The 142,566-nt window shown below is 37.2% G+C and overlaps 11 protein-coding genes and 1 long non-coding RNA gene across 19 annotated transcripts; 5 read left to right on the top strand and 7 right to left on the bottom strand.

Moving 5' to 3' along the window:
* Window positions 1-17,961: 17,961 nt before the first annotated feature.
* LOC126583057 (palmitoyl-acyl carrier protein thioesterase, chloroplastic-like) lies at window positions 17,962-20,270 on the bottom strand. 2 transcript variants are annotated; one of them, XM_050247355.1, is made up of 6 exons: window positions 19,452-20,270; window positions 19,207-19,340; window positions 18,893-19,039; window positions 18,624-18,795; window positions 18,446-18,517; window positions 17,962-18,357 (listed from the first exon to the last, which is right to left on the bottom strand). In XM_050247355.1, exons 1-6 carry the CDS (start codon window positions 19,866-19,868, stop codon window positions 18,127-18,129), a joined length of 1,173 nt encoding a protein of 390 aa, XP_050103312.1. In that variant the 5' UTR covers window positions 19,869-20,270; the 3' UTR covers window positions 17,962-18,126. The 2 variants fall into 2 exon arrangements, with proteins under 2 accessions (XP_050103312.1, XP_050103313.1); XM_050247356.1 differs by having other exon boundaries at window positions 18,926-19,039; window positions 19,452-20,268.
* Window positions 20,271-39,727: 19,457 nt separating this feature from the next.
* Window positions 39,728-42,128, top strand: LOC126583065 (uncharacterized). The gene is made up of 3 exons (XM_050247364.1): window positions 39,728-39,974; window positions 40,938-41,762; window positions 41,870-42,128. Exons 1-3 carry the CDS (start codon window positions 39,965-39,967, stop codon window positions 41,902-41,904), a joined length of 870 nt encoding a protein of 289 aa, XP_050103321.1. The 5' UTR covers window positions 39,728-39,964; the 3' UTR covers window positions 41,905-42,128.
* Window positions 42,129-45,638: 3,510 nt separating this feature from the next.
* Window positions 45,639-47,531, bottom strand: LOC126583151 (uncharacterized). 2 transcript variants are annotated; one of them, XM_050247450.1, is made up of 2 exons: window positions 47,209-47,531; window positions 45,639-46,908 (listed from the first exon to the last, which is right to left on the bottom strand). In XM_050247450.1, exon 2 carries the CDS (start codon window positions 46,809-46,811, stop codon window positions 45,777-45,779), a length of 1,035 nt encoding a protein of 344 aa, XP_050103407.1. In that variant the 5' UTR covers window positions 46,812-46,908; window positions 47,209-47,531; the 3' UTR covers window positions 45,639-45,776. The 2 variants fall into 2 exon arrangements, with proteins under 2 accessions (XP_050103407.1, XP_050103406.1); XM_050247449.1 differs by having other exon boundaries at window positions 47,268-47,531.
* An 8,367-nt stretch (window positions 47,532-55,898) lies between these two features.
* On the bottom strand, window positions 55,899-57,733 carry LOC126634304 (uncharacterized). The gene is made up of 3 exons (XR_007627276.1): window positions 57,472-57,733; window positions 56,723-56,795; window positions 55,899-56,036 (listed from the first exon to the last, which is right to left on the bottom strand). It is a non-coding gene; the product is annotated as an uncharacterized LOC126634304 (long non-coding RNA).
* A 7,564-nt stretch (window positions 57,734-65,297) lies between these two features.
* LOC126633724 (uncharacterized) lies at window positions 65,298-67,574 on the top strand. The gene is made up of 3 exons (XM_050304300.1): window positions 65,298-65,676; window positions 66,860-66,959; window positions 67,250-67,574. Exons 1-3 carry the CDS (start codon window positions 65,412-65,414, stop codon window positions 67,320-67,322), a joined length of 438 nt encoding a protein of 145 aa, XP_050160257.1. The 5' UTR covers window positions 65,298-65,411; the 3' UTR covers window positions 67,323-67,574.
* Window positions 67,575-69,689: 2,115 nt separating this feature from the next.
* LOC126583243 (transcription factor MYB61-like) lies at window positions 69,690-71,626 on the bottom strand. Of its 3 annotated transcripts, XM_050247573.1 has the most exons (4): window positions 71,335-71,626; window positions 71,024-71,153; window positions 70,534-70,811; window positions 69,690-70,404 (listed from the first exon to the last, which is right to left on the bottom strand). In XM_050247573.1, the coding sequence occupies exons 1-4, from the start codon at window positions 71,465-71,467 to the stop codon at window positions 70,061-70,063; spliced, it is 885 nt and encodes a 294-aa protein (XP_050103530.1). In that variant the 5' UTR covers window positions 71,468-71,626; the 3' UTR covers window positions 69,690-70,060. The 3 variants fall into 3 exon arrangements, with proteins under 3 accessions (XP_050103530.1, XP_050103528.1, XP_050103529.1); XM_050247571.1 differs by having other exon boundaries at window positions 69,690-70,811; XM_050247572.1 differs by having other exon boundaries at window positions 69,690-70,808.
* A 13,143-nt stretch (window positions 71,627-84,769) lies between these two features.
* Window positions 84,770-88,055, bottom strand: LOC126583434 (protein IQ-DOMAIN 8-like). Its single transcript, XM_050247783.1, has 5 exons — window positions 87,731-88,055; window positions 87,398-87,640; window positions 86,356-86,577; window positions 86,132-86,242; window positions 84,770-86,037 (listed from the first exon to the last, which is right to left on the bottom strand). The coding sequence occupies exons 1-5, from the start codon at window positions 87,794-87,796 to the stop codon at window positions 85,393-85,395; spliced, it is 1,287 nt and encodes a 428-aa protein (XP_050103740.1). The 5' UTR covers window positions 87,797-88,055; the 3' UTR covers window positions 84,770-85,392.
* A 1,042-nt stretch (window positions 88,056-89,097) lies between these two features.
* LOC126583432 (IQ domain-containing protein IQM1-like) lies at window positions 89,098-92,247 on the bottom strand. Of its 2 annotated transcripts, none has more exons than XM_050247781.1 (9): window positions 92,106-92,247; window positions 91,305-91,663; window positions 91,101-91,215; window positions 90,781-90,846; window positions 90,538-90,626; window positions 90,354-90,441; window positions 89,950-90,180; window positions 89,748-89,849; window positions 89,098-89,608 (listed from the first exon to the last, which is right to left on the bottom strand). In XM_050247781.1, exons 2-9 carry the CDS (start codon window positions 91,610-91,612, stop codon window positions 89,210-89,212), a joined length of 1,398 nt encoding a protein of 465 aa, XP_050103738.1. In that variant the 5' UTR covers window positions 91,613-91,663; window positions 92,106-92,247; the 3' UTR covers window positions 89,098-89,209. The 2 variants fall into 2 exon arrangements, with proteins under 2 accessions (XP_050103738.1, XP_050103737.1); XM_050247780.1 differs by having other exon boundaries at window positions 91,305-91,706; window positions 92,106-92,183.
* A 3,851-nt stretch (window positions 92,248-96,098) lies between these two features.
* On the bottom strand, window positions 96,099-98,613 carry LOC126633842 (IQ domain-containing protein IQM1-like). Its single transcript, XM_050304389.1, has 7 exons — window positions 98,249-98,613; window positions 98,050-98,164; window positions 97,482-97,570; window positions 97,309-97,396; window positions 96,762-96,992; window positions 96,531-96,632; window positions 96,099-96,384 (listed from the first exon to the last, which is right to left on the bottom strand). Exons 1-7 carry the CDS (start codon window positions 98,611-98,613, stop codon window positions 96,283-96,285), a joined length of 1,092 nt encoding a protein of 363 aa, XP_050160346.1. The 3' UTR covers window positions 96,099-96,282.
* A 4,424-nt stretch (window positions 98,614-103,037) lies between these two features.
* Window positions 103,038-106,709, top strand: LOC126583438 (EPIDERMAL PATTERNING FACTOR-like protein 1). 2 transcript variants are annotated; one of them, XM_050247788.1, is made up of 4 exons: window positions 103,038-105,612; window positions 105,667-105,794; window positions 106,178-106,221; window positions 106,290-106,709. In XM_050247788.1, exons 1-4 carry the CDS (start codon window positions 105,590-105,592, stop codon window positions 106,527-106,529), a joined length of 435 nt encoding a protein of 144 aa, XP_050103745.1. In that variant the 5' UTR covers window positions 103,038-105,589; the 3' UTR covers window positions 106,530-106,709. The 2 variants fall into 2 exon arrangements, with proteins under 2 accessions (XP_050103745.1, XP_050103746.1); XM_050247789.1 differs by having other exon boundaries at window positions 103,038-105,794.
* Window positions 106,710-108,593: 1,884 nt separating this feature from the next.
* LOC126583437 (coatomer subunit zeta-2-like) lies at window positions 108,594-111,215 on the top strand. The gene is made up of 6 exons (XM_050247786.1): window positions 108,594-108,745; window positions 109,641-109,800; window positions 109,937-110,084; window positions 110,184-110,261; window positions 110,628-110,712; window positions 110,938-111,215. Exons 1-6 carry the CDS (start codon window positions 108,722-108,724, stop codon window positions 110,995-110,997), a joined length of 555 nt encoding a protein of 184 aa, XP_050103743.1. The 5' UTR covers window positions 108,594-108,721; the 3' UTR covers window positions 110,998-111,215.
* A 9,978-nt stretch (window positions 111,216-121,193) lies between these two features.
* On the top strand, window positions 121,194-127,525 carry LOC126583431 (probable phospholipid-transporting ATPase 4). 2 transcript variants are annotated; one of them, XM_050247777.1, is made up of 11 exons: window positions 121,194-121,427; window positions 122,060-123,991; window positions 124,080-124,190; window positions 124,503-124,779; window positions 124,869-124,957; window positions 125,100-125,187; window positions 125,253-125,489; window positions 125,634-125,759; window positions 126,148-126,246; window positions 126,340-126,531; window positions 126,620-127,525. In XM_050247777.1, exons 2-11 carry the CDS (start codon window positions 122,175-122,177, stop codon window positions 127,292-127,294), a joined length of 3,711 nt encoding a protein of 1,236 aa, XP_050103734.1. In that variant the 5' UTR covers window positions 121,194-121,427; window positions 122,060-122,174; the 3' UTR covers window positions 127,295-127,525. The 2 variants fall into 2 exon arrangements, with proteins under 2 accessions (XP_050103734.1, XP_050103735.1); XM_050247778.1 differs by having other exon boundaries at window positions 121,195-121,427; window positions 125,280-125,489.
* Window positions 127,526-142,566: the final 15,041 nt, after the last annotated feature.

Raw genomic sequence — 142,566 nt, 5'->3', positions numbered from 1 at the left:
CCATCCACCACCATAATTTACCACTCATCCATCAAACCACACTTTGTGCTGCAACAAAGAGAAGAAGGAGGACCCTTGGACGTGTTTGCCATTCAAGTTGGATTGTTGGAGCGTTTTTAGGTGTTTTCATTCTTTTGTTTTCAATGTCTAAATTTTTTTATCTTTGCTTTGTGAGTATGAGGAACTAAACCCCCCTTAGCTAGGGGGAATTCGAAACCATGTTCATACTTGCAATATGATTTGATTACTTTTAGTTGTGATTTCATAAGTTGTGAATTCAATTTGTTTAACTGCTTGATTGATAACTTATTTGTGTATATTTCTTAAGAGTGCACACTTAGTTTGCATGCATCAATATGATGCTGGAGTATAAGGGAGTTTGACCTAATAGTTACAAACTTATATTCACAAGTAGTGGAGGTCGCTTATAAACGATCGCGTTAAATAAATTCTTGGCAGGAGTTTCATGTTCATCATAGTAACGAATGCCTCGTCAATACTTATAGTTTTCATAATGCTTAATGATCTTTGATTGTATCTTTATTGTGCTGTTCACGTAAAGAACTTTTGAAGAATGCTTGAATTGTTGTATGCGCTTTCCCATCCAATTCAATAACTTAAGGAGAACTTGAAGGTTAATTTAAGCGGACTTAATTAACCTGGGGTGTTGAGTTTCATGATTGATCGAAAGAACAACTGAAAATTGGTTTATGTGCAAGTATGTCATGTGTGGAGAAGAACCTCTTAGCTAGCCTTCCATCCATTCAATTTACTCAAATTCGTGCAGATTTCATTAGTTTTTTAATTTACTTGTTTTGTTTTCAAATTCGTCAAAACCAAAACCCCCTTTACTTTAAAGTGTTTTATTAGTCAAAATCTGTTTTGATTTGTATTTTTAGGTGTCCTAAAAGTGTGTTAGAGTCTAAATCTGCCCAGTTTGTGTTTTTAGGCAGATTTGAGCGTTTTTAGCTTGTTTTGAGTCCTTTGAGTTTGTTTTAAGTTCTTTGAGTCTAGTTTAGTGTTTTTAATTTTGTTTATATGTTTTTAAGTCAGTTTAGAGGTTTTAGCAAGCCCTCCTAATCCCCGGTTTAGAATGATCCCTACTTGCATTTATACTACAATTTGACAACAAGAGGGTTTAATTTGTGTGTTAAGTTAAAATTTGCATCAAATTTTTGGCGCCGTTGCCGGGGATTAGCAACTTTTCTAATCCCCCGTTGTTTCTTTTTCATGTTTTTTGTTTTAGTTACTGACTTTGTTTCTACTTGTGTCTTTTATTTTTACTTGTGATATTTGATTTAGTTTTGTTTCCTTGATTTTAGGGACTAGAGAAGTAAGACATGGATTTTGCTACCATTCAAGCTCAATTGGCGAAACTTACTTCTCAATTGTCACAATATGCCGAAAGGACCACAATGCAAAGTGTCCCTACATGTGGTGTGTCCTATGGGCAAAGATATCCAACTCATCAATGTTCTCAATTCACTGCGAGATGCTTGGGGTTATCAAAGCCATAGCTAATCATGGGACAACATGTTTTCCAACGCTTACAATTCGGATTGGAAAGATTATTCAGATTACATGTGTGGAAAACTGCAACAATTCCAACAAGATGGATATTGGCAGCAAGAAGAGGAGTTCTATCATTGGCCATATGAACCATTGCAGCCACCATAACAATCTGCCCAATTCAATTCATGTACATCTTTGGATAATGATATGTTTAATAAGTTACTCACCTCTTTGAACCAGGATGTAGAAAACCGAAACAAAGAGGTGCAAAATCAAGCCAAGAAGACGGGCGAATTGGAAAAGCAATTTGGGCAGATTATGGAGTTCACGGCACAAATTCAAGAGCAAAATGAATTTTCCAACTCAACTGTTGAAAATTTGAAGGAAGATTTTAAAATCCATGATGCTATCACTTTGGGAAGTGCTATGGAGGTTGGAGGTGAACCCAAGACATCCAAACCAAGCTAAAACATGGATGAACAGCTGATGCTCGAAGAAGAGGAGAATAACAAGGCCACGTCAAGGGAAGAACCACCCTTGCCGCAACCCCATATGCCATTTATGTCGTCCACTACAACCAAGGTAAGCCTAAATTCAATTTGTCCTGGCCCCGTTTCACCAAATATCCTTATTCCTTGCAGGATCATGCAATCCAAGAAAGAAGAGGGTGAGAAAGGCATATTTGAAACCTTTGTAACAAATCAAGAGCAAAAAGTGGATGGGGAATGTCTAGAATTCATCAAAGAAGATACACTTGAGACGAAAATTCTCAAAGAAGTTGGATTTTATGACACGGGACAAGTCATAACTCTCAAAACACCAAATCTGGCCAAGTCACATATCCCTGCAACCTTCAAAGATGTGGTGTTCGTAATTGAGTTTGTGTTGGAGTAAGTAAGTAAGCCATCTTCTCCAACTTCGATTTTATTATATACTAACTTGCTGATTTTGATGATTCAGGCACCTACACTAGAATTTAAACCATTGTCGGATCACGTCAAGTATCACCTTCCATTCAAGGATCAACTCCATGCCGTGGGCCCTGTACAAGTTTAAATGGATGTATCATCCAGCTGGAAGACGTTAAAGCAAGCGCTTCTTGGGAGGCAACCCATGTATTCAAATAAGGAAGATTTTTGAATTGCTCCACAATCAGTTTTGCATTTCTAAAAACCTTCCCTTTTCTGTAGTTTTATTTTGCCATGATTGTCATTTTTAATTTGTTGCTTGTTTAATTGTTTTTGGTGTGGGTTTATTTTTGAAACACTAACAGTTATGCAAGGTATTTTTACATTCATAAAAAAGAAAGGAACATTAAGCAGATAAATACAAGAGGGAGCCTTCACAAAGGCTGCTTAGGAGAAGTCTCAGTAGTCGGCAGAGCTTCAGCAGTCGGTGGAGCCCCAGAAGGAGGAGGTATCGGAGGTTGATCATTTGGAGCTTCATTACGCGGTACAGCCCCAGAAGACGAAGGCAAATGCTGTTGGAACAAACCCACAAACCTCTGATGATCAAGTAAAATCTAACCATCAGATTCCTGCATCTGGTCAATCTTCATCTTCATGTTTGTAGCATAGTTATGTGCAAGCCTGTGCAACTGTTTATTCTCATGCTTAAGCCCTTTAATCTTCTGTTTGAGACTAATCACTTCAGCCGCCAATGATTCAACTTGATGGGTTCGGGCAAATAGGCGTTGGGCCATATTAGACACGGAACCTGCGCACTGCACACTGAGAGCCAGAGAATCCTTAACAGCCAACTCATTAGATCGTTTGGCAAGTAGTCTGTTATCTTTGGGAGTGACAAGGTTCCTGGCCATCATCGCAGCTGTCATATCATTCTTCATCACCAAATCCCCAACGGTAAGGGGACCAGTAGGGGATATGAAGGATGGGCGCCATATGTTGTCTGGAGAAGGCGGGACTGCCTCTTCACCAAGGTTCAAGTCAAAACGATGGTCGGAGGGGCCAGACATTTTCAGAGGTGTTAAAGAAAGAAGAGGTCGGACAAGTCAAGATCGTAGAAGTGCAAGAAGGGAGTTTTACAGGCAGAAATTCAAGTGTGCTTTGAACATCCTGCGTACCTCTATAAAAATCAACACGCGATGGGATTTCAGAGATCGAAGAGGCCAACTAAAAAATCAAAGAGGCGCTAGCTTTCTCAAAAGCTGGGCTTGCTCAAAAACCACGGCCAATCTTCTTTTCCAGATTTGTTCGCACTTGTCACATGCAACCTCTGCACTCGACGGGATTTCAGAGATCGAATAGGCAATTCTAGATATCGGAGAGGCATCTGCTTTTCCAAACGTGTCAGCATCTGTCACATGCAGAGTAAGCTTTACGGAAATCAAGGGCAGTTTGTCGAAGCGTTTTTCCAGACGTGTCAACATCTGTCACATTCACACTCAGCCTTGTGAAAATTACAGGCAATCTGTCGAAGATCTCTTGTGAAGTAGAAAACACGTGAAGTTCACTATTAAATCATCCAACGGTTGCTGACAAGAGTGAAAGAATAGTACCGGTTATTAATTCCTATAAATGTCACCCTTCACCCTCCATTGCAAGACAGACATACATAACCCTTCTCCTTCTTCTTCTTCAGTGTTCTTTATTTCTTGGGGTACCTCTGCAAACAACTCATCCAAAGCAAAAGTATTTCATATCATGAATGTTGAAAGCAAGAGTATCTCATATCATGCTTTCTCCCTGTCATTCTCCTTGTCGTTGTTTTGGGACAAGGAGAAAGAGAGCAATCAGCCAGCACTTGGTATCAATCTTCCGATCTGGAACCGACTACCTGGAACCCCTTCCTGATTGCTTACCTAGCCTTGCTCTCGAGTACTCATCTTCAACATCTTATGCTTCCTCTTCGTCTACCACATCTGCCTGGGGAACAGATAAAGGAAGTGAAAATGATACCTCGAAGCATGTGAGACAATGTGCCAATTCATCCTTAGTTAGGGGCAAGGAGAAAGAAAGCAAAACGTGGGCACTTGGAAAGATTGAAGAAAGAAACAGACCAACACCTCTACCTCGTGCCTGTCTGCCGTGCAGAAGAAACAAGCAGAGAAGAATGCAGATTGCACAATCAAATCAACCCAGCAGAAGGAGTCTGATTTGAAACCAAGGAACTCTCATAGTCCTTGCTCAGAATTCCAAACCAGTTCGAGATCAAAGCTGTGGAAAGTCAACAAGATCATCTATCTCCAAAACTAGATTTGCGTTCTTAAACTCTACTCTGTCTAGTTTTTACTTTGCCATACTTGTCATGTTTATTCGTTGTTTGTTTGTTTGCTTGTTTTTGTGTGAGTTTATGCTTGAAACATTGAGGACAATGTTTGATTTAAGTATGGGGGGGGGCGTAACCAAGTTGTTTTACATGAAATTCGTAGGAGTTTATCACCCATTACTTCTATTGTTGTTCCTTGCTGTTTTAAGTGTTTTTTAAGCTGTTTTGGAGTGTTTTAGTGTGTTTTGATATAAAATCCGAAAATCTCATAAAAATTTGAAAAATTGTTTTGAAAAACCCAAAAGGAGTTGTTTTTGTATGTTTATTTGTGTCTTAGGGTACCTTCCAACACAATGATGAGGATTTGGTTTTTAATTACATGACTGTTAAAGAGAGTTATAAACTTGGATAAAAATTTGATTTACTCTTTGGTGTATGCTTGGTTATGGTTATAATTTATGAATTCACATGCAATCATAAAGAAAAAACAAATCAGTTTTTGTAACATGCTTGAAAGAAGGAACTCAAATGAACGCTACAACCTTGTGAGACTTGAGTCTAAACGTTTATTTGGAGAGTTAATAATTTGTGCATCTTTGTTTTCTAAAGTCGTTGCATGATCTCATTATTCTTTGCTTGGTTGCTATTTAGAATGAGTTTCATCATTTAGTTCCAAATACTAGAACTCATGCCTATTTCATTCAAAGCATGTTATTGATTTGCATAACACATATTCAAGATGAAGTTGTTTAGTGAGCCAAGAGCCAAAAAGCCTATCCCGTTCATTATGTGTTTAAATTTAACCCCATTGAGCCTTGTGTAGCCTATGTTCTTTGTTACCCACACTATCCTCACTTAGCCTAGAATAGGACCATCCATACCCTTGTTCTTGAAGCATAGTAAAGCATGACTCAAAATGAATTCCTTTTTATTAATGTATTGCAGAAAACAAGTGTGGGGGAAGTGATTCTTGTTGTGTGTGTGTGCCAAAGTCCTTAATAAGGCATGGGTAGGAAAGAAAAAGAAAAAGAAAAATTCGTGGAAAATAGAATGAAAAGAAGAAAAGTTGTGAAAAAGAGCTTTAAAATGTCGTTTGTTGATGAAAGGGTCCAAAAACATTGAATTCGGCCCTAAGTGTTGCATGAATCTTCCCTTTGTATGTAAAAGTTGATTATGCATTCTAAAGAGAATTCCAAGTGTCTATTTCATTGCTTTGCTTGCTATCTCTTTAAGAACGTTTGTTATTCCTATCATTTCTTTGTTAGCCATTACCCCCAAGCCCTGTTACAACGCTTGACTTCAATCTTGAGTGTTGTGTGTTTCAATTTGTGGAGTTTGAAATTGGTATGAGCATATGGTGTCATTGGTTCTCGCATCTAAGTAGTAGCATACCATTCATGAGATCATATCTAAACATGCTTATTAACTCCAGAAATTGCTTTCTTTGTTATAACATATGTGAGTACTAGTCTTCCATATTTACATCAATCTTCTCACATATAACTAGTGTAAGGTGTGTAGTCAGAAAATGTGTGTGAAAATAGAGAGTATCTAGTAAGGAATTGAGGGAATTCTCTAAGGCATGTTACTAAATTCAAAATGTTGTTTTAATTGATTAAATGTGAGCTAGTGAATGGTGACTATGATTAAGTATGCTCGAGGGTAAGGATTGCTTAAATCTATGTAAGTGGTGATCTTTGGCATGTCATGTTTCATTGAAAATCCCTAAGGCAAATGTTGGAAGGTCTAGGTTATGTTTTGTTTGTTTTGTTTGTTTTATTTTGCTCGAGGACTAGCAAAAGCTAAGTGTGGGGGAATTTGATAGGAGCATATTTATGCGACTTAGTTAGCTTGTTCTTGTGCATTTATGTTGTTATTTCTTAGTCAATTATGTATTTTAAGCTATTTTCGTGTGTTTGTAGATTCAAATAACAAAGTTAGCAACAAAGTGCTATATGAAGCATTTTGGAGCATTTTTGGGCCAAGATTGGACAGTGCAAACATGGAGACATGAGGATGGACGTTTTTGAAGGCTAGAAATCAGCATGTGTGTGTGCAAGTGTGTTAACCTACAACTCCAAACATCCATCCACTACACCCATTACATCCACTCATTACCAAACATCCATCCACTACACCCATTACATCCACTCATTACCAAACATCCACCCACTACACCCATTACATCCACTCATTACACCAAACATCCACCCATTACATCCACTCATTACCACAACATACACCACTACCACCTTAATTAGATGGTGGTCCTCTCCCTAGCCTATAAATACATCCACCCTTCACCATAACAGGGAGGAGGAGAAAAAGATCCATCAAAAGACACTACATTCACATCTCACAACTCCATACGCTTACACTTTCATTCCTTGGCCGGGAGAAGACAATCCACCCATCCGCCCTTCACCATAACTCACCTATATCCATCCACCACCATAATTTACCACTCATCCATCAAACCACACTTTGTGCCGCAACAAAGAGGAGAAGGAGGACCCTTGGACGTGCTTGCCATTCAAGTTGGATTGTTGGAGCGTTTTTAGGTGTTTTCATTCTTTTGTTTTCAATGTCTAAATTTTTTTATCTTTGCTTTGTGAGTATGAGGAACTAAACCCCATTAGCTAGATGGGAATTCGAAACCATGTTCATGCTTGCAATATGATTTGATTACCTTCAGTTGTGAATTCAATTTGTTTAACTGCTTGATTGATAACTTATTCGTGTATATTTATTAAGAGTGCACACTTAGTTTGCATGCATCAATATGATGCTAGAGTATAAGGGAGTTTGACCTAATAGTTACAAACTTATATTCACAAGTAGTGGAGGTTGCTTATAAATGATCGCGTTAAATAAATTCTTGGCAGGAGTTTCATGCTCATCATAGTAACGAATGCCTCGTCAATACTTATAGTTTTCATAATGCTTAATGATCTTTTGATTGTATCTTTATTGTGCTGTTCACATAAAGAACTTTTGAAGAATGCTTGAATTGTTGTATGCGCTTTCCCATCCAATTCAATAACTTAAGGAGAACTTGAAGGTTAATTTAAGCGGACTTAATTAACCTGGGGTGTTGAGTTTCATGATTGATCGAAAGAACAACTGAAAATTGGTTTATGTGTAAGTATGTCATTGATATGATATTAACTAGCACTCAAATTAACCCTCTTTTTATCAATTGTAGTAAGTATGTAAGTAGGGATCGTTCTAGGCCGGGGATTAGGAGGGATTGCAAAATCACTTGAAAACTGACTCAAATACGTAAAAACAAGTTTAAAACACTAAACTAGACTCAAAGAATGCAAAACTAAACTTGGAAATACCAAAACAAACCAAAAGACTCAAAACAGCACCAAAACACTCAAAACTGCCTTAAAAACACAATCTAACTTGACTTCTAACTAATATGACTCAACAAAGAAAAGGGGGATTGATTTTGGACGAATTTAAAAACAAAACAAAACTTGTAAACTAGAGTAGATTTTAAAACGAATTTGGTTTAAATGAATGGATGGAAAGCTAGCTAAGGGGTTCATCTCCACACATGTTATACTTGCATTCAAAAAGATTTCCAATTGTTTTTCAATAACCCATGAATTCTCAACGCCCCAAGTTAATTAGGTTCGCTTAAATTAACCTTCAGATTTTCTTAACGTTATTGAATTGGATGATTGCATACGACAACCCAAAGCATTCCCCACAAGTCCCCTACATGATTGCATAATAGAGATACAAGCAAGAATCATTAAGTTCTATGAAAACCATAAGCATTGACGAAGCACTTGTTACTATGATTGCATGAAACTTATGCCAAGAATTTACTTAACGCGATTGAGATCATCAACCTTTACTACTTGTGAATATAAGTCCATAACGATTAGGTGAAATTTCCTTATATCCTAGCATTCAATTTATGCATGATAATTAAGCGTGCACTCTCAACCAACACACACAAATCAATGTACTTCACATAGATAAGTCAATTGAATTCACAACTTATGAAACGCAATTAGAAGTAATCAAATCATATCGCAAGCATAAACATGTATTTCGAATCCCCCCCTAGCCAAGGGGGGTTTAGTTCCTCATACTCGCAAAGCAAAGATACATAAATTTAGACATTAAAATCAAAGGAAAGAAAACACCTAGAATGCTCCAATGTGGCAGCAAGTGCATCCAAGAATCCTCCTTCCTCCTTGCTGCGGCAGAGAACTTTAGACAGGTTTTTGGGGTTATTTGTGGTGTAGAATGGATGGGGAATGGTATGGAAGGCTTTAGGGTTGATGGGTGATGCGGCTAGGGTTGTTTTTAGGCAGAAATTTGGGAGAATGGTGGTGGAAGGGTGCGGCAAAGGCTAAGGCAGATTTCTGGCGTGATTTATGAATGTGAGAGGTGGTGATCTGATCTAGGGGTTAATATGAGTATATATAGGCACTTAAAACCCTAGGGGAATCAGATATGGACTTGAATAACCCAAATCCACAAGGAATTAGGCTTAGAAATCAGAAATCCTAAGGGATAAGGGAATAAGGGTGCGGCAGGAATTATAGGATATGGATAGGCCTTCTAGAATACCTTGCAAGGCAAGGAACTAGGGTATCTAGAAGCTAGGGTGCGGCACCAATGTAGGGATTAGGGATAGGGCTTCTAGAAAGCCCCAAAACTGATAGGAAATGTAGGAACTCACGGCAAGGAGGGGAACACTCTAGAAACTTCTCATTTGTGTCCTACAACACTTAGGAGTCCTTCTAGCATTAGGAAAACATGTCTCAATCCTCCCTTGACTTGGAATTCTTCTCCTTCTTCATCTTGGAAACCTTTCCTTCTTGGACTTGGAAAACTTCTTTGTTGCTGAAACTTGATGCCATTTGGATTTAACTTTCCTACTCCAAGTAGGAAACCTTGTTTGAGTAGGAAACTTCATTCGTCTAGGAATCCACCTTCAATTAGGAATCCTTGATTGATTAGGACTCCTTCTTGGACTAGGATTTCATCTTCAATTTGGCTCTTTTCCTACTTCAACTAGGAATCTAGGAATCCTTACTCAAGTAGGAATCATCATCTTCAAATCTTCATTTTCGTCCAAACCCTTGGCTCCAAATATGTGATATCCATTCCAAGCTCTAATTTGCTCCAAAAGGCTCCAAAATGCTTCTTTTTATGTAATATGCCTTTAAAACCTGAAAACATATAAAACTAGCTTAAAAGACTACTTTACTAAGGAAAAACACTATAAATGCACAAGAACAAGCTAAACTAAGGCGCATAAATATGCTCCTATCAGTCATGTGTGGAGAAGAACCTCCTAGCTAGCCTTCCATCCATTCAATTTACTCAAATTCGTGCAGATTTCATTAGTTCTTTAATTTACTTGTTTTGTTTTCAAATTCGTCAAAACCAAAACCCCCTTTACTTTAAAGTATTTTATTAGTCAAAATCTGTTTTGATTTGTGTTTTTAGGTGTCCCAAAAGTGTGTTAAAGTCCAAATCTGCCCAGTTTGTGTTTTTAGGCAGATTTGAGCATTTTTAGCTTGTTTTGAGTCCTTTGAGTTTGTTTTAAGTTCTTTGAGTCTAGTTTAGTGTTTTTAACTTTGTTTATATGTTTTTAAGTCAGTTTAGAGGTTTTAGCAAGCCCTCCTAATCCCCAGTTTAGAACGATCCCTACTTATACTTATACTACAATTGTCAAAAGAGGGTTAAATTTGTGTGTTAAGTTAATTTTCGCATCAGCGCCGTTGCCGGGGATTAGCAATTTTGCTAATCCCTTGTTATTTCTTTTTGTTTATTTTCATGTGTTTTTGTTCCTAGTTGATGACTTTACTTGTTTTCTTGTTTTAGGTGGTTTATGACTCAAAGTTCTCAACCTATTCATAAGCACATTCATGACTTTGACGACGATTTTGAACGAACTTTGAGATGAGCAAGGAATCAACAAGAACCCCAACCATCTCAACCTGCACCAGATCTTGGAGAAGACAAAGTAGAAGAGCAAGAGGAGCCCACGACACAGGTTGTAGAGGAAGATCCCAACATGGCAGCGGACAATCGAACAATCAAGGAGCTTTCCGCTTCAGGATTGGACAATGCCACTCCCCTATGCATCCAATACCCCATGGCTGCCCTAGGGAAGACGGATGAGTTTGAATTGAAATCAAGTTTGTTGCATCACATTCCTAAGTTCCACGGGATGTCCATGGAAGATCCTAATAAACACTTGAAGGAGTTTGAGGTTGTTTGCTCGAGCATGACCCCTGTGAACGTTGATGGGAGCATTCTAAAAATGAAGGCTTTTCCCTTTTCTCTATTAGAAAAGGCTAAAGATTGGTTGTATGAGCTAGTCCCCGGCAACGGCGCCAAAAATTTTGATGCGAAAATTATCTTAACACACAAATTAAACCCTTTTGTTGTCAATTCTAGTAAAGAATGTAAGTAGGGATCGTTCTAGGCCGGGGATTAGGAGGGATTTCTAAAACACTTGAAACTGACTTAGAAACGTAAAATTAAGTTTAAAACACCAAACTAGACTCAAAAGATGCAATACAAACTAAAAAGACTCAAAACTAGTTTACAAGACTCAAAACAGCTTAAAACAATGAATTAGACTCTAAACTGACTCTAGGGATGGTTTTGGACGAAATTAGGTTCTAACTTGACTCAAAACAAATTTTGACTAATAAAACACTTTAAAGTAAAGGGGGATTTGATTTTGACGAATTTGAAAACAAAACAAACAAGTTATAAATCTAAGCAGATTGTAAGACCAATTTGAGGAATACGATGAAGGATGGATTAGTTAGAGGTCCGTTCTTCACACATGACACACTTGTACATGAATCGATTTCCAATTGCTTTTCAATAAACTATGATGCTCAACAGCCCAGATTAACCGTGATGCACAAATTAACCCTCAGATTTTCCTTTACTCATTGAATTGGATGAATGCATGCGACAACCTAAATCATTCTCTAAAAGTCCCTTATATGAATGCATAATAGAGATACAATCAGAGATCATTACGTTCAATGAAAATCGTAAGTGTTGATGAGGCAATTATAACTATGAATGCATGATACAATTGCCAAGAATTCAATTAACGCGATTGTGATAAACAACCTTCACTACTCATGAATATAAACTTGTAACGATTAGGTGAAACTCATTTATATTCTAGCATCTAATTCATGCATGAAAACTAAGTATGCATCCTTAATAAACATACAAGAATCAGTTATGAATAAAATAGATAATTGAATTGCAATCACAACTTATCAAATCACAATTGGAAGAAATCAATTCAAATCTCAAGCATGTTCATGGCTTCAAACTTCCCCCTAACTAAATAGGGGTTTAGCCACTCATAATTGCAACAAAATTAGAAAATAACAAAGTAGACATTGAAAGCAAGAACGAAGTACACCTAAAACGCTCCAAAGTTCCAAGCTTGAAACGCCAAGGACCTTTGTTTTCACCACCTTGTTGTAGTACAAGTGTCTAAGATGTGTATGGATATATGGATAGAATGGATTTGCACGGCTGAGAGATGAAAGTGTATGGATTGGTGAGATGTAGTATGGCTAGATGAATGGATAGAGGTTATGGCAAGGAAATTGTGTTTGTGAATGAAGCTCTTTTGATGGATCCAGATTCTCTTTTGCATGTGCCGTGCCTTCTCTTTCTAGCTGTGCATTTCCACTTGCTCCAAAGCCAAATGAGTGCAATCATAACCCCATTTGCTGCTGAGTGTTGATGACAAAGCAAAACACAAAACAAGTGCCTTTACTTTCTCATTTTATTAGCCAAATCTGCTTAGCCCTTTTCTGAACCTTTTAGTGTTGCAATGCCCATAACTTCTTCTAGAAAAATGATATTAACAATCCGTAAATTGCTCCAGCAAATAGACATCCGTAGCTTTCCAAAAATATAAGGCTCATTCTCTCATTCATTCTGAGCTATTCGTAACATACTTCCAAAGTCAGCTAATCTGCACTGGCAGTTTTGACGAATTTGTTACTTAGTATCTCACTTGTGCTACTTTTCTTTTCTTTGCTTGATAAATCACACAAAACAAAAAAACATAGTAAATAGCTCAAAAATATAAGGAACTAACTAAGAAAAGACAAGTGAATTTTATGTAAAATATATATAAATATGAGCTTATCAGGCGTTCCTGGCTCGAGCACATAGATCCCCGAGGAGTTGGCACTTTGGTTGATTGTCGGGCTCCTGCTTGTCACAATACTGCAAGAGGAGAACAAAGTTAGTTTTGAAAGGTGCCTTTGTGGGGCCTTAGGTGTAGGTCTTGAGGCTCGCAATCAAAACCAACTAGGTGCTTAGGCGTGCCACTGCCATCTCTGTATAGCAAATGTAGAACAAATGTGTTTTAAGCCAATTACTTGCACCCTAAGTTATTTATGACTTCTTGTTTATCAAAGGATTGTTGTAGATGGGTTAAGTCTACATTAAGTTTTTTTCTATGCCCTGAGATCAAGGACTTTTAGTTATCTTGTATGCTCGAGGGGTGAAGGTCTAGATCTGATCAAGTCATCAGTTTAATTCATTCCAATCTTGATAAAACCACTAAGTGAACCAGATTTGAGAACTGATGGGGCTTTGAGTCATCAAAGGTCTGGAAATAACTTGAATATAAACTAGGGAATACATTATAACACCATATCTGTTAATTGAAAGACAAAAACAAAGAGGGTCGGGCAAGATTTCACCTGGTCGGGCAAGGTTAAACGTTTTGCTGTCTCTTCTCTTTGCAATTTTCAAGGGATTGAGTACTAAAGGGGACGACTAGAAAAGGGGACGACTAGAAAAGAGTTTATACACTAGAGATTGATACTACAACATTTAGGAAAAAGGTAGCAGAGCTTTTACATAGACAAAAGATGTCTTTCTAAGGAAATCTAAGGCTAAAAGGGTGCAAAGTTTGGACAAAGCACGGCTTTCTGGGTATTTGCTTGGCTGAGAGTCAAGTTGTATATTTGTTTGTTTGATTGGTTGAGTCTCTTTGTCCCTGGGCTTTCTTCTCCTATTTATAGGTGAATTAGCCCAACTTCTTGTAGCTTTGTTCTTGCTTGAAAGCAATTGAAGGGTAGCAACTCATCAGTATTTTATTTGTATTGCCATTGACAAAGTACTTTTGTGCTGAGAGTAGGTTGATTTTCATCAGTTGTCACTTCTCTTATAAGCACCTAGCCTCTGCATTAATGGGGGAGCGTCAATTGGTCTTGAGATGGACGGTCTAGGCTTGGTGCTGGGCTTTGAGCAAGCCTCATTTCTTTAGTCTTTTTGGGCCCTCTTTCCTTTCAGCCCAAAGTTTAAATATCAACCCAAACAATATGATCATTAGAAGATCTAATTGTTTAAAGAACTGCACATAATTAATTCCTATATATCCTTGGAAAGATTTTGGTAACAGAATGATCAGGTATAGTTGAGTTTGAAGTCTAATTATGGAATGGTGTATGGATGATGTTGGACCAAATCAAAGATATATAACCTAAACAACTTAAACTGATTACGCCTTCAATAATAATTGGGATTATTAAAGCACGACCACTATTAAAATAAAGCATTGCCCGATCGTAAGGGTTACATGACTTAACAACAGAAAGACATTCGAGCACATGCTAATCTTATTTAATCATATTTTGCTCAATATTTAGGTTGTTAAGAAAGCACAACGACAGCAAAATACACTTTCAAATTTACTTCCTATGTACACAACTGCAATGAATAACTATTTTTATAGTAGAAATATTTACCATTGAGCAATTACTTAAGGTCACCTAAACTACTTGCTGCAGCTAATTGGCCAGAGCATATGCCATCCCATATGGTCATATGGTCGTAGAAAAAGCAATATAAAACTTACTGGGAGAAACTGCAGATCTTTCAGATCTATCTTGTAGGCTGAGAGAAATATTATTCAAGTCCTCTTTTGATTTGTATGGTGTCGATCTTGTACTTTAAAACTACATTTTGGAATTTTATTTTGTTTATTTTATTTTTTATATAAGCAATAGTAAGTGCTAAATTAATCTAATTACTGGGGGAGGAATTCGAAGTGTGTCTGAACTAAGTGCGTCTCGTGTTTGAGACTCTCAATGATGGCTAGTTCGGCAGCTAATTATAACCAAAAATCCATTTCTTCCCAGTAATATTGTATTAGAAAGAAAAAAAATATTATAACTATATTTTCTTTCTGTTGAATTGAGCTATTATAATCCTATTTTCTGGGAAGCAGGTAGTATAACTTCAAGTACTAGGTATAGGTCTTCACCGGCATCACTGTACCTGTGGTTCGAACCATGTTGACTATACAAGGTTATCAGCTGGTCGGCTTTAGATCAGCATTCTCGGATGACAGCCAAAAAAGTGAAGGGTACCTTTTACAATTACAGGAGGGTGCCTCATAGCAAATATTTCAACTATATTAGTGTAGTTAAAACTACATTCCACATCAAAATATTTACGGGCAAAAACTAAGAGAGTTGATATATTATATTACAATATTGCTATAATATAGATCCTCTCTCTCTCTCTTATATGCACTCTACTCGTGAACAACATATATCGATAACTAATTACGTTGGCAACACGATATGTATCATATTTTTACTTCTGACAAGTAATGATCATATAATTAAACAAGAGAGATGGTTGTGCTATATAATACAAATATTGTGTACCAATTTTTTATCCACTTGTTTTGGTATATAAGTTACCTCTTCATAGTCCTTAAATTAGAAAGTGAAGTATTTGATTCCAACCGAGCATATGTTTCCCTTGTGTTTGACAAAGTAATATCCCTACAAAGAGGCACACGTGATGGACTCTGGGACATAACTGGATCACATTAGTTTTGTTTGGGGTTGATAAAAGAAAAAAACAGTACTGAACCTAATCATAGAGATTTGCCTTCCAGGAAATCAGTAATGCAGGGTCGGAATACTGAACGTCAATTCCGATCGATGTTGATTATACCGGAAGGATGAACATGCACTTCCTCCTCTTCATGTGGTTATACAGCTTGCAAGGGAGCAACGAGGGCCATGGCCTCTACAAATTGACATATATTTACCTAATAATATTGTTAATAATATAACGTATTTGGTCACCTCAAATAGTCGCATTTTACAAAGTGATCGAAGTGATCTCATAAGCTCATGGTGTGCTTTGTGTTTCATACTTTTGGTTTAAGGTAGTGTTCATTGTTCTTCGACATTTATTTAGTTTTTCCTCATCGAATTCTTAACTTTTTTTTTCGTCGCATAGTTTTACTTTCTGGTACTGTAGTTACAAGGTTTACTTGTTGACCCTAAAAACTATTTAATATACGTGGCACGCAAGTCGAATAGCTAAAGAGCTAACTATGTCATTAGGTGAATGTGGACGTGCCAACTTGTCGATCGAGCTCGGTCGGTGAGTAAAATGAATGTGGTTAAAGAAATACTATACTTATTTTGAACAAAAAACAAAAAGAAATACTATACTTATAGAAGTGTAGTTATATCTACAATGAGAAAATATAACTAGGTCTCTACTACGAACCTTTTACCATATTAATGATTTTGTTTCACTGATCATATTGCATACATCCAAAAGAATAACCTTTGAGGTTTGACCGAAACAACAGGGATATCCCGGTTTACGGTACAAAAATAGGATAGAGATAAAACTATCGTAGGGGCCATATATTCACCATATAGGAGCTCTTATATATTTCACAATTTCCCTTGTTTTTCTACTCCAAAATACGAGTCCTATACAATAAATACATGGTCCGACAGGTGACCCTTCCACGATCATTACTAAATCGGAGAAATCCTCAAGTTTGATAAGACTGAAAAATTAACTTCCAAGAGGTCGCTTATAACACTTGTTACGATGGAATATTATTAAGGAGTAAATAGCAGCCATCATTGTTGAACACACAAAATTCAAACTTCAATTGAAGAATCATCATTCATCAAGCTGCTTTGGAGGTTTATCTACTGAAAATATGACTTTAGCCCTTAAAACTTAATTTTCTCTACATAAAACTCGAGATGAGTTTTTTTCTTGAATAAAACAATTGATTAGATTCCACATCAGCAAATTCATTAATTATGTTTGACTTCACACATTAAAAAAATTTCGGAAGCCTAAAATACCCCTATTTGAATATTTTTATTTTTTTTATAAACCCTATTTGAATGTTTGATTTACATAATTAATGCCATGCGGATGGATGGTAAGGGAGAATTAATGATTTTATACAAAAAATATAAATTCATTGTCTAATATATAATAACATAAAACATGTCTAATATATGTTATTATACATGCTTAATTAAGTCAATAAAATTATATTTTACATATTAATGTAGGTAAATTATTTCTCTCTCTCACACACACACAAAGACACACACACACACACACACACACACACACATATATATATATATATATATATAAATGCCTGATATATGTAAAATTCATGCAAAATAATTTACCTACAAAAAAAAAAAAAACATTTGATTCAAACAGTGCACCTACTATTAAAATTTTAAAATGTTAGATTTCTTAAAAAAAGAAAAATAATATACCTAGTATATGTAAAATACATGAAAAATAATTTACCTACATATTACAAACCCATATATGCAAAATAAAGTACCTATTATTTATTTTTTACGAAAATTGTGAAACTATTATGTAATTTATAAAATAAAAAAAATTACATATTGTTTAGTTTTTACAAGAAACAATGTATCTACTAGTTTATTTTTACCTTTTTTTTTTATTATTTTCACAAGTTAATATATCTATTTTTTCTGAGAGAATGTATATTGAACTAATTAGATTTGGATTAGGCGATTTCACATAAAAGAAGAAAAGAACTTCCATTTTTTTTAATTAAAAGCAAAAAAAACTTAAACTAATTGAATGTTGTTGACAAACAAAAGACAATAAATTAAAAGTCTACAAAAAAAACCGTAATAGCCATATTAATGTTGGTGGCATGGTTTTGTAAATAAATTTAAATGTATGGACATCTTTTATCTCACATGGCATCAAAATTCAAAATTTGGGTTTATTTAGATGTTTTAATATAGGTGGATTTATATCTAGAGTTCATTAGTTGTAAAGGGCTAAATCTAAAGCACCCTTTATCTTATTCACCATTTACAGTATAACACATGGATCCTATGGATCAAATGAGTATTTCCTCATAAATTTCGATGTATTCCAACATATGCTCTGGTTATTTCAAAATAGAAACATTGGATAAACGTAGTACATTTAGAAAAGAGTTACATATATAAGGAAACAAGAACATATGCTTTTGTTGCTGAATATTATGCGTGCTCAAAATTATTTTGGCCTCCAAACAGTCTTTGCCCTGAAAATTTCAGACCCGGCTTCAAGACGAAGCAAGTGATCAAACTCTACCCCTTTGTTATAAGTACTCGAGTCATCTATTCCGTCTCTAGCAACTGCAGTACTCCTGAGGGATTGCAGAACGCTGTCCCTCCTACACTCTCTTCGAAACTCCAAAGTCATAGAGGAAAGCTCATGGCTCTCCAAGGTTAGGATAGGAATGCTCTGATAACAAAATTTCCAATTAGAAGAGAGTTTTTTTTTTTGTTTGAAATATTGAAAAGTAAAGAAGCAGCCTTGCAAAAAGCTTCACCTCCAGAACCCAGTCTATGTATTTTGCATGGCTCACATGCTGATTGATATCTAAATCGCTCCAACTAGGCGGCTGCAATGCAATTTGAAGAAGACCAGTATATGTCAGTTAATTGCTTCAGGAACAAGCAAATAATATTTCACCCTCTCCATATCATATATATGCATAAGATACTTACTGCTAAACCTGTTTGAACATAATCTCTACCATCAACGTTCAATCGTCCTAGTTTGGTGCTATTGATGTCAATGAGAGGATCGGAGTCCACGAAATAAGGTTTAAATTCTTGTTTGATCTCTTCAGTAAGTCTACCAACTTTCCTTGTCTTTATGTTCATCAGCACATAAAGACTGCCAAATAGAGAAAAACAAGAAACCTCAGCCATCAGCTCAAAAGACCATTACTGAACATATTGGATAACAAAGGACTAATTAAAGACAGTATTACAATTTGAAAATCTTAGCTAGTGTGGATTCTAACCCCGTTGCTCGCATTAATATTTCTCCAGTTATGTAATCACGAAAGATCCAATCCCGGAACATACCATTGTTCCCTGATGCCCCACTCCAGCTATCTACTTGAATAACATCAGCCCTTCAAACATAGCAAAAAATTATGTTACGACATATCGATCAAAACAATGGAATTTGTGAATTCATTATTTCAGCGAATTTCCTTCAACTTTCCCAAAATCCTGGAGACGTAAAACTGCACAATAATATATGTATCAGAATTTAATGGGTTTTAGTATATTGGTTTACCAAGAAGGATATTTATCCACTATAGCCTGTAACTTCCGGACCACCCACACTTGGCCCCTTTTGCTCATCTCTAGTGATGAACCAAAATCACCAACAAGGAGCCCAATACTCCTACAGTGCTGAACTGATGTTTCCTATTAGACATACAAAAGCCATGAAGAACATCACAGTTAAGCATTAGTTTACTTCAAAGTGACAGTATACCTGTATATGCTCTCTCTTGACAAAGATAAGAAATCGAAAACCTGTAAACGCTCCATCAAGCAAGTCATGGTTGCTTTGCCATCAGGACCTAACTCATACGATCTAATTGCAAAGTTTTGTTGGAAAACAAAACCACTCTCGTCCAATCGTCCACGAAACATGTCATAAACCCCATCGTACTTTGCTGATTCCATGTTCGGATGTTGTGGCATTTTCTTAGTAGGGGCAGCTGGTGCGTCAGTTTTGTCATCGTCTTCTTTGGAGGCAACGATAACATTGCCTTTGGGAAAGACCTTGGCATGAACCTTAGCAGCAGGTGTGGAATTAGGGTTACTTTGATTAGTATGTGAGCCATTGTTTGTTCCTTCCCAGCATAATGTTGATTTGTTTTTCGACGGAAAGGTCAGTAGTTTCGTTGGCAACAACAACGTTGGTGGAGAACCTGTAAGTACTACCATTGTGAAAGTCAATGGGAATGTCCTGTCCCAGTTCTAGAATCTGTCCAAAAAACAACGTGAAAAAAGTAAGGAATCATTTGCGGATTAATGAGAATTCGGTAGGGTGCGTTTTGAGCAAACAACGGAAAGGAGGAAAAATGAAGACCAAGTAATGGTGAATAATGATAATTCCTGCAGGGTGTCAAAAGGATATTTTTTTTGTAGGGTGATGTTAGGTAGACCAAAAAAGTATACCGCCAAAAGAAAAGTTGATCTAATATAAACTAAAGGAAATGGGAAAGGGTTTGAGCTCAGGGGTGAAGTACGTTGGTTAAAGAGAAAGACCTTGATCACGGTTGGTAATCCACAACTTTCAATTACTTAGAACTGCTTATAAGTTGTAAAATCCATTTTTTAAAACGAACTTGGACTTTTAATAATTTTTTTGTAGTGTATCTAACAAAAGCACTACAAGCAAATTATGCACTCACGAGAAAGGAAACAAAGTTTCTACACATTCTAAAACAAGCGGTAACTAAAAAAATGTGAATGTAATTCATACCTGGTTCAGATCGTTTTGGAACTAGTATTGTGGCAACAAACTTATATATAATATGTTTCGATTGAGATCAAATGGCCTACTTTCAATAAATGTAACGCAGTTGTTGGAGCTGCACAACCTAACAAACCACTTGTTGGGGATCAGTTAGCCTTAGTACGAATATGTTGCCAACTTCATTAAAAAATTCGGCAAAATTTTGATAGTGCTAGTGCGATTTGTGTATACAACAGATGTGGGTCTAGGGCATGAGGTTGAACAGAAACTGAGGATCACAACCGTAATCATAAAACATCTCCTTGACAAAGTGAGGGAGCGATCCTAACTACATAGACTACCATCAACAGAGTGAGAGAATGATCACAACTGGCAACAAAAAGAAGATTTAAAATAGGATTGTTGCCGATACCAAAATCAAGGCAAGAGATCGGCGACTAGGGTTTCTTCTGAAGGCCCTTTTTTCTTAACTTCACGCACAATAGGCTCCTACTTGTGTATAGGTATTTATTAGTCTCAAAGACTACATATTTTATGGGATATTTACCTGAGGTTAAAAAATATTATCGTTTATGGGAAAGTTTCTAAAAGTTACTAGGCAATAATTAGGTAGCGCAAGGGCCCCACACCTAGGGGTCTAGGTGGTTTTTTCTAATTCTATTTAAATTTATTATATATCATATAAATAAATGTCTACTTATATTTAAAACCAATATATAATTACTAGAACATATTGAAAACATGAGGAACAAGCATATAATAAGTGTTCATTAAAAATCATGGGATAAGTTATGCATTGCTAAACCGAAAGGTGGTATGGGGTTCCAGAACCTTTATGCCTTTAATTTGGCAGCACTGGCAAAACAAGGTTGGCGAATTGTCCAATATCCAAAGTCCTTAATGGCCAGGCTATTTAAGGCTAAGTATTTCCCCGATACTTCCTTTTGGGACGCCCTGGTTCCCTCATCTTCTTCCTATTGTTCGTCTAGCATACTCAAAGCTAGAATGGTGTTGGAGAAGGGCTCAAGATGGCTGATTGGGGATGGTCACATGCTGGCCGACACCCGAAGGGTGACGAAAGCCATTTAATTTAAGCAAATGCTGGAAAATATGCTAAAACAAGCAATAGGAACTAATAACACAAAACTAAAGTTCAACTGCTAATTAATAAAATTACGATAACACACATAATGTTCAGAACATACGTCTAATACTAAGTACAAGCGGAATTTATGATAGAGAAGTGTTATTACAATAGGTGCCGAAGCAGATAATGTATAACACTGAATCACTGGTAGGGAAATTCGTCGTAGCTTAGATTGTATTCCTCGTTATAAGGTCCTAAAGGGGGCGCAAAACAAGCATGAGTGGACCAAGTTGATATATATATATATATATATATATATGTGTGTGTGTGTGTGTGTGTGTGTGTAATAAAACAGTTATCAACATACTAACCTCCAGGTTTTATGAAAACACATATATAATGACAAACATAGGTTTTTCGAAACCTAACATATCGTGCAATGTCTCAAATCATAACTTGTATATATAATAATCACTAGTGAATTGTCCGATAACCCCCAGGCCCCATGCCGGCTCCCTATCTCTGAGCAGACAGTCAGAGGAAAATACACTCCAAGCCCCATGCCGGCTCCCCATCCCTATGCTAAATAGCCAGAGGAAACACACTCCAAGCCCTATGCCAACACCAAATCGTCGCCCGAGACAGACCAGAATCTATCCCTACGTCCCGTAGTGGAAATGACCACTAGGTAAGTACAAAACCATTGAACATACATATATTGAAAAGCAACTTCATAGCATAAAGTCATCCATCATCTATACTATAAAGAGGTGTTCGAAACATGTTTTAAATATCATATCATCATCCATCAAATATTCTATAAGAACACGGATTATAGGAAAAATAGCAATAATTCAAAATTACCTCAATAAGCACGTTATCTCATAAAACGTAATCATTAAATCATGCTTTTCATGTATGCATTTCTACTATAAAACATGCATTTTTAGAAAGGGTCCACTCACCGTACACCGATGGTGCAAAGTTGTACCAAAAAGGAATAACGAAATCACCGTTAACAATTTCACCTATTCACATAAAGGGTATCTTTAGTCAAACTCTATTCCAACGATTGAATTTGGGAAAAAGGACTTCAAAAACGGTTCCAGGACGTCAAAATTAGCCTAGGAGAGGTCTCAGACGAAATCCCAAAAAGTCAACCTTAGAAGTCAACGTTGACCGTTGACCGGTCAAAGTTAACGGTCAAAGTCAAAGTTAATGCTGACCATTGATCGAGTTAAGATCAGAGTCAATGGGTCAAAGTCAACGGTCAACTAGGTCAAACGGGTCTGGCCTTAGGGTTGGACCAGGTTTAGGGTTTTAGGGTTGGGCCTATTGGGCCCTAAGGGTCGGTTTAGATTTAAGGTTAATGGGTTAAATGGCCTGGGTTATAAAGGTTTAGAAAATTGGGTTTAGGGAAGGGGGTTGAAAGCCCAAGTTCTAATTGGCCTTAGGGCCATAAATTTCTGGGTTCTAAACACACAGACCCAGGTTTAATGCCTGGCCTAGATAAGGGTTTTTGGGGTTCTAAAATGCACGGGCCTAAGGCCCTAAATAATATGGCCCAAGAGCCTTTAAGTTTAAGAAAAAATAAATTAAAAATAAAAGGAAAAGGGTTTTGGGCTGGGTTCACCACGGGCCTAAGGCCCGAGAGTCTTGGAAATGACCTGAGAGGCTTGGTGTGATTGGAGGAGAATGCCAGAGCTTCTACAGCTTTGGCCGATAGCAAACGTACACCCTAGACCTCAATCTAGGTATCAAATTGAAGCACAAGGCAAGAAAAGTGAGTTTATTCCTTCCATTTGCCATATAACGGCGGAGGTGATCGAAAAACCCCTCGACACCCACGACTTGCCGAAGATGGGTGTGCCTTCACCCGAGTTGATCTCGTTCTAAAACCTCAACAATAATGAGATAATACCCATTAAAACACATCCACGCATCAATCTAGAACGAATATAGGGAACTTGAGGCTTACCTAACTAGAGAAATAAGAAAATCTTGTCGAAGCTTGTTTTTTTAGGTTTTGTCGTTCCTCGCAGCGACGCGAGAGAGAGAGAGATAGAAGGACGAGGTTGTTGATGATGGTGGTCTCTTACCTTGAGCCGATTGTGCAACTGCGTGTGTGTCTCAATGAAAGAGGGAGAGAGATGAGGGTTTCGAGAGAGAGAGATTGCATAGAGAGACATGAAAGAAGGAAAAGAAGTCATGGGGTAGGGGATAGAAGAGAAAAGTAGGGAGTGCTGGGGTGCTGCCACTTGGCAATTTGAGGATGAAAATAATCTTATTTTCAGATCCTGATTGGGTAATAAAATTAGGGACTAAATTGATAGTTCCAATAATATTTTAGGGATAATTACATAAATATATATATATATATATAATTTTTTTTATAAGTAGGGGTGGGTGTAACAATCTACATCCCTTATAAAAAAAATTAGGTCCCTGAGATTTACAACCTCAACCAAATAAAAACGGATACTGACTCCTCATTAGATCCTCTGTTTCCCACGTCGCTTACTCAACAACATGGTTCCTCCACAACACATTCACCAACAAAATAACTTTGCTCCTCAACACTTTATCCTGTCGATCAAGTATAGCCACTGGTTCTTCGACATAGCTAGCATCCTGACTTACCTCTAGCGGCTCTAGCTGAATGATATGAGAAGGATCTGATACATATTTCCGAAGCATAGAAACATGGAAAATGTTGTGAATCAATGACAACTCCGGTGGTAACTCCAATATGTAGGCAACTGCACCAATTTTCTCAGAAATCTTATAGAGACCAACGTATTGAGGAGTCAACTTTCCTCGCTTACCAAAACGAACAACACCCTTCTAGGGAGACAACTTCAAGAATACAAAGTCACCAACCTTATACTCACGATCCCTAGAATGTTTGTCCACGATGTTTTTCTGTCGGTCTTGCGCTGCCTTTAAGTTTCTCTTAATCAGCTGGATCTTTATCTCTCTCTCTCCCGTTGCTGCGAAGAACAATGAGGTTGTTGATGATGGTGGTGTCTTCCCTCGAGCCGATTGTGCAGCTGCGTGCATGTCTCGATGAAAGAAGGAAAGATATGAAGGTTTCGAGAGAGAGATGAAAGAAGAAGAGGAAGTCACGGGGTAGGGGATAGAAAGAGAAAAGTAATGAGTGCTGGGGTGCTGCCACGTGGCAGTTTGAGGATGAAAAGAATTTTATTTTCAGATCCTGATTGGTTAATAAAATTAGGGACTAAATTGATAGTTCCAATAATATTTTGTGGATCATTGCAGAAATATATATATATATATATATATATATATTTTTTTTTTTTCTTTTTTATAAGTAGGGATGGGTGTAACAATATGAAGGTTCATGAGCTCATTGATGTAGAAATGAAAGCGTGGTGTGACGCTAAGTTGACTGAGTTTTTTTTAGGAAGAAGACATGGAGCATATTCGTTCTTTGCCCATTAGTTATCGGCTTCCACCTGATAAACTAATTTGGCATTATAATGACCAGGGTATTTTCACAGTCAAGAGTATTTATTAGGTTGCATGGGATTCTATTAAACCACCGTCACTAAGTGCGTCTTCTTCAGCTTCTGGAGGTAATCCGTTTACTCCTTCATGGAAAGCTATATGGAAGGCCAAAGTTCCACCGAAAGTGGGGAATATTGTCTAAGAAAGGAGTACCACCGGATTTGACGTGCGTTTTCTATTATGGAGCACCAGAGATGGTGGTGCATGTTCTCAAGGAGTGTCATTTTACTAGAGCTACATGGTTTGCAACCCCATGTAGCTTTCTAGTTAATTCCGTCCCTTGCGGATCGGTCAAGGAATGGTTTTTATTGTTGTTACAAACTAATCATTCTGATTTCGACTTCATTTGTATGGTGGTCTGGCATCTTTGGCATGTGAGGAATGATCGAATTTGGAGTGGGAAGCAAAAAGCCCTAGGGGTTGTGGCGCAACGTGCTGTGGCATGGTTACAGGAATTCCAGGCTACGACATATATTATACTTACTGCTCAGCAACAGACGCCTCGTACTCGGTAGAGGGGAGGAAGTGGTTCGATGCCTGGGGTGGTCTCCGAGAATTAGGTGAGAGTGATGTGGACACAGCTACTAAATTGCAGGTTTAGGTGGGTGGGGCTAGTGTTGTAATCTATGACGCGCAAGGAGCTTTTATGGCAGCAACGACATGCTTTCTTCTCATTGTTTCCTCGGCTCTCCAAGCTGAGTTGCTAGCGATTATGCATGGAGTGGAGTTTGCTCAATAACTTGGCTATCAAAAGGTTTAAGTAAAAAATGACTCCTCCCAAGCAATTTCCATTATCAATATCTTGTGTTGATTTGGGCTTCGGCTATGGATTTGCTACCGGGGGATGTTTTACATAATGCAATTTCTTTTACTACTTTGAAGTTTATTTATATTGATAGGAATAATAATGGTATTGCCCATTGTTTGGCAAAGGTAGCAGTGTCAAGCAGGACACGTTTAGTTTGGATTGAGGAGCCTCCGAGTGTTATTCTAGATCTTCTCATTGAGAAACAATGTAACTTTTCCAAGTTAATGATATCGTATTTCCTTCAGAAAACAAAAAGTATCCAAAAGTCTATTACTATTTATTGAAAAAATAAAATGCAAAGGGAAAGTTATTTATTTTCTGTCTACGTGAGAGTCTTGACCTAGGCAGGCGCCTAGGCAAGTTTATGCTAACACACCTCGACCCGGTATGTCCACCTGGACTCTGAATCGAGCTGTGCTAGACGACACCAAGAGGATGACGAAGCCATAAAGTGTAGTGATGTGGAAAAATTGAATAAATTTAAACCTAAAATGTGCCTAAGTATAAGAGTGCGCTAGTGAGTGGGAATGAACTCATTTCACACGTGATATCAGAGCATAAGTAAATTACAGTATAGTAAATTGAGAGTTATACCATCGGTGGTAATCATTAATGCCTAGATTGCCAAGAATCCTCGCCGATACGAAAGCTCAGCTACTAAAACCTAGAGGGGTGAAAATCAAGGGTGAGTGGGCCTAAAATAAAGCTTTGTAAAAACCTTTTTGAAAACATAATAACCCCTTCCTATAAAATAAGTATAGTTTCCAAAATATGCATACTACGTATAGTAAGAAAGTACTTACCGAAGCCTGTAAAATCTCAAGAATTTAGTATGGCACGATATTTCATAAGTAAGCACATGACGTCTGTAATCACATAATCTCGTATAAGCAAACATATCATATCAAGTGCTCATCGACACATGCTGACATACGAGTTCATACAGAGGTTTTCTGACATGAACTGGACTGGGTGTAACAATAATATACGTTCTTGTACTACAATTATGTGAAGACTGTCGCTATGTGCAACACATACGAGTTTTAATTGCCTATAGCAATCTAGGACATGACTGGCACATACAATGGATCCAAAGTGAGCGTACGGTGCGATGTGCACATACATGTGAAATACTGGTCCTGGCCCGGGCAAGTACTAACACCGGTGCATCAAACAATGAGCAAATAAGATAAATATAGTCATGCCACAATGATTCGATAATTCTAGTCAACATAACATTCATCATAGCCATAAATTTAATTAAGGCGTCCCATAATAGTACGCATACATGTGCATCCCGCAGGATTCATAATAATTTCGTAAATTCCATCATTTCGATGATTCTTATAAACATTAGTCTAACCATAGGCATGCGTAGGAAATTCTTTTTCAATGTATAAATGGAAACTAAATAAATATATACTATTTAAAAGCAAAGACTCGCTCACAGTTACTTGCGGTGTCACATCTGTTCAAGCTAGAAAGCTAGAGTCTCCGATAGTAATTGCACCTAAGCATAATATTGGGACCCATTAGTAAACTCCGCTAAGACAATTAAATTGGAGAAAACAGAGTGCGGATTTGGAATCAGGGCGTTGAAATACGCTAAAGAGGGTCCTCGGTAAATTTTGTAAAAAGTCAACGATCAACCCTAAAAAGTTAATCGAGACACCCCGGCGGTCAACTATGTTAAAAATTTAGAATTTCACTAAATGGAAATAAAAAATGGACTCCGGATGTCGAAATTAACATGGGAGGGTTTTCGAGAAAATTCTAAAAAAGTCAACACAAAGAATATTCTAAGCTCATTTAGAACTGGGTCAGCTGGAATAATGGCCTAAAGGATTGGGCCAATCAAGCTAAAGATTTAGGGCAAGGATACTTGGTTTTTGGGCCTAAAACCCTTTTTTTTTTCTTTTTTCTCTCTTATTTTTCTCTGATCGATTACCACTGCAACCGTCGGATTCTGGAAATCTCGCCGGAGAACAAAACAAGGTTCTAATAGCTTGATTTCTCAACTATTTTTCACACTCTTCCTACCAAAATGAAGATTAAGAGGACAGGAAGAGAAATATACCAATGTGAGGTCATGCTGTGGCCAAGGTTGGCCAGGAAACGGTTCGAAAATGCTGGATCTCTCGTAAGAAAACGGAGAAAGTTTCTCCCGAACTGATCTGCACTAAAACTTCGACATTTCTCTCACATAAAATAAGAATCATGTATAAAACAGCGATCTAAGATGATTACCATCAATTTCAAAGCTTACCTTGGTCGGAATCTTGAGAAATCTCGCTGGAGTTGGCTTAGTTAGGTGACTATGCACTGTTGCTTTCTCCATACCAATGGAGGTAGAAGGGACAAGAAAGAGACTGAGAGTTTGGAGAAAGGTTTAAGAGGAACAAGGATGTGGTGTTGGTCAAGTGAAACGTCATCATAGTTGAAAAGTTAGAGGGAGAGGGAGTCTGAGAGGGATGAAGATGAAAGCTAAGAAGTTAGAGGGAAAAAGATGAGTTGTTAGCCAATGAGTGGTGGAAGTGAGGTGAGGGAATTTTTTATTTTTTTATTTTTTTATTTTTTTAAAAAGTGAGATTGTCCCCAGAGATGGGGGACACGGGAGAGAGGTGGAGGAATGGGCCATGGGCCCCATGTGGTACACAACCTAAGGCCAAAAGACAAAATCAAATTATCTCCCATAAATGTGAAATTATTAAAACGCCATTTACGATCATAGTTCCATAAAATTTTAACCGTAGCTTCGATTCCGATTCCGCCTACATGTTTGTAATGACGAGCACTACGAGGATATGCTAAAAGAATGTTTTGTACATATCACAATATGCTAGTCAACGAAAGTCAACATCCTCGCCTCTAAGGGCATTTTCATCAATTCCCACTTTTAAAATTTATAAAATCCTAGAATTTTAAACATCTAGGATTAATTGTGTCTGTAGCCAACAACGTAGCGCCTAACTGGCAGGGTCCAGACGATGATTTTTAAAACACTGATTGTAGGATAAAGTGCCAGTTTAGGGTTTACGTGTTTTTTTAATAAATTGATTTTGTTGTGCTTTAAGAATAATCAGCTGTAAAATAAAAAAAAATTGAGCGTTTGATAAACTGTATTTTTAAAAATGTTGTGAGTATGAAAAACAATGTAAAAGCAGTGTCTAGAAGGATAAATAATGTCATTGTTTAAAGGCTTAAAAAAAAGGGCTAACTCCAGTTTTTATTAAAGCAGCTTTTAAAAGCAACATATAGGCTGCTTTTAAAAGTTGATGTCTAGAGGTCATTACTTTTAAAATAAGCAGCATATTTTAATTTTACCAAATACTTTTTTACTGCATAACTTTAATGTGAAGCAGTTTTTGGTGAAAAGAAAATACCAAACTAGGCCTACCTTAGCGAGATAAATTTTGGTAAGTGATTTTGATCTTAGTTGAAGAGGAAAAAACGTATTTATTGACAAATAAAGTGATTATTTTATTTGGGCTATGGGTTTTAATGTTGTTTTCTTTTAACAAGTACGATATTTATTGATAGGGTGAATAGATGCAAGTAAGAGGGGATAATCCTTATATACTCACTAATGAGTATTCAATCTTTTGATTTGGTCAATGATATTTTAGCACGTGTTTTATGGCATTAAAAAATAATGGTTGTTTTATACACACCGAACATTTAGTTAACTAAACTCTCCATATTTTGTTATACCCTGAAAATTTAAATATATGAATTAGATATTCATAATTATTAATATGTGGGGAAAATCGAAAATAAACCGATTTATGATTATGAAAAATTGAATTGAGGAAACATTTAAGTTTTATTTTTGGGAATTTTTATAACCTACATTAGTTTTTCCTTGTCGATAAGTGAAATGATGAAAATGCCCTAGTTGGCTAAATTGAAATATACGAGAATGTATCCTATCCTCGCATATATTATCATTTTCTTGGCATATTTGGATAGAGTTCGATCTCACGAGCGTGTGGGCGAAAACCGTTCGTGAAACGAAATTATAACGAATGAAATAGAAACGAATAAGTGTAAGGACAGAATGGTCATTTTGCTATGAATCTAGAAAGCTCCATAATTTTGGGAGCTTGTCGTGGAAAAGAAGAAAAAAAAATAAAAAGATTAAAGAAAAAGCTCCATAATTTTAGAAGGCTGAGGGAGGGGAAAAAAAGGAATCAGAAAGTAGGGGGAAAAAGGGGTTGCCCAATTGGGGAGAAGGAAGAGATAAAGAGACCAATGAGATGAGGGAAACATGAGAGGAAAGGAGGGAGGTGTGGAGCACCCAACCCGGGCCCCCACACCCAACCTGTGACCCAATTAGAGACCCGTACACCCGAGGCTTTTCCGACACCAATTCCGACGTTATTTTGGTGAGCTATGGCGAGGAACCACTTGGAAGCAACTTAGCATCACTCTCTCCTCCATATCCATCCAAGAATCGAAGACATTAGTCTCGATTTTGTGATAATCGCACCCGTTGGTGTGAGGGAACTTTGAGGGAAAGCCACCATTTCTGAAGTGTTTCTCTTCAATTATTACCACCTTTGACATCCTCTGGAGGCAAGAAACAAACTCCAAACAAGTTTGGGGGCAATGGAGCACCAGAGAAAACGAATTGAAATGCACCTATTTCTAGGGTTCTAGCGGGTTTTAGTAGAATTGGAGATTTTCTTGGCCAAATGGGACTTGGCAACAAGTATAAAGTTGGTTCTACTCTTAGAGATCTTCATTTTAAAATTTTTGAGAATTTTTAGAATAGTTGAATTTTCCGGTGAGTTGGGTGGCCGACCACCACTTGTGGCGGCGCACGGCCAGGGAGCTGACATTGTGTTTTATGCAAATTTCGTTACTTTAATTATGGTTTTGAGATCTATCTACTGGGTTTTGAACATTAACACAATTGTGGTATATATTGGATTAATTGAATATATTCGGATTTGGTTCAAATTTTGGAAATGTGAACTACGAATGCCAGGGCCTCAATTCAGTGGGTGCATGTTTGAACGACCTCACAGCTGACGGTCAATTGGGCACTGAGGCTATCACTCAAGCGTCTTCTACCTTGGAACAAACTCGAGAATATTTCGGTACTTTTGAGAAAGCTCTTCGGGCTAAAGATGACTTAAAAGCTGCAACAGTCGCTCGAGACGCTCTTCATCCTCAGGTCAAAGTTTTAAAGGCGAAAAAAAGACCTTGGCCAACATTGACCGTCAAATTGCTGAACTCCAAAATCGAATGTCTGCAATTGCTTTCGAGCTTGCAAAGGATTTTGAGTCAAGTAGTAAATTTTACTTAACTAAATACATGGCTAGCGTGAGGCGGGTTGAACAGCTGAAGAAGGACAACAAGAATCGGCAAGCTGAAGTCACGATGGGTGAGGTGCGGTGGTTAGAATTGAAGGTCGTTCTTGAATCTCTCATACCTTCATTGCCCTAGAATTATTTGATTGTAACCGATTGACCCACTCTATTTGTACACCTTTATGCGAATTTAATGAAATGAACTTTTATTCTCGCATTTCCCATGTGACTGGATAGTATTTCTTTAAAAACCTCCCATTGATTGGCAACTTGTGAACTGCACCAGTTTGATCCTTAAGACGGTATGCTACATTGCCGAGAACTTTATGAATAACGAACGACCCTGCCCAATTCGGTGACCACTTGCTGAACCTGGGATCTTTAATTCTTATGGGTAGTATGGTTTGCCAAACCAACTCTCCTTCGTCGAACATTTTTTGTCTGACTCGTTGATTGTAAGCTCTCTCGATCATCTTCTTTTGTGCCACTAATAAGTTATAAGCATCGAGTCGAGCTTCTTCTAAATCTTCTAACTCTTGTCTCATGGCCCAATCGTACTCGGCGCTGAACAAACTACTTTGCTCAATTACTCGCAACAAGTTTATACTTAGCTCGACTGGCAACATTGCGTCATGTTCATAAGTCAACGCGTAAGGAATCGTTCCAGTGGCTGTCCATAAAGAAGTTCGATAGGCTTATTGTTGGAAATGTGCCCTAAAACCAATCATATGATGATACTTTACGGACATTTCACATGTTAAACTAATCTAGTTTAATATCAAGGGCAAAGAATATTGTTTGAGCCATCTCATATAAATGTTATACGCTTAAACGATAAGTCCAAGGAATATGTGATTGGGAGAATGCGATCTAAAGAAGTTAGATTCATGAGACCATTCTTTCGTAGACACATCCTAAACGTTCCTGATCATAGGATTGCCAATTGGGCATTGACAGTCCGTTAAGATCAGTACGTGTTGTGTCTTCTCTTAGGGAGAGTGACTATTCTCGAGTCATTGGTGTGTATGACATCAAGACAAGCATGTAGGTGCTCAATAATGAATGAGTCCACTGAACACGATCAACGAGGAGTTCTCATACTCATGTCACATGAGAACTCATGGTTGGGATAATGCAAAGTAGTCATTTGACCTGAGGCTTCATAGTTGTCTTGTGGTTAAGTCCTTAATCTTTGATTATGTCAAAGGCACTCCATCAGGAGGGTGTCCACGGCATTGTCGGGGTTAAGCCACTTAGCCATGGAGGCAAGTGAATGCGCAACAAGGGATCTCTAACCTTCAAACCGTTTTGGGGAAAATACTCTATGATATGATTAAGAATCTCTGGCCAGAGTATGAATGAGATTTAGGAAGTCATTCCAAATCACATTCAAGGTAATCATATAAGTAAATGAATCACATTGGATAGTAGACATGATTAAACTATCAAACCAAACAATGTGGTCAAGAGTATTGTATTAGAGAAAGACCGTATTGCATTGTAATCCTAAACTGAATAGGTTCTCGACCTCTTCTGATTAGCTTGGGTAACCATGACATACTGCTAGGTATCACTCATGGTTTGTGGAAGCCCTAAACGTGTATAATCACTAAAGGGAGAATTGAAAGTAAGTTTCAATTCACAATCGATTTGAAAGTGTTCTAATTGCCCACTGCCTCGCTAAAAGGAACCTAATGGATCGTACACCGTGTAAGGCAGAGATTGAAGAAACAATGGAGATGAGTAAGAATAATTAAATGGTTTAATTATTTATGGCAAGGATTAATTAATATGTTAATTAATCAAACGAATCAAGTTCGTTAAAAGACCACGGGTTAGTTTTGGGCCTCAAGGCCCAATGGGCTTCGAACGTCAAGCCCATTGACTTAAGTTGTATGACAACTTAATGACAAATAATTCACAAAGGCCTTAAAAGCCCAATGAAACCCTATGGCCGGCCATTTTGTTAAAGGAGTGGGTTTTGGACTTAATTACAAGTTTGCCACTCCAATGAATAAAGGTATAAATATGACTTTATAGCCAAAATTCATTTAGGGTTTCTTTTAGAGAATTGGAGAGAACATATCTCTCTCTTTTCTCTCTAAGAGGCCGGCCCCCTTGGAGGGATTAGCTAGTAATCTTTCTCCTCCAAGGTCACTCATCTCTTCTTCACATCTTACCTTGGTGTGGAGACTTAGAGGTTCTCTATTTTGAGAACTTGGAGAAACATATTCTTCCATCCAAATCCATGGATCTAAGAAGCAAGGAATGAAGGCCCTCTCCTTGGGTGATTAGCCTTTGCTTATGCAAAGAGGAATCTACAAATGTATAAATTTCTCAACTAACAAATGTTGTTTTAAGTTGAGTCAAGGTTCACCAATCTACTAGGCTTTGAATTTCATGGTTAATGTTTTATTTTTAAGTGCATACAAGCATGATTCCGCCTTTTAATTGTTAATTGCATGCTATAGATGTTGCTTAAATGAACATGTTTTTCACAAAATTTCCTTCACTTATAACGGTTTGTTTATCTTTAAATGCCACATATATGGCCTCTCTTTTATCATCTTTTCAAGAATACCGATTAGAACTTTACTCGCTTCAGCCTGTCCATTCGCCTGCGGATAATATGGTGTAGGTTGCTCAAGTCGAATCTTTAGATTTGCCGTATATTCCTTAAATCTGTCGGATATAAAAATTGTACCATTATCTGTTATTATTGTTTCTGGCAAGCCGAATCTAGTCACAATGTTTTATTCAACGAAATTACAAACTTCTTTAGATGTTAACTTGGCATATGACTTGGCTTCGACCCATTTGGTGAAGTAGTCCATTGCAACGAGTATCCACGCATGTTTGGTTGCACCAGAAGATGGTGTGATTTTATCGATAACATCCATGGCCCATCCTCCAAATGACCATGGTTTGGTGACCGGATGTAATGATTCGGCCGGTACTCTCTGCATAGGTCCATGGATTTGACATTATACATAACCCTTTGCGTACTCAATACAATCCTTCAGAATACTCGGCCAGAAATAGTCATGCTGCCGAAGTAGCCAACGCATTTTTTGTCCAGATTGGTAGGCTCGGTAAATTCCTTCATGTACTTCTGCCATTGCTTGAGCAGCTTCTTACTGGCCGAGGCACAGCAACAATAACCCATCTTCACCATTTTGATACAACTCATTCTGGTATAATACGTAGTTTGTGGCATGAACCCTTGTCCGTCGGTCATGTTTTTCGTTGGGGTTATCAATATATCGCATGATCGTTCTTCTCCAATCGTCTAGTAATGCCTCGATGGCACAAACCTCAATAGTGTCTTTCCTTTCTAACAATGAAGGCAAAGGCATGACCCATGTACGGATCACACAATCACGTTAGGAAACTTGCTGATTAATCAAGGCCGAATGTGCTTGTTGTGACACAGGTATTTCTCGGCCTGATTTACCCCCCATGAGTTGTGATCCGAAGGCTATTTAAGCTAATTCATCGGCATCAGTGTTATGAACTCGTGAAATGTGTTTAAAAGTAACGTCATCGAAAGATTTGGCCAAATAGCTGGCAACCATGTGGTAAGGCACCAAAGTACAACTCATGCAACGAAAAGTCCCGTTGAGTTGATTAATGACAAGTTCGGAGTCACCAAGAACAAGGACACGAGTTGCCTATAAATCGTGTAACACACCGAGGCCGATAACAAGGGCTTCGTATTCGACCCGATTATTCGTACAATCGAAATCAAGCTTGAGAGAAAAATACCAACGATTATGAGTGGGGGATTGAATAACGATCCCAACACCAGCTGAGACTGAAGTACTGGAACCATCAAAGTATATCGTCCAGTAATTATCATGTGTTTATACCAGGCCAATGTCAATGTCATTGCCCTCGAACTCATACGAGGAAGGGTGTTGGGCCAAAAAATCGACCAGAGCTTAACCTTTGACAGTTTTCTAGGGCACGTATTGCAAGCTGAACTCAGAAAGGGCCATCGTACACTTGCCAATTCGGCCCTTTACAATCGGCCGAGTGAGCATGTAACGAATGACATCGGTCTAGGCGATGACCTGAGTGACTGACGGGAGCATATAATGTCTGAGTTTTGACGCGGTGAAAAATAGATCAAGATAAAGCTTCTTGACAGCGAAGTAATTAATCTCTGGTGGTTTGAGGTTTCGGCTAAGGTAAAAAATGGCCTGTTCTCGCTCAGCGTCATTGTCTTGTACAAGAAGGCATCTACTAGATTCTTCGACCGCCGAGATATATAGCTTAAGAGGTCGGCCCCATCGTGGTGGGACGAGGACCGGTGGAGTCGTTAAAGAGACCTTGATTTACGTAAATGCCTCTTGGTGCTCGGCAAGGAAGGTGTCGAAGTCCTTAAGTTTCAAAAACGTGAAGAAGGCTTTCATTTTCCCGACCGAATTAGAAATAAATCATCGGAGAAAGTTGATCTTACCGAGCAACAATTGTAATTATTTCTTAGTCATCGGGGGTGGAGCATTAATGATTATGCAAGCCTTGTTGTCGTCCACCTTAATACCACGGTGATGTATGAGGATGCCTAAAAAATTTCCAGCTAATACGCTGAAAGCATATTTGGCAGGATTCATCTTAAGATTATGCCGACGCATGCACAGGAATGCCTGACGGATGTCATCCAAATACGTTTGCCAACGTGCTGATTGGATCACCACATCGTCGATGCAGACTTCGACGATGTTACCAATTAAATCATGGAAAATAGTGTTCATAGCTTGCTGGTATGTAGCACCAGCATTCATAAGGTCGAAGGGCATGACAACTCATTCGTATGTGCCGAATGCCCCGGGGCAACGAAAAACGATCTTATGGACATCAGCTTCGGCGATGGAAATCTGGTTATAACCAGCATGCCCATCCATGAAGGATAAGATCTTGTGATGTGCTGCAGCGTCAATTACCAAGTCTAAGATCGGCATTAGGTATTCATCTTTGGGCGTTGCCAAGTTCAGATTACTAAAATTGACACAGATACGGGGCTCTTTAGCATTGGGACGATATTGGCCAGCCACTAGACGTATCGAACGGTCTGAATAAACCTGACTTTTAAAAGTCAAACTAGTTCGTCGTTTATACCGAGCTGTACTTCGATCGAGAATCGATGAGGGGGATGGAGAAAAGGCTTACAACCAGCTTTGATGCGCCTTTTTTTTTTAATCCAGATTTTTTTTGGAAAAATTCGGATTGAAAATTTTGAAATCTCTTTATGCAGATTCTAAAATTTTAATGGCGTATCCATTATGTAACAACGTTCACAATATGTATCATGTAGTAGGAGTTTTTTGTTTGTTTGGCATTTTTTTTTCCTTTTTTTTTTTTTTTTTGGTGGAGTTTTCTGTATACAATGATATCTACTCTAAAGGGGACGGAATATTCTTCTCTAAAGAGAGGGTCATTGTGTTAGGCCACATACTGAGCCGACCACTAACCCTAATTGAACTCACATAAATATAATATGTCGTCGTCATTCATATTAGTCAAATTTGAAATCTGTCGTCATTCATATTAGTCAAACTTGAAATCTTTCACATATAAGTAAAAGAAAATATCACTGGACAGTAGAACTACTTGGTATAAATTGTTAAAATGTACCACGAGGCCAGTCCTAAGATGCCATGTGCGAAATAAAAATGAGGCTCATTTGAATATAAATAGTATTTTTTATCAGGTTTTTATTACAAATGGTTTATAAGATCGATCAAACTCATCATTTTGGACCCTTACTTTCAAAATCAATCAATGTTGTCCGTGATATTCACTACCGCACATCAATCTAGTCCTTCCATTTAGATTCCGTCAATTATTATGTTAGTTTGCATGTGAGACCCACAAACCCAATAAAATGGTGACACGTGAGTTACACAAAATAAGAGTTTTTATCTCAAATGGCCCTGACATTGATCCAACTCCTCATTTTGGTCCCTGAGTTTCAAAAATTGGTAAATTTAGTCCTTGACTTTCACTACACTTTAGGCCTTCCGTTAAAGTTTCGTCAATATTTTTTGTTAGTTTGCTGATGTGGTCCCACTAATCTAATCATATGGCGTCACATGAATTAACTATAAGAAACTTTTTTTTTTTAAGATTTAAAACTAAAAACCAAAACAAACAAAAAAAAAAGACATTATCGTCTTCATTTGGCTATGCTCAAAAAGAAAAGGAAGGCACCATGACACCACTAAAGCACTTGACCTCGCTGAACTCACTCCTCATTCTCTCTAGTTAGTTAAAATCCTATCAATTTTGAATTGAATTTGGATTTGATTTTATTGAATTTAGATTGATTTTTTTTTTCTAGTTAGTGTTGTGGAATGTGAGAGAAATGCCAACATGAAATACTCGTCAGTTGGTTCACTCTTAAAAAAATAATTTCTTATAATTAATCCAGGTGCCATCATATGATTGGATTAGTAGGACCACATCAGCACACTAATAAAAAAATATTGACAAAATTTTAACAGAAGGACTAAATTGTGTTTGGTAGTAAAAGTTAGGGACCAAATTTATCGATTTTTGAAACTTAGGGACCAAAATGAGGAATTGGATCAATGTCAGGGAGGACCACCTGCGATAAAAACTTTTTTTTGTGTAATCCACGTGTCACCATTTTATTAGGTTTGTGGGTCCCACATACAAACTAACAAAATAGTTGACAGAATTTAAACAGAAGAACCAAATTGATCTGCGGTAATGAATATTAGGGACAACATTGATTGATTTTAAAAGTGATGAACTAAAGTGATGAGTTTGATCAATCTCAAAAACCATTTGTGATAAAAATCTTTTTGTATCATGCATTCAAACCATAAAAAAGATTATATTTTGGACTTGAGTGCTACAAAATTAATCAATGAACTTGATTGAAATAAATAAAAGTGGTGCTATTCGCATATCCCTTTTTATCTTTCACTCTTTGTCAATTTTTATCTTTTGATATTATTCAATTCATTTAATTCGATGATCGAAAATTGAGAAGTATGTGAAAGATAAAAAAATAAAAAAAAATATGTGAATAGAACCACCCTAAACAAAAAGATTACATGGACCCCACTTAAAAAAAAAAATACCCACTTAAAAACCAGATAAAACTTTACAAAAATTTAAAGAGGAAAACAACCGATTTCTTAAATGTCAGACAATACTTTGGTACTCTTCACTCAGTACCCAAATATTTAGAACCACCCTAAAGCTCTAAACCGTCATAAATCGTTAAGGAAATGGTAGGGAGATTATGTTTTTAGACCAAATAATGTGGCAGTTAATTGTTAGATTCCTTATTTAATAATTTAAATAAGTTATCCAATAATCAATGATCACATCATGTGATCTACAAAATATGATTTAAGTAAATGTTCTCTCTAGTATCACCAACTGTCAATATGGACTCTTGTAGGAGCACTTGGTGATTTCTACATCTTCAGAACAAAGATCAAATCGAGGCCATCTCACCTCCCAGTGGAAGTGAGTTTTTCGTTTTCTTTCCTGTACGAGGGTTTTTGCATTATTACTCAATGTCTGGTTCTCTATCAAAGAAGAATTGTGCCTCCTAGACTGCTTCATATTCAACTTACCAAGATGCAAACAATCTTAGTTTGGTTATTTGTTGCCTCTTCATGTGTTTCTTGGTTAGTTTAATACAGTGACTAGCTTTTAACAAATGCAGTGACTGGCTTTTCGGTATGGTTATGCCCCTAGTGGACATATAAAGTAATCATTGGAGTTAGCCTAGGTGGTGAAAGAGTGGGATAATAGAGTAGGAGGAAAGCCTCAATACGGGAATCGGACCACGTGGCCCGTCCACCCACAGGCCACACACATAAATCAGACCGCAAATATAACAAAAAATATGCAATATAAAGGAAGAAAACTTCCCAGCATAATGGTTATTCAGTATTGAGTTACTGTTTGCCACTATAGTTGGAAGTTGGAACTTAAAACATATAACCAATGAAACAGGGATCATGCCTTCTATTTAGGTTCCGTCTGCCCAGCGAAATTCACGAAAAAAGCTAAGGTAATCTAATCAAGTAATGAAATGAAGAATTTTCTGTAATTTGGCACACATTGACCAAATTAATTTGGTATTGTAGACTAAAGCAGTGAGAAACTATGCAAGGAAACACAAAATATCTGATACCTTGCTAAAGAAACTGAAATAAAAACCGTAAAAAGAAAAGGAGAGTACATATCCACTGCACTTCTCATAAATCAAGTCGAACATTTGATACATTTCAATATTCTAATATGCAACTCGTATTTGGATTACTTGGAATCATGAAAAAACGGAGGAAACTGAAATAACAATAAAATGGCCAAATGCACTTACCAATAAAGAAGCTGTGCATTTCTTCCATCATTGAGTAAAATTAAACTTTCAACATAAGAATTCGCAGAGCAGTTGTATAAAGATCCAAAATGAAGACCCCCATAGCGAGAAAGTGTAAGAATATTTTAATATTCTAAAGTGGTCCATATGACACGGTCCATATGATATGTAGGGTTTAACTGATATTATCATTTATAAATAATCATATTGGTCAAATTATGAGAAATGTTTCCTATCGAATTACTGTGATGGGTGGTAATTGATTATGGGCTTTAAATGGAAACGGGTCCTCTCTCTGCCTCACTTATATATATTGCATATACCCATCTAATATGCACTTGATAGAAAAAAACACGATTAGGGTTTTCACGTGCAAATAGAGACAAGAGAGAGAACACCTATTTCCTCCGCCGTTGACAGAATCCGTTTGGGATCTCACAGCGTTCGTTGTCATGGATCAAGGTACGCTTGGTTGTTTAATGTATTTCCGTAAATTCTTTGTATGTGAAAATCATGAAGTTCGATGATCTTGGCTTAATTGTTTTAAGACTCACATGTGGTATCAGAGCCTGGTTGAGAGCTCTCATGATTTTCCAATTACGATTATGAACTTTAACTGAATCAACTTGATTAAGGTTTTGTTTCGAAATAAATTATGATCCGCTGTGCTATTTTGAAATAACCTAATCGCTGTTTTGAATTGTGAATGTTCTTTATATATTGTAAATTGCACTCGGCAAGAATATTTTTCATTATGATGTTGCTGCTTACTGTTAGCATTTTATTTGTATGCTTGCTGGTTAATAAGGGTTCAATGTTGGATCAAGACATGATTATATTTTTTGCCGAATTGCATATTTGGGTATGGATGCAATCTGGGCGATTCTTTTTAAGTTGGAATTAGTTAAAGTAATTTGAATACCTATGACCGATCATTACGATTATAAACGTCATTCATTTAATTTGTAATTCGTCTTATGGAAATTATTTGTTAGTCACCAAAGTGGCCAAACTAGAAAGATCACATGGATTCAAATTAAATGATGATTAATCAATTACTCATGGTAGGATGATGCATATGAACGAACAAAATCTTATTATGTTTTAAAGGTTCGTACGTGAGTAATATGTTTTTCATTTGTCATAAGTTCTTAAGGGTCACCCAAAGGTAGACTAATTGCTCATATGATTGATGATATGAATGTGTTGAGAATTGTATATTTCATTTTTATTTGTTCGGATATCCAAAGATAACGAAACATGTCTTATTAGAGATGTACAATTATCAATAAGGTATTATGCATCGATTATTGTTTGTATTGTTGTAGTATCTACCCAAAGGAGAATATGATAATACACTTATTGTTATTACACGTGTTTTTTATTACTCAAAGCATTAATGTTGTGAGCACTTTTGAATTGCAGTGTCAGTGCCTGTTTCTCTTCATTCGCTTGCTCCATCTATTCCCTCACTTAATGGAACAAATTTCTCAGATTGGAGTGAGCAAGTTCAGTTTCACCTTGGTGTTCTGGATCTTGATTTAGCACTCCGAACTGATAAACCTGCTGCTCTTACGAATACAAGCAGCATTGAGGAAAAATCTCTCTATAATGCCTGGGAGAGATCGAACAGATTGAGCATAATGTTTATGCGAATGACTATAGCGAGCAACATAAAGACTGGCCTTCCTCAAGCTGAAACTGCTAAGGAATACTTGAAAAATATTGAGACTCGTTTCAAGACTGCTGACAAGTCTCTTGCTGGGACATTAATGGCTGAGCTTACCACCAAGAAATTTGATGGTATGCGAAGCATGCATGAGCATGTCCTTGAAATGACTAATATAGCAGCAAAGCTAAAGACTCTTGGAATGAATGTGGATGACTCCTTTCTTGTTCAATTTATTTTGAACCCCTTGCCTCCTCAGTATGGGCCATTTCAAATCAACTATAATGCTATTAAGGACAAGTGGAATGTTGATGAATTGGCCACTAAACTTGTTCAAGAGGAGGGAAGGCTTAAGCAGCAAGGAGAGCATTCCGTTCATTTAGTAAGTCAAGGAGCTGAAAGAAAATTTGGAAGAAAGCCTGGAAAGGGAAAGAAAAGAGGACCACCCAAGGTGAATGGACCTGCTAATGCTACTCAGGCTCATGATAAGGAACAGAAAAGTGATTTATGTCGCTTCTGTAGGAAGCCTGGACATTATCAAAGGAATTGTCAGAAATTCAAAGAATGGTTCGAAAAGAAAGGTGAGCCATTGGCTTATGTAAGTTTTGAATCATATTTAACTGAAGTTCCTTATAATACTTGGTGGGTTGACTCTGGTGCTACAGCTCATATTTCTAATTCGATGCAGGGATTCCTTACGACCCAAACTTTAAATCCAAATGAAAATTTCATTTTCATGGGGAATCGAGTCAAAGCTCCAGTTGAAGCGGCTGGAACTTTTCGTTTAATTTTGGATACTGGATATTGTTTGGATTTATTTCAGACACTTTATGTTCCTAGTTGTTCCAGAAATTTGGTTTCAGTTTCGAAGCTTGACCGTAATGGATTTTTTATAAAGTTTGGTAATGAATGTTTCAGTTTATATAAGAATACCTCTTTTGTTGGTTCTGGTATTCTAATAGGTGAGCTGTATAATTTAAAGCTCAATAATCGTTTTGCTGAAACACTTTTGACCTTGCATCATAATGTTGGAACTAAGCGTAGCCTAAACAATGAAAATTCTTCATTCTTGTGGCATAAACGACTGGGTCATATATCCAGAGAAAGGTTAGAAAGATTAGTAAAGAATGAGATTCTTCCGAACCTAGATTTTACTGATCTCGGTATATGTGTGGATTGTATTAAGGGCAAACAAACCAAATACACCAAGAAAGGAGCCACAAGAAGTTCAGAGCTTCTTGAAATAATTCATACAGACATATGTGGACCTTTTGATGCTCCATCTTTTGGTGGAGAAAAATATTTTATCACCTTTATAGACGATTTTTCACGTTACGGCTATATTTATCTATTGAAAGAAAAATCTGAAGCAATGAATGCTCTTCAGGTATTCATTACTGAAGTTGAGAGACAATTAGATAAAAAGGTGAAGATTGTCAGGTCGGATAGAGGTGGTGAATTTTATGGAAAATATGATGAATCAGGACAATGTCCTGGTTTATTTGCAAAACTCCTTGAAAGGCATGGCATATGTGCCCAATACACTATGCCAGGTACGCCACAGCAGAATGGTGTTGCTGAAAGGCGTAATCGTACTCTTATGGACATGGTTAGGAGTATGTTAAGTAATGCATCTTTGCCTATATCATTGTGGATGTATGCTCTTAGGACTGCTGTATATTTGTTAAACCGGGTTCCTAGTAAGGCAGTTCCCAAAACACCATTTGAACTGTGGACAGGAAGGAAACCTAGTTTAAGGCACCTGCATGTTTGGGGTTGCCCAGCAGAAATAAGAATTTATAATCCGCATGAAAAGAAGTTGGATTTTAGAACGATTAGTGGTTACTTTATTGGTTACCCAGAAAAATCCAAAGGATATAGGTTTTACCGTCCTAATCATAGTACGAGAATTGTTGAAACCGGCAATGCCAGATTCATTGAAAGTTGTGAAATCAGTGGGAGCGAAAAACCTAAAGAATTGGTCATTAATGAAGTTAGGGTGCAGATTCCTACACCTATAATTTCTAAGCAAGTTGTTGTTCCTACACATGTTGAACCGTTAGACAATGTTGAACAACAAATTAATGACCATCCACTCCAGAATGAGATTATCACAAATGAACATGTAGTGGAAGAACCACAAGAAATAGCATTAAGGAGATCTCAAAGAGAACGGAAAAGTGCTATTTCAGATGATTATGTGGTATATCTACAAGAGTCTGACGTTGATATAGGAATAAATAAAGATCCGGTTTCGTTTTCACAAGCCGTTAACTGTATTGATTCTAGTAAATGGATTGATGCCATGAGTGATGAGTTAAAATCAATGGACAAAAATGAAGTCTGGGATCTCGTTGAATTGCCTAAAGGTTGTAAGAGAGTTGGGTGTAAGTGGGTTTTTAAGACCAAACGCGACTCTAATGGCAATATAGAATGATATAAAGCCAGATTGGTGGCCAAAGGTTTTACTCAGAAAGAAGGCGTTGATTACAAAGAGAGTTTCTCACCAGTTTCAAAGAAAGACTCTTTTAGAATCATTATGGCATTAGTAGCTCATTATGATTTAGAGTTACATCAAATGGATGTGAAAACAGCATTCTTGAATGGGAGTTTGGAAGAAGAAGTCTACATGGATCAACCTGAAGGCTTCGCATTAAAGGGAAAGGAACACATGGTCTGTAAACTAAAGAAGTCAATATACGGACTTAAACAAGCTTCACGACAATGGTATCTTAAGTTTGATAATATCATTGTATCCTTCGGTTTTAAAGCAAACATCGCTGATCGATGTACATATCTGAAGGTCAGTGGGAGCAAGTTTATTTTTCTAATTCTGTATGTTGATGACATTTTGCTTACTAGTAGTGATCTTGGTCTATTACATGAGACCAAGCAGTTTCTCTCGGAGAACTTTGAAATGAAAGATATGGGTGAGGCGGCCTATGTGATAGGAATTGAAATATTCTGAGATAGATCACGTGGAGTGTTAGGCTTGTCTCAGAAAGCATATATTGAGAGAGTTCTAGAGAGATTCGGTATGGAAAAATGTTCATCCAGTGTTGCTCCAATTCAGAAAGGGGATAAGTTTAGCCTTATGCAATGCCCACAAAATGAATTGGAGCGTGCACAAATGGAAAGTATTCCTTATGCATCTATTGTAGGAAGTCTGATGTATGCACAAACTTGTACCAGACCAGACATCAGTTTTGCAGTTGGGATGTTAGGCAGATACCAAAGCAACCCAGGAATGGATCATTGGAAAGCTGCAAAGAAAGTGATGCAGTATTTGCAAGGAACGAAAGACTATATGCTCACGTATAGAAAATCTAATAACCTAGAAGTTATTGGTTATTCAGATTCAGATTTTGCTGGATGTATTGATAGCAGAAGATCAACTCTTGGTTACTTGTTTCTCTTAGCTGGAGGAGCAATTTCTTGGAAGAGTACAAAGCAAGATGCTATTGCTATATCCACCATGGAAGCTGAATTTATAGCATGCTTTGAGGCTACAAATCATGGATTATGGTTACGGAATTTTATCTCAAGGCTTGGCGTTATTGATTCCATTGCTAAGCCGTTGAGAATTTTTTGTGACAATGCTGCCGCTGTCTTCTTCTCCAAGAATGACAAGTATTCTAATGGTGCTAAACACATGGATATAAAATACTTGACTCTTAAGGAGGAGGTTCAGAAACAAAGAGTGTCTATTGAGCACATAAGCACAATGCTTATGATCGCAGATCCCTTGACAAAGGGACTGGGGCCGAAGGCATTTAATGATCATGTTGAAAGAATGGGTCTTGGTCGTAGTCCATGATGATTGTCATTTTTTATTTTGTTTATGAGAATTTGTTTAATGACAATATTGTGCTTGACACTCTGAGCTCGATAATTGAACATGTTTCTGGTATTTCCTGTTTTCCATTATATGTATACATTTATGAGATTGGATGAATGATAACAGGAATGTCTCTAACAAAGACATTATCGGACCTATATATGTATTTCTCACTAACAGACTGTTTTAGGTAATTGCTAGTGTTGTGGTGCATGGAAGGGACTATGTCGCTAGTTGATGTACAACCGCCATGACTCACACTAGTGAATTACTTAAGATCAGTAATTATGTTAACCAATTGATAGTAAGGATTATTTCGAACTTTACTGCGCGCTCAATGTTTATTTGTTAAACCTGAAAAGGAACATGTGTCACTATGGACCAAGTGGGAGAATGTAAGAATATTTTAATATTCTAAAGTGGTCCATATGACACGGTCCATATGATATGTAGGGTTTAACTGATATTATCATTTATAAATAATCTTATTGGTCAAATTATGAGAAATGTTTCCTATCGAATTACTGTGATGGGTGGTAATTGATTATGGGCTTTAAATGGAAACGGGTCCTCTCTCTGCCTCACTTATATATATTGCATATACCCATCTAATATGCACTTGATAGAAAAAAACACGATTAGGGTTTTCACGTGCAAATAGAGACAAGAGAGAGAACACCTATTTCCTCCGCCGTTGACAGAATCCGTTTGGGATCTCACAGCGTTCGTTGTCATGGATCAAGGTACGCTTGGTTGTTTAATGTATTTCCGTAAATTCTTTGTATGTGAAAATCATGAAGTTCGATGATCTTGGCTTAATTGTTTTAAGACTCACAGAAAGCACCAACCTAATTCCGGTTCTATTAACCTGAACCTGGTTGGATTTAAGTGTATATAAAACCAGATCTGCCATGCCATCACGATAATCTCCATCTTCCACAAACAGTTCATTGTCTGTCCGAAAGCACAGCGGGAGACTACCTTCTCCGTAAATGACGAAAAAACACAACTTTTCAAAAGACCCTTGTTGCATAGCCCATAAGTTAACTTGTTTCTTTCCGTCCCTTCGAAGAAAGACTTGAAGCAGGCAAATTGACTCCTTGTACACTTTGATACAGAGATTTCCTGAAGAAATAGTATTCGGCACCACCACTTCTTCACACTTTTCACTGTCCGTATCCAATGACACAATCCTGGCAATTGAATCCTTCATGATAAGCCAATACGCTATTCCATTCCAAACTTCACATCCCAAATTCTGCCACGGGCACTTTAACCAATCAGGAATTACTTCAATTCTCCACCAAGAGTTTGTGCTAAAAGAATAAACTGCCACAGTAAAGGAATCCATCAACCCTTGACCAAAATGCAGCATCCTTACCACCTTGTAGTCGTTAAGCTCTGGGTGGAACCCAAATGAGAGACCAATGTCATATTTGGCACCAGGATGCTGTGGAAGGCCAATAAGTGGAAGGATCGTAATCTTCCTAACAGATGGGTTCCATATCTCTATTTGACTCCTCCAAACCAAAATTCTTGTAGAAATGCGAAGTAAACCATTCCTTGAACCGTATATCCCAAAATGTTTTCCATTTTCGGATGGAAGCCTTAACTCCAAGTACTGCTCAAATGTTTCATTACAAAAAAGAAAGTGGCCAATCTTTCGTTTGTCTCTCGAGTTCTGGTGGAAGGCAACTAGATAGGTAGGAGCATGCTTTCGGGCATTCATCAGGTGGGCGCTAACGAAACTTGAACTGGGAATCAAATGACCCCATGACTTCGATACGCACATAAACCGGACAAGCGATTTTACTGGTAATTTTACTAGTATGTTAGTCAAGACTTGTTCAGAGATGTAAGAGGGAGTCTTGCAGCGTTTGTTGCTCCTTCTGAATCAAAACGTAACGAAACAAAAAAAGAAAAATAATGAATTTAGATTTAGGAGCATATTGCAAACAAATCCATTCCACAATCCACTTTGGAAAGGGTAAAATGGGAATGTAAAGGAAAGAACTTTCCTACAAAATGGGAAGGGGGTGATTCCTTGCTATAAACATCAACACACACAGAGTATATATCATAACCCAGATATTAAAATGGCTAATTGTGCGTTTGAAACGGTAAAAATGTAATTTTTTTTCCATTTCCAATTAGTGAAAAACAAAACCCTCTAACAGCTAGAAACATACCAAATTAAACACCCAGATGTAGGATTCGAGAATCTAGAGGTAGCTGAAAAACTTCATACCTAAACTGAACTGAGAAGCTGGATTATGCTGAGGAAGTGAAGCGAGAAGAAACTTGCTTGTTGCTGTCAGATGGAATAATGTATCCGTCCCAGGCTCCCAGCTAGTAACTGTGCTTCGGATATATATATTTTTGTTATTATTTTTTTTATTGAAATTTGGTGGGAGTTATTGTGGGAGGAGAGAAAGTGGAGTTAGATTAAAATGAGATTACCTAAAGAATTTTAAAAAGAGATGTTAAAATATTCAAATCATCATTAGCCGTCGAAACAAGCAGCAACAATGTCTTCTAACCAAAAATCAAATTTGTTGTGGCATAACATGGATTGACAACTCTTACCTTTATTGTCAAAATTGACAGCAGCTTCAAATTTTTTTTGGATTAATTATTGAACGGATTTTATATTAATTTTATTATTGTTTGAAAACATTTATCATACCCCACACATGAAATTTGAAAAAATAACCAAAATTTAGACTCAATATAGAATATAACCACTAATTTAAGACTATGATAATTTTAACTAAATGTTGATATAAAAGTACTAATATACCCTCAAAGACTAAAGTCCTTCACAATCATGTCCATGCCCTCCTCTTCCTACTCTATAACTCTCACAACCCTACTCCCACCACCTCGCTACAGTGCTTCAAGTGGCTTTTCAAATCTGCCACCACTTAGAAGCTTCTCTTGCTTCGTTTGAATTGATTTATGCATTGCATGCCATGATTAAAAAATGTTGCATTGTTGTGAAATTGTGAAATGCCAAAATGATCATACGGGATGCGCAGGTAAGTTTATTATGTTGGTTAGAATTATTGCATCATTAGGGCATGCTTATATTCATGTAGTGCTCATCATTGCTGCACCCCGGTGTTAGTGCTTCCGCTCCGGGCCAGGGCCAGTTTTTCATGTGTATGTTCACCTCCCACACCGCAAGCTCGTCTTGGATCCAAGTAGGTGCCAGTCCTATCGTACAGGTTGCATTAGGTGACTCCGACTCGTAGGTGACCGCAATTATCGCCAGTCCTTATATGATTGTAGCACTAGAGAGTATATTATTACACCCAATCCTATTCTACATATTGCACTAGGCGACTCCGACTCGTGTGCTAGCATAGATTGATGAGCAATAGGTTCAGTCGTACAGGTCGCATTAGGCAACTCCGACTAATATGCTAGCATAGGTTGTTGAGCACTTGATTTTACTTATATTACTGTGGAGATTTTGTGATTTTGGGATATCATGCCTTATTTATGTTTAGCAGGCTACAATAAGTATTTTCATACCATACGTAGTATGTATATTTTGGAAACTATACATGTTTTACGGCGAGGGGTTATGATGTTTTCAAAATGTTTTTAATTAAAACTTTATTTTCAAGCCCACTCACCTTTATTTTTTGCCCATCCAGGTTTAGTAGTTGTGCTCACGTGTTGACAAGGATTCTTGGCAAATCTTGGGGTAGACGGTTACTTTCGATGGTATAATTTCTCACCTTATTTTACTGTAATGTACTTATGCTCTGTCATCACATGTGAATTTGGTTCATTCCTGCTCACAGCGCACTCTTATAATTAGGCACTTTTAGATTTAAATTTATTCACATTTTACACATCACTACACTTTATGGCTTCGTTGCCTTCCAGGTGTCGCCCAGCACAGCTCAATTTGGAGTCCTAGTGGACATTCCGGGTCGGGGTGTGTCATGCTTGATAAGCACAAATTGTATTACTTATTTTATCCCTAAAAACAACATTTTGTACTGATATCTTTGCTTTTAGTTGAGGTCATGACATGTTTATGTATTTTTTTTTTAGCTAGATTAATATGACAGATAATTATATTATAAGTCATTGGTTTCCATGGCTAGTCAAATTGGTCTGGGAATTGTTTCAAATATCATTGACCTATATTTGTGTATGTCATTGGGCTTCAATAGTTTACATTGGTATTATTTAACTTTTGTGAAGGGTGAAGGAAAAGGCACGTGGCCACTTCAACAACAAGGTTGCATTTATCTTTTCATTTGCATGAAAAAGAGAGAAGAAAGCTATACTTTCTCTTCTGATATACATACCACGTCGACAACTCAGTTTAGGAATGAGAATGATTCAGAAAGATGGGCACCCATCCATTTCAAATTTCAATTTCTAGGTTCTTAGCAGGAGCATATGTTCTAGTTATTGGTCCATTACTTACTGGTGTCAACTGATTTGGGGATTTAGCCACTTTCAGATTTATTGGAAGTCGAGTTGGGAGATTAAAATTTCAATTACTAAGCAACTGGAGAGTTGAAGAAACTGATTGGGAGGCTATGATTGCAGTGAGTAAACCTAGGCTGTACAAGGCAATAACTTGGCTTTAAACCTTCGTCGGTTACGAGAAAAAAAGCTACGGTGAGAAGAGGGAAGACAAAGAAGAAAAACAGAAACGGTTGGGCATTAATCTAGTCAATTGGGGCTAATCATAAATGAAACAGAAGAAATGAAACAGAAGAAGAGAAAACAATAAGATTAAAAAAATGAAGGTTATCATTGAAGAAGGCATCGCTAGAGCGAGGAGAAGAAGGCAGCAACACAGCAAGGGGATTTTCAGGCTTTTTCTAAACTTGTTTTCTTTTAATTTTTTATGAATTCAAAACTATTTTCGATTATGTATCGGAACTAATTTTCCTTAGCTAGGGCTATGATGTAGCCATGACTTTGAATGCTTAAATTATGAATTGAATTATTTTCAAGTTTTCAATTTTCATTAAGTATCATTTTGTGACGACCCGTCCCTACTTTTCATTGTGATTTCTTTTCCGTTGGTGTGAGTTGACAATTTTACCCTTTTTGGACAAAAGAAGAATCTGATGTGGACGTGGTTTCGTCTTCCAATTTCTTTTTCCTGGTTTCGTATTACATTAGTACTTTTCGCTACGAACACGTGAGAGTGTATTAGGCTCGAATCGAACCTGTAACAAAAATGTTACACTCCGTTAAAGTACATCAACTGTGGGTATTTTGTACACGAGCGTACAAATTTACCAGTGCTTGAAACATTGTAGAGGGGTAGATTTTGTACATTAAAAATTATACAAAATCCATCCATCCCCTCAAAAAGGGATCTATGTTCCCCCATCTCATCAACCAATCAATTTCAACATTTCCTTTTCTCGGTTTCACTCTCTACCACTCACATCATTTCCCTCAATGTTGGCAACCAATCCGAAATCAGACCTCACAAACCCATAACCCAATCCAATTTCAGAAAGCTCAAACATCACTATCTCTCCTCTCTCCCCCTAAAGACTCTTCCTCTCAAACCCTCTCGCCCTTTATGAAAACCAGTGCAGCCGTACACTACACCACCAACACCAGTCACCACCTCGCCCCTCCGGTGATCCCACAGGCCACTGAACCACTATTAATATCCCAACTACCAGCCCTCATTCGAGAATTGAGCTCTCTTGGTGCACAAGAAAGAACAACTTCGAGTTCGACTTACTCCGGTGAGTTTCTCCCATTCACAACCAAGGTTGGCCATAGGAACGCCCTCTCTTCATTCTTCTTCGTTGTTTGTAAATGATTTTAGGGTTTTAAACTTATTTTGGTAAGGTTGGTGACTGAAAGGATGAAATGAAAATTTTCCCCAGATTTTTAGATTAAAGGAACCGTGACCGTCGAGCCACTTTCGGATCACTTTTCTGGCCGACTCCGACCATGTTTTGACCTCATGATGGTATGATCTTGTTCCCCTCATTACGAGCTTCAAATATATAAGTAGAACACTGAAAATGGTTAGGTAGCGAACTAGAAATTTGCCTTCAAAGTTGGGATAAAATTTCCAAGATTTCTGGAAACTCAAACCCGTGGCAATTTGGCCACTTTCAGGCCATTTTTCCTGCCAACCTCGACTATGACTGGACTCATAATAGGTATAGACTTGTTCTCTATATTTATAACTTTAAAATGGTTTTTGAATCACTGAGTTTGGGTAACTATTGAGTTAGAAATCAACTCTGGAAGTTGGGAAAAGTCAACCATGGTCATTTGGCCATATTTAAGCCAAAGTTCTGGACGACATGGACCACATTTGAATTTTCTGTGAATAGGGATCAATTAATTACATTCCTAGCTTTAATTTGATCTTTGTAGAATTGTTTTTGGTTGAGATTCGAGCTCATTAGGCGCTCCGAAAGTTGGACCTTCAACCTGCAAAATGCAAGAACTTGATAAGAAGCTGAGTACAGCCGTACTCACAGGCGTGTGAGAGCTCGTGGTCTCATATGGGTCCTCGGCGCATGCAGCGCATGGATGCCAATGCAGCCACTTATGGCGGCACGTCCAGCCTCCGATTGACCTTCTGTCAATTTGTGTAGGTTCGTGACTTTGAGTAGATCGATTTCATGTATTCAAACCCTATGTTTGAGCAATCTACGAAGGTTTTATTTAAGTTTCCGTGAATGTGTTATTAAACTAAGTTAATAAGTAATTTCACATACAAGGGAAACGTATCCTGAGGACGTACGAGGTCAAGCAAGGCTAGAAGGCTTCGTTTCAACTGCGTATCAGTGAGTGGGTACTTTATTTTATACTTATACATATTGATAGTTTCCCTAAATGCATAGTTACTTCACTTTTACGCTTATATTGCCAAGTATTCATTATTGTGATATTAAATGTGATAAATGTTGTTATATGGTTGGGATATTACTGTCATGACATTCATACATATATGTACATGCTCATCTTGCTGCACCGGTGTTAGTACTCGCCCCAGGGCCAGAGCCAGTCTTTCATGTGTATGTTCACATCGCACCATTCGCTCGCCTTGGATCCAAGTTAGGTGCCAGTCCTGTCAGGCAAATTGCATTAAGCAATCCGACTTGTATGTGACGTGCTTCTGCACCAATCTTCATGTGATCGTAGTACTAGAGCATATTGATTACACCTAGTCCTGTTCGTGTCAGAAATTATCTGTTCGAACTCTTGTGTCAGCTTAGATGGATGAACACTTAGCTATACTTGATTATCACATGATTTTATTACTGTGGCATTTATATATCATGACTTGGCATATTTCTGGTTATAATGCTATTGTATTATTGTTTACATACTTACGTAGTACGTTTTAAGGAAACTATACTTGTTTTGCGGCAAGGGGTTAATATATTCAAAAATAAAGGTTTTTACAAAACGTTTTGCTGACCCACTCAACTTTGTTTTTCGCCCCTTCAGGTTTAGTAGCTATGCTTACGTATTTACAAGGATTCTGGCAAATCTTAGGAGATGGTTACCTTCAATGGTATAACCTTCATCCTATTCATTATATTGTCTTATGCTCTCATATCATGTGTGAAAAGGGTTCAATCTCCCTCACCCGGGCACTCCTTTGTTTAGGCACTTTTAGGTTTAAATTTATTCACATTCTTTTTCCACTACACTACACTTTATGGCATCGTCACCCTCTAGGTGTCGGCCAACACAACTCGATTCGGAGTCCAATGGAACTTTCTGGGTCGGGATGTGTCAGTTTGGTATCATAGCATAAGTTTGGGCAGTAGTGCGTTCATCACACATGTGATGTAAGCATTCTTAGTTTTTAAACCTAATTCTCAAATCTTGCCACCTCGTTGAGCACGAAAAACGTGTTAACTTTCCCTAAGTTTCAGTACGTTAGACAACTTATTGTCATTTTAGAAAATCATTTTGGCAATCGTCCCTAAACTTTAAACAATGAACTTCCCTAACAAGGAATTTTTGTTTTAGGGAATGAGTTGCCAGTCCTGCAGCCAGGTTAATGCATCAAGAGTTGAGTATCACCAAGGATTTACCGATCAATCATGTCGCTTTTCTTCCACTATTTCTACCTACCATTCAAGTTAGGAAACCAAAAATGGTTTTGTTTCTTTGGTAGCACCTATTAGTTTACCCTCTCTTAGAATCCCTGCGAAGGTTATTTTGTCAAGATTCTAGAAATGTCTGAAGCGACAACCTGGTGCTAAAGTGGTAGCACTTGATAGAAGATCGTCTGTGGGACAATCACTTTTGGTCCCTGTTAGCACTAATATCTTCAAACATACTAGTGTTCATGCTGGATCTTCAGTAGGAAGATCGACTCTCGATAAAGCCCTTTTCAAATTAGATTGTTAGCAAGATCTTTTTCTAGCCTTGGAATTTTTCAACCAATGCTAATTCCCGGATTTTCCTTTCGTTGTTATACTTATTAATTGGGTGAGAATAAGCTTACGAGTGTGAGTTGTCATATCTTGGGAGTAATAGAAATCCGAAAAACAGTAATCAAATCCTCCTAGGATCAATGAACTACTTCACTTGACCAGTCCCTTCCCAATCACCCAAAGCTTATTATTTGAATAGGCTCTAACCCGTAATCAACTTACGACGGCGCTACTGATAGGCTGATTAACAGTGGCTACTTGAGCCAAATAAACTAGGATCGTGGAAGCTTAGGAACAAGCTTTGCATTAAGACAGTAAGCTCATGGTTGTTTTTACCTTATCACCTGCCTAGGTAAACAAAACCTCTTCGACTAGCCACCTCTCGATCACTTTAGTTTGTGTCATAGAGTTGGTTAGTAGTATAGTTCATTTTGAGAACGTATACCTTGGCATCCTATTCCAAAATTTTAGCTGGGATATCACCAAATTGTGAAGTGAGGTATGTTGATGCACAAAATCGAAGGTCTTGGAACAACGTAAATCCGACCGTGAATCTGCAAGAAATGTAAATAACACAAGATGTATCATGGTTCACCCCAAGGTTTGGGCTACGTCCACACTGATTGTATTTATCTGACTGTATGTATGGATTACAAGGGTGGGGGGGAGTCCCCCTAGAGAATGAGAGTGTTGTTGTGTTTGTGAGGGTATTGCCCTCTGTTGGGTTTTCTCAGTCCCCTTTGTGAGGGGGGAGGGGTCGCCTTTTATGGAATAAGGGGCTCCTCCTTTTACATAATCATATGGGCTGGGTAATAAGGTCCAATGTATCAAAGTCTGAGGACCATTATGTGTGGTACCAACAAGGTACATCATCGACCCACTTCCTAGTATTACACCAATTTTCCTTGCTTCATATTGAACTCTTCTGACATCAATGAGAAACTCAATTACAAAGTTTACCAATTAGGAATTTACCTAACCAGGGACTAAACACTTTATCTTGGGAACCTCATACCTATACATAAAGCAAAAGGTCAAACCATAGAATCGTACCTAGACTTCAACAACTTAGTAGTTTTACTTTTGGAAACCGAGAGTTCTTTCATATCCTGACAAAATTCAAAGTAGTTTTACCAAAGACATTCTTTCCTTTTTCCAAAAAGGTTTTAGTGGAAGAAGGTGGAAATTCTCGCAAAGTATTGTGAAACTGAGATATCTTTAATCTTGTCTATTTATCGACAAATTTTTGGCTATCCCTTCGGCTACAGTGTTTTTTTTTTCCTCACATACGACCGAGGAAAGTTAAATTAGTTTGGGTTGTTGAAAATGATTAAAGTTTCTGACAGCTGAAGTGTTGTCTCATCTTACCCTTGTTTTACACCTTATGTTGACTCTGATCGTTTCGAAATCCAATGTGACGTGTCCTTTGGATGTTTCGACCAGGCAGAGGCAACATGACGGAGTATTGCTTTTATTTTTCAACGGTTTGAACCATTTGAAATGAACCATCTCATTCATTAAAGTCAACAGCCATCATCTTTATTCGAAAGATGGATGAAACTTCTCTATGAAGAAACGTGTTCAAAATCTTCAATAACCTCACAAATTTCTCGAGTACACTTTCGCTGAGAAAGAGCTAAATTCTACCAACAACGTTGGAAGAACTAAACCAAATGTCTACGATTGCATTATCGTGTATTATCCCGGTCGTGCAAACGTATTTACTGCTACAGTAACAAAAAACGTATCTATTCTTAAACGTCTTTAATTTGTCGTATCCCATTCTAGTCGAGATTCACGAGTATTGGTTTGACGATACCTACAAATGATCAAATCATCATTCTTGTGGTTTTAATTACTTCCTATATCTAAGTAGAGATAGGAAAATATTGCCATACGCTCCTAGTATGAGTTCTTGTACATGTGGAGATTTTGGTGATGTATGGTGATTAACGATTGACGTGACAAGTCAATTCGCTTTCTGTTGGTTCAAAAGGACAACATTTTCACCTCCTGGTGCTAGAAGGTATTCTAGTTAACCTTGGGTACATGTCTACCCTACTGCACTTCGTATTGCACTGTTTAGAAAAACCGTTGACGTTGGGAGTGCAGTCTTGACCATTAATTTCTAAATCACCCAGCAATTACTCAATTGAATGAATCTTTACCGTGGTGATTGCAAAATCTCGAAAACTACCATTGTAATTGATGTTTTGCATTCGATCCAGCTTTCTCATACCCTAGATTTAATGGACTTGCTTTAATCCTCAAATTCTCGAATATTCTTTTAGCCTTCTCAACGTAGTCACTATCTCACTAAGTTCGAGGGAACTTCTCTATAGAATTGCTTACTAAGGCGTTGTGGACTACTGTCACGCCCCAGACCTAGGGTCGGTAGTAAAAACTCGATCCCGAGTCCGAAACGCGAGTTAAAAGCTAAATAAATAAAAGGAAATTGACACGGGTTGGAAAATTAAACTCCTCTTATAAAAAGAAATCCAGAATTCTTTACAAAGCTAAAAATAAATAAATAAATACAATTCTAGCCTCACATCTAATTCGATCTCATCTCGTCTACTCTTTTGACAGTTTAGTTAGTAAACCTGCATAACAATAAAGGGGTGAGCTTCAACAGCTCAATAGGGACATAACCTTATCACAGTAAATTGACAATATTAAATTAAGTGTAATAAAATCATGTAATCAAGTACCAAATCATTATCATCAACAATGCATGAGTGCAATACAATACTCTTCATCTCTACCCGTTAATTCATATAATAAAACACGCGGACCTGCACGTCCCATACCATGCATTTTACCTCTGCAGTGGTGGTTCGAATGTTTTAATATACAAATTAAGCCCATGTAACTCAATTATCCCAATTTCCCATTTTGTTAGTCATCTTGCCAAAACCCTTCGTCGCCAATCCCGAATTACCCTCAAAGAAACTGTGCACTGTGGGCTCGCCTGAGACTTGGTACCTACTAAGAGTTTGGCTCAACTACACAAAAGATCATTTCCATTACCCTCTTTCCAAATTCCTTTCTCACCAACAAAGTTCCAACCACTTCTGACAAATGAGTGATGCACAAGTAACGTTATTACATCTTTCACATGTCACAATATATCTCAACGAATAACATTCCAGTAGTACTAACAAGTAAACAACCAACTGAAGCAATAATCCAAACAATGTCCAACCACATTAATCAACCAACACAAATATAGTACTTCACGAAATTTAATAGAATCAATATCTGTAAAGGTTTGCCGTATTTCCCCTACCTGGAGTCCAGCAAGCAAACAATGTCCTTTACCACACCTCGATTAAACACAAACGTCGCTGTAACTGGAGTCCCTGATCCAACAAATAAACTATATCACTATATAATCCCTATATCTAGCAACCAACATAAGCTCCTTTATTTTATAATTCCGATATTAGGCTTAACATCACCTTATCTCAGTTGGACCTTTAAAAACATTTTTCTTTCTTATTTGGGTCCTCATAAGTTTCTCAATTATATACATGCTGCCTAATAGTAAGCACCTGCCTCCAAAACAATTCTAAAATCACAGTTTTGTCCCAAGCCTTCGGGTAATAACAAAACTGCCCCAAACTTTCAGAGAACTTCAAAATGGCCCCAAATCTGAAACTTATATTTCAGTTTGGTCCCTGCAGCGTGAATAGTGATATTCATGGCTATTTTCCAGATTGGTTCCTCCTGTCTTTCAATCCAAAACATGTCCAAACCCATTTATTATGATTTCTAAGTACCAAATCACCATTCAAGTTCACCAAGTTCCTTTCATTTCGTAACAGCCACAAAATACCAAGGTTTAATAACCATGAAATAATTCTAGGGTTTGCAGCAGCTATCCCATGTAGAAATTAACCTCAATTCCTTCAGTTAAGCTTCCAATAAGCTTGATCCACCATAAACAACATTTATATTTGAAGATTAAGGCTTGTGTAGGAATAAATCCCAAAAATGGCATCTTTCAAAATCTACAGCAAATCCATAAATTATTACCTGCGGTTTGTAGTACTCTTCCCCACGAAAGCGGAATCAAATTCGGACTTCCAAATCAAAAGTTAAGAGAAAAATGGTGTTTGATTTAGACAATGAGATGAAGCTCCTTGCTTCCTCTCCGCAATCTTTCCGCGATAAGAAGAAAACCAACAATCCAATATATATAGATATATATATGTGCACCAGCACCGTTTCCCTTCATTTGTGGTCCAATGGCAGCTTGCCATGTGTACGCAAGAAGGAAATCTGATCTCTCTTTTCCTTTTCTTTTGGTCCATCTCTACTCCAGGTGTTGTCAAGATAAAATGACACTAACCATAACACCCTCTTGCTGGTCATCCTATCTACTGTCACGTGGAAAGAATCAGCCACACCTTGGCTTACACGTGGCACTTCATCATTGGTTCAGCTTGTAAATTCCATTAAAAATTCATCTAAGTTCCGAAAAATAATCCGAAAAATGATACGAACTCGCAATGACGTTCACTACCTTCATATGAAAACCTTTTCAATAAATAAGCACAACATATTTTTCCAAATATTTCTCTTCTTCGATAATAAATTCTTGGGATATTACAACTACGTTGGCTCGACTACATGGCAGGTGTGCCACTATTATATCTCATCATGATGCGAGTTTTACTACCAATTATTGGGATGGTCTTTTTTGAAGGCCACGTGTAGTAAGTTTTGTTATCGGCTACATTTCACTCTCAAACTAACGACTAGTCTGAACGACTTACCTGGACCTTTATGGCATGTTGTATTTATCTGCTCTTTTGTTGTAGCATGATCATATTAGACACTTATCTCCACTACAAATGCTTGTAACTAGGGTTACAAAAATATTGGTCTTTGTTGTGACACTATTGAGATTTGGAATGGAGATTCTTTGCTTAGCACTTGCTTGAAAGATGAGTTTTATGAACAAGTGTTCAATTGTGTGAGTTCGCATTATAGAAATGTTATCTTATTGTTGTTGTTACCCAAAGGGGGTAGTGCGTGAGCACGGTAGAGACTTGATTAGACATTGTTTGTGTATTTCCCAATGAGGGCATGATGGTAATATTGCACTCTCGAGAATTTGTTACTTGCTTATCATGACAACAATGAGTTGTCGATATCACGAGCTGCAAACCGTAGTATCAAGGACTTATTTGTTGGATTTGTTAAGCAAGTAAATATGTAGGTTCTTTTACATTAGTGCTTACCTAGTACTTACTTATGTGTTTGTTGATTTTACCTATTTATTACTTGGGCTCGACCCAAGGATATTATGTACTTACTTTCGCAGTACGCGACGCACAGGAGAATAGTAGAGAAAATCCTATGTTCAGTTTTAAATCGGTACAACTACCTTAACCTTATGTTGCTATTTATATGTATTTTCGATGGGATGTTAGTACATATAAATATTTTCGACGTTTTGTTTTGAGAAAACTAGTATATTATAGTATTGTACAAAAGAAGAAAGAAAGTATGAATTGGAGGCATGAGAAAGGAATAATGCACTCTAAATCACGACGGAGCGGCATTTTCCCTTTTTGTACAACCATTCTGACCTGATTTCTTCGTTAGTACATATATTTTATTCTTCCCTATCTTTGAGCTTTGTGTAACAAATGATTTTAAATTTCGGGGATGAAATTTTCTTAAGAGGGTAGATTGTGACAACCCGTCCTTACTTTTCACTTTAATTTCTTTTATGTTGGTGTGAGTTGACGATTTTACCCTTTTTGGACAAAAGTGGAATCTGACGTGGACGTGGTTTCGTCTTCCAGTTTATTTTTCCTGGTTTCTTATTACATTAGTACTCATCGCTACGAACGCGTGAGAGCGTATTAGACTCGAATCAGACCTATAACAAAAATGTTACACTCTGTTAAAGTACGTTAACTATGGGTATTTTGTACACGAACGTACAATTTTACCAATGCTTGAAACATTGTAGAGGGGTAGATTTTGTACATTAAAAATTGTACAAAATCCATCAATCCCCTCAAAAGGGGATCCATTTTCCCCCATCTCATCCACCAATCAATTTCAACATTTCCTTTTCCCGGTTTCACTCTCTACCACTCACATCATTTCCCTCAATGTTGGCAACCAATCCGAAATCAGACCTCACAAACCCATAACCCAAACCAATTTTCAGAAAGTTCAAACCTCACTATCTTTCATCTCTCTCCCCGAAGACTCTTCCTCTCAAACCCTATCACCCTCTATGAAAACCAATGCAGCCGCGCACTGCACCACCAACACCAATCACCACCTCACCTCTTCGGCAATCCCTCAGACCACTGAACCACTATTACTATCCCAACTACCAGCCCTCATTCGAGAACTGAGCTCTCTGGGTGCACAAGAAGGTCTACTTCGAGTTCAACTTGCTCTGGTGAGTTTCTCCCGTTCACAACCAAGGTTGGCCTCAGGAACACCCTCTCATCATTCTTCTTCGTTGGTTGTAAATGATTTTAGGGTTTTAAACTTATTTTGGTAGGGTTTGTGACTGAAAGGATGAAATGAAATTTTTCCCTAGATTTTTGGATTGAAAGAACCGTGACCGTTGAGCCACTTTCATATCACTTTTCCCGCCTACTCTAACCATGTTTTGACCTCATGATGGTATGATCTTGTTCCCCTCATTACGAGCTTCAAATATATAAGTAGAACACTGAAAATGGTTAGGTAGCGAACTAGAAATTTGCCTTCAAAGTTAGGATAAAATTTCCCAGATTTTTGGAAACTCGGACCCGTGGCAATTTGGCCACCTTCAGGCCATTTTTCTAGCCAACCTCGACTACGACTGGACTCATAATAGGTATAGACTTGTTCTCTATATTTCTAACTTTAAAATGGATTTTGAATCATTGAGTTTAGGTAACTATTGAGTTAGAAATCAACTCTGGAAGTTGGGAAGAAATTCCCAGATTTCTGGGAAAAGTTGACCGTGACCATTTGGCCACATTTAAGCCAAAGTTCTAGACGACACGGACCACATTTGAACTTTTTATGAATAGGATCGATTCATTACATTCCTAGCTTTAATTTGATCTTTGTAGAATTATTTTTGGTTGAGAATCGAGCTCGTTGGGAGCTCTAGAAGTTAGACCTTCAACCTACAAATGCAGGAACTTACGAAGAAGGTGAGTATAGCCGTACTCGCAGGCGCGTGAGCGAGCGTGGTCTCATATAGGTCCTTGAGGCGTGTAGCTCGTGGATGCCAATACAGCTACTTATGGCAGCGCGTCCGGCCTCCGATTAACCTTCTTTCAATTTGTGTAGGTTCGTGACGTCTAGTAGATTGATTTCATGTATTCAAACCCTATGTTTGAGAAATCTACGAAGGTTTTATTTAAGTTTCCGTGAATGTGTTATTAAACTAAGTTAATAAGTAATTTCACATATAGGGGAAACATATCATGAGGAGGTACGAGGTCAAGCAAGGCTAGGAGGCTTCGTTTCAACTGCGTATCAGTGAGTGGGCAGTTTATTTTATACTTATACATATTGATAGTTTCCCTAAATGCGTAGTTACTTCACTTTTATGCTTATATTGTCAAGTATTCGTTATTGTGATATTAAATGTGATAAATACAGCTATATGGTTAGGATATTACTGTCATGACATTCATACATATATGTACATGCTCATCTTGCTGCACCGGTGTTAGTACTCGCCCCAGGGCCAGAACCAGTCCTTCACATGTATGTTCACATCGCACCATTCGCTCGCCTTGGATCCAAGTTAGGTGCCAGTCTTATCTGGCAAATTGCATTAAGCAATCCGACTTGTATGTGACGTGCTTCTGTACCAATCTTCACGTGATCGTAGTACTAGAGCGTATTGATTACACCCGGTCCTGTTTGTGTCAGAAATTATATGTTCGAACTCGTGTGTTAGCTTAGAGGGATGAGCACTTAGCTATACTTGATTATCACATGATTTTATTACTGTGGCATTTATATATCATGACGTGGCATATTTCTGGTTATAATGCTGTTGTATTATTGTTTACATACTTACGTAGTACGTTTTAAGGAAACTATATTTGTTTTATGGCAATGGGTTAGTATATTCGAAAATAAAGGTTTTTACAAAATGTTTTGCTGATCCACTCAACTTTGTTTTTCGCCCCTTTAGGTTTAGTAACTGTGCTTACGTATTTACAAGGATTCTGGCAAATCTTAAGAGATGGTTACCTTCAGTGGTATAACCTCCATCCTATTAATTATATTATCTTATGCTCTAACATCACGTGTGAAAAGGGTTCAATCCCTCTCACCCGCGCACTCCTTCGTTTAGGCACTTTTAGGTTTAAATTTATTCACATTCTTTTTCCACTACACTACACTTTATGGCTTCGTCACCCTCCAGGTGTCGGCCAGCACAACTCGATTCGGAGTTCAATGGAATTTCTGGGTTGAGGTGTATCAGTTTTGTAACATCTCACATCGCCCAGGGGAGTGGATCCTGTAAGCCTTATATGTATATTCTCATCTCTACCTAGCACGAAGCCTTTTGGGAGCTCACTGACTTTGGGTTCCAATGGAATTTCGAAGTTAAGCGAGTTCGCACGAGAGGAATCCCATGATGGATGACCCACTGGGAAGTTCTCGTGTGAGCTCCCAAAAACAAAACCATGAGGGCGTGGTCGAGGCCCAAAGTGGACAATATCGTGCCGGGATGTGACAATTTGTTATGCTTATATGCTTGGTTTTAGTCTTGGTGATTAGCTACCATCTTGACTTTCTCTTAGTAAATTTGATGCAAGTTGTGCAGATGCCATGTTTTCAACTTGAGTGATAGCTTCATGCAAATAAATACCATAAATTACCTAGTAGTAAATGCCATACTCTAATATTTGTGTAGTCTTTATATAAATTTCTACTGATCGTAGTGAGTTTCATTATGTTAAACTAATCTAGATGCCATGGATGGTTGCATAATGGAATATACGTAATAGTCTAGATGCCATAGATATTACATGAATTAGGAAAATTTGACTACCAGTGAGATTCAATACTTGTTAATAATTTGTTGTGGAAAATAAGTAGGATCAGTTATGGAGAGTCGGACGCTCTACTGTTTTACTCGGTTGAATTATAACTTGTTTTCTTGGCAGCCACCTTTTGTATTGTGATCACATGTTCTTGTTTTCATTTGTTTTTTTTTTTTTAACTTAGTGGGAAAAGGCTTTGTTGTTGTTGTTGTAACTTTTAGTATCAACTCTCAAAACCATCATTATTTATCAATCTTTGTTAAATTTCACTACGTTGCAATTGGATTTAAGTTAGTTGTTAAGAATTAGATTAATTTATGTGGGATGATATTAAGTGCTTGCTTTCTATACTATTGAACGATTTGTTTGCTCGCGAGTTTAAAATTTGGAACTAAGTTGGACTAATTTCGGTTAGTTTAAAATGCTCTAATAACCACTCCAAAATCTAAAAACAAAAATAAACACGGCAAGAATTTACTAAAGAAAATTAAATGCGAGAATAAGTTCATGGACCATATTTATAATTAACTCTTTCATTTTTATTTTCTTCAAATACAAAAAGAGAATTAAGTTACCCCTCAAATTAACAGAAAAATAAACAAAATAGACGGAAAGGACGAAAATGGTTACAAAAATGAAAGCTGGAGGACAACCGAAAATAGATTCTTTTTTCAAGGACCAAAATGCAGTTTGAAGACAAGTCTAGTCTCCTCTATATATATATATTTTTTAAAGGAATTAGTTAATGGCTTCGTCATGGCAGTCCACCTTTTTGGAAATCAAAAAGACTCACAAGAACATTTTTAACCTCTCTGTGACCACCATTGTGTGACAGTTTGCTATGCTTATATGTTTGGTTTTAGTCTTGGTGATTAGCTACCATCTTGACTTTCTCTTAGTAAATGTGATGCAAGTTGTGCAGATGCCATGTTTTCAACTTGAGTGATAGCTTCTTGCAAATAGATACCATAAATTACCTAGTAGTAAATGCCATACTCTAAGATTTGTGTAGTCTTTATATAAATTTCTACTGATCGTAGTGAGTTTCATTATGTTAAACTAATCTAGATGCCATGGATGGTTGCATAATGGAATATACATAATAGTCTAGATGCCATAGATACTACATGAATTAGGAAAATGAGATTCAGTACTTGTGAATAATTCGTTGTGGGAAATAAGTATGATTGGTTATGGAGAGTCGGACGCTCTAGTGTTTTACTCGATTGAATTACAACTTGTTTTCTTGGCTGCCACTTTTGTATTGTGATCACATGTTCTTGTTTTCATTTTTTTTTTTTTTAACTTTTAGTATAAACTCTCAAAACCATCATTATTTATCAATCTTTGTTACATTTCACTACGTTGCAATTGGATTTAAGTTAGTTGTTAAGAATTAGATTAATTTATGTGGGATGATATTAAGTGCTTGCTTTCTATACTATCGAACGATTAGTTTGCTTGCGAGTATAAAATTTGGAACTAAGTGGGACTAATTTCGGTTAGTTTAAAATGCTCTAATAACCACCCCAAAATCTAAAAACAAAAATAAACACGGCAAGAATTTAGTAAAAAAAAAAATGAAATGCGAGAATAAGTTCATGGTCCATATTTATAATTAACTCTTTCATTTTTATTTTCTTCAAATACAAAAAGAGAATTAAGTTACCCCTCAAATTAACAGAAAAATAAACAAAATAGACGGAAAGGACGAAAATGGTTACGAAAATGAAAGTTGGAGGACAACCGAAAATAGATTCTTTTTTCAAGGACTAAAATGCAGTTTAAAGACAAGTCTAGTCTCCTCTATATATATATTTTTTTTTAAAGAATCAATTAGTAGTTTCGTCACAACAGCCCACCTTTTTGGAAATCAGAAAGACTCATAGAGATATTTTTAGGCCTAATTGGGTAAATGGTCCCCGTGGTCATAAGGTATTCGGATGATAGCCCCTGTGGTAAAAAAAATCGGATTTAAACCCTTGTGGTCTAAGTCTGTTAGGATTTAAACCCCTGTGGTATAAGTCTGTTAGGATTTATGTCTTTCTGTTAAATAATGTTGATGTAGCTACCACATATATGCCATGTGGCTGCCAAATGTCTGCCACGTGGCAAAAATAATAATTTTTAATTTTTTTTTTAAAACCTGAATTTTTACAAAAATAAAAAAAAATAAAAAAAAAACAAACCCAGATCTGCAAGAAGAAGAAGAAGGAAGAGGGAGAGGGCTCCGGCGGGAAGAAGAAGAAGAAGAAGAAGAAGAAGAAGAAGAAGAAGAAGAAGAAGAAGAAGGAAGAGGGAGAGGGAGGAGTCGTGCGGGGAGACCGGCGGGAAGAAGAAGAAGAAGGAAGAAGGAGAGGGAGGAGGGTCGCACGGCGGGGAGGGGGGGAGCTGGCCTCCGGCGGGAAGAAGAAGGAGAAGAAGTCCGGCCGGGGGGGGGGGGACGGGCGGAGGGCGGGGGGAGTTTCTGGGGTTTTTTTTTTTTTTTTTTTTTTGTAAAAATTCAGGTTTTTAAAAAAAAAATTAAAAATTATTATTTTTGCCACGTGGCAGACATTTGGCAGCCACGTCAGCATTATTTAACAGAAGGGCATAAATCCTAACAGACTTAGACCACAGAGGTTTAAATCCGAATTTTTTTACCACAGGGACTATCATCCGAATACCTTATCACCACGGAGACCATTTATCCGATTAGGCCATATTTTTAACTTCTCTATGACCACGGTTGTGTGATTCAAACGTCCCAAGAATCGAACTTGTGCTTGTGGAATATAGGTATGAAATTCGTTTGCAACTTCAGTCTCCTTTATTAGCTCTCACTATTTCCCAAACGACAATAAAATTGGTGTCGTCCACACCTATCCACCCGCCCCTTCTCTCCGGTCGCTACATAGGTTTTAGCAGAAATCAAGCAGCTCCATCTTCTTCCAAGAAATGGCGTCCAAAACCCTAATTCGAACCGGAGCTTCCCTCGTGAACCGGTTAGTATCCAAGCCATTGCTCCACCCGAACCCGAATCCGAATCGCCAGATTGTATCTCACGGCCTCGGAATCACTCCCAAGCTGTTCCCGTCTCTCTCCCACTACGACACCTCCCTCCGCTTTCCCCAAAACGATGCCGAATCGCTGAAACGGGTCTCCTCTGAAGGGTTTTGGTACCCCTGCGGCCTCCCTTATCTTCCGTTGTACTTACCTGACGGTACTCTCTCTCACTCTCTCATCATCGGTTTCTGCTAATTTTGGATTTTTGTACGGGAAATTTGTACTTTTTTGTTCATTATTTTGAATTAATGGACTGTTTGGTTGCTGAGAAAATGTTGGAAAATACTAGAATCAGCAGTTTCGTTCTACGGTGCGCATTTCAGGACTGTACAAAGTAGAGAGATTTATTTGGAGTGTAAATATTTACACTTATAGTGAGGAGTGGGTGGTTGACTTTAATTTGGGAAATGAAGTGAATCTTAATGAGAATTTTGATTGGCTTTGTTCATAGTTTTCGGTTTTTCGTTTTGAACAGAATTAAGCATTTCAGTAGAATTATGTCATATTCCCCGAGTTGTATATGAGCATATAAACATTGTTTAGCTTCTAAGCATGTCCTTCACTGGCACCTTTCAGACCTCTAAATTGTGCGTGCCTGGATGCTTTGACTTCATAGATTTTGGGGTGTTGGGGATCTGAAACTTAAGTAGTCACGTAAGCTTGGCCTGTAGTCACTTTATGGATATTGTTCTTGAAGTCCTAATGCACATCTAACATCAAACATTTTGTTCTGTAACTGGCATTTTACGTTTTTAGGCACGCAACTATATTTTACGTTTTTAGGCACTCAAGTATATTTCTTTGTCATTTTTTTTCAAACTTTTGCAAAATGATGGAAATCATTGGTATTCGATCATGACCATCACATATAGAGTGAATAGTTGCTTAAAGTCGTTAGATTGGGTTCAATCATGTACAATAATTGACCAGCAAGAACAGCCTTCAAATCGACATATTTTGGTAATGCTAATGCTGGGCAGAAGCAAGTTTCTTTCTGAAATCTATGCTGTTTTTTTTTTTGGTAGAAAAATTACAGAGAGAATATTATTGTAATAGGTTAAGAAATGTCTGTGTCAAATTATATAGCTCAGAAGTTATTTGTGTAAAAATCTCTATTTCATGTCCTTTACTGTTCTACCCTGTTAGAATTGTAGTTGTCATTGGAGAATGGGAACCCAACTTCTGATGTTTTAAATACCCAAAGAAACCAAAAAGAAAAGATTTTTGTCCAAAAGGCAATGCCTGCGAAGTATGCCGACAGTGTAAAACTTAACATGTAATATTGACAGCAACTCCATTTTGTTCCTTTCAGTCATAATCATATATGTTTTATTCCTCAGGAGATGAATCTTCATCAACAGAGCCAATGCTATTATTTCCAAAGCGAACCTTCCAGCCTAGTACCATCCGGCGGAAGAGGAACCATGGATTTTTTGCTCGGTCTCTCTCTCTCTCTCTCTCTCTCTTTCTCTCACACACACACACACATATTTAGTTATCTGGATAAGGGATAATCAAAGTTAACCATGGCCATTACTGTCATTGAACCTGTATACACTTTTCATTGTAAATGCTAGTTTTGCTTTTCAATGTAAATGCTAGTTTTTCAGTCAGATCAACTTATGAGAACGCTTACTTTTGTGACTCGTGTTTTCTCGTATTTCAAGCTTCAAATCAACCAGTAATATGTAGATTTTGCATGTGTGACTGACACATTATGACATGAACAGCAAGGCAACCAAGGGTGGACGAAGAGTAATAGCTAGAAGAATAGCAAAGGGTCGAGCAAGGGTCACAGCTTAACATTTCTTTCTCTGGTCTAGTCTTACCTTGGGATCTAGTAGAGAAGTTTGCCTTTGGATCATGGTAATGTTTGGTTTCTTTTGTAGTTGTTTAGCCTTGGAGTGCCGAGGCTTCTTTACCGGAACAAGAATTAGTTTGATGACATTTTTTTCTGGCAACCTTGAAGGTGTCGGCTATTAAATCACGTTCCATGTATTTATGATTGTCACAAATTTCTTGTTATCTCAGAATTTGATAATGTTTGCCAGTTTAGTAGTTGATTTCCTTTTCTGGGTGATTCTGGTTCGGCATGTTGCTGTTTTACGAGGATTCGAACAACACAGCCTTGAAAAGCAAGGTCAAGTTTATGAATTCTGGCCTGTTTTCTCATTGTGGGTTACAAAGGGGCATATACACCCAGTAACACGCAAGTTTCTCTCACGATTACATTGTTTAAATTATCATTCACCTTAAGGTTTGCAACAAGTTTCGCTCGTGATTACATTGTTTGTTATAATTATGATTCACTAGAAGGATTATGAAATGTGAGTTTGTCACTCCACGCCAATATAAATTTCATCAAGAAATTATACGATTATTAATTTTGACCAACAAATAATGGAGATGCTAATATTACTAATTTATTAGAATATTAGTAAACCTAAACTTAGTGAATTTGGCTAGAGTAGTGATTTCTTCTTTATGCACTAAAGTTTGAGTTTTTAGGTAATTTGATTTAATTTTAGTATTAAACATTGTTCATTATCAATTTCCAAATGAACATTTATCATCATCTATATTGGAGACCAAAGCTGGTCCATTTGAACTCGCTTAGGCCATCTCCAACCGAAGGGTCCAGAGGGTCGAAAATAACCGGAAAACCTTCTCCAACCGAGGGCTAGGCCAGAGGGCTCTGGAATCTAGGAGGGCCCCACGGAATCAGAGAGGCTGGAGGGCTGGCTATTTTTTTTTTAATGTTTTGTTATTTCTGTCGGTTATAACCGACAGGAATACAAGCTATTATTTAATATAAATGTATTACTGTCGGTTATAACCAACATGATTTCTTAAGAAAAAATTCAAATGCAACAGCTAGTAGCCGTTGCATTTGATTTTTTTTTTACAGTTTTATTATTATTTTTTATTTACAAAATTTTTCATATAACTTCTATTTTTTCCTATAACTTCTATTTCACAAAATTTATTTCATATTTTTTTTAATTCCATTTTTTTCCTATAACTTCTATTTCACATTTATTTCATATCTTTTTATTTCATATTTTTTTTAATTCCATTTTTTTTAAATTCTATTTTTTTTCCTATAACTTCCTAAGCCAGTATACAACATAAAATTAAATTAAGTAACATGAAACAACATTAAACAATATGAAACAACATTAAATAACATTAACCAACATAAAAATTATACAACATGAAACTTAAACAACATTTTTAAAAACATTTAAAAACATTTTTAAATAATAAATTATGTTTGGCCCTATGATCCTCAGTTGGAGACGGAGGCAAATATGGTCATGTACTGTTCATTAAAATATTAATATCTTGGAAAATCTTAGAGGGCCAAAGGGCTAAAACGAACCCTCTGACCAACCATCGGTTGGAGATGGCCTTAAAGTACTGCTTCTACAATCAAGACTCGAAAAAGGAAAAGGGATCCGGATCCTTTTCTTTTAATTCATCAAATTAAAGAATCTGTGTCATTAAAAATTGATCCAACAACTGAAGTTATTATAACGTTTAAAGCAAATCTCTGTTTGTAACCGTTGGGTCAAATTTCACTGACACGAATTTCCTAATTTGATGGATTAGAAAGAATGAATCCGAAGATGATCCCTTTATGAGAAAAAGTGCCTTGTCTCATGCATAGGATCCCTTTCCGATATAAAGTGCCTTGTCTCAAGAATCTTTTGTTTGTACGGAAAAGATTAACACTCCTTTTCTTTTCATATACATCTCTGTTTAATTTTATTAGTTATTTTTATTTGATTTATTTGATTTATTTAATCTAATCATTGTAAATAAAGAATATTACGTGAGATGCTCAAAACAATGTGCGAAAATCAACTTCCTAGTACTGCTAGGTGTACCAACAATACTTTGCCTAAATTATTTTTTAAGGTTTGACTAGAAGGCATACTTTTTGTACTTTATCCGGTGTTTTCGGAAACAGTGAAAAAAGATGGACATAATAGGAAAACAATAGGAAAGTGATTTCACATCCGTCTTCTCTTCCTGTACATTACTATTTTTTGTTGTTGTCTTTGGACTGGATCAATCAAACATAAAGAAATATATGAGTGTGCAGAAGGAGAAAAGGAAGTGCATATATATTTTCCAAATAATAGTGAAGCAGGCAGGTCCTAGAGTACAGAATAAACGATATTCAAAGAGTATTTTGATAAGAATAAAATTAAGTGAGCAACATGTGAAAGGAGATACAAATTTATGGAGTTTCAACAAACATTACTCCCTAAGGAGCCTGAACTAGCAACATTTAGGTTTTCTGGTAATGAGAATATCATCACCTTATTCAAATGTCAAGATAGAAAGATATGAAAGGGATCCTGGATCCCTTCCTCCTAATCCACCAAATCAGGGAATCCGTACCATTATTTTAATCAACCATACAATTCGCAAATTTAATACTATGTCTAACCAGCTAGGCTTCCCAGCAGCTTCAATGAACATTAAGGTTTGCGACAAATTGGAGGTGACAAGGATGAAGATGCCGGTAGAAGCTACAACGATGATGAAGACGATGGCAACGAGGACATGATTGCCTTAATGCACTCCAACTGGTTGGATGGAAATTGAAGATCTTGAGGGTGAGACCCATGATCAGAAGTAAAACATGATAATTTGGTAAGTGAATCAAGTTCTTGTGTATCAGATGGGTATAGTATTGGGATTCCACAAGCATTACTATCAATGATTTCATAAGCGGCTGGCGCTGACGATGCCATACTAATTGGAACCATGAGCTCATTACCAATATTATTATACTGTGCAGCTGCAGCTTCATTGATGCTGAAATTTTGAACTTGTTGAACATTTGGATCATATTGGCAATGGGGCTGATAGCCTAAAGACCATGATGAGGATTCACATGAGGATGAATTATTTGATGGTAATTGGAAAGGCGGCAAAAAATGATCGACGAAATTGGAAGCGTAACTGGTCTGGTCTAACTTGAGAATGTTATTAAAATCACCATGATAATCGAGACCTAGTGATGGAGTTGGTGATGGAACAATGGGGAGGTATAGCTGGTCTTGTGGTTGAGAACCCAAATTAGGGTTTGTATTGAGAGTGAAGAAACCTTCCTCAGAGCCATGACTTCTAGAGTTGTGAATATGATCACTAGAAAAGGAGGCAAATGCAGGATTAACTTCATGAGGGATGAGCTTCTTTTTTATGCTTGAGTTCCAAAAGTTCTTCACTTCATTATCTGTTCTTCCTGGCAGGTGCTTGGCTATCTGAGCCCATCTGCTTATAATTTACGTATCAAGATTATTACAATTAACATAAAAACATAGAGAGTTGTTACTGGCACTTCAAAAATGTCATCTTGCACTCTTTTAACTTTTACTTGTGTTTTTGTAAATTTAAAGTGCCTAATGACTTTCTTGGACTGTCAATAACTGCTTCCGAAACATACACAATGGTGATGAACTAATATTAAAAAGTTCAAATATTTATACTTGTTGCCTAGAATGCTATGGAGTTCGATGATGAGTGCAGCTTCTTGGGGAGAGAAGCTCCCACGTTTCAAGTCTGGTCTCAAATAATTTGTCCATCTCAGTCTGCAGCTCTTTCCACATCTCTGAAGGCCTGGCCTCATGGAAGCAAATTTAAACACAAAAATTTAAATAAAAAGTTGAAAACTTAGGCAACAAATTGTAATGGGTTAATTAGCAACCAAAATCCCGCACAATCCAAAACATATATAGATCAATTAATTATTAATAAGATACATGTATATATAGATGTACAGAGAGAAGGAAGAGGGTACCTGCAAGTTGAGGAACTGAGCTCCAGCAGCCATGGCCATATGTTGTAATGCAGTTGATGAGTTTTTCATCTTCCTCCGGAGACCATAGCCCCCTCTTCACTTTCTGTTTGCTGCAGCATGAGTGATGTCCCATCTCTCTCTCTCTCTCTCTCTCAAAGTAGTATTGCAGCCAAGGCAGAAGAAGATAAAAAGTAAAAAGAGAGATCAATAGAGACAAAGGAAGCTAGCTCTTGTGCTCGACCTGTATGATTAAGCAGCAGAGAAAGAGGTAACAAAAAGAAACAGTGAACTGAAAATGTACTAGCTACCTAGCCACAGCTAGGTTCTGATCACTCCGAAAATATGAAGAGATGAGAGAGAAATGGATGCATGACATGAAAGTGTAAGTTCAGTGGGGGTGGTGAATTTAATGTTTGAGAGCAGTACAAGCAATGTATATGGTGGCCCCTGTTAAGGTTTGTCGCAAAGGGCTAAAAGATGCAGCATCTTTCTGTGAGACTTGTCTGGGCTATAGTGGATTAATCCTTTGCTCACTCAGAGATGGGTGGGCACGTACACGTGTCTCACATGCAGGGTGGTGGATCCCTGTCAGTGTATTTGCCAGGTCCCACTCTTGGGAGACTTATCTTTTCCTCAGAGAGGATCAATCTGCAGGTACACAGTTGAATGAAAATGTGACAATTGGTTTAGTTCATTGAGTGATTTGGATTAGGTCTTAGCTGGATTCTTGTGGAAAGTATATTGATATGTTTGAAATGTTTTCTTCTTCATTTTTCCTTTTCTTTTTCTTGTTTGCAATCAAAGATATAAGACATTTGTCAACCCAAGTACACTAAATTATTCGAAGTAGTGCGTTTATTTAAAGAGAATAGGAATTTGAATAAATTTTTTTGAGTTTTCTTTATATTTTTTTTGCATTTTATTAAACATGAATATGAGAATTACTATGAAGCACGAATACTTCAGTTTGTTCATGTCTCTGGCATTTGATATTTAGTTGGCTGTCGAATATTCTCAGATACTCATCTATACGTATTATGGTCAATAAATACAACTTTGACTTAATAGATACGCATATACTGGATTTGTGACACATCCAGGTTGTTTTTACACTTTCACAGAAGAAACTAAAATAAGAAAATTAATAGGAGACAAAGCTCCTGTTGAAACCTTATGAATATGAAGAGCTTGCCTATACTAAAACTATATGAATACGATTCTCATACTTCTATATATCAATAGATTTAGATTCCAAAACTTTTCTTCTCCAATAAATCAAATAAACTTGAATTTGGATGATGAATGTGAAGTTTTGTGTTACTAAATATGTTTTAAATTTTTGTATTTTTATTGTTATATACTACTTTGGAGAAATTAAGTTCTCATCCCTCATTTTTTTTAATTTCATTGATTGAAACCTTATTCCTTTTTACAATTTTTTTTGTCGAAAAATGGAATTTTATTAAAGTTTAAATACGAACAGTTACATTTGCATCTTCTGCTAAAATATTAAAGAGAAACTCCGGACCTAGCTCATCCTAGCCAAATCTCCCGCCATGCTTAACTATGTGTAGTGGCGGAGCTAGAAATTCAGAATAGGAGGGGCCTTTAAACCATATGAAAGAAATTAGATAAAATATAGCTATATAGCTAATGAGATAAAACTAAAGGGTTTTTTTTTTTTTTTTTTTTTTGGTAATGGCATGGAAAATTTTAACCAAACAATAGTATAGATCCTTAAAATGTATGTAAAATTTCGTATTGAAATAATTATATCATAAAAACATAACTTGTCACATCCCAACCTGGGCTCCACCACATCCCGGGCTCAATTCTGCCGTAGCACAATATTTTCCGCTTTGAGCCCCGACTACACCCTCACGGTTTTGTTTCTGGAAACTCACACGAAAACTTCCCAGTAGGTCACCCATCATGGGATTGCTCTCACGCAAACTCACTTAACTTCGGAGTTCCGATGAAACCCAAAGCCAGTGAGCTCCCAAAAATCCTCGTGCTAGAGAGAGATGAGAATATACATATAAGGCATAGAGGATCCACTCCCCTGAACGATGTGGAATGTTACATTACTTGTTACGAACTTTGATAAAAATAAAAGTTAACATTAGATTCAAACAAAAATTTAAAATCATGGCTCAAAAGATTGTTTCATATCAACCAGCCAAAAATGGTTAGTTTTGGTAAGGTGTTTTAGTTTTTTTAAATAAAAGTTAACATTAGATTCAAACAAAAATTTAAAATCATGGCTCAAAAGATTGTTTCATATCAACCAGCCAAAAATGGTTAGTTTTGGTAAGGTGTTTTAGTTTTTTGGTTAAAAAAAAAAAGATAAAGGATGTTAACCTAGCAAGTTCGAACCCATGACGTGCAGGAACATTAAAACCCCAATGACCAATGAGCCACATGCTTTGTTGTTTTAAAACTAGCAGATAAACGTCAAGTGCCACATCAGCCGTGGCCTCTTGTATTTGGATCAAACCCTTTGAATCCGATTTCACCTCCAGACTTATCCCAGGCTCCATAACACCACTATCAATAGTCATCTCCATCCTTTGATTTTTGTCCATGTCATTATTTCAATAATAAAAATATTACAAGTCACTAAAGTTTAAGAGAAAATTTAGTAGGACGACACTAATGCCAGCGATGCTTTATGATCTGGAATGTTGGGCGGTCATAAAGCAACACGTGGAAAATGAGTGTAGTAGAGATAAGAATGCTTCGTTGCATATGTGGGCATATGAGAAATTATAGGATTAATAACAATGACATCTGAGGTAAAGTAGGAGTGGCCGCAATTAAAGATATGATGAAAGAAAATCAGTTAAGATGGTTAGACACGTGAACCGAAGACCTACAGATGCTCTGGTTAGAAGATGCAACAATGAGATGGAGACTCAAGGCAAGAAGGGTTGGGGAAGACCTAGAAAGACTTTGAAATAGACTATAAAAAAAATATGGAGTACTTGAAGCTAACAAAAGACTTGGCGCATAAGGATTTAATAATTTTGTTATTAAATTTCTTAACTAATACTAAATTTGACATTTCGTCCTTCAATAAAAATATTCAAATTGATAAAGTCTCAATCTAAGATTTTATTCAATCTAAGATTTTAGTCAATTAGGGACTAAAACCAAAATTTCCCTAAAAGGTATAGGTGAAATTTTGAACGGTTATTTCAATTTTTTTCTTCCAATTCTAAGAAAGAAAAATCTCGAAAAATCCGTCAATACATGAGGTGGTGGGTTTGGCTAGGTAACATAATGGAAATGTATCAGGCTGAAGCCTTGGAGGGCTACGTTAAAAGAGCAAAAGCCCAAGGCTAGGTTACTTTATATTCTCAATTATCATATCTATAGCGTATCGTATCATAATTTTGAGAGATATTTTGCACCGTGGCATCGTGTCATATCGTATCGTTGTATCCTTATTAGTGCTTCATAGGAGAATCATTTCACTTCTTAAAATATGTAATCAAATATCTAGGGAATCAGAAATCAAACTAAGGGTTACTACTACATATGGAACCATAGATAGTTTCCTTGTTACTTTATATTTTTTTATTGCCATATCTTTAGCGTATCATGTCCTAGTTATGAGAGATTTTTCGTGTTATTGCATTGTGTCGTGTCGTATGTTGTATCCCTATCCGTGCTTCATAGGAGAACATTTTACTTCTTAAAATATGTCATTAAATATTTAGGGAATAAAAAATCAGACCAGTGTTTACTAATACATATGGAACCAAAGTTTCCCTATTACTTTATATTTTAAATATCTTATCTATAGCGTATCGTATAGTAGTTTGAGAGGTTTTTCGTATCGTCATGTCATATAGTATTGTTGCATCCCTATCTGTGCTTCATAGGAGAATCATTTCACTTCTCAAAATAATACATATGGAATAAAAAAAAAGTGTGAGTTAATCTGATTTGGTTCTCCTATTTTTAAGTTATCTGACTTCTTCGTTTTTCCATTTTTGTTAAGAAAATCCTAGTTCTCCTATCATGCATGTATGTTTATGTTGAACCTAGAAATTAGAAAGTCTATGTGGCGTGTAGGCAAATAACTATTAAGCTAACTACGTCATTCTTATGAATGCGAGCTTGCCAACTGGCAACTGAGCTCCATCGGACAAGTAAAATGGATGTGGTGGTGTGGTGTCAAATGTGCTGCTAACTTCTCCACTTAAGCAACTACTACAAAGGAATGAACGCTCTCGGCTTAGGGTTCTAGAACCTAAAGACAAGGTTATTTATTTCACTGTGAAGTTCAGGATTTTCTGCACCAGGTTTGGCAACTTCAACTATATTCGTGATAACATAGTGCGCTTACTCAATATAAGGTTGTAAAGGAAAAGATACTCAAATGATATGAGCGTCTTTATGATGAACTTCGTTCGGCCATCTAAATGCCGAACTCTGAAGTGCACCTGAGAGTAACCAATCATAGAACACTTTACTTCGCGAGAAAACTAATGAAGTGACCTCGTTTTGCGAAAGAATCAAAGACATTTTATCAGCAGAGACTTCGATGGATAACCAATCAATCTCAAAGCAGTGACGATAATCCAAACTGAAGATGCTTCTTATTCGCATGATTCTGCAACTCCAGTGATGTTAATCCAACTGTGTATGTCGCAATTGTTAACACAGCGTTGTTAATCCAAACTAAAGATTTGCTGACAAAAGGTTAGGATATTAGTGTTTTTCTCAATGGTGTAAGAATGTTTCGCATAGAGTGAGATTTCGCGTTGAACATTTGAGTTTGTGTGTTGAGCTGAAGAGGCTTTTCACATTGCAAAACCACTTCTATTTATAGGGGCGGATTTGGTGATAACTGACCTTGTCGAGGTAAGAGCCTTACAGGACTATGCCTTCTCAGCAATCATCAGGATTTCGTGATAATCAAGCTTGACATTATCTCTTCAGTCTCCTCTTTAACCGAAATCTAATCTCTTGCTAGTCTCAACTTCCTTGACTTGAACTAGGATTCTAAACCTAGTCTTTTTCTGCATTTAATTTAGGGTAAAAGACTGTTTACTACCCTCATGTTTCATGGTTTTCAACATTTAGTACATCAAGTTTTTTTCGTCTCAGAGTCATACCTAAAGTGTAAATTTTGGGACAGTCTCATACATCCGTTAATCAAACTGTTAAATTTTCCGTTAATTGTGACGTGGCGCCCATGTGGACAATGACTGGGCGCCACGTGTCAGCCACGTTTTTTTTTTCCTTCTTTTCTTCTTCTTCTTCTTCTTCTTCTTCCACCCGACTGCAACATTTTTTTTTCCTTCCTCCTCCTTCCTTCCCCTTCTTCTCCTTCTTCCTTCTCTTCCTCCGAATCTGGGGAAGTTTTTTTTTCTTCCTCCTTCTTCCTCCTTCTTCCTTCCTCTTCTTCTTCTTCTTCTTCTTCTTCCTCCGAATCTGCCCAGATTCGGTTTTTTTTTTTTTTTTTTTTTGAGGAAGATGAAGAAGAAGGAGGAAGAAGGAGAAGAAGAAGAAGAAGAAGGAAGGAAAAAAAGAAAAGAAAAAAAGTTGCAGTCGAAGGAAGAAGAAGAAGAAAAAAGAAAAAAGAAAAAAAAAAAGCCGAATCTGGGCAGATTTGGAGGAAGAAGAAGAAGAGGAAGGAAGAAGGAGGAAGGAGAAGAAAAAAAAAAAAAAACTTCCCCAGATTCGGAGGAAGAAGAAGAAGAAGAAGAAGAAAAAGAAGGGGAAGGAGAAGAAGGGGAAGGAAGAAGAAAGAAGGAAGAAGGAGGAAGAAGAAGAAAGAAGGGAAAAAAAAACGAATCTGGGCAGATTCAGAGGAAGAAGAAGAATAAGAAGAAGGAATAAGGAGGAAGGAGAAGGAAGCAGGAAAAAAAAAATTCCCCAGATTCGGAGGAAGAAAAAAGAGAAGGAGAAGGAGAAGGAAGAAGAAGGAAGAAGGAGAAGAAGGGGAAGGAAGAAGGAGGAAGGAAGAAGGAGAAGGAGGAAGAAAAAAAAAAGTTTGCAGTCGGGTGGAAGAAGAAGAAGAAGAAGAAAGAAGAAAGAAGAAGAAGAAGAAGAAAGAAGAAAGAAGAAGAATCCCCAGATTCGGAGGAAGAAAAAGGAGAAGGAGAAGGAGAAGGAAGAAGAAGGAAGAAGGAGAAGAAGGGGAAGGAAGAAGGAGGAAGGAAGAAGGAGAAGGAGGAAGAAAAAAAAAAAGTTTGCAGTCGGGTGGAAGAAGAAGAAGAAGAAAAAAGAAAGAAGAAGAAGAAAGAGAAAAAAAAAATTCCCCAAATTCGGAGGAAGAAAAAGGAGAAGGAGAATGAGAAGGAAGAAGAAGGAAGAAGGAGAAGAAGGGGAATGAAGAAGGAGGAAGAAAAAAAAAAAACGTTTGCAGTCGGGTGGAAGAAGAAGAAGAAGAAGAAGAAGAAGAAGAAAGAAGAAAGAAGAAAGAAGAAGAAGAAAGAAAAAAAAAAAAAAAAAAAAAAACGTGTCACAAAAAAAAAACGTGGCTGACACGTGGCGCCACGTCATTGTCCACATGGGTGCCACGTCACAATTAACGGCAAATTTAACAGTTTGACTAACGGATGTATGAGACTGTTCCAAAATTTACACTTTAGGTATGACTCTGAGACAAAAAAAACTTGATGTATTAAATGTTGAAAACCATGAAACATGAGGGTAGTAAACAGTCTTTTACCCTTTAATTTATTATACGATCGGCCATAGGTTTTGATTCCTAGAATAATTAGAATCTTTATCAAAACTCATCTTGATCCTTAGTAATTTTAATTTAACCAGGACTCAACTGAGCCACGTCTAAGTCTGATCCCTCAGTAATCCTACTTCTATTAGGACTCAGTCAAATCATGCCTTTTGGAGCTAAGAAAGTCAACTGGCCTGAAGGATCACCATTAGGCTGAAAGTCATGGCCTTAATCAAGAAATGGAGAGGTAATAAATACGAGGCTTCAAGAAAAGAAGGAATCCACTCACACATGTCCTCACACTCATATATCTACACATCCTTCAGACACTCATACTCTCAAACACTCTACACACTTAGAAAACTCTCTGCATTCTTCGCGAACCATTAAGCACCACTACACATGTCGGTTCCTCCATTTCCACAAGCCAAACTCTTGCAATGCTCTTTGGTTCGAGAACAAGTCACTACATCCCTCGGATCAACCACCCTACACATACATTGTGCATCCTAAAGATCGAATAAGAGGATTAAGATTTTGTATCAGAGATTGTAACCCTAAACTTTCCGTAATAAAAATTATTACTTTATACATGTGTTCATGGTTCATTTGTTGCTAGAATTTCGTGTTTCCATAAACATTAGGTTAATTTATAGTATATTATATCTTAAAATAAATAATAAACAATATTAGTCCTTTGCCAACAGCCCACAAAATGTACAATTCTTTGTAGGCTTGTATGATGTATGATATACCTGGAAAGGATTGTCCTTTTAGAAATTCCTTTCTATAATGTATATACATTAAGTTTATGAGATTTACAAGAAATTTTTCCATAAAATCTTAGCCTTTCTTCCTTCTTTTTTTTTTTTCTTTTATTGTTTCATTCATTTTCATTTCTATTTTCATATGTAGTAAAATCTTAATATGTGGACCTTGATAATGAGGTTTATGAACTTCTATTTCTCTCTAAAACTGATGACAAATATGGGTGTAATGGACAAAAAATGTTGCCTATCAATGTTTTGGTGAAAGTATGAGTTCAAATTGTTGTTTGATATGTCTGTAGAAGGCCCCTTCATTTGATATCCTAATTCCGCCACTGTATATCTCATCTTACTTTTGCTGCTTTGCATGTGGCTATGATAAGGAGCCAAACAATGCTCTGCATGAAACTCTTATAGAACTTATACTACTAAAAAATGAAAATCTAATAAAACTTCTACTACTAGAAAAAGGGGGCATAAGCCACTGATTGCCTGGCCTCATGTGGATAATCCGTTTATTTCTTACCAGTCGCCACGGTCTGTACATCTGCGGCCATTAAAGGGTTTAAGAACAGCATTCGTGGCAATCTTCCTCTGAGGCCTAATTAGGACCTAGTTACACGAGGCCTTGGGATGTGGAGGACAAGTAAACAAATAAAACATCCAATTTAATAACTGCTCCAGAATAAAAATTAAGAATAAGCAACTGTATAGTGGGAGGAGAGACTGCAACTGTATTAGTGAGAGGAGAGACAGCAACTGTTGTAACTGTCCTTATAAGTTTATATTATGATTCAGGAACAGGAATTACACATAGAAATTGATTGAAAGAGTTGAAGAATCATGTTGTGCACCACTTTGATGTTCATCTGGGGCTCCATTTTGTTGAAATATTATGAAAAGCAATTGATGATAATAAGCAGGCTTTTACATTCTGTTTGAGGATTCGTTGTTATTATATAATATTGACTTAATTGCTTTGCTTTTGCTATATAATAATGGACTCTATGATGGAAAAGCAATTACAAATAAAAAATTTGTCCTAAATGCTTCGTTGTAGTTTTAACTTTTCTTTTTGTTGATGGTGGTTTAGTCATGATTCTTGATGTCCACCAGATAGAACAATCTTCAATAAAAATCGTGTTAGTGGTGAAACAGGATGCAAAACCTACTAACAAGTAATATTGGTTGCCTCTGATAGAAAAAGCAAAATTTTGAAATGCTCTTGATGGAAGAAATAAGACCAAAGGAGATTCTTGAATTTTTGTTTCACATGCAACAATTAATTTCAACAGACTTTTGCTTTATTTGTTGAGCCATCAAAAGGACAAGCTGCAAGAGCATTTTGTTTTTTTCCCTACTTATTGGAGAATCAAATGATGAAGAACATGAAAAAATGACCAGGTCATTCGTTGTCTTCTATCAACAGGATATTGATCTTGGTATTGGTCATTTTCAATTAAAATATTGTTCGACAAACTCAATCAAAGTTTAGGTTGTTAAAATTTTCCATGTTTATGTCGTTGTTCCTTTGCCTTACTTTTGCGAGGATGATTAGTATTACAAAGTGCAACAAAATCATCTTTTACTTATTTCTACTTTCTTGACACCATTTCTCTTGAATAGGAAGAAAAAGTCAACAGTAATCAATGCTGGAATCACTAAATAGCGTTTTATCTTTTTTATATATATACATTCCTCCTATATATATGTATATGAATATGGACAACAAATCAACAACTGTGAGTTCACAGTATCATGACATTGACCATATCAATGACGCCATCTCGATTGCTTGTCTTCGGTTTAAAAAATGTGGTTAATCGCAACCTAAACTCTAAGCTATAATTGTACCCTCGATGAAAGACTGAAATCAAAGCCGCGAATCAAGTAAAGTACTTTGAAACACACTGCTTGGTTAAGTAGAAAACTCCAGTAACTATATATCATTTTCAATTTTTCATCCAATCTAAGTTGTATACGATAAAGGACAACACTACCAAAAGCCGAAGTTCTAAAGAAAATTTGGAACCACAAGTAATTGGCCTAAGGATCCCAGTTAAGGGGGTCGTAAGATGATTTTGGACCTAAAAATATATATCATTAAACCATATATGTCTCTAATTGTAGCCACCAAAACATATAATGCCAAATATTGGATTAATTAAAAGGAAAACTCATGAAAATGGTTTAAAAACTTTGAGTTTTAACGATAAGAACAAAATAAAGGGTAAAGTGAATAATAGCAAGTTTAACTTTTTAGTGTAATAATGTGGTTTTTCGTTAAAGTAAACAGTATCGTGAGCTTTTCGTTAAAACTCTCTTAATTAAATACCGACCTAGCTGTAGTCTTTTTATGACAAGCATAAAGGAGTTGAAAATTTGTAAATTATAGAATCTAAAGCAAATACATTATTAGCTTTTTAATTGATTGAAACAAAAAGGTCAAAATTCACAAAAGAAAGTGTTGTCGAGTTCATCGGGAATCAATCACAGTGACTCATATGATATGGAATCATATAGTGAAACAAAATTACAGTGAAGTACCGCAGAGAAAATGACACAGAAAATTAAATCTGCATGCATGAAAAAACAGATTAAGTGACCCACCACACTGAGTTGCTTCTCTTAATGGCAAACCACCACCCCCCACACTCCATGAAGGAAAGTTCACGTATTTTCTCACAATCGAAGAAATGTCGCCATGCTTTTTTCTTTCCAGTTTTACTTGCAGAGAATCCCCAACAAATGATATCTACAAAATTTCATAGCTTTTGGCGGAATCCTGATTTCTTTCATTTGTTAGCACGTACATCCCACGTGAGCAGGTTGTGGACCAATCACAGTGCACCATCTTGGGAGAGAGAAGTCAACCTTTAACGTACGGATTGGAGAGATGCTGTCTAAAAACGTCTGAAAAATGTGTCCTTGCTTGTGAAATTGACCTACGAACCATTTCATCCTAGTGTGGTCTAGTCGAAAAAGGGGGAAATTCTGCCATAGGAATATATATGAATACGAACATTGTGGAAATCCTTAGATCAGCATAATTTTGTTGCTCAACCGGTGTGTGTTCAGTGGCGGGGCTAGAATTTCTTGTGAGGAGGAGCCTCTCATAATGTAAGAAAAAGGGGTAGTATTTATAAAATTACTAACCAAAATATTATAATATGTATACAAAATAATCATATTTATCCTTGATGAGTTTTCATATTTTGAAACCATTGGATGACAACCTCGTGCTTATAATGTTGAAAGAATTTTATTAGAATCAATAGAGAGCTCAATAAAAAATTTACAAATCATAACACTCAAGTAAGAGGTAGAATAAAGTAGAAACGAATAAAAATTATGGACAATAATAGAGAGTGTTATTGTTGCTTATTGAATGGACTTGTAATTTTTTTTCGATAAGTGAACGGATTTGGAATTTGAAATAACAAAAAATATGAAATTTCGAGAATGAGATAGGGAATAACTCTCGAATCTCAGGGTTGCACCGTGAAATATATAAGATTAGAGTGTGAGGCAAGATTATGTATTTTTATAAATAAAAGTTAATGATGAGTTCAGTTTTAAAGGTTTAATTTGTGATAAAGGACCATGACTAGAGATAATGATTGAATTTATTTGAAGTGTTGAACAATAGGAGGGTTTTTTTGTTTTTGTTTTTTAACAAACGATATTATTTATAATAAGAGAGAATGGATGGACTTAGCCTCACAATGGGCTAGCAATAATATGTCCAAATTTGCATTTTGTGAGAATTGAACCTAAGACCCTCTCACTTACAAGTGAAGATGAACGTCACTAGACCATAGTACTAAGTAGCTCTTTCCTTAGCACAATACACGCCGGTGTTAACAATAGGAGGGTTTTAGAGGAAGAGAAATAGGTATTTTACGCAAAATGTGTATAGATATAGATATAATATCTTTTAAAGGTCAGGATAGGCCCAAGACCATCATGGTCCCTTGGTGCCTCCGTCAGTGTATGTGTTTACAAGGGAGCCATCGATTCTTGGGCGAGGGTTGCCTCTAGTCCAGTGCAGTGTTATGGTAAATGAAATTTTTGGTGCTATATTCCTATGAAGTTCATTGGTAATGGATGAGTTAACAAGACATATTTAAGATGATATTCCTTGGTGTATGCTTTTCGCAGACGATATAGTGTTGATAGATGAAACTTAGGAAGGAGTAAATGCAAAGCTTAACCTTTGGAGAAAAGTGTTGGAATCTAAAGGTCTTCACCTAAGTCGGTCAAAGACAAAGTATATGGAGTGCAAGTTTAGTGCAAACGGATACTCAAATGAGTTAGGGGTGAGGATTGGAGATAAGGAATTACGGAAGAGCGACCACTTTCACTACCTAGGATCAATCTTGCAAAAGAACGGACAATTGGATGGAGACCTCAACTATAGAATACAAGTTGGATGGATGAAGTGAAAGAGTGCATCGGGTGTGTTGTGCGACCATCGTATGCCACTAAAGCTTAAGGGAAAATTTTATAGTACAACAATAAGGCCAGCAATGCTTTATGGCACAGAATGTTAGGCGGTGAAGCATCAACACGTACATAAAATAAGTGTAACGGAGATGAGAATGCTTCATTGGATGTGTGGGCACACGAGAAAAGATAAGATTATGAATGAGGATATCCAAGGTAAAGTAAGAGTACCCGAAAATGAGGGAAAGATGAGAGAAAATCGATTACGGTGATTTGGACATGTGAAACGAAGGCTTACATATGTTCCGATTAGAAGATGTGACAAAGAGACAGAGATTCATGGCCCAAGGGGTAGAGGAAGACCTAAGAAGACTTTGGAAGATACTCTAGAAAAGACTTGGAGTACTTGGATCTAACAGAAGACGTGGCAAATAACCGAGCGCAATGGCATTCTATGATTCATACAGCCGACCCCACTTAGTAGGATAAGACTTTGTTGTTGTTGTATATTCCTGTGAAGTTCATCCACTTAGCAAATTAAAGCCCACCCCCACTGAACTAATAATTGGTCTACTCTACCCTAACATCTTCTAAGACTAAGGAAGTCACTCTAAACGACGAAAATACAAAACAAATTTAGCTCAACTCTGACAAAATTTCTAACTCCGCTCTTGTGTGTTAGGATGACAAACAATCTCTTGAAACCATTTATTTCATGTCAGTTTTGCTTTTTTATTTATTAATCCTCTATGCTTTAAGGAAATTTTCCTGAAACTATTTCTGACAACATATCATGTGCAAAATAAAACATGTCTGCTTAAACATTGTCATCTCTTAATTGGATTGCACTTAAGGTCCACAAAAGTTTTTCTCCTGTTCTTTTTCACCTCGAAGATCATGGTTTGCATCTTCAAACCACTTCTAGGCAAGGAAGATTGATAATAATACATGTGGTCCATTTAACTAGATGTGAATGAATGCAGGGACCATTTGGTTATTACTAATAATGGTGATACCTCTTGTTTTTTTTCCTTTTTGAACTTGATGGGGATAAACCAAATGTGCATAATTCATCTTCCCTAAAAGGCGTTCAGATTGTAATTTTAGGCCTTAATGGTGAAGCCCACATATGTGCGTGATTTGTTCTTGTTCTCTAAGTGGAGTTAAAGAGATTAATCAATTCTCAACTTGATTAACGGGGTAATCATATCTAAAGTATAGCTTTATAATTCAAGGTGTTTTTAAAGAAAAGAAAAGAAAAGAAAAGGGAAAGTGAAATACTAAAAAAAGCTAGATAAAATTCCTATTGGGCGTTACAAAACAGTCAAAGTCAAGTCTGATAGGTCTGGGACACCGCCACCTTGACGTCTCCGCTTCAAATAAGTCTCTCTCCCTCTTAGTTGTGTTCTATTCTATCTACAGCTTGTGTATTTTGCAAGTGGAGTCCTTGCCAAGCATTAAACTGACTGCGCAATTTCCGCCAGAACATTAAACTTACTGTGCAATTTCCAGCCAGAACTCATCCAAATTCCACATCACAAAAACAAGGGGCTCACATTTGGTATGAGAACCCAAGAGTTCTTTATATCACAACTCAATCATTCTACATGTAAACACTTTGAAAATGTCATGCTTGTGACAGTTTGAGCAATTTCAGGCCACAAACAATTGAACTTTGTAGTAACCAATCACACTTTCCCTGAAAACTACAAGATTACAGATAGCAGTTTAGTAACATACTAATGACACCACCAAATCAGAAATGAAGTTTCACAATTTTTTTAAGGGGTGTGCTATCCACACACCTCTTTTTACTTCTCACACACCATTTGTTACTTTCTGTCCGTTGATCTTCTTCAATTCATCTGATCCAACGACCGAAAATTAAAAGAGTGTGTAAGAAGTAAAAAGGGGTGTGTGGATATCACACCCCTTTTTTTAATCATATAATCACTCTCTCAAAAAAGATTACTTCCCACTATAATCACAATCAATTGTCCAGAAACTTGTCTTAGTTCTGTATGAGTAATCCTTTGAGGCAAATCTATGTGTAATTTGAACGATATGGAAGTTAAGAAAAGGGCAACAAGCTGTTGAAATCATGGAAAAGTCCACCTAATGCAAGAAGGCAGTTCTTAGTAGATCTTGATCTCATCGATATCTTACTCGCTCAGCTCTACCAGCAAATACTGGAGGATACAGATCAGAATCGCCATTGCTCCTTGTATCGTCGTTCAATAATCCCATTGACTTGTTATGATAATGATACTCCTCCATGGAATGCCTCTGCATATTAAAACAATTGGAAGTTCTCTGCTTGGCCTTAGTTGATTGTGTGAGATTCATGTAACCGGGTTTCCCTACATTAGCTTCCTGTACATTTTCGACCTTTAGGTAGTTGCCAGACACTAAAGTTGAAGACGTAGAAGAATGTGATCCTGAGGTCTCATCCTGTAAAAAATCAGAACTCGGGGTAGAAGACGAGCGAGTAATAGGACTTGCTGTACGAGGCCCAGCAGAAACCCTAGTTGTGACATTGTTCCTCGTCACTTTCACCGAGTTCTGTTCAGAAGAAATTGGACAAAAGCCAACACTGCCATCACTTTTCCTAGAATAAGGATGAGTCACTTCCGATGGCAAGCTATGAATCTCTTCCATCAGTCTGTTTTCCCATGGTTTGGCTGCCATCCACTTTTCTATCCAACTCCATCCTGAAGTCTTTTCGGCTACCTTCTGATGTCTAACATCCTTTGGTGTCTTGTTTCCCCTACTATATGGACTGGCAGATCTTGGTCTCTGAGAAAGAAATATAATCAAAAGCTCCATTCAACTAGCTCATGTTTTTTTCTGTTAACTCTTTTGCCGGAAAGAACGAAAAAGAATTCATTACCTGTTGAGAGGAGTATGCAATTGCCCTCTCCCTCTTTATGTTTCCTCTTTGTCTCATTTGAAGCTTTGCTCTAACTTCACTCACCGTTCCGGGACTATCACACCATCCTTGCTGAAAATTGTAGTAAACAATATTGATAATAGGGTTAATACCATCAATATCTTCATGAACATTATAAAAACTTCAAGATAACATGTAGAATGCTAGAAAATTTCGATAAGAACCTCAGCCTGCTTAATGGGATCAGCTTGGTAGAATTGTTCATCCAATGTGTCATTCACAGATTGCCCTTCTTCAGAGTTTCTTTGTGCTCGCACTCGAGCCTGAACTCGAACAAGTGCCTGCATGCACCTCAGTGTAACCGCGGCTTGCTTCCTAACCTGCCGACCACGAAATAAAGCCTGAAGCCTTACCACTGCTCTCAAGGCCCTCAAAGCCTGCCTTGCCTGCAGTTATCAGTTATCATATTAACTATCATAAAATACAATCAAGTATAATAAGACAACATTATTTTGCAGATTAGCTTATATGCTTCAAAGTTCACATTGTCTGATTCGTTAGGTAAATAATCTAAGAAGCAGTTCATAAATACATTGGGAGGCTATGATTCAACTTCTCGAGCCAGTGATATCTGTAACCTCCGATTAATTCCAGCATTTTGAAATCTATCCATTCAAGCATTTCAGGCTGCAGAACTGAAACAACATAAGCTGATCAAATCTAGCATTCATTTCTTTTAATCTACTTAACTGTTTCAAATTTATTCTTTATCACTTTTGTTTGACATCGAACCAGCTCAAATCAGCCTTAACAACCTTCAATTCGCACTCATACATGGTAATTCGGATGCAAATCAGACTATTATTCCTAGGAGCAAAGTTCAATATTTAATTTATATAAGATACATGAAACTGGAAAAGGCACGCATGATAGGAAATTATAGTCAACCATGAAAGATGGTAACGAGCATGATAAGTGGTGATGGAGATAATTAAGGGATTCGACAACACCCCGAAAAAGGGCCCCAAAAAAACCAAAAACAAAGTATACTAATTTGCGGGTCTAATTGAGTTCCAAAGAGACCAAGACGTTTGCATCTTAGCATTACCCAGTTCAGAACTTTTGTTTCAAACTAACTAAAAACAAATGATTTCCACTCCGAGATCAATCTATCCATAAAATTAACAACTGCTGACATAAACCTAATGGAAAGATTACAAGATTTCCAAAAGAAATTGTACTGAATTCTTTAAGTTGCAGACATACCAAGAATCCGCGAAACACGGCTTGGATACGAATAGCAGCCCACTCTTGCTTGAGGACCTTAAAATCTTTAGGCTGAGTTCTGACCAGAGCAACCATTGCAGCTGCCAGTGCTTCATCAACCGACGTGGTCTTTGAAGCCGTCACTTGGCTCCTCTTCACCCCACCTTTGGCCGGTGACCCAAACCCTTCCGATGAACTCCTCCATAGCTTCCACTTTTTCTTCCCTTTGTCCCCCATCTTCTCCTAAAACAACAAAAACAGAGTAAAAACAAAGGACAATATGGAGAAAGAAAAAAAAACAGAATACAGAGGATGGTGAATTTTTGTGATTACTTGGTCAAAATCGGTGGCCTTTTTGGGATTGATAAGTGATTTCAGCCATTTTCCTGGAGTTCCCATTTGAGAAATCAAGCTGTAAAAGCTGAATCAACCTTGAACTGCTCTCTATCTGTTGTGGAAAGTGCTTTTTCTGAAAGCGTTTCTGGGAAACAGAAATGGAAACCGAGTTCGATGCAGAGAGTTGTTGTCTGGGTTTTTTTGGGGATTGGGGTTTTTGGAATTCAAGCGAGATCTGTACGTTAAATTACTTATTAAGGCGCCTTGCTTCAAGGAAAAAATAGAATGTTAGTTGGATCTTATTGCCAAATTTGAATTTCGAATTCGTAAAAAGGTCAATTAAAGCATAACGGATACAAATTGCAATCGAGGGTTTTACGCACCTGGGCTCCTTTATAAAACGACGCCGTTAACCTCAAGCTTCCAAATTTTGGATTTCAAAACCTTTGTTGGAGAGGTGGGGGCCCGGTTTAAAGTCCATTAAAGAGAGAGCCAGTCGGGTACGGACCTTGATTTGGGTCTCACTTTTGTAGCCCTCTTAGTTCAGAATTTTCCCTTTGTTTTTCTTATTCTTGGATCAAACTCAATTTTACTTGCTTTCGAAGGACATTTTTTTAGTACATCGATATATTTTTACATTAAGGGGAGGGAGAATTCAGCTAAGTCATACAATAGGCAACCTAATTTGGTATCGAATTCGCCATCCACGAGATTCGAACCTAAGACCTCTCACTTCCAAGTGAAGATGAATATCACCAAACCATAATACTGGGTGACGCTTTCAAAGGACATTTAGACGTTTACTTTCAAACTTACAATGGTATTAAACTTTTTATATTTGAGGCGAAACGGTAATAGTTTTATTCAATATATTCATTCACTTTAGTTGAAAACAAGTTGGACTATAAATAGAGGTGGACACACTTCAATTCGGTTCAATATTCAAACAAAATCATAGACTAAATAAAAATGTTGGATTGTTTCAAACTTAAAGCAAAAGGAATTGAATTGTTAAATTATTTCAGAAACGTTTAATTTGATATAAGTCATCTACTTACGTAATTCAAAACTTATTTTATTTGATGAAAACTCAATAGTAGCACAACTTTTATCAATGTCGAAAGAGATCTCGAATTCCAATCACTCTTTTATGTTGATAGCAAAAGGTTGTCTTATTCAAACACTAACCGATAACAAGGATCTTAGCATTTTTAATTTAAAAATAAATTAGCAAAATTGGTATTTGTGGTCAATGGTTACGAAAGTATGTCCAAATTTTTCCAGGCATGTGTGATATATGTGTGGAGTAGGTATGGTCAAACTCATCACAAAGAGAAGATTCAATTTCAACACATGGAAAGAATTTCAAGATAATTTCTACCAATGATTATTCAATGATAAATACAATGAGGAAATCAAAGCACTTACAATTCTCAATTAATTCAACAAATGCTAACTAAAGTATTATATATTAATCTAGTGATGATTTAGCAGTCCCATGCATGTAAGCCTAGGTGACAGGTGGATTTTTGGACTTGGTCTTGGTGAAGGAATTGGAGCATTGCTGGCACAACTTTCTGGTGCGACTCTTGGTGATAGATTGACCTGCTCAAGTGCCTGAATTTGGAGCTCTGCTGGGTAGTCTCGTACACATCCGATTCGAGGACCGGCTCCGGTAGTCCATTTGCAAGACAAAGGCCTGCCTGAGTCGAATTCTGGTGCTTCTTCAACGATAGTTCCGACGCCATCCACATTATGTTCATTTTGACCGTTTGCTATATTAGTGGAAGTGGAGCCCTTAGTTTCCGTAGACTCAGTGTTAATCACTTTTTTCGGAGGTTTCGAAGGTGGAATATCATCATCGATAGGACATTTCTGTAGAAAATAAGTTCATGGAATTGTAGATATTGAGAAAGAGAATCATAATAAAAATATTACATGTTTCAGAATCATATATGTGAACCAATTTTAGGCAAGTTGTGGAAGCAAATTTGAAGACTAGAGAATAATTTACCTTCACATTTGTCATGTCCACCTTATGCTCCTCTAGGAAGCTAATGAATTCCAAAAAACTCTCTTCTGTTGGGCGGTAATGACCGCTATAGCACCACACAGCCTGAACAATATGAAGATCAAGGGTTCAAAATTTATAAGGATAACTTGCATCTCAAGAAATATAACGTACATATTAGAATGGATGAGTATAAGAAACAAACCTCGAGAACCCCATTGCATGCAACCAATCTCCCGGCTGCAATGGTGGCACCTCCTGCTAGAAAACTGGAGTGTTGGAAAAAGCCTTTCTTCTTCTCCCCTACGTACATGTTCCTCGATGCGCCGAGGACAAAGATCCATTTAGAACCCGCAGCAGTATTCACAAGGTTCCTACTTTGTCTGTACACAAGCTGCCCGCCGTGTACAATCACTTCATAAGCTTCCCTCTCTTTCTGCAAGAGCAATTTACAGGTATTATGTCATTTACCATACATCAAAACTTGAAAACCCTACACTTCATTCCCTCAGAATCAAAATTCGAATTTGTTGTTTCAAAAAATTAAATATCGACGAAGGATCCATACGTAACCTATGTGGAAAAAGAATTAGAGATTTTAATACTTACCGGTCCAAGGTATTTGATGCACTGACGCTGCAAATCAGTTCTAGCACACTTCTCAAGATTTTCTTCTTTTCCATCTCCAACGTCCAACCTTCATTAATTTCAAATGCAACATATGCATCAATGTATTAGAAAAGCCATATAAATCTCTAAAACACGAACAAAAATGGTAATGTATGAATTCTACCAATAGAAGAAAGGTTGAGAGCTCCCACTGTTAAACCAGACATCATAATACAAGTGCAGATTGTGCCCGTAACGATGGCGTGGATCAATCTGTACATCATAAGTAGAAGGTAAGCCAAATGGATTAATTTCCTGAACAACTAGTAAGAAATTCGTGGATCAATCTGTACACCACAAGCAGAAGGTAAGATAAATAGATTAATTGCCTGAACAATTAGTAAGAATATTCGTAATGCGAGCTTACCGCTTCAAGCCAATGTCTTAGAGCTAATTCCTGAGCCTTCTCATCCTTTGACAAACCCTTTCCAACCTGGAATCAATAATGATACTTGGTCAACAATCAATGTCTACCGAAAAGCATTTCTTAACAAGAATTTATATATTAATTTTGAACTAGTCAACCATTCTGGTCATGGTCAAGTACAAATCAAAGAAGCGCAAGGATTGTCTTCGAAAAGACTGAATATAGGTCCAAATGTTGAAAAAAATATGTTAAAAATTTCGATTATCTTCAATATATTGTAAAAGATAAGTAACATAAACCGTAACGTGTCGAAAAATCACCTTGGCAGCCCGAGTCCTAGCCCGCGACCATCTGGAGACAGCAGTTTCTGATTTATCAGAGTTAAAGAATGACACAGAGCTGCGTTTAAGAGCAGCAAAGTCCAATGCCTTCCACCTACAACAATTAAACACACACGGAATAAGAATATGTGACTGTACGTAACAACTATGAGCCGTAAAATAGGAGATGATGACAGAACAGACCATAGCTCCTCGACTACAACAGCGCAATCTGCAAGGTTCCGCCTAGTCCGGTAGCTCTTGTAAAATTTCTGCACTTTGGTTGCAGCTGCCTGAAGCTCACTAGGATGGCATGGAGAAAGGAAATCTTCTGGCTTGGGTAAGGAAATTGTTGGATTGACCTCCTCAATAAAACTATCCATTTTTCCTTCTATTTTCTTGAAAGAAACATTTGTCCCTAGCTTTAACTGGCCTGCTTTTCTTTTCTTGGGGCTCAAGGATTCTTCAATAATCATTTTATCTACCTCATTAGATTCATTGGTGCTGCCCATATCAGTTTTCTCCTCGCTAACTTCTCCAGATGTCGCCGTCTTTTTCCTGGACTGGAAACTGATGGATGTCAGTGTGACCATTTCTGTAAAATTTCTGTCAAAACAAAAGGAATGTGCCTCAGAGAAACGATATTCCGATTGATCTTAAAGCAATAGTGCATCAAATGACAAATGAACCTGCTCAACTATATTCGTAGAAACTATTTAAAGTTTTGGTAATCCAGAGAAGAAAATGCAGGTTGGATTCCATGAAGAATTTCTACAATCTACTTCCTTAGTTATCAATCAGACAAAGTAATGTTCTCTTTTCATTCAATTAATCCACATTTTCACTTTAACCATGATCAAATTCAAGGAAAAACTAAACTTGGGATTTTCAAGGGAGTAGATAATATACTGAAACATATAAACAAATCAACAAATTAACATGTTAATCATACAAAGGAGGCCCAAAAAATTTAGAAAAATTAAGATGAAGGTTGAGGTTGCTCACCTGGATTAATTCAAGTAATAGAATACCGTGAAGGACAATGAAAACGAAGTAGCTCGGGTTGAAAGTTCAGAGTTGTTCTCTCCTTTATAAACTGTGAAGGACAATGAAAACGAAGTAGCTAGGGTTGAAAGTTCAGAGTTGGTAATGGTACCTTCCAACACGTATTGGACAAAAATTGCAGAAAATAGAAAAAGGGTTTGAAATTTGGTCCCATGAAAAGGGGTTTTTTGAATGAAAATAGGAAAACATGACCGGATTTTGACAACCCCACGAGGGGTTTGATTTCTTAAACTTAGAGTGTTCAACGTTGCTAATATACTTGTCACGTAGTGCTATAATCTTGTGGTATTCCTCTTTACTTGTAAGTGAGAGCTCTTAGATTCGATTATCGTCAAAGACGAATTTGAACCACATTATTGCTAGCTCATTGTGAGGTTAAGCCCACCTTAAAAATAAAAATAAAAATAAAAAGTTGCCAATATACTTTTGGTGCTTAATTACTTTATTTGGAACAAAAATATTGGGGCAATTTAACGTTTGCACCGGGGGAGGGGGGGGGGGGGGGGAGTTTGGTCAAGCATAAGATTTTGTGACATACTTGTCAAGAAGACTGAAGGTGTTAATTTTACTTTTGCGAGAGAGGGTGGAGATTGAGAAATATAAATTTACAAAAATTGTAAAATGTGAAATGGAACCATGTCGAGAAAATAGGGATGTACTGTTTGACTCGCCACCGAAGCTTCATTTCAATGGGTGGGGTGTTCGCTCATATTTTGTTCCTTACAATTCAATTGTGTCCATCCCTATGACCTAATCCAAGCTCCCCTAATTCTCTACCATCAATGTCACTAGACTTGCTATTTTATACACCATCGTTAATATAACCCAAAATGATTAAAAAAAATTAATGTTTGAATCGAGACTTAACTGATCAATCAGGTTGTCGTGTGAAGAACTAGAATATATATATATATATATATATTGTTGAACCTAAAAACTATCAAGCCTACGTGGCGCACAGGCCGAGTAACTAATGAGCTAACTACATCCTTTGGTTGTATGCAGGCGTGCCAACTCGTCGACCGAGCTCGGCCGAGGAGTAAAATGTGTTGATGTTGCGTTGGGTGCGCTACTAACTTCTTGATCTTGCGACTGCGGCCGAGGAAGGAACACGTCTTGGCCTTCGGGTTCTAGAGCTTGAAGACAAGCTGCTAGTTCTACGAAGTTCAATATCAAATTCGGTTTTCAATGTGCCGAATGTAGCAACTTGTAACACCTTACTTCGCCGAGAAGGCTAATGAGATGACCTCTGCCAATAAGGATTCGAAAATCCTTCTCGACCGAGACTTGGATAGATAACCAGTCGGCCTCAACGCAGTGCTGTTTATCCAAACGGAAGGTGCTCCGCTGTCGGCTAATTCTACGGCAACAGTGCTATTTATCCAAACTGAAGATGTTCGCCGGTTGCCTTCACAGTGTTGTTTATCCAAACTGAAGATGTGTTGGCGAAAAAGAAAATAAAAATCTCAAGATGTTTGAGAGGTTTCGCGTAGAGCGAGGGTTTGCGCATGGCAGTTTGTGTGTTGAGTTGGAGGTCGTCTCTTTGTTGCAGAATGCCTTGATATTTATAGAGATCTGCAGGCCCAAGTCGCGAAAACCAATCCTAATTGCACTGTGACTCTGAGTCTTTATTGGTTGCCAACCCCACGTCTTATCAAAACTTACCATCATCTTGCAACCTGATGCAATCTTGTTTTTAATTAATAACCTTTATCCATTATCATCATAACCTTTATTCATCATCATAACCTTTATCCATCATCATAACCTTCTACCGAAGACCATGGATGCATGATGACTCCTTCACCAACTTAAACTTTAAAAAGTAACTTTAACTGATGAAATATAATCACCATATCCCTTAGATATAGCCACATACACCAATCCCATCCATGAATTCCAAATCAACTTGAATTGTAACACCCACTTTTATATCATAAATAGGTCTTTAGTTTTAATAATAATCGGCCATGTAGGAGATTGCATGCACCTGGGGCCTGATAAGATGAGCCTATTCGAATGTCCTCGCGCGCTCCTCTGAAGACGGATCAGATCACCTTTTTCAAAAACAACCAACTGGATATATCAAATATTAAGTTTAAATATCCTAGTTATTATTAAGAGATAATATTATGATTAAAATCACAATATCATTTCTCAATACTAACTAAAAATCATTTCAACCACTTTATCAACCAACGGCCTAAAATCCTGTTCATTTAACGGCCTCGATTGCACGGGCCTATGGTGTAAAAATGGGTTCAAACATATATATATACACACACACACACACACACAAACAATATTTCTATTTATTTTGATTTAGCTTTGTCGCATATTTTGTGGAACTAATAGCTAGGTTAGTCAAATGGTTGTTATCCTATATATGGTTCAGTTAGGACCTTTGTTACTAGAACTACAACCATATTAGTTAGTTTTGAACCAATTCAATTTGGATAAGCACCCTAAACATGCTGAATAGGTGTCTAAAATTAGTTTATGTGGAAGTCTGTAATAGGTTTAATGATTAGAAAGAATGTCTCGTGTATACAGAACAATAATGCGTGTACATGGGTTTCTTAGTTCATACAAGAAAACTGTGTGTGCATGAGTTTGCCCCATGTATTAGGCAGGCCTTGATTTGAAGCCAGAAAAGTGCAAAGACATCAAGCAAAAATCTGTACATATACCTACGTAGCTGGCCGACCACCTTCATAGAGTATGGGCATATATAGGCTTTACTACTCTGGATCTTTTTAACCATGCTTTTTAGAAATTAATTAACTACCACAAGATTCATCATTTAGTAGAAGGTCGGAACTCGGAACACCAAGGTGTCTTTCCCATTTGACCAGTACTCCTCTTGGATTCCCTTCTTGTCTAGTTGGGTTTGACGAATTTTGAGATTATTCTTGTTGATTTATGAGACTTTGAGCAAATATGATGATTTTATTGGATTATGCATACATACTAGTATGGTTTTACATAAATGGGGGTTTACAAATTACAAAGAAGTGAGTTATTATCATAAAGAAAAAAGGGTTTTAGAAATCTTTCATTTTGTCCACTCACAGGTTTCTGTTTTTTGCCCCTTCAAAACCTTATAGCAGTGAGTACGTCAACATCGAGGAATTATTTGACAGCTCTACATCTCTTCCGAAAACGTATGGAGATTTGAATGGATAATATATATTTAGCACTTATGCTTTCGTTGCACCACTTTACTTATGCTCTGAACTTATGCATGCATTGTTGTAGAGGGTCTGATGACCACTAGGGTGTGGTCCTTCCGGGATATTCTGTTGTAATAAAATATTGATACTTTTACAGCTTTCAGTTAATTACAGTACATTTAGGTTATAATGTAATATTCTTTTCAGTTAATTCTAGTAGATTTTTTTGTTATAAAGTGGCTTTAAATTTTCTTTTCGGGTTATTTTTCATATTATTAAATAAAATTTTGAAGTTTATCTCAACTTTAATTTTTATATTGTGTTAATAAGCGTATCTTTTCACATGTCATGATGCTTCAATATATAAGCATTTTATCATTTTACCAAATATCACATTAATCAACAACTTTGAAGTTTCTCTCAACTTTACTTGTTCCAAAGTGCATCTTTTAGGGTTAGCGCTTGTGAATTTCAAAGTGAGTATTTAAGGGTTAGTGTTGTTGTCACATATCGTGATGCGTCAATATATCTGCGTTGTACCTATTGTGTGTGTGTATTAATTTAACCAACAATCTTTGAGGTGTCTCTCTCAACCTTACTTGTGAGTTCGAGATTGTGTGCTTTAAGGTTTGCGCATGTCAATTCATGGTCTATCCTCAGTGGCTACTGGCATCAATAGCCACACCGGAAACCATGGGGATTAATCAAATTTATGTAATGATATGACTTATGATCCAGGTCAGAATAACAATTACAGAAAGAGATGAATTATTTATATTTGATTGAATTTAATGTCAAAAGGGAAAACTATAATCTATAGGCTTTAGGCTTAGGGTGGTAATACGATAGTGGAATATGTGAGATATACAGATTACATGTCAAATATATATAGGAACTTAGCTAACTTAAACATTGGAGTATATACACTAATAATGTAAAACACATTAGCAGATGGGGATATCTTCAAGGGTGCTTGATATAGACTTTGACTTCATCATTCTTGGTATAGCATATGATGGTGGAACATCATCATCGATAGGGCATGTCTGCATAGAACAATTAGAAAAAGAAATACGCTTAATGAGAGTAGTACGAAAATTCCCTCTTAATTAGCAGCTTAAACACCAAGTTTAGGCCTCTATATGAGATACATATGATATGAGATCAGGGTTCAGGCTTAAGAATAATTTACTTTGACATCAGCCAAGTCCACCTGATGCTCCTCTAAAAAGCTGATGAATTCCATAAAATTCTCTTTTGTCGGGCAGTAATGACCGCTGTAAGGCCATACAGCCTGAACATTATGAAGATCAAATTAAGGTTCATAAATTATGAGGAAAAAAATAATTATGTAATTTGTAATGTTATATATATTGTGTGTGTTTAAGGAAATAATTCATTAGCAATTAAGCAAGTAATTAACCTCAGGAAGCCCATTAGAGGCTACAATTCTCCCTGCTGCAATGGTGGCCCCTCCAGCAAGAAAAGTAGAGTGCTGGAAAAAGCCTTTCTTCTTCTCCCCAACATACAGATTCCTTGATGTGCTGAGGACAAAGATCCACTTAGAACCCTCACGAGTATTCACAAGTTTCCCACTTTGTCTGTACACAAGCTTCCCACTCTCCACAATCACTTCATAAGCTTCCCTCTCTTTCTGTGAAAGCAATATACGGAGAACAGAACATCATTAATCAAGATCAATTTAGAAAAAAAAATTGAAACTTAAATATAGATCAGATGGCCTGCTATGGAGATCTTTCTGCAGGAAGGTTGTTCTTTAGGCATGTATGGATATTGTCAAAAATATATCGATACATTAATAAGTTTTGTTGGCAGCAATGATATCGTCACTTTTTTATGGCATATTGGCGTTAATTTCATTTTTTTAAATTGATGGCATATTAAAGACTAGGCAATGCGACACATGTTCCCAGTATCTGGGAAGAACGATTAAATGTATTGATACTCACTGGTCCAAGGTATTTGATGCATTGAGACTGCAGATCAGTTCTTGGGCACTTGTCAAGGTTTACTTCTTTACCATCACCAACATCCAACCTTCGTTCCGGACAGAGCATCAAAAATTGCAAAAGAATCCTAAAAAATGTTAAATCAGAAAACTTGGGTTCTGGAGGAATTTTACCAGTAGAAGAAAGGCTGAAAGCTCCCACTATTAAACCAAACATCATAGTACAAGTGCAGATTTTGTCCATACCGATGGCGAGGATCAATCTGTACAGCACAAGCAGAAGATAAGGATCCTTCATTTTTATAATATTTGGTACTGCATGTGAAACGTTACTAAGAAATAAAAATAGGAATTCCTAATTATGTTGTCCACTTGACTCAATTCATTTGTACACTTAATTTAACTGTGTTAAAATCGAAAAAATTAGCTAAATACTCGGTAAAATTAATCTTAATGTGAGCTTACAGCCTCAAGCCAATGTATTAGAGCTAATTTCGGAGTCTTCTCGTCCATGGACAAACCCTTCCCAACCTACGTTCATTGATCAACCATATATATATGCTTCTTCATCAAACATAATGAGTATAACATATTAACAGTTTAACATAGCATTCTTACAAGATCGTCATATAAGAATATTATATCTAATACTAAAATGAATATTATTCAAAATGCTAATGTCTAAAATTTTCTAAAAGCTCAGTAACTTTCACCGCAAGCGAAATGTGTAGGAAGAGATCACCTTGGCAGCCCTAGTCCTAGCCCTTGCCCATCTTGAAACTGCAGTTTCTGATTTAACAGATTCAAAAAACGACACGGAGCTCCTGCTAAGAGCAGCAAAGTCCAATGCCTGCCACCTATAACAATTAAAAGACGATCAAATAAGCACAAATATATTTTTACGCATTATGCAATAAAATTGGACATGAAGCTGCACAAACCATAGCTCCTCAACAACAACAGCGCAATCTGCAAGGTTTCGTCTAGTCCTGTAACTCTTGTAAACTTTCTGCACCTTGCTTGCAGCTGCATCAAGCTCAATTGGAGACCGTGGAGAAACCCAATCTTCTGGCTTTAACTTTTCAATGAAAATTTCAGTTTTTCCCTGTGCAGTTTTCCTTGAAACATTTGTCCCAATATTTAGCTGATCACCTAGTTTCCTTTTCTTGCTGCTTATAGATTCTTCAAAAAGCACTTTTTCCATCCCATCAGATATTCCAGTTTTGCTTAAATCAGTTTTCTTGAAGCTAATTGTTCTAGGCGTTGCCCTCTTGGAATTCAAATTGGTGGATGTCTGCGAGCCCATTTGTATAATTTCTGTCAAACCAAAAATCATGTTGACTGGTCTTATAAATTGATTCCTGAACATACAGCAGTGTTCGAAATTTAATTGGCCCCGTTAAACAGTTGCTTGAATCGAAAGAGAAAACACCAAGAGAGGTTTAAACGTGAAGGGTTAAAAGGTTACATATATGTATAACTATATAAGAGTGCTTAATCACTCACCGGTTAGTATTTACTAAGACATTTACCAGGTAGGTTTTCTTTCATTGCAACGAAATGTTACGAAAATTTTATGTGTATCTGTGTGTGAAAGAGAAAGTCAGGCAACCATGCAAAGAAATAACCCCTAGCGTACTAGTCAAGAATGTAGGCATTCACGTCATTGCTTTTAATACAAGATAAAGAGCAAAACGTTAATCCAAAGTCCAAGAAAACAAGGATAAACTTTCTACAAATTATAAAAGACACAACTTATTTAATTGTAGTTTCCTTTGAAATTTAGAAAATTGTGGGGGTATAATCATATATAAAAATAAACCCAGAAGCCAAATCTTAATTCCTTTTCTCCTTCACATTTTTCACGAGACAATTTTTTTTTTTTTTTTTTGAGTTAAATGATAGATTTTTTAGATTAGATGTTATAATAGAAAACCGATGGAGTTTGTACCCATGCCGTGGTGCAAGGGAAACATTTCTCTTCATCACTGTGATAAAATGACACTACAAATGATTAATTACAAAGTTTCCTTGGACCCTACTAACATGGCTTTCAACAAATTTCTATGTCGTTGTTGAAAAGTGATTAAGGTTATAAAACATGGAAACTGGAAACCTTTCGACACGTTTTGCAACTGCCCTCATTCCCTCTAACAAACATTTGGGAAATGATGTCACACTTTATCAATCTGTTGACCTAGTCTTTAGTAATTTCCGCAAAGATTTACTGGAAATTTCATTTTTATAATTTAAATTACACTAGAAGCATTGAAGTTTGACCTACCGAATCTTAATTCTAATCCTAACCATTTTCTTACCTTCTCCTACACAAATTCTAGTTCAAAGTTATATTGTATTGTTCATGGAATTTCTATACCGAAAGTTTAAGCTTTAGCGACAAGGTTACTTGACCATTTCCTGTTTTAATTTTTCTTTTCTTAACGTGTGTTTGCTTTTATTTGTTTTAATAGAAAACTTTATTTTACTCCTTAAAAAAGATGAGTTTTAGACTATAACCATATGTAAGATTAAAATCCAATTTTAGTCCCTAGCACATTTAATCATATCATTTATTAGTTGTATTTTGATGTTTTATTTTATCTTTTTATTTTTATTTTAATGTATTAGTAACATTTGAATTTAATTTTTATTTCATTCATCATAATATATTTTAATGTCTACATTTAGGCAACTAATTTTTTTTATAATATATATTCCGATAACAATTTTGTATGTTCTTCATTTAGGTACATTAATACATTTGAATATTTTGGTATATCCATCGGTACAAACATGTAGTTACATTGATTCAATATAATGCATTTTGGTCAATATAATGTATTTTGTTACATACACTTTGGTACACATATTTGAGTATTGACTTTTAGGTACATTAATTCAATTATTATATTTCAGTAAATACATTTAGGTACATACATTTTGGTACTAATATTTAGGTACATATATTTTTGGTATTGACATTTAGGTATGTACATTTTGGGTACGTACATTTTGGTACATACATTTCAGTATTAACATTTAGGTACATTAATTCAATATAATACATTTCAGTACATACATTTAGGTTCATTATAATATATTTCGGTACAATCATGTCAGTACAAATATTTCAGTACAAAAAAGTCAATTTTATATATTTTGGCACAATCATTTCTATACGCTTATGTATTTATATATTTTTCTATCACAAATTTCTTTTAATATTTTCTCATTTACATTCATTTCTAATTAAAAAAAAAAACTAAATATGAGCATATTAATAAAATTAAAATTTAATATGGAGAGATTAAATAAAAATACACATTAAATAACAAAAATTGAATGTAAATTTGGATAAAAGTACACTCAAGGAATTAAATTGAATATTTAATCTAGCACCAGATTTTTTTTAAATTTTAATCTTTTGCAAGGACTAATGTTCAAAAACCCATTTGTTTTAATCAGAATAGAGACCTTAACGGTGACGGTGGTGTTTTGTCTATATGTCTAGGATGACTTTTCTGTTGCCTAGTTTGCATCGATATCACCTTTTCTTTACTTTTCTTGTTTTTTAGCTGTTTGTCTTTGTGGCCCCATTTTGGGTGTTTAATGGATATCACTTTTTAGCTGTTTGTTCTCGTGGCCTCTTTTCTCTCACTTTCAGACTTAGTTCTCAAACCTAGCACAACAGCCTCCCAACTAGGGGTGGTTCGGTATGGGATCCCATACCGAAACCCTTGTCCCGATTCCCAAACCAAAAATTTCGGGAATCCCAATTTCAATACCGATCCCAAACCAAATTTTCGGGAATCCCGAAATAGTTTTGGGATTTCGGGACAAATCGGGAATCCCAAAATGATTTTGGGCTGTTGGGCTTTTGGACTAAAATATTATGTTTTTGGGCTAAAATTGAACCTTTTAACACTTTTGGATTGCAATCTGCTAAGAAGCCCGTTGCAATATGTGCCAATTGCAAGACTATGTCAATTTATATGTAGATGCTACAATTGCAAGACTCTGCCAATCTTGATTCAAATGTAGATGCTACAATTGCAAGACTCTGTCGATTTAAATCATTCATACAGAAATATGTGCAATTATTGAAGCCTTCATTTTCTATGGACTCTATCGATCTAAATATATATTTAAAAATTAAATAATATATATATTTTTTTCGGTTCGGTTTGGGAATACCGAAATCCCAAAAACTTGAGACCGATTCTCGTACCGAAATTTTGGGATCGGTTCGGTATTGGGTACCGAAATTTTCGGGAATTTCGGTTTGGGATTTTTTCGGTTTGGTTTCGGGAATTTTTCGGTTTGGTTTGGGATTTTTGGGATTTTTTTCCAGCCCTACTCCCAACCATGTCCTCCATGCTTCCTTCCTCCGCCACCATCATGAATCTCTCCATATATATGATAGCTCTCTCTCCCACTCCGCTTCATCCACAAATTGAAAACTGACCCAAACCAACTCGTCATTGTCGATTAACCGACATGATCAGTTTTATCCCCGACTTGATCGGTTTCGATTTGCAATTTTGGCTCAACCGACTAGGTCAGTTTGGTTTCGGTTTTGGCCCAAAAAACAGACCCAATCCAACCCACCCCTACTAAAATGAGTGCAAAGTAGGAAAAAGAAATGGAGCGTAGAAATTTGGGACTTTAGCTTCATTGGGCTCACTATCGGCATATGGGTAGTCATGGGCCAACAGTAAATCCAAGGCCTCGAGTTCCAAATCCAACAACAAAATAGCTCAGATCATAAGCTATGATCACGCCTTCTGCATTGACCAAAAAAATAAGATCACATTTTTGCACGTCCCATCCTAGTTCTGCGTGCAGTTGCATCAGCACCGTCGAAAATCATCACACGGCCCCACCATATGTCGGCCCTAAATTTAACAGCCAAGACGCAGACACCGCCTCTTGTGCAAATGTAGAAATTAACCAAACATCAAAATAAATCAAGAAATTGAGACCCAAAAAAATTCTCAGAGGAACTCCAATGGCAGAACCAAAACCAGAGCTCAAGGACTCTCTCTCAGGTACTTCCATTTCCTTTGTATTCTCAGAATTCCCCATACCTAATATCAAATCATCGTCCACTTTTAGCAATTACATATTTTTCATTTGATTTCGGGGTTTCTGTAGAGTTGATATTGTTGATATTGTTGAATTGAATTCTTTTCCAATGATAATTGCAGTAAAAATTTGATCTTGGTGTTGGGTTTTAGATAAAGTTAATAGTTCTCTGAGGTGGTGGTATTTGTTAAGCCGATGTAAATTGCGAAGAGAGGAATTCGAGCTCGAGTGCATAGGAGAGCACATCCACTTTAATCAATGTGTTTACGCCAACGTCTGTTATTTATTGAAGAACATGTAGAAATGATACTTCTATTAGCCAAGTCTCGATTTTAAATTATAAATTTATGCATATATTTATGTATTTTGGCATGGCAGAGAAATCAGCAGGACATCATGGTGATAAATCGCCAAAGCATGACAAAGAAACGCATGGAAGGAGTAATGACATTGATGAGAGCACCTCCATAGATGAAGTGAAAGGGCCAAGTGTGTTTGAACGGGTGAAGGAAGAAGTGGAAGCCGTTGTCGAAGCAGTTATTCATCCTACGAAATAATCCGCCAGTCACGATTCGTCTCCCAAGTGAGAGGTTGGTTGATTGAGCCTCCCAGTTGTAAGCATGCTTGAAAATATTTGCTCTCATTTGGAGAAATGGGATTTATAGTCGGCAATGTTTGTGTAGTTTCTTTAATTTGTACTTGTTGCGTTGCAGTTCATGTGGTTGATGAAATGGAGCCATTTTAAGGAAAATGTTGCATGACTCCTCAAATATTGGTCATCATTTGCTTACTCTTTGAGTAATATACTCTTAATATTATTTTACAGATATTTGAACTCGATATAATATCTTATGGAAGAATCAGCATATGGCACGCGATAAATGAGATAGAAAGATGGTTATATATCGCCGCTTGGATGTAAGAGTCTCCGCAAATGTAGAAGCTAAATAGTACCATAACCATTCTAGTTCTATCACAATCTGCTATAGGTTTGCACACTTGCATTGGTTAAACACGTTGATGCCATTTGGTACGTCTTGTATGTGGGAGAAGGGGAAGGGTGTTGTGGGGCAAAATCTTGGGTGTAAGAGTATATCCCCGTCTCTCCATCTCTTTTTGTGCTGTCATGTGATGAGAGCAATAGACAGATAGGATATATCCCGGTTACATAGTCAAATCTCGTTTTGTAGTCTAGGAGCATCCTTATTTTGCTTTTAATACATGACTTGATTTCACTATAGCTGAGAGATTAACTTACTGAGCGATTACTTAAATTGAATTATCCTTACAAATGTATGAATCTGATTTGACATCTGATTTGCTTATAAGTTTAAATTTGATTTGCGTCCGATTTTCTTCAGATCGGATTCAAACTTCCAAGCAAAACGAGTTTCAATTTTCATAAACTTATCAAATTGGGTTAAATCTTCAATCCCATCAATCTTAATCTTAAGTTTATTGAGCATATCAGGTGGGAGGTGTGGAATGACCATCATATGGTAGCACATATTGACCTTTCTTCATAGCAATAAATGAATCAATACCTTCTTCCACACTCTTAGTTGTAGTTTCAGGTGGGAGAAAGAGAGAGGTTTGGGTTAACACTCAACATATAGACCGAAAATTCTAGTATGGAACGACTCATAACAGGAACTAAGATCTATGGCCATTGAATTTTTAACAGTATAATTCAATGGCTAAGGGTCCAACTGCCACATATCTCGATCTATGCTATAAGCCGTTCCATTAAAGATAACCCCCACATTGACTACTAAGGAGAAATTCCTAGGAACATGAACTTACTAGCATATATATATATATGCATGTATGTAAGTAGGGATGCATTTGACATTGGGTTGTGCTGTGCTGTTGCTACAGCAGTCTTCCTTTTTATGACGTTACTGCTGACCGAATAATCCCATTTAGGCAAAATATTTGCAGCAAATTCTTACTCAAATTTGCTATTAGTACGGCACAGCAGTGCCTATTACTTCCTAGAGAAGAGCAGCCAGATAAAGATACACTGCACTATCAAGCTTTGCTTATCGGACTTGCTTTCACTGCACAAACCTCAAGAAATTAATATACTAAACAAATTCTATGCTGGAAAGACACTAGCGTTCAACCCTCTGTTTGCGTAATTAATTTCTGATAATTGATGCATGTAGGTTATGTTAAAGAAGTTACGTATAGTTAGTGGTTATTTGTGTATCGTTCAAGTTTAATAATTTCCGTTGTTATTGATTTTTTTACAACTTTTTTCCGCATTTATACACTCCTGTTTCCTTTTTTTTTCATTGAGATTTATTTCTAACCTTTAAATCAAAGAAATGAAAGAAGAATCATGAAATACAAGTGTGCCAGAGAGTGTGCAAAGAGAGACGAGAGGATGTGTTTGTCAAAAACAAAGAAAGCAAAGATTATGTTGATAACGTGTCAATGTGATCATCTGGGATTCTGAAAGTGGCTTCAAGACAATCGAGGCCTTCCAAAGACTTAAATGCCACGCTGATGCAGGTCCACATGGAGGGTCCGGATTGGATGGAGGTACAGAAAGCCTGGGTGTTCCCCACCTACCAACCTGCAAAAAAAAAAAAAGTTGACCCAAATAAATGTATTAACAACTCATTAAATTCCTGTGCTGATCCTTTCTCCTTCTCACTTCTTTACATGAACCCTTCTGCCACTCCCTCGGGAAATCTGGATTCACATATACCCTTTTGAAGCAATGCAAATAATATCAGATTAATGAAAAATAGGTGTGGAAGCTAGCTAGGCAGCTAAGGGAGCTGAGATTTCTTGAAATTTCCAGACCCCAAAGGAGGAGCTGTTATTTTGGGCCTAGGGACCCGCTCATTTAGTACTGCTCTGTTGGGTTGGTTTCAGAGAGATAAACAGAGATATTTCTAGAGAGAGAGAGAGAGCATATCAGTATCTTCCTTTGGTCATACAAGGATTTTCAAGTGAGTTTTCAATGAAGGTGGAAACTTTTTAGAGCTTTTCACAGTTTGACAAGAAACCCCAGAATCAGTTGCTTGTGAAGCAAAATTTTCTCTCTACCAATGCAAGATAGAGAGAAAACCAAGAAAATTTCGGAGCTTTTCGGGATTTGGATTTTTGTACTCTACGCTTTTTCTTCACCTATATATACATTTATACACATATATATATAGTACACATCTCCCATCAATTTGTGCATGTACATCTTGTGCTGTGAGTTGTGAGTGATTTCAAATCTCTCTCTCCCCTCTAATCATACTCACCATAATCACAGTAATCATTTGTGGGTTGAAGCAATGAGGAAAGTTTATTGGTTTGTGATAGCTCTGCAAATATTGAGTTGGGTTTCTGCAACAAGCAGGCCTTTTCCTCCAAATGCAGGTCCTGGTGTTCATCAACCAGGTTACTCACTTCCTTCCTTTCAAATTCAAGATGTCCTTTTCAATCATTACCATACAAAAATGTGTGTTTTTTCTCGCAACTTATTCAAGTGGAAAGTTTGAATTTGGATATGTATCTGTTTTCTTCTGTGATATTGATCTTTTTTTTTCCCTTGTTCCCCTTAGTTTTTATAGAGTTTTTCTTTTAGATTTTCATCGCATATCAACCCCTTTTCTTCTTCCTCTTTCATGTCAGGATGTTTTTATCTTACATGTTATATTGTAAACTATTCTAATTACGGAGAGGGGAATTCGAATCCGGGTGCAGAGAGGGCACACTGTGGCTTGATAGTATTTGGTTTAGCTCATTAGTTTCTCTGCTAAATTCTGTTAATGCTTGGCCAGGCACAGGCAAAAGCCCAGAGTCTTTGCTAGCTACCCTACAAGAGGTCTCTCTCTCTCTCTCTCTCTCTCTCTCTCCTCAGTTCAATTTTATTGAAATTTCTTGTGTTTAAAGGGTTCAAAGAGCATCAATGGAGGAGTGGGAAAGATGAATGCAATAGCAAACTACAGAGAATTCAGCAAAATAGGGTCAAGCCCTCCAAGCTGTGACCATAAGTGTTATGGGTGCACTCCCTGTGAAGCCATTCAAGTGCCCACCACCAAAAGGCAAACCTCCCATTTGAGGGTGCAGTATGCAAACTACGAGCCCGAGGGTTGGAAATGCAAGTGTGGCCCAACTTATTACACCCCTTGAGGGCTTGGACACAAATGCCAATCCCATCTACTCAACTCAATTCATCCTATTCATCCATTGTACAAATATCAATTTTAATGTGCATTGATCTTTTGCTTCTTTCTAATTCTATTAGTGCAATGCGAGACGCAACGAGTTTTTACCATAACTCGTTAAGAGTATTCACCTCTTACACTCGAAGTGCTGAATTTGATTCTCTATCTCTCATTATCACTAGAAACTGAAATGCACAAGAAGCTTGATTCACCCCTTACACTTGAGGTCATGAACGCAAGTTAAAAACTCAAAGCGAGTGGTTTGGTGTGATAAGACGAGTTTACCCATAAAAGTTTAGTCACCTACCATGATTTTCAGTTGATGAAAAAGTTGGACAAAATTGAGGTTAGGGGTAGCATTGATGTGCATAATTAGACAACTAGTGATATGATTTTCATTTGATGAAACAGTAGGACAAAATTGAGGTTAAGGATAGCATTGATGTGCATAATTAGACTACTAGTGATAGCAAGCCAAAAAATAATAATAACCATTTGAGATGCGTAAATTTAAGGGTGCAACTTGAGTTCCTATTCAACCCTAACCCAACGTTCACAATATGAGTTTGAGTTTGGGTTATGTTATACCTCAAACTCCAAATCAATAATATGCTCAAAAGAACTATGGGTACTTAAGCAAGGCCCCTTAGGCACTTTTGAATTAGGCTTTAGGTTGTTGCAAGTTCACTCGGATTCAATTGGGTACAAGTTCTCAATCCAATAAACAGGGTTGGGTATGGTTGATTCGGTGCGATTTAGGGTAAAACTGAAATCAAAGCTGAAATTTTTTCAGTTCAGTTCGATACAGTTTTGAAACTAAAACTGAAATGGAACTAAACCATTTAGTTTTGGTTCGATTTGATTTTAAACGGTTTTGGTTTTGGTTTATATCGTTTGCAAACAAAATGACTAGCTTCATGAATGGCAGCTACGGTCTTTAGCCATATAGCCCCCATTAGTTCCCTTTCTCATCATGAATCCCTGCTTCCACACCTCGCATTTTTGCAGTCTCGTCAAGAGCACTACTGGTATTTAGTTTGTAAAAACCACCAGGTTTTTCTTCGGAGGGCAGCTAGCAAGCATTTATATGCGTTTTAAATCAGTACGATGCAAGATTGCAGCCAATATTCAATTTTTAATCAAAATAGGCACAACAGATTGACGGCTTGAAGAATGCTAACTAATGTAAGGTGTGTGGTCTTTTTAATGTGGAATCTAGGCTTTTTTTTTTTTTTTGCGGTGCGATTCGATTCGATTTTGGTACGGTTTCAAATGTTCATTACTGAAACCAAATCGCTTTTCTGTTTCAAACCAAAATTGTTTTAAAATCACAAAAATTGAATTGTTTAGTGCGGTCCGATTTATTTCCTGTTTCACTTTAGGATTTTGGTTCCAAGTGTCTCACCCTACCAGTAAATGATCAAGTTAAGGTGAGGTTGAGTTTTGGAGATTTGGATTCCATCTGGATCCAAATTGTGGGAATCCTAGAGATCCTCACATCATAACCGTTCATCGTACATCATGTGGTCAACAATCATTTTGAATTTTTTATTTAAAATTAAACATAAATAGTATCTAACGAAAAACTGACCGTATGTTGTACGATGAAAGGTTAAAATGTGAGAATCTCTAAGATCTCCATAAAAATAGATCAGAAGAGGATACTCATCCCAATTTTGGAGGGTATTACCTAATCATAACTCGCTCAATTGGATTAAAAGTCAAGTTGAGCATGAACGGATTTGGGTATACGCAACCTGAATGACATGTCATTTGACGTAGTATCCACACTCCAAACCTTAACGTGAAATGACAAAACTGCCCGAATGAAAAGAAGTACATAAATGGATTCTCTCCGGATCCCTTCCTCCTAATTCACCAAGTTCGGGAATTCAGGCCGTTGAAATTTGATCCAACAGTTACAAACAGGGACCCACTTTAAAAGTTATAATAATTTTAATCGTTGAATCAAATTTCAATAGTCCGAATTCCTGAACTTGATGGATTATAAGGAAAATATCTTGAAAGGATCATTTCCAAGAAGTACATAGTTAATTTATAAAAAAAAAATACAGAACGTTGGCAAAAATAATTCGTATACACAGAACTCTGCAACTGTAAAGCTAAACGCTCTCTGCTTTTCCCACTCCATCAACGATGGCAAGCCTCTTCAGCTACCGTGTAAGTCTCTCTCTCTCTCCGATGTCTTGATTTTCCAGGATTCCCGTTTACGATGAGGATCGTTTCTGGGGGTGTGTGCAATTGTTACACAAGATCCGTAAAATTCTGAAAAAAGGTCTGGAATTCTATGCAATTAAATATAACTGTCTCAACACTTAGCAATTTTTTGGTACAATTGGGAATCGTTTTGTGATGATCTGGAGATTCCACCGTATTCAAGATCACTTTTTTTTCCCATTTTCTTAGGAACCAAACAGTTTGCGAGCATATACGCATTCTATTTGATTTTAAATGTCGCATCAAGTTCCCATTTTCTTTTCTTTCTGTGCGTTTCTGGGCTTTCCCCAATTTTAGATCTTTATGAACTCACCAAAAGTTTCAGTAATTATAGAATGTGAAAATTATGGGTGATTTGTTGCTTTACCTGATTTAGAATCAATAGGGAATGTGTTTGGAAATGCTGTTATATTGGGTTTGTGAATATTGTGGTTAATTTCTTATTTGAGAAGATTAATGTGGTTAATTAAGATCCGAGGCGGCGAGGATACAATGGTGTTGTTATATATTAGGTAAGGATTGTAGAATGAGAAGAATCACCGGTGCATTAGCACTTCGTTTTGACCCGATAGATTTCTGACGGGACATGTATGCTCCATTTTTATGCGTGATTCGTGAAGTATGGATCCCCACATACAGTTGTTATTAGCTTGAGGTTTGCCTCCTCTAGCCGACTAGTTATTTAGGTTGATGAATTAAAGCTTGATCTGAGGCGAAGAGAACTTATGACGGATACTACATCGTTCCATAAGGCTGAACCCAAAAGAGTTTGAGTATTCATCATGTAGGAAGTCAATGGACGTGCTGTTCAGTTAATAAACTTTCTAATTTCATATAGGACTCGTGCCCTTCTGTGAAGAATATTCTTCTTCTGGACTCTGAAGGAAAGCGTGTGGCTGTCAAGTACTTCTCAGATGATTGGCCAACAAATGGTGCAAAGTTGGCTTTTGAAAAATCTGTGTTCACTAAGACTCTGAAGACAAATGCTCGGATAGAAGGTATGCGGCTAAACATGATTGAAGTAAACATGGAAAGAGTCCAAGTAAAAAAAACCTTCATCAATGTGCTGTAAAAGTCAATGTTATATGACCACAGTTGCAGCGTTCATGTTTTGCTATTTTTTTTAAACTGCAGCGGAGATAATGATGTTTGAGAGCAACGTTGTTATATATAAGTTCGTGCAGGACCTTCACTTTTTTGTGACTGGAGGTGACGATGAAAATGAACTGATTTTAGCCACAGTTCTCCAGGGATTTTTTGATGCAGTTGCCCTTCTCTTGAGGTAGTCTTGGTCATTAAAATTTTCTATTAGATCTTTTTCCTTTCTGATGATTACTTGTCCATACCTTTGCTGTATAGTCTTACAATGTTTTTCTTGTAGGAACAACGTTGACAAACGTGAGGCACTAGAGAATCTGGATCTTATACTTTTATGTTTCGATGAGATTGTTGATGGAGGGTATGCTATGCTTCTTAAATTCTCACACTCTACATCTATGCTCCTATATATCTGCAAAGTTGTGTTAGTCTTTTAATCATGAGTACGGCAAAGTGTCAGTAGATCATCTGTATTCGTGTGTGTGGGTGTATGCACCTATATATCTACAAACTTTGCTACAGTCTTTTAATTGTGGTACACTTCATTCCAAATAATAACAATCACTAGTCCATGTCCATAAACTGTACCTGATATTCTTCCCTCTTTGTGGAGCATTTTGTCCAGAAACACCCCAATACGTTCAAAATGGGTGCTGCTTGGTTCATCCTCAATCGTATTTCAGTCAATTAAGTGTTTGTATATTTATGCCGTTAATTCATATGGCAGGATGATTCTCGAAACAGATCCAAGCATTATTGCAGGAAAGGTGGCAACTCATACCATGGATGCAGATGCACCCTTGTCTGAGCAGGTACTACAAGCTCCTCATTTGACGCCTTCAGTTGAAAACCAAATTAATTAATTGTCACTCATGCCATTGCTTAAAGAAGAAGATATGTTCACACCTTGCTATCCAAGATCATCAAATTTTGATCTTTACAATCTTTCAGATATCAAAGCAGCACTAATCCTACTAGCACAAAATTTTGCAAACTCGTATCTTAATCTAATCCCGTCGCCTTCTACTAAAATGCAGACCATAACACAAGCATGGGCAACAGCACGGGAGCATCTAACCAGAACCCTCCTCAAATGACGTGTTTTTGCGCGCAGAGAGAATCAATTGGCTTCACTTTTAGTTTTATTCTTTTTCTGCTGAGGAAATTTGTTTCATATTTTGACAAGGTCTTGTTACCTTCCTTCATCATGTAGAGTAGTTGGATATTGGTCAATGGGTTCTTTATACCATTGTTCATTTTTTTTGGGTTTCAATCTTGCATTGGATTAAATAAAGATTAGTGTTATTCACACTCATCTTTTTAGTTCCCGCACTCTTGTTAGTTTTTATTCATTGGTCTTCTTCAATTCAAATCGATCCGACGGTCGGAAATTGAGAGATGTGTGTGAAAAGTAAAAGTGGGTGTATGCATATCACCATCCTAAATAAATTGAACAGAAATGACGGATATGATTAAACAGGAGTGTGTATGAGGAGAAAAATTGTACGTAGTTTTTATTTTTTATTTTTAACAAATGATAGTATCTATACTAAGGAGTCGGAAAGTTAGCTAAATTTCACAATAGACTAGCAATGATGTGGTTCAAATTGCTTTTGATGAGAATTGAATCTAAGATCTTTCAATTACAAGTTAAGAGGAATATCACTAGATCGTAGTATTAAATGGCAAATTATATCGAGGGTGAGTTAAGAGACATTAACAAGCAGGGTAGTGTCATTTCCCCATCCTACGCTCGCTTCGATCTTGAGTTTGGGCCTCTACATATATGTGTTCGACCATGAACTCGACCCATGATATATGGGTTGTTTCTCATGCACAACGAGTTATAATAGTTGGCAAACTCGTGTCAAATGATTTGAATACTAATTTGATTAGTTGTCTAGTCTTGTCGTGCTAAAGTAGGCACTCATACAAATTATATTGATTTCTTCTTAACCGTATGAATGCATATAATAATAATGTTTGAGTTGCTTTTGTTTACGGTTTTGGATCCTTTCCGAGGCAACTAGTCGGATCCTCCCGATCAATGTTCGTAGATCGTTGGATTTCTATCCAACGGCTACAAACAGGAGGTCCTCTAAAAATTATAATAATTGTAGTCGTTGGATAAAAATCTAATGATCCAAAAACACTGATCAGGAGGATCCCAACCAATTGCCTTAGAGAGGATCCAAATCCTTTGTTTGCAACATAATAATTCTAGGGGTGTACTATCCACACACCCATTTTTACTTCATACACACCCTCTTAATTTGCGGTTGTCAAATCAACTGAATTAAAAAAGGTCAAAGGGCAAAAATTAACAAAGAGTATGTGAAAAGTAAAAAATGGTGTATGAATAGCACATCCCTAATTCTAACTATCATTATTTTATGAGATTTTAACTTGTCACTTCTTTTAATAAAGTGAAGACTGGATGACATTTAAACTTTGTAATACTGTACATGGCACGAAGCGACACATAAAGTTTAGTATTTGGGTTGAGTCTTATTGAGTTCGGTTGCAATTAATGGGTTAACCTGCTAACTAACGAGTTGGTTTAGTGTCACCAAGGAGTAAATGTTATGTTTAAATTGTTTAAATAATCTTACGTATCTATTAATAGTTGGGTGCTGTCCTTGGAAAATCTAAGATGCTCTTGAAAGCTGCTCTCCAACTACTTGATGAATTGCCTCTATGAGCACTAGGCAAAGTAGCTGCTAACCTCATGTCTTTGTATGCATTGCTTTGGGCATTTGTCGATAGGCTCATCCGTCATATATTGGCGTTTGTTGGAATGCTCACTCAAAATCTATTAACATCAATCGACATGCTCGCTCGAAAGTTATTAGCAATATGTCGACAACCATGCAATATGACTTGGTATATGACCTCAGACCTATCAAAACTCATGAATGCCAATCTGCATGCTATTTCATCTAAAAAATTTGCACACTGCATACTATTCTTATTGACATCCAAATAATATTTTCATAGATCCGCCCTGAGGTGAAATAACCATCAGTCTATTATTCTTGCCCAGAAGTAGAACGATCCAATTGTACTTCTACTCCACTAGAAGGTCAAATTTAAAGGGCGCAAAAAATTCCACATAATCAACGTCCGTGATGGCTCCATCAGCTTACACGTTTGCGTGTTGGTCAATGTGTGATTAAGTCATTTGCATCTGAATATAAATGTTACAGTTGGTAGGTATAATTCCAAGAATACAATCACTATGCGACTCTGCCTAACTACCAAAACAGAAAAGAAAAATAAACAAATTATTGCTTCTAGATCGTTGGCCTAGAAAGATTAGTATTTTTTTTCTTCCACCATTTTTGCCTTTCTTATTTTTCATTTGATAAGACGAACTCGTTTCAAGTACAATATTTTTTTATAAAAGTTTCTGAGACTGACATAACTCTTCATTTTAGTTTCTGAGATTTGAAATTAATAGAATTAGTCCATGAGTTTGTCTACCATCAATCATTTTGTTCATTTCTTAAAAAAAAAATCTATTAAATAAGAATTAAGATGACAAAATACTTTCAATTTAATAAACGACACGCAAAATTTATTTTGATCCTTCCTTTAACATTTGTCATTTGATTATTGAGATCATATTCTTTGTTTTGTTTTGATTCCATTGCCATAATAATGAAATGCAATTGATAGTACAAGTAGTATTTCGAGGGAGCCGCCCATTTAACATTCAAACCCTGAAAATTATGTAACGCGTACATGAAAAGTTGGCAATAAGAGACTCAAAACAATTCAAAAGTCTTGGTCTAAATATTAATTAAGACATGAGTGAAAAGGAATTTGCCAAGAAATTGTCCATCAAGTTCGGCTGGAAGAACCTATATGAACAAAAACTAGGGCGGTCCTACGGAGATGACAACGTATCATTTAAGTTCTTGACCTATTCAGAATTTTCAACGGTGAGAGTTTGAAGGACTGTGGAAATTAGTTTTCAAGAAATTAATTTAAAAAGATCAAACAATTATATATCTCTTATTACGTGATAAAAATATAAAAATTGAATAACCGGTTATTCAGTAGAATCTCAAATATCTCTTTGTGAAGACTCCTCAAATAAATATCTTCCGCTTGCTGGTTTTTCTAGGATTTGGATCCTCGCCTGAGCCCAAGGAGATGATCCTTCTGACCAAGAAGTGTGGGCGGTTGGATGAAAATTCAACGGCAATAAACAGAGGGTCCCTTTAAAGTTATAATAATTATAGCCGTTGAATGAAAATCCAACGGCCCATACTTCTTGATCAGAAGAATCCTCTCCTTGGGTTCAGTAGAGGATCCAAATCTGTTTTTAAAAATCAGATATTTTTTTAGTACTTTAATTCAAACTAGTTGCATTTTATGTCGACTATATTGATTTCGATGAAAGATGGTAATGAGGTGGAGCCAGCAACGAATTATGTTTGTATAATATGCTACAGCCTACAGCAACATCATCAGTAGTTTAATTAAGTAGTTAATCAACACTCTCCTATTACAGACTCATCAAAACCCATTTGTACATTGAAAGCACAAATTTTAAAGGTTTGACAAGTCATTGTCCCCCCAAACATATATTAAGTTAGATTGAATAAACGATAAATTGAGTGTCCAAGAGGCTGTCCATGATGGCTATAAGTAAGAGTCAGGAGATGAGTGCAGTTACTTAGGTCGTCGGACCTCTTTCCTTTTTGGTGCATAACAAGGACGGCCTGCCATGTCCTCATTCTAGTTAGTTTTTTATTTATTTTTTGGTGTCTGTGGGGTGATGCTTTTGTTCTTAGTGTCGCTTTTGTCATGGTAATGAAATTCCAGTTTTCACTGGACAAATATTCTGTACTCAATGTACTTAATTTAAAAATTGATATAGCTCACTGATTAAGGACGAATTTCAGGCTCTTATTGGTGAATCATACGATGGTGGTCAGGGGGTTCTAAAATGCATCTTGAAACTTTCCGACCATCGAAAGAATAGACTACTATGACGAAGCCACCAACTAATCCTTTTTTTTCAAAAAAAAAATAAAAAATGTACTCAATTTAAAGTAATGCAAATCTCCTGAGTCTTTCATGTCAAATTATAGATAATTGAGAAATCACAATTTGGATAGATGAAGTATTTTTGTTACATTTGGCAATAAATTTTGAGTCTTTCATGTCAAATTATAGATAATTGAGAAATCACAATTTGGATAGATGAAGTATTTTTGTTACATTTGAGTGTTACATTGTCAACATAAAGGAGTAAGTATACAACTAAGAGCAAGTTCACCCCATTAAAGCGATAATTGCCCCGTCAATTGGACAAAGACAATTACCTTAGTAGATAGTAGTTGCCTAAGTGCATCTTTACCCCGTAAAATAAATTGCCTGGACAATTACTATTAGAAAATAACATATTAAATATAAATAAAAAATAATAATTTTTTTAAGAAACGATATTATCTACTAAGGGGGAGGGAGTAGGCTAAGCCTCACAATGAGTTAGTAATAATATGGTTCATATTCGTCTTTGATGAGAATCGAACCTAAGACTTTCCACTTACAAGTGAAGAAGAATACTATTAGACCATAGTACTAAGTGGCAAAATAATAAAAATAGTACTTTTTTCTAAGCCTTTTCCTCTCTCTCTCTCTCTCTCTCAATTGCACATCATTTTTTCCTCCCTCTTTGTTTTCCCACACCACACCAACCAATTCAACTCGTTCTCCTCCTTTTTCTCACGCACATAGCAACAAATCACTCTGCGACTCGGCTCATTGCTACCAAATCTCCTTGCTACTCACAATGTTGATCACGTTGCCACGAAATCTCTCTACCACTAACAATGTCGATCTCTCGACCTCTTAACCATGGAAGGCTAGGTTCGCAAAGCTTCAAGGCAAAGGCTCGATGCTCTCCTCACGAAGCTTCAAAATGTGCTGCAAATTTTTTTTAACGTCATGACGTCACATAGCCTCAAACGCTAAGGCAGGCGAGCATTACCCAAGCGGCTAGTCCGTGGGTGTTGGGCCCACTAATCGCCTCATTGACTTTTGATGGGCTAGAGCTACTTTTGTTGCGTTTGGGGGATTGAATCACCCATTCATAGCCCAATCTATAAAGAAATTGGTGTCATTCTTGGCTCTTGGAGCATGCTTGAGTCCATAAAGTGATTTTTTTTCTTTCTAGTTTGTAAACAAAATCAGATTATTTGAATCAAACTACTTGAAGGTGAGCCAAAAAAAAAAATCTTCTTGAAAAATGTGAAGCAAAAAAGGCATTCTTGATATCGATTTTAACTTTAATATTGCATTTGTAATAAGTTGTCAAGGCATGAGGATTAAACATCAGGAAGTTCCAAAGGGTGAACTTTTTTGTTATCTTGGATTTATCTTGCAAAAGAACGAAGAATTGGATGAAAATCTATATCATAGAATACAAGCTAGATAGATGAGTGGAAGAGTGCATCAAGTTTGTCGTGGGACCGTCGTATGCCAATAAAGCTCAAAGGTAAACTTATAGGACGCCAATAAGACCATCAATGTTTTACGGTATAGAATATTAGGCGGTCAAACATCAACACGTGCAAACAATTAGTGTAATGTGTAGCGGAGATGAGAATGCTTCGTTGGATGTTTGGGTATATGAGAAGGGACAAGATTAACAAAGAAGATATCCGGGGTGAAGTAGGAGTAACTGCAATTGAAGATAGAATGAGAGAAAAATCGATTAAGGTGGTTTGGACATGTGAAACAAAGACCTATAAATGCTTTGGCTATGAACTGTGATTATGAGAAAGAGGCTTAGGGGAAAAAGAGTAGATAAAGATCCAGAAAGACTAGAAAAGAGATTTTAAGAAAATACATGGAGTAGTTGGATCTAACAGAAAACTTGCACAAAATCGAGCAAGTAATATTTTAGAATTCATACAACTGACTCCACTTAATGAGATAAGATTTTATTCTTGTTGTTGTAATGAGTTGTCGAGGCAAACACTAACCTCACTGTTGTGAGTTTAACAATATGACTAAAGGTCTTTTGCATAAACCCCCAAAAGAACTAAACAACCAATGTTTTGAGCTTTTGTTAAGGATATAATTGATTTGAAAGAGGACTTTATCATGGTTTGGACCTAGACTCTTCATTACTTCAGAAGAAGCACTTAACATGGATTTATCTTCTCTCTTCTTATTCAAAGATCTTTCATTTTGTAATTTTCTTTCAAAAAGAGTTTGAGCCGAACATACCATATTTACTTAATAGAAATAGAAAAAAATGAATGAATCAGAAAGCTTAAAAATATTAGAAGTAAGGAAAGAGAATCTATTTAATAAGTATCCCGTTGATCCGATTTCTTATTTTTAGGTATTTAATTACAAATTTAAGGAAAAAATTGCACTCTTTTTATTCTTTGCGTGTAAGTAAACACAGAGAAGAGTTAAGAAGTGAAACGGTTCTCTTAACCATATTTTTAAAAAGTTGCACTTTTTCTTATTTTTTTATTCTAGTTTCTATTCTTTATTACTAAACATGCTCTAAAGTTTACGCGTGAGTCCTTTATTTTAATTTTGTTACGAGCCAAATCTTAAGGCAAAATTGATACGAATTCGAACTATATGGTGCCATGTGTCCCATATGAACTGTAATCCAAAATTGCTTCTCCTTTCATAGGGCTGGTATTAATTAATTAATATCCACATGGGCAGAGGTGGACCGAGTGGGAGCCCACACCGTGGGTCCCAAGTATACAAGGGGATAATTTTCTATTAGAAATTTGAAACTTTGTTTCACAGCCATTGGAGGATATGGATCTTACTGGGAAAGTGTATGATACCCCAAAATAAACGGTAATAAGTGAATAATTTATGCTAAAAGTGGTATTATGGTTATCAACCCACCAACTTGTAATTATAAATTATATCCTTGTATAAGAAAAACGCCAAAAAATGTCTAATAATCTATTGTATGAATTACAACATGTTATTTCTAATCATTCATTTGGGAGGTAACCAAACGAAACCAAAATGACATCCATTTGGAATTTCCTTATGCTACTAATTTTTATAAAGAGGGCCCCCGATAATACTAAATGTATTCGAATCAAAGTAGTAGCGGAATTAAAACGGGGGCATTAGCATTCCTTGACCCTAATAAGTTCGAAAATCTATCATTTTGAAAGAAAGAAAAATTGACCCTTATACTAGCATGCAGTAGATGAAATAAATAAGGATCTTTAATTAATATTTTTTAAATTGAGCACGCTAACTTCTCAAACACGCTGAAGACTTTGTCAAACACGCACCATCAATGAGGCAAGTACATAGTTGCTTCTTTATGTGACATGTTTAAACCCATATGACTCATTCTCAACTTTTGACATTGAAAAGTTAGCTCGTCTTGCTCAATTTTATCCAAAGATTTTTTTAATATAGAGCCACTGTTCTAAAAATCTCTGCCTAGCACCGCCTAAGCCTCGCCTATGGGCTAGGTGGCTGGCCACTACCTCTATTAATGCTTAGGCGTTTGAAAATTAAGAAAGGATGCCTAGACCTATTGAGGAGCTCGCTTAGCCTGCCCAGACTCGCCTATGCATCTGCTTAAGTTGCGACTCATTTAGATAGAAAACAAATAACTTTCATTTTGCATTTTATTTTTTCAATAAATTGTAAGAGACTTGTTGAATACTTAAATGAACACACATTATATGTTTGTTCCTCATATTTTCATTATGTTCCAATACTTCATAATATATATGTCATTCTATTTTGTAGTTTATGATGAAATTATATATATATATATATATTAAGTATAAACAAACACTTATTTACACAAAATATAATAGATTTACTTAAATCCATATAGTTTGCTCGCTAGGCCCCAGCCTGCCGTCCGACTAGTGTCTAGCGTCTTTTAGAACCTTGTATAGAGCCCACACTTTTTAAAGATGAACTTAAGAATTATATTTCTGGCATGCATTTGCATATGAAGTTTCTGTATTGAAAGGAATTAGTAGTCTTGCACAAAAGTTGGTGGAGACAAAGAGGGATAAGCAGTATCTCTTGGTGTACTTGCTAGTCAAATTAGTATTGATTTTACCTGTTGTGACTGCTTCCATTGAAAGAGCTTCTTCGGTGAATATTGTGAATAACACATCGTAATAGGATGAGAGATTAATTATTAAATGATAGTTTAGTTGTATACAGTAAGAAAGATATATTTGATTCTATTGATGGATGTGAGACCTAGATGCCTTTGTGGATGGAGATCAAAATAAAAAATCTACCTTGTATAGGAGGATTAATTAAGTAATTAGATTCTAAATCATATATTATTGCGCACATATAAACACACATATATATAATATATCAATTTTCAATTTGAGATAAATTTGTATATTGGTTTACGGTAAGTCAAACTATCACAGCTATCACTACAAGACTTATGGATGCAGAAGGCACCTATTCATAAACCAACTTTGACCTGGTCATCTTAATAAACCAGGTACGACTTGTCCCAATTATTTCTCGGTTTTCTTTTAATTTTTTTTGAAAATTAAGTGTAACAGTTGTATCTTCGCAACAAAAAGAACATAAAGATAAATAAAAATAAGAAATGAAAGAAAGAGAAAAAAAAAATTCATATTTGGGTGTAACAAAGTTTGTTAAGACAGTGTACCTCTTTCGCACCAAAAATTGACGGTTGTCAAATTTGCTCATCATCTTTTATTTACAAAACATTTGTAATAACCGTAAGTTTTGATTTTCAAATGATTAGAAATAACAACTTATAAATGAGAATAAGATTAGATTAATAATATTATTCAACCTCAAATACCAAAATTAAAACACTGTAAAAGATAACAGTATTTGTCTTTATTTGTAAAGAAAAACTCTCAAATTAAAGTTTAATGGATAGTGAATTTCGATACCTAGTTAGAACTGATCAATTTTGTGACGTCCGACAAATTCTAACCCTCTAGTATTGATATTTATTAAAAAAAAAAAAAAAAACCACAGTTACCGGGACAAAAGAACTGGAGTTGCAGACATGCCACGTAGGAAAAAGTGGGTCCCGCAGTGCTGGAGGGTGAAGCTTTTATAATTCGGTAAAACCTTAAAAATAAAATTGAGGTTCAAAAGACAAACCGGTTCTCATTTGGTGGCTGCTCAAACAAAGACCAGCGATATAAAATTGGACAGGTCATGACAATATCAATCAATAAATATTAAAAAAAAAATTATATATAGAATTGGACATGGTTCGGTTAGGAACAGTATAAAGTGAAATTGAAATTGTAAAAAAATTGATACAGTTCGGTATGTATGGAGGTGTGTACTGAACCGTTTGGTACTGGTTCAATTTCGATACAAGGGGAGGATTTCAATTTTGTGTTGCACTAACATAACAACACACACACCCTGGATTCTCAAAAATTCAATTTGCTTCAAATCACCACATACAATGCACACCAGCAAAATCCAGCTTCGAATACTAGAAATTTCAAGTAAAAAAAAAGATCTCATTAATTAAGCATTACAAATTTACAATTGCATTCCAAAAATTTTTAACCTCAAAATATAAAGCTAGCGCAAGAACCTCAATATCGATCCATTACGCTTACAATTTGTAATTTTGAGGCTATGAGAAGCTTAGAAGTTGACGCCAGGGCAAGGAACTCAAGCCTCTGAACTTTCAAAGTTCAAACTTCGAACTGCAAGCAATGGATTGAGGTGGGAGGAGGCGAGGAACAAGGGTGGAGGAGGGAGGAGGAGACGCTTGGAAGAGGGTGAAATACTGTGTTTTTTTGTTCGTCATTAGTCGTTGAGCAATCTGATTTGGGTGTTGGCTTACTGTGGTTCAACAGAGAGAGACGGAGAGGAAATGACTCCTTCAATTTCATCAAATACACAAATGAAACACCACCCTAGCCTCCTAAGCAACCAATAGATGTTTAACATGTGTAATTAAAAACATACAATTAAATAATAAACAACGATTTAGCATGAAACAATTTAGAAAATGAAAATCGATATTGTCCCCTAAGTAATACAATTCGGTTTGATTCCTATTGAAATAAAAAAAAAAACCCAACACATAACAAATCCTTCGGTACAGTGCAGTTCAGACCCGGTTCGGACCAGGTTCCAGTTCTATATGTCCAGCTCTCCCCCAAAAAACCCCAGGAAATTGTATAAAATTGAAATTATATAAATACACATTTAATCTAATATCTTTTTTTTTTCCGAAGAAATTTAATTTAATATCTATATATATATAAATAGAAAAAGGAGGGCCCGGAAATTCCTGGCATTGGTTTGGACTTCACGACGGGCAGAGAGAGAGAGAAAGAGAAAGGGGAAGCTCAATTCTTTCTTTTCTTTCTGTTCCCTCCCCCCCCCCCCCCCCTCTCTCTCTCTAGACTTTGTCTTCCTCCTTGATCTGCAGCTCAAAGTTCGCTCTTTCCCTTTTCTGCATAATGGGTATTCTAAATTTGCCTTGAAGATGGGCCAGCTCCTCTGATGGCAGGTACCCATTGTGTTTTTGTGCGTGTTTTGTTTGAATTAATGTGCTTTTTGGGGAAAAGATTTGTTTTTCTCTTCTGGGTCGAGTTGTTTTTCTCGTTTTTTACGGATGCGTTGCCTTGTTTTGGAGGATTTTAAGGTTTTTGTACGAGGAATCTGTGCTTTTGTTAATGATTGTTCCAACGGTTGAGCTGGACGTTGTCCGATTCTCAACTTGGATTTTGATTTTTTTTGAATTACTTTTGTTGAATTTCTTGAATTATTTGGTTTTTGAGTTGAGCGTATCATTGGGTTTGTTGTGGTTTCTTATATCAATTATTTTATCAATTTTCATGTAAATTTTCACGTTTAGAAAGGTATAGAAAATGGTTATGATTTAATTTTTACTGTGAATTTCTCTGTGAATTCCTCAAATCTGAAAGGTTGGGAAAGTTAGAAATCTTAGTATGTAAGGCATTTGGTTGTAGCTTTGAATAGGAGCTCTTTCAAGAAGTGAGTTTAGTTTTTTTGGAAACATTAATGCGTGATGTTTGATTAATTGCATGGTGTCTGAAATATGTTAAGGATGTTATGTTCTGGATTTTGTGAATTTTAGTTGCTGAGAGCTAATTTTCATCGGGGGTTTGTGTTTATTAGGCATCTGTAAGGAGAAATTGGAGACAAGGGTGTCGTAGAGCAAAGACAGAGGTTCGAGTCCTTTTTGTAATGAATATGTGCCAAATATAGTTGGCTTTGGCGGGGATCGATAGAAATGGCAGGAGGTAAGATAAGGGCGAAGCTTCGCCAGAGCAACCTTTACACATTCTGCCGTAAGCCTAAAGCCGATGAGACAGAGGCGCCTCGCCCAATCCAAGGAGCTGGGTTCACAAGAACTGTATATTGCAACCAACCTCATTTCCATCAAAAGAAGCCTTATAAATACCGTTCAAATTATATATCAACCACCAAGTATAACGTTATCACGTTCTTGCCCAAAGCACTCTTTGAGCAGTTCAGGCGGGTTGCCAATGTGTATTTCCTTTTAGCTGCAATTCTTTCCCTCACACCTGTTTCACCTTTCTCTCCAGTGAGTATGATTGCTCCTCTGGTATTTGTTGTTGGTCTTAGTATGGCAAAGGAAGCGATGGAAGATTGGAATAGGTTCTTGCAGGATATGAAGGTTAATCGACGTAAAGTTATCGTTCATAAAGGAGATGGTGTTTTTGATTTTAGGCCATGGCATAAGATTCGGGTTGGAGATGTTGTGAAAGTGGAAAAGGATCAATTCTTTCCTGCAGATTTGCTTCTTTTGTCATCAAGTTATGAGGATGGGATTTGTTATGTTGAGACTATGAACTTAGATGGTGAAACAAATTTGAAGGTAAAGAGATGTTTGGAAGTAACCTCGCCAATGGAGGATGATGGCGCTTTCAAGGATTTGACGGCAACAATTCAATGTGAAGATCCAAACCCCAATCTTTACTCATTCGTAGGTAATCTTGAGTATGATCGGCAGGTGTATCCTCTTGAACCCAATCAGATACTCTTGAGAGATTCGAAGCTCAGGAATACAGCTTATGTGTATGGGGTGGTGATATTTACAGGTCATGATAGCAAAGTCATGCAGAATTCAACGAAGTCCCCTTCAAAAAGGAGCGGAATAGAAAGGAAAATGGATCACATTATCTATATTCTTTTCACCCTCCTTTTAGGGATTTCAATGATCAGCTCAATAGGCTTTGCTGTGAAGATAAAATTCAGCATGCCAGACTCGTGGTACTTACGACCTGATAATACGACGGATATGTATAGCCCAAAAAAGCCTGCCTTGTCCGGCCTTATCCATTTGGTCACCGCTCTCATCCTTTATGGATATCTAATACCTATCTCTCTCTATGTTTCAATTGAGGTTGTGAAGGTTTTGCAAGCAAGCTTTATTAACCAAGACTTACTCATGTATGATGAAGAGACTGGGAAGCCTGCTGAAGCACGGACATCAAATTTGAATGAGGAGTTAGGCCAGGTAGACACGATCCTCTCTGATAAAACTGGCACATTAACCTGCAACCAGATGGACTTTCTGAAGTGTTCCATTGCTGGTACTGCATATGGCGTTCGTTCCAGTGAAGTTGAACTTGCAGCAGCAAAACAGATGGCTAGTGACCTTGAAGACCGTGATGATGAGCTTGCCAATTTTCCCATGCGAAAACATAATGCGCATGTATCATGGGAGAATGGAATAGGATCGGAAATTGAGCTAGAGACTGTTGTTACGTCCAATGAAGATAAGGATCGGAAACCTGCCATAAAGGGGTTTAGCTTTGAGGACAGCCGCCTCATGGGAGGAAATTGGTTGAATGAGTCCAGCCCTGATGTGATTTCATTATTTTTACGGATATTAGCAGTTTGCCACACTGCAATTCCAGAGGTAAATGAAGAGACTGGCAGTTATACATATGAAGCCGAGTCACCGGATGAAGCAGCTTTTCTTGTTGCAGCAAGAGAGTTAGGATTTGAGTTTTGTAAAAGAAGTCAATCAGGTGTGTTTGTCCTCGAAAGGTATCATCATTCAGGACGACCGGTGGAAAGGTGAGTGAATGATTTATATTACTACAGCATTGCATTTAAGTTTCTACTTTTGCCTTAACATCTTTGTTGTTTCTTGGGAAACTTACAGGGAGTACAAAATCTTAAATCTATTGGAATTCACTAGCAAAAGGAAGCGTATGTCTGTAATTGTGCGAGATGAAGATGGACAGCTTTTACTGATGTGCAAAGGTGCTGACAGGTTAGGCTCACAACTTTTCTTTAATTCTTTTGGGCAATTGATAACATAATGTAGTGCGGCTGCTGTCTTCAGTCAGAATTCATATGCGCTTCAACTTGAGCATCATGCAGCGTCTTCAGTCAGCTTTCATTTGTTGTTTAGTTTTAAATGTTTAATTGGGGTTTCGTTCAGGCCAAATATAATTAACTATAATTAACTAAGTGAACTGTTTGATGCTTTAAGCAGTTGTTTGATTCTTATTTCATCTCGTCTCTCCTTCTCCTCTCTCTCTCTCTCTCTCTCTCTCATCATACCTTTACTTGGCTTATGCAGCATAATTTTCGATCGACTTTCAAAGAATGGAAGAATGTATGAGGAAGCTACTACTAAGCATTTGAATGAATATGGAGAAGCTGGGTTGCGTACATTGGCACTTGCTTATAGAAAGCTTGAGGAGTCCGAGTACTCTGCTTGGAGTAATGAGTTTCAGAAAGCAAAAACATCAATTGGGGCTGATAGGGATGGAATGCTTGAGCGACTAGCAGATAAGATGGAAAGAGACTTGATCCTTGTTGGTGCTACAGCTGTAGAGGACAAATTGCAAAAAGGGGTACATAAATTGTTGGTTCTAGACATAATTTGATATTGGCTTACTGATCTGCTGCTACTTAGTTTCTTTTTTCATTTTCTTTTCTTTAGGTGCCCCAGTGCATAGACAATCTCGCACAAGCTGGTCTCAAGATCTGGGTTTTGACGGGGGACAAGATGGAAACTGCAATCAACATAGGGTTTGTCTCTAACCAATTAAGCCGAAAGCATTTTGTTTTCTTAATCTTAGGAGGAACTATTACTCATTGTAACTGTTGTGATGCTCCTCTAGATAAATGTAATGATATCTCTTCTGTTCTTTGGGGTTTTTTTCCTGTTCAGATTTGCATGTAGTTTGCTCCGACAGGGCATGAAGCAGATTTGTATATCAACCACAAATTTAGACACGTTGGGACAAGATAGCAAAGAGGTATATATTTCATTGAGAAAACGAACATGGATTTATTTTCAGGAGATTAATTTATATAATGTTAGACTTTGTGTCTTTTCACTAATGAGCAGGCGGTGAAAGATAACATTTTGAATCAAATCACCAATGCCTCACAAATGATCAAGTTGGAAAAAGATCCACATGCGGCATTTGCATTAATTATTGATGGAAAAACTTTAACCTATGCTTTGGAGGATGATATGAAGCATCTATTCTTGGGATTAGCTGTTGACTGTGCATCAGTCATATGCTGCCGTGTCTCTCCCAAGCAGAAGGCATTGGTAAGTTTTTATACCTTTTTTGCAATTATTCTATTTCCGGTTAAATTTGATTTTCCATTTGAATTGTCAAATGACTGAGATATCCTTATGAATGTGGGTATAGCCATGCTGTTTCCTTATATACTCAATTTTTTCTTACACTAGGTAACAAGGTTAGTCAAACAAGGAACTGGAAAAACGACGTTAGCAATTGGCGATGGTGCAAATGATGTTGGAATGATTCAAGAAGCTGATATTGGTGTTGGAATCAGTGGGGTCGAAGGTATGCAGGTTGGTATCTTTTCCTACTGACTCTTTCTTATAATGTTTTTTGCTTGCAACAGTTTTGTCTCTTTCAAGTTTCGATATGCATAGTAGCATACACATTATCAATTTCAATTTTCGATACGATGATGTCTCTTAAATTTGACCTGTGTTTCACTTTGGTCTTTGAATTTCGAGATGACTCACTTTGCCTCCTAAATTTTTTGAGTGCTTTAAATTAGTCCTTGATGTGAGGTATGCCTGTTGATTATCCGTTAAAAATGGTTGCATGCACATTCAGGGGCATAATCATCACTCCAAAGTTCCAGACCTCAAATTTCTTAAGTGTCTTATTAATTCAGCGCATGTTCTTTTTTGACTTTTAAGTCTCACAATACTTGGTAATTGCCTGCAGGCTGTGATGGCTAGTGACTTTGCTATTTCCCAGTTTCGGTATTTGGAGAGACTTTTGGTAGTCCACGGCCATTGGTGCTATAAGAGGATTGCTCAGATGGTAATATCTTTAAATGCATGTGGTGTTTTTTTTTTTAATTTTTTATTATTTTTTAAACCTTCTACCTATTAATGGGGATGTTTTTGTATTCAGGTCTGCTATTTCTTCTACAAAAATATTGCATTTGGTCTCACCCTCTTCTACTTCGAGGCATTCACGGGTTTCTCTGGGCAATCAATATATGATGACTGGTACATGTTATCATTCAATGTCATTCTAACCTCATTGCCTGTCATTTCACTTGGAGTTTTTGAACAAGATGTTTCGTCCGAGGTCTGCTTACAGGTTAGTCTTGCTAACACTGCCCTTATAAATACATAAACCATGTTTTGTGATAGCCCTGCAGTGTCATTTAAAACTTTGTGTTTTGCAGTTCCCAGCATTGTACCAACAAGGACCTAGAAATCTGTTCTTCGATTGGTACAGGATACTGGGGTGGATGGGCAATGGTGTCTACTGCTCTCTCATAATCTACTTCCTCAACATTATCATCTTCTACGACCAGGCCTTCCGTGCTAATGGCCAGACGGCTGATATGGCTGCTATGGGTACCACTATGTTCAGTTGCATCGTGTGGGCTGTGAACTGCCAGATTGCTCTCACAATGAGCCACTTTACGTGGATTCAGCATCTCTTTGTGTGGGGAAGTATTGCAATGTGGTACCTATTTCTCTTAATTTACGGCATGCTGACTCCAACTTGGAGTAAAAATGCCTACCAAATTCTAGTCGAAGCTCTCGGTCCTGCCCCATTATTTTGGTCAGCCACCCTCTTAGTAACAATCGCTTGTAATCTCCCTTACATTGTCCACTTAGCCTTCCAGAGAAGTTTCAATCCAATGGACCATCATATCATCCAAGAAATCAAATACTACAAGAAGGATGTCGAGGATCAGCGCATGTGGAAGAGGGAGGCGTCGAAAGCAAGACAAGAAACCAAGATAGGGTTCACGGCGAGAGTGGATGCCAAGATCAGACACTTGAGAGGGAAGCTACATAAGAAGCATCATACTCCTGTAAGTACGCAAGGAGGGATGTCACCATCGTGACCGCGTTCCATGATTTTTACAGTTTTGAAATCTTTGATTTTTTAGGGTTTGTGGGCGATTTCAGTTTTATGTTGGTGGCCCCTTGTAATTCTTTGTCTTGGTGTTGCTTTGATCCACTTATGTGGGGTTGGTTAAAAGTCCCATTCTTTATAGAAAAAGCTCTTGGAGCCGTTATATTGTACAATATCTTGTAAGGTTTAAAGTGAGTGAAGATAGATGTCATTTGCCTAATGCAGTTCTTTGCCCTAGAACCCGCTTAACTCGAGTTGTTCCTCTTTATCTGCAAATCACAATCTGACATGCATACAAAAATGACTTTTCAAGATCGCAAAAGGAAAACATTTTGAACGCATGACAAACTTTGATTGTCTGCAAAGAGGAACGACTCCTTTTTAAAACACAACGGATCAAGGGTTTACCCAAACCAAATAAGCTAGGGGTGAAAATCTCAACAAATTCTCATTCTCGTCTTCATTTGCACTCATAAATTGTTTCTGTGCGTTGATTTTTCTTTGATATATATTCAATCCAATGACTACACAAATGACGTTTTACTATAGTGACGGAAAGCAAACATACTTATGCACTTTAGTGTGTGTTCGATCTCTACCAATCCCCTTCCTCTAATAACTAGCAATTTAACACCCTAACTTTATTGTTTGTCAAAAAAAGTTTCAACAACGAAAAAAAAAAAAAAACAGAAGAAAAGAGTGCAAGAAAAGAAACACAAAAAAACCGGAAACCACTTCCGAAACCGAAATATCTGTGGATGCAAATTTCTTCCTCCTTGATCTTGGACAAAATTGCACCTACAAAATAATTAACACCTTAGGTCAAGGCCAAGAGCCTCACGCGTCCACAATGAATAGGGGGGTTTTGGCCGAAGAACCTCGATGCCAAAGTTAGAATTTAGAGAGAAAAAATGTTTGAGAATTCTAGAGAATTTTAGCAAAAGTTGGAAGTGCCTTTTTGGTGAGAATGGGAGTATATTTATAGGAATAGGAGGTGGCCGACCTAGCTAGGGTTTTTGGGTTTAATAGGTTTAATTAGGGTAATTAAAAAGGGAAAATGGTGGAAAAGGTGGAGAATAAGATGTATTATTTTTTGATGGGATTGGCCGGACCCTAGCATGATTTTGGGGTGATTTGTTTGCCAATTAGGGGATTAATTAGGCAATTAATCTTTTAATTGGTCAATTATTATGGTTTTAAAAAAGGGTTTTAGGAAATATGGAATAAGTATATTTATTTAGCTAATTGATTAGCTAAATAATGAAATAGGAAATATATGAATAAATTAGATTTTAAGTTGATACCTATTTTGGACATTTTTGACTTGGTTGATGGATAATTGCCTGTTGCTTGCGCATAGGAATCCTGGTATGCCTCAAGGGTATTTTTGTCATCTTTTATCCAAAAATCCATGTGTCGCCTTGTGATTATTTTTGGTTCCACAAATGCCCCCACACCTGTTGGGCTGCTCATAGGAAAGGGCAGCAGGTGTAGAGATCATCTTGCTTTAGGAAACGTGAGACTGCTTCCTATTTTGATGTAGATTCTCTCTTTAATAGGAAATTAGGTCTTTCTAGGAAAGGGAAATAAATTTCTCTCAATGCCTATTTAAGTCCACCTTAAGTGGGTTATTAAATCAACTTTAGAGAGCGATTTATTCTAACCTACAAGAGAGAGAGAGCTTAGAGGATATTTGTTCCCCCTCCTCTAGCAATCTTCTACATCTTGTCCGTGCAAAGGACAGTATTTCATTGATTTCTTTGTCTTCTCCGTGCCGCACCGATGTAAGAAAAATTTAATTTTTTTTTGTCTTCTTCTTGTATAGTGTTATTGTGGGGCAACTGTCGGGGTGGTGCGGCACATCGGCTGGCAGGGGCCAGGAGTTGGCTTGGCATGGGCCGATGAGGCGTCGTGGTAGGGGCCATTGCTTGGGCTGTTTGGCTTGGCCAAAGGCAACTTGTGCGGTCGGGGCCGCGGATTATGGTGCTGGGGCGCATTGCTAGGCGAGCCATATGGCTCATATCTTTTGGGCTCTTGGAACTTACTAGGGCCAGGCTGGCGACTGAAAGAAATGAGAAGGTCGTGGGCCTCATAGGTTGCTGGAATACTGGGCATGCATGTCTCTTGCCTGCTAGAATGCTGGGTTGATCTCCTCTGATGAGTACCATGAATGGCGTTGGCTGCTTAGTTCTCTTCGTCGGAAGTAAGGTGGGCTGCTCCTAAAAAGGAGGTAAAGAGGATCAAGGCGCATGCATTAGCTCATCTGATTGTTGTCGTGGAGCTTACTATGAATAAAGGTGCAAAGAAGAGATCTTCCTCGCCTACTCAAGAGATATCGGTTGAGAAAAAATTGAAGACTTCCTCCGCTGCTCATGATGATCTGTCTATTGTCGAGGGGCCTGTGATTGGCATAACTTCTTCCAATGGGAAGAAAAAATGAGGTTGCTAAATCTGAGCCTGTGGCGCCTGCCATGTCGAGAATGGCTAGTACGATTGCTAATAGGATTGCTCAGCGTAAAGGTCCTGTCATGCCCTCAGTGCCGAAGTCTGTACCAAGATGTTTGTTGGGAGCTAAGTCCGGTTTACCTTTGGAAAGGCTTGCTACTATGAATAGCGATAAGGTGGACTCTACTACTAAAGTGGCTCCAAGGCCCACTCCCTTTGCTGCTGAGACTGATTAGCCTGCTAGGAAGGAAGATATTGCTCGTGTGGGCAGCTGTGAGAAATCCACTAAGCCTGCTTCTGGGGAGGCTGCTGAGATTTGTGTGCTTTTAAAACTAGATCTGTTTGAAGTCATGGACGCTTGTGCCAAGTTTGTTGATAATGGTAGAAAGGTTGTTTGCCCAAGTTTCTTTGCGAAACATACAACCCAATATAGAAGGATTGCTCTGCTTGCTATGATGCATATATAGCAAGGCTGTCAAGGAGGTGGAGAAGATTATGGCAGCTGAAGCTTATTCCTCAGCCGAGGAGATCAAGATGTTGGATTCTGAGCTTGTTGCTTTGAAGGGGTCTAATATTTCTGCCCATACTTCTTTACAGCTTGAGACCACTCGCCACGAGATCCTTGACTTGAAGATTAGGCTTGACGCGATCCAAGTTAAGTATGAAAGTACAGAGAAGGAGATTGAATGTTACAATACCTCAGATTCAAGATCTTGAGTTTGCATTTTCTGAGCTTCGTTTTGCTACTTATGCAAATGATGAAAAATTGATTGCTGCTTATGCTAAGAAGGGAGTGGATGAGCTGCAGCGCGTATGTGTTAGTCTACTTGAGAAGAATGAGCAGCCGAAGGGTGAGAAAGATGGGCTTGAGGTTTCAAGACCTTCTTTATTTCTCCGGGAAACTTGCTTGCTTTTACTTTTGAGGCTTCCATTGGTGAAGTAGTTGGAGAAGTTAGTGCCCAGGCTGGGGCAGCCGATGGTGAAGCACCGGATGATGCTGCTGCTAAGAGCGTTACGGCTGTTGAAGGTGTGGCGATCAAGTAGTCGTGGGATGTCCAAGCTGCTGTAGTGTAGTATTCTAGGTAGCCTTTAGGATTTTCTTTGTTTTTCTGTAGCTCTTGTTTTGCTCGAACTTCTTCGGCCTTTGCTAGTTGTTTATAAACATGTTTTCCTTTGCTTTTCTTCATCTTTACTTTTTTTGTTCATGCCCTAACCTTTAGACTTGATAGACCAGTGGCAGGCATGCTACTTTTTTATAAGTAGACAAGCTCGCGTAGCCTATGCAGCCGTAGATGTTGGTGTAGAACTTTGCAAAGTTGTTAGCCATAGGGTTGGCATCCGGATGCCTTACTTACAAAAGCAGACAAGTCCGCATAACCACTAGGCTGTTAACCTTGACTTTCTCCAATTCCGTAGGTTGCGTAGCAAGTATCACAACACTTTAGGACTTGGTGTAGGTTGTTCCGCGCTTGGCAGATATGAAGCTTATCGACTACGTAGCATGTCGGCAGTGGATAAAACTTCGTATATACGCGCTAGCTTGTTTAACCTTTCACAAGAATGTGCGGTTGTATAAGTCTAGCCGGCTTTACTGCTCGAAGGGCAAGCCGTAGATAGTTTTCCAAAATCCGTAGGCTACCTTAGTTCATTCGGTAGCAACTTTAGGGTTTTAGGGCAGCCGTCTATAGGGCGTACTGCGTAATGTGCCCCCTCCCTCTCTAGGGCCTGATTCCCCGCGGATTAGGCCAAGAGACCCAAAATCCTTCAGTTAGCTAAGCTTTGAAAAAGACCATTGTGGCTAATTCTAGGAATCCCGGCGCAAGCCATCGTGCATCTAGTTATACTAGGGCAGCCAGGCTCATCCACGTCTGGATATTCAGAGTGTAAAGTTTATCCTCCCGTCTTGGAGAGCTAACCCATGTGGGTGTCGGGGAATTGGTTTACTCTCTCGCATTGGAGAGTAATTAGTTTACCCTCTCGTATTGGAGAGCATGGTTGGTCTCTCGGGGGGTGCAATTCCTGTGATTAGTCCTTAAGAAGGGCGTAGCCTTCTTTTGAAGTGCATGAGTGATCAGTTGTTGTAAGCATACAACCGAGCTAAGTTGTGATTACTTTTGAATTCCTCATTGAAAAACGAGTGAAACGAACGAGAACTTAGCTGTAAGGTAGGAACTGCATAACAACTGGATAGTCTTCGGCTTATGAGGTAGTGCCCGTCGAGCTTCTTGAGTCTTCGGGCTTTGATGTAGTGGGAGGTCACACATGATACTTTTTTAGATTGTAGGCGCTCCACTGTTTATCGAGGGTGTAATTACTCTTGCCGCCTACTCTGCTGATCTTGTACGGACCTTCCCAGATAGAATCCATCTTTTTGGAGCCTTCTCTGTGGGCAGTGATGAAGGCTTCTCTTAGGACTAGATCTTCGGGTTGGAATTGTCGGATATTGGCCCTTTTGTTGTAGTTGGAGAAGAATTGCTGCTGGTAGGCTGCGATGCGGGTGATAGTCTGTTCGCACTTCTCCTCTGCCTGATCTAAGCTTGTGGCCATCTCCTTTCTGTTGCTCGTCTTTTGTGGTGCAATATGCCCATAGACATCCAGGGAGTTCGTGTGGCCATTTTCTTTTCTTGCTGTTGGGGATTTTGTGTGGCAGTCGAGGATCATCTTGGTGTATGTTTTGGCCCGCCTATTGCCTTGATGATATCTTGGCATAGACATGTGCTGCTTGATGCCATATTTTTGGAAGAACTTCGCCAAATCTTTGCCTACAAATTGCAGTCCGTTATCGGTGACGATGGATTAAGGGATGCCAAATCGGTAAATGATGTTCCTCCATATGAAGCGCTCTATATCCGTCTGAATAGTGATCGTCATGGGCTCCGCTTCTACCTATTTGGTGAAGTAGTCGATTGCCATGATCATCATGCCTTTGCCCCCAGTAGTCTGGCTGGTGATTAGCTGGGAATCGAAATGATTTGAAAGCTTTTTCACCATCAAGTCTTTTGTCATTCGAAGGCCTGCTAGTGGGGCTTCGTACTCTACCTCGTTGTTGGATGCTTTGAAACTTAGAATGATCGCCTATTCGGGCATCGAACCACCTAGGGTGACAAGGACCACGTCTGCTCTTGAATCTTTGTAGTTAGATGCGCCGTTGACGTGTAAATGACAGAAGTCTCCATTGGGTGGAGCATGTGCGGCTAGAGTGTGCTCTGTTACTTTCGGGGCATCGTTGGGCCGCTCTATTGCGTTACCTAGGCTCAGCGTGAAGGCGCAGAAGGGAGTTGTGGAGATGGGGCCATGTCACATGCAGCATGAGATACTTAACTGCCGGTATTAAGCTACTCTAGAGTTGAATCATTTGAGTAAGGGTCGGCTAGGGCCGTGTGGTGCACAGCAGGATGTGGTACTCAACTGGCAGTACATGTTGCTCTTATGTAGAATCTTTTAGGGTGACGATGATAAAACTTGCTTTCGAGTGTGTCCTTCCAGTGTTCGTCTACCCTTGGAGTGTCTTTTGGGCAGAGTTGTTGCGTTATCGTCGCGCGTCTGGATTGGGCAGAATAGTACGTCATGAGGATGACTGCATGCGTTTGAAAGTAAAACTTGAGCTTCTGGGTTGCAACAACTATCGCCAAAGTTAGTTTTTGAATTTCTGATAACATCAATAAGAGCTTTTAAACTGTGGAATACAACTGATAGCATTGAGAAGAGCTTTTAAACTGTGAAATATAGGTAGTCGGGCCCCCAGCTCTTCTCGTATGATGGTAGAGCTTATTTCTGCTTCAGATGCGACTACTCGTCCAGTCAGACTTTAAATCTCCTTCAGAGTAGTAGGGAACTTCATATTCAAGATCGCTTGGATTTGCCTTAAATGGGCATCGGCGAACTTCGTCCCAAAATGCATGCTTTTCTGCCAGAGCGAAAGAGTCTGCCAGAGTTAGATATTATTTCATTATCAGTTTTCTGAATAGTGGATGGTCTGCTGGAAGTCCTTTTTGGAAGGCTGCTCTAGCTATCGAGTTGTTGCATCCGACTATTTTTGCCTTCTTTGCTTTGAACCTCCTCACATAGTCACGAAGTGACTCATTTGCATTCTTCTTGACATCGAACAAATGGTCAGACTTCTTTTTGATCGAGCAATATGATGAATATTCTTTGGTGAAAACCAAAAAAAGTTCGTCAAAATTCGGATGGATTGTGGCGGCAGGGTGTAGAACCAATCTTGCACCCCGCCTTGTAGAGTGGTTGTGAATATCTTGCACATGAGATCATCATTTTTTCAATAGATGATCATTGTGCTTCGGTAGTGCTTTAAATGTCTCTCTGGGTCTTCATCCCTTTAAAAGATGTGAAATGTGGCATGCTGAACTCACGTGGAGGCTTTGCCTGCTCGATCTCGTCCGTGAAGGGTGACCTGCTTATGTTGGTCATGTTCCGTCGTAGTGCCTCATCGGTACCTTGTTGCGTTGGAGATCGTGTAATCGCTTAGTCAAGAGTATCTCTACTTTTTCCTGAATTTGCCTTTGTTGGGGTAGCGGAGCTCTCAGCTGCCCCCAGCCATAACTTGCTGGTCTAGGCTGTTCTTCCATGTGTTTGACTCGTCTATGCCACAGATGCAGTGCATGTGGTGCGTTCCTAGCAGGCGAGTGAGTTCTTCGCAGGCTGTTGGTTGAACTTGAGCTGGATTGAGTGACTGCTTCTCTCCGTCTGTCGTGCTGCCTACTCCGATGTGAGGTGGAGAATGCTTATTGCAGGCTTAGCCGCGAATGAACACTTTTCCCAGAAGGTTGCTCATGTTGACTATCGGAGTGTGACCCCAACTGTGAATGTATGATCACTCGTGGACCTAGTTGAGAGTGCACGCTCCTCCGCGCGCTAAGACGGGAGTATACGCTATCTCGGGGGCCCAATCGGGAGTGTACATTGCCCGAACGTTTGGCTCGTGGCTGCTTGCCGGGACGCTGCTGGAAATGTTCTTCTGCCCTTGTCCTACTTCGGGATACCTCGTCCGGGGCATGTTAGATCTCGGTGCATTGCAAAAGTTGATTCACCAAGGTTGTATGTTGTGCAAGGGCGCTCGTCAATTTTATGACTTGTGGAGACAAGTGTTGTTCGCCATTTGGATTAGAAGAGCTTGGAATGAATGTTTCTCCTTGAGTAGTGGAAGTGTGGTAGACTCCGGGTGCGAGATTTGAGTTGGGAAATGTCAAATCCGTGAAAAAATATGGTAAGAATGCACCCGGCTTGATGGTAGGTCCGGATAGTTAAGATAGTCTTGGACCAACTTGGGCTGCTTGGAAAGCTACGAGAGTAGACTGGGCCGCGGGAGTAGGCTGGGCCATGAAAGCAGGCTGGGCCGTGAGAGTGGGCTGCTCGGCGGGAGCAGGCTGGGCTAAGAGTGGAGCAGCCTGGACCATGGGAGTGGGCTGCATGTCGGGAGCAGGCTGCTCAGCGCGTGATGCATGCGAATGCGAGGCTTGGGCTCGGACCCGTGCAAGCTTGGATGGTACGGCTTGGGCCATGGTGGAACCTTGTAGTGGTGGTACCACTCTGCCTATGACTACATTTAGCCTTGTGGATCGTCGTGGTCCTATTTCTTGAGTATTAGAATTTTCACCTGTGGAATTTTCTAAATTTCTAGCCATTATATTTTTCTTATACATTTTATCAAAGAACCTTTGCAAATAAAAAATTCTAATAATAAGAACGTATGAAAAATATTCAAATGGACTAGAAAATAGAGAAAAACCTTTTTATGCGAGAGTCTTCTACGAGTATGGATCTCAACTCTCAATGAAAGCACAGATTTGTGGATGCAAATGTCTTACTCTCTGATCTTGGACAAAATTGCACCTACAAAACAATTAACACCTTAGGTCAAGGCCAAGAGCCTCACGCGCCCACGATGAATGGGGGGGCTTTGGCCGAAGAACCTCTAATGCCAAATTTAGAATTTAGAGAGAAAAAGTGTTTGAGAATTCTAGAGAATTTTAGCAAGGGTTGGAAGTGCCTTTTTGGTGAGAATGGGAGTATATTTATAGGAATAGGAGGTGGCTGGCCTAGCTAGGGTTTTTGGGTTTAATAGGTTTAATTAGGGTAATTAAAAAGGGGAAAATGGTGGAAAATGTGGAGAATAAGATGGATTATTTTTTGATGGGATTGGCTGGACCCTAGCATGATTTTGGGATGATTTGTTTGCAAATTAGGGGATTAATTAGGCAATTAATCTTTTAATTGGTCAATTATTATGGTTTTAAAAAAGGGTTTTAGGAAATATGGAATAAGTATATTTATTTAGCTAATTGATTAGCTAAATAATGAAATAGGAAATATATGAATAAATTAGATTTTAAGTTGATACCTATTTTGGACATTTTTGACTTGGTTGATGGATAACTAACTGCTGCTTGCGCATAGGAATCCTAGTATGCATTAAGGGTATTTTTGTCATTTTTTACCCAAAAATCCACGTGTCGCCTTGTGATTATTTTTGGCTTCACAATATCCAATACTGCATTGTTGGGCAACAACTTCCATTCAAGTCTAATAATTGGGTAGGGTACTTTATCTTCCGCAATGTATTTATCGATTCTAAACAACCAGTCTACTACTTTTAGGCCCCGTTTGGTTGATTGGATGTGATAGGTTGTGATCAATTAAAATAATCTATTATTTGTTGTGTCAAAATATGAGATTAATAAGACTAAACATGATAATCCACAATAAAGTGTATTATTTGTCTTATCTTTATATATGAGTTACAAGTCTTATCTTACAAGTCTCTGCAAATCCAATCTCATCCCTAAGACCAATCCCATCTAACCCAACAAACAAGACCATATAGTCTTGGTCTTTCATCAATTTTCCAGATCTGTTTCAAAATTTATAACAAGAATTTACCCCCTAAACATAAAATCTAGCTTTCTTGATTTTTTTATATGCTAATAGTGAGAGAGGCTAGACGCTGAAAGATGTTAGGTGACGAGATTTATTGGATACCAATTTTGTCCTAAAGTGGCCCCTTGAGAAGTCGTGGAGAAGACCTGGTGCTGAGCAGATCCCTTAAAAGAGTCCTAGGTTAGATATGTCTTATAAGAAATGATAATATTATTTACATACTTATTTTTACCTCACACGTACTCTTGTTCAGGTTTAACCATTCAACTTTTTTAATACATTTAATCCGACGACTAAAAATTGAGGGTGAATGTGTGAGAAGTAACAATATAGGTGTGGTATGCGTAAACTTTATGAGTTGTAATATTGTTAGCTCTATTTGAATTTATGTCAAATTCAAGGGAGTACCCCAAAGTATACTTGCTTGATTTTAATGTATTTTTTTCAATCATGAGCTAGTCATACCCTTGTTTACGTTCCGTAGACGTTTAAATTGGCTTTGCATTAACTCACCTTTTTCCTTAGGTTATGAGTTTTTGTCTGATATTGGCTTTTACCATAGCTAGGTTTTGTGAGACTTATTTCTATATGCAAGTTCCCTCGTTTGAGGCTGGTGCGTTCCTAAATCAGAGCCGACAAATCAACCTACTCAACTTTGTTGAACTTGATGTGGAATCTACTTGAGTATTTACATACTTATGGGGGAGTATTATAAATATTATCTTATTGTAATTGTGTAAATCCTATATAGATTTGGTTTATAGTTATTCATATCTCTAATGATTCTTTCCCTACATGATTGTATTTACCTTGTTAATTGGTAGTGTAATTGCATATAATTTGGTTAAAGCATGCATGACCTTGTTAAATTGGTGGTGTAATTCCATATAATTTATGCATTTTGCATTTTTTTACCAACTTTACATATTTGATAATATATTGCAGGATATTGTAAACCTTGCACTGTAAAAAGGAAAGGGATGATCTTCGGATCCCTTTCACCTAATCCTCCCTATCAAATAATCCGGACTCTTGAAATTTGATCAAACGGCTAAAAATACGGACCGACTTTAAAAGTTATAATAACTTTAGCCGTTTGATCAAATTTTAAAGACTCGGATTGTTTAATAAAGGGATCCAGAGAAAAAAAATCTTAAAATTAAACACCGGCCAACTGGAAAGATTATTGATGCAACGTGGAACGTAACAATCATTAATGACTGCCACTGTTCTCAACTAAATGTGAAGCTAAGTTGCGATGGATTTGTATCTGCAATACCCATCGATACTTCAATCTTAAGGAAATCTGGTGATGTGTGTTTGATCAACAGCAGAAAACCAATTTATGCGCATGCAAGTTTTGGTTTTATCTTCTCTTGGGAATCCGACTTTCCTTTTAAGCCACTCTCGTCTCAAGTTGCTTGCTCTTGAAGGAAAATTATTTGGAGAAATTGAGAAAATTATTTTTCTTCGAATAAAAGAGGTAAGCTTTGCGGAACACAGTAATGTAATGTTCTTTGTTATCAAATTGTCACAATATATTATGAAAGATTTATCAATATCATAAACATTACCTTAGTCATATCCTATGCTTTTGTCACTTTTAGATTCACTTTTTGCCTCAGAAATCAAAAAGTCATTTGCTTGAAATAATAGCTTACCGATACGGTTTTCATTCCCCTAAGAGCAAGTTCACCTCTAAAAAAATGCGCTGGCACTTAGCCCATTTAATCCACTTAGTGAACAGTGATAGACTCCCTGAACAGTAAATTGGCCAAATGCTTCTTCATTCCTAAAAAATGTGCTAACACAAAGTCTAAAAATGTGCTGGCACCCAGCCCATTTATTAAAATATTATTAATTTTTTTATAAATAATAAATTTTATTTAAATTTAGTTTTAATTTCGGATATGATTTTATTTAGTGTATTTTGTTAAGTTTATTTGGTGAGTTTATGTAATTTTATTTCGTATGTTTTTTAAAGTTTATTTTGGTGTGTTTAAATAAAGTACTAGAAATTACATAAAGTACTAAAACTAAATAAGAAATTACATAAAGTATTAAAAATAAAGACGAAATTAAATAAAGTACTACAATTAAATTCGAAATTATACAAAGTCTATGGACCTAGGATATGTGGTGCTAGGATCTTCGTTGCTAGGATCTATGTAGCTAGAACCCTCTCAACTTGTTTCCGCGTCTCTTGCACGCCTCATTCGCACCACGTCTTTTTTTTTTCGATGTCCAAAAATATTTTGAATTCGGAGACAGTCCAACTAAGGGCTTGTTCATAATGTCACGATCTTCTTGAGCCATCATTTCTTCTCTAAGCATCTCGTTTTCTCGATTAAGTGCTTCTTTAATCATTTCGTTTTCTCGATTCAGTATTTCTCTTTGTCTCTTAGCTGCCGCATCGCGTCTCTCAGTAGCTGCTAATATTGATGTCATAATCGCTGTCACGCCCCGATCCCGACATACGTCTAAGATCGACACGTGACGTCACTAAATGCCCGTAACTCAACATACCCTGCCTTTATCATATGTACCAAGTATAATTCAAGATCCAGATGCATGATAATTTTCCGTACACTTTATGGCTGCATCTAACCTCCTCGTTAGACTGCCTACGTACCCTCATTAGGGATCAAGCCATTTGTAGTTCGTCTTCTTCGTTATAACTTGACATAAATCACAGTCCGTTTAAGCCGAAAGGCATAACATTTCTCAGTCAATCAGTAGAACTTGACAAGCATGAAATTACTAGACTCAAGGTTGCATAACAAACCCACCCGAAAATCATGATTTTCCTTCCATCTTTTATATAAGTCATTATATCGCAACATGATACCGTAATTCACAACATATATCATATCAAGAACCGACGAAGCACAATACCATTCTCTAGCCACATTAATTAAGTCATTTGACCAAAATAATAACAACCATAACCATATCTTCTAAATTCATACTTATGAAATCATAATCGAATCATAGAAAATCCTGAAGGAGTCACCCAGACGTCTAACAGCTTTTCTAATTCAATTCACAAGATTTTTGAAACCATTACTCACAATTATATTAAAACTAAGGCTAGAGTGACACAGTTAAGCCAAGCCTACATTTCTGAAGCTGATATCAAATCCAAGAAGCCAACAAGTCAAGTGATACGATTTTGGACCATCACTTAACGGAATCCAAACAAGGATACGATTCCGGACCATCACTCAACGGAATCCATATGGATATGGTACCTGCCGAATGTATCAGGTATATCTAAACCTCATCATCTCTATAATTACAACATAGCCACCTACCATATTCACTTCTCATGGCCACCAACTAATATGTTACACAAGCATATAAGTGCTACAACATACTTCTAATAGGATTCTAGGATCACATTGTCATAAAAGTAATCATACACAACATACTAATCATACAAAACAACCCATATTCCCAATATGCACGTCAATTCCCACATCATAAAACTACAACGATGGCTAAATATAAAAATTAAACATTTTATAGGAAACATAATCATAAACCATCTCATATTCACTAAGGACAATAATTATGAAAACAGGGAAATCACCTATATCACATATATTAAAGTCACTCACATTTTATCATATCATACCATCTATGCAAATCAACCACCTTTCAAATATGCAAGTCAAATCACATATCACAATCATCAACAGTACACGAGCCAAATCATGTTTAATAAACATTGGTCTATGGCTAAATATATAAAATCACATTATAAAACCAAGTTATATTCACGAATGATATTAATATAAGAAATTAAGGTAATAATCACATCACATAAGTTAAAGTCACTCACTAACCAAGTGGGTCCACTGGACTTCACTTAGTCTCATTCTTGAATTTCACAAAATCTGTCAACTCAATATACCCCATGCATCAGAAAGTGTAAAACATTTCGTGCGATATTCCTAGATACCAAACCTTCAGAGTTATTCTCCTAACACTTCCATGCATTTACAAGGGAGGTAAGTTTCAATATAAACTACTGAAGATACAAAACAAGGGCAATACTTCCTCTGCGCCCACTATCGTTTGGGAGTGGGAGCAAGATTAGCTCTAAAGTTGGAAACCCCCAGCTAGATGGAGCAGTTACATTAATCACTATATAGACTTAACCAACGAAATTCAAAACATTACCTACATCAAACAAGATAAGCTATAATTGTGAAATCCCATCCTTGGAATTTCACCATTTATTACGTATTTCATAATTTAAATTCGTATTTCGTGATTACGTTATCTTTATTAGTTAATTTTAATTCCACTAATTATAAGTTTAGTAATTGATTAGTATCAAGTTGGAAGTTTCATAAACAATCTTTATGTTTCGTTGATATTTCGAAGTTACAACTAGTGTTTTTAAATAGATCTCGAACCCACGAACGCATAGGCGAAAGCCGTTTGCGAGTCCGAATTATAATGGTATAGTTACGGACGTTTGAAGTTTGAGCTATATATTGTGGGAATCATGGGTTAAAGGTTAAGCTAAGTTAGTACAAAAAATAAATAAATAAAAAATAAAACAAAATAAAATAAAATAAAATAAAATAGAAGAGGGAACCTGCTTGATTTTTATTAAAAGGGCATGAAAGCAACTATTTGGAAAAAAAAAAAAGAAAAGGAACGGCCACATATCTTCCCCCTCATATTTTTTGAAATCGTGAGGCTTGAGCTCCACCAACCAATTTCAATCGGCCAATTCCGCCATTTTCCAGCTGATTTTCTTATCACTTTCACTTGCAACTTGCTCAACTACCTTCCTCCTTCTAATCCCATGGAAAAATTAAGGGTTATTAAGGTCTATTTCATGTAGAACTCCATAGGAGAACCCGGGGGTTCTCGACGACGATTGTCATTCCGGAGAGAATCACCATTCACCATTACCCTTAATCAACTTTCCTTGGACCCAAGAATAAGACCCAACTGGTGGTTGGGGCGTTGGAACATCAAAGAAGCCGAATTGAAGAATACCCACCTTAGGGTTTCGTTGGGTGCGAGCCAATTTGAGGGCCTTTTTGGCTAAATTGGACTCGGCCACAGGTATAAAGTTTACTCTACTTGTTGAAATCTTCATTCTTGTAAAATTGGAGAATTTTTGGAAAAAGTCGAATTTTTCGATATGTGACATTCGATTTATGAAAATGTTGTTGATTGTATATATTATCGATAAGGTCTGCCACTTGATTATTCTAACAATTGACAGTCTTATCATTGAATTGAGACAAGGTTTTATTATGCTATTGCAGATATTATTTTAGGACCTTAGGGACTTATAAGTGAAAATCTAGCGATTGGATTTTACGAAGCAAATGATGTAAGATCATGGACCCTACATTAGAACGACGGTTCGATTCCTCATTAAATGTTGTTGTGAGAGACATATGAGAATTTTTGGGTATGTGAATTATCGAAGGAAGTCTAAATGTGGACTTGTGCTTTGTTAGGCGGTGATAGAACATGATGCCTTGACTATCGGGCTAGGGTACATTAACACGGACTCCAGGTGAGTGACTTTAATAAATGTGATATTGGTAATTATCGGGTTGTCATAATTATGATCCTGTGTGGATATGAATTGGTTTTATGAATATGTTCTATTGAATTGTTATTCCAATACTTCGACATCAATTTATGCTTATGAAATGGAGTGTGGCATGTATATGGGAAATGTGGTTTGATTTGTATGATTGGCATGTTGAGATTAATGCGAGGACTAGTAATGACCGTTAACCATTATGATGGGGATTTGTTGCTTCAATATTGTTTCACCTTCCGCTTCGGTGATTGGTTTTAAATTTAGTAATTGTGCCTAATTTCCCTTTGTTGAGGTTTTGTAAATTAAGTAACATGTGCTTGTCTCATTTCTTTGCACCG

This window comes from Malus sylvestris, chromosome 9, assembly GCF_916048215.2.
Source record: "Malus sylvestris chromosome 9, drMalSylv7.2, whole genome shotgun sequence".
Taxonomy (NCBI): domain Eukaryota; kingdom Viridiplantae; phylum Streptophyta; class Magnoliopsida; order Rosales; family Rosaceae; genus Malus; species Malus sylvestris.
Note: the sequence above shows the minus strand (reverse complement) of the source record. Positions and strands in the feature narration are given on the sequence as shown.

Excerpts from the sequence above, each read along its gene's own strand:
- LOC126633724 (XM_050304300.1), top strand. The coding sequence starts at position 65,412 with ATGGCGTCCAAAACCCTAATTCGAACCGGAGCTTCCCTCGTGAACCGG. Across the intron at positions 65,677-66,859 it reads TCCGTTGTACTTACCTGACG|GAGATGAATCTTCATCAACA; the intron begins GTACTCTCTCTC and ends TTTATTCCTCAG. Across the intron at positions 66,960-67,249 it reads AACCATGGATTTTTTGCTCG|CAAGGCAACCAAGGGTGGAC; the intron begins GTCTCTCTCTCT and ends TGACATGAACAG.
- LOC126583065 (XM_050247364.1), top strand. Across the intron at positions 41,763-41,869 it reads AGAATGGTTCGAAAAGAAAG|GGATTCCTTACGACCCAAAC; the intron begins GTGAGCCATTGG and ends AATTCGATGCAG.
- LOC126583057 (XM_050247355.1), bottom strand. The coding sequence starts at position 19,868 with ATGGTAGTACTTACAGGTTCTCCACCAACGTTGTTGTTGCCAACGAAA. Across the intron at positions 18,796-18,892 it reads CTAGCTAAGATTTTCAAATT|TCTTTATGTGCTGATGAACA; the intron begins GTAATACTGTCT and ends TCTATTTGGCAG. Across the intron at positions 18,518-18,623 it reads ATGTTCAAACAGGTTTAGCA|CCGCCTAGTTGGAGCGATTT; the intron begins GTAAGTATCTTA and ends ATTGCATTGCAG.
- LOC126583151 (XM_050247450.1), bottom strand. The coding sequence starts at position 46,811 with ATGTGCGTATCGAAGTCATGGGGTCATTTGATTCCCAGTTCAAGTTTC.
- LOC126633842 (XM_050304389.1), bottom strand. The coding sequence starts at position 98,613 with ATGGGCTCGCAGACATCCACCAATTTGAATTCCAAGAGGGCAACGCCT. Across the intron at positions 98,165-98,248 it reads GTTGTTGTTGAGGAGCTATG|GTGGCAGGCATTGGACTTTG; the intron begins GTTTGTGCAGCT and ends TAATTGTTATAG. Across the intron at positions 96,385-96,530 it reads TGGACTTGGCTGATGTCAAA|ACATGCCCTATCGATGATGA; the intron begins GTAAATTATTCT and ends TGTTCTATGCAG.
- LOC126583437 (XM_050247786.1), top strand. The coding sequence starts at position 108,722 with ATGGCAAGCCTCTTCAGCTACCGT. Across the intron at positions 109,801-109,936 it reads GACAAATGCTCGGATAGAAG|CGGAGATAATGATGTTTGAG; the intron begins GTATGCGGCTAA and ends TTTAAACTGCAG. Across the intron at positions 110,085-110,183 it reads GCAGTTGCCCTTCTCTTGAG|GAACAACGTTGACAAACGTG; the intron begins GTAGTCTTGGTC and ends TTTTTCTTGTAG.
- LOC126583438 (XM_050247788.1), top strand. The coding sequence starts at position 105,590 with ATGTACATCTTGTGCTGTGAGTT. Across the intron at positions 105,613-105,666 it reads TACATCTTGTGCTGTGAGTT|TAATCATTTGTGGGTTGAAG; the intron begins GTGAGTGATTTC and ends CCATAATCACAG. Across the intron at positions 106,222-106,289 it reads TGCTAGCTACCCTACAAGAG|GGTTCAAAGAGCATCAATGG; the intron begins GTCTCTCTCTCT and ends TTGTGTTTAAAG.
- LOC126583432 (XM_050247780.1), bottom strand. The coding sequence starts at position 91,693 with ATGGTCACACTGACATCCATCAGTTTCCAGTCCAGGAAAAAGACGGCG. Across the intron at positions 90,847-91,100 it reads CTAGGACTCGGGCTGCCAAG|GTTGGAAAGGGTTTGTCAAA; the intron begins GTGATTTTTCGA and ends TATTGATTCCAG. Across the intron at positions 89,609-89,747 it reads TGGACATGACAAATGTGAAG|AAATGTCCTATCGATGATGA; the intron begins GTAAATTATTCT and ends TATTTTCTACAG.
- LOC126583434 (XM_050247783.1), bottom strand. The coding sequence starts at position 87,796 with ATGGGAACTCCAGGAAAATGGCTGAAATCACTTATCAATCCCAAAAAG. Across the intron at positions 86,578-87,397 it reads CCGTGTTTCGCGGATTCTTG|GCAAGGCAGGCTTTGAGGGC; the intron begins GTATGTCTGCAA and ends TGATAACTGCAG. Across the intron at positions 86,243-86,355 it reads ATCCCATTAAGCAGGCTGAG|CAAGGATGGTGTGATAGTCC; the intron begins GTTCTTATCGAA and ends TACAATTTTCAG.
- LOC126583243 (XM_050247571.1), bottom strand. The coding sequence starts at position 71,467 with ATGGGACATCACTCATGCTGCAGCAAACAGAAAGTGAAGAGGGGGCTA. Across the intron at positions 71,154-71,334 it reads CTCAGTTCCTCAACTTGCAG|GCCTTCAGAGATGTGGAAAG; the intron begins GTACCCTCTTCC and ends CCATGAGGCCAG. Across the intron at positions 70,812-71,023 it reads CATAGCATTCTAGGCAACAA|CAGATGGGCTCAGATAGCCA; the intron begins GTATAAATATTT and ends GTAAATTATAAG.
- LOC126583431 (XM_050247777.1), top strand. The coding sequence starts at position 122,175 with ATGGCAGGAGGTAAGATAAGGGCGAAGCTTCGCCAGAGCAACCTTTAC. Across the intron at positions 124,780-124,868 it reads AGGACAAATTGCAAAAAGGG|GTGCCCCAGTGCATAGACAA; the intron begins GTACATAAATTG and ends TCTTTTCTTTAG. Across the intron at positions 124,958-125,099 it reads GAAACTGCAATCAACATAGG|ATTTGCATGTAGTTTGCTCC; the intron begins GTTTGTCTCTAA and ends TTTCCTGTTCAG.